This window comes from Aegilops tauschii, chromosome 5 (genome assembly GCF_002575655.3).
Source record: "Aegilops tauschii subsp. strangulata cultivar AL8/78 chromosome 5, Aet v6.0, whole genome shotgun sequence".
NCBI lineage: Eukaryota > Viridiplantae > Streptophyta > Magnoliopsida > Poales > Poaceae > Aegilops > Aegilops tauschii.
Window position 1 is genome coordinate 291,099,754 of NC_053039.3, and position 144,179 is coordinate 291,243,932.

The 144,179-nt window shown below is 44.5% G+C and overlaps 3 protein-coding genes and 2 long non-coding RNA genes across 6 annotated transcripts; 3 read left to right on the forward strand and 2 right to left on the reverse strand.

The window, feature by feature from the left end:
• Nucleotides 1-28,449: 28,449 nt before the first annotated feature.
• Nucleotides 28,450-51,387, forward strand: LOC109731824 (protein ENHANCED DISEASE RESISTANCE 2). Its single transcript, XM_020290996.4, has 22 exons — nt 28,450-28,842; nt 30,030-30,104; nt 30,246-30,299; nt 30,381-30,446; nt 32,186-32,241; nt 32,352-32,419; nt 34,121-34,246; nt 37,389-37,423; nt 38,228-38,328; nt 38,455-38,550; nt 38,877-38,941; nt 39,013-39,084; nt 44,184-44,348; nt 44,439-44,665; nt 44,769-44,835; nt 46,391-46,566; nt 47,117-47,218; nt 47,432-47,479; nt 49,274-49,417; nt 49,584-49,679; nt 49,963-50,064; nt 50,945-51,387. Exons 1-22 carry the CDS (start codon nt 28,582-28,584, stop codon nt 51,029-51,031), a joined length of 2,289 nt encoding a protein of 762 aa, XP_020146585.1. The 5' UTR covers nt 28,450-28,581; the 3' UTR covers nt 51,032-51,387.
• A 1,972-nt stretch (nt 51,388-53,359) lies between these two features.
• On the forward strand, nt 53,360-53,969 carry LOC109731826 (18 kDa seed maturation protein). The gene has a single exon (XM_020291001.4). The coding sequence runs from the start codon at nt 53,498-53,500 to the stop codon at nt 53,813-53,815; it is 318 nt and encodes a 105-aa protein (XP_020146590.1). The 5' UTR covers nt 53,360-53,497; the 3' UTR covers nt 53,816-53,969.
• Nucleotides 53,970-55,131: 1,162 nt separating this feature from the next.
• Nucleotides 55,132-61,058, reverse strand: LOC109731825 (protein EMSY-LIKE 3). Of its 2 annotated transcripts, XM_020290997.4 has the most exons (11): nt 60,817-61,058; nt 60,612-60,709; nt 58,354-58,601; nt 58,144-58,253; nt 57,801-58,050; nt 57,494-57,721; nt 57,352-57,420; nt 56,216-56,458; nt 56,078-56,146; nt 55,941-56,004; nt 55,132-55,525 (listed from the first exon to the last, which is right to left on the reverse strand). In XM_020290997.4, exons 2-11 carry the CDS (start codon nt 60,637-60,639, stop codon nt 55,410-55,412), a joined length of 1,425 nt encoding a protein of 474 aa, XP_020146586.1. In that variant the 5' UTR covers nt 60,640-60,709; nt 60,817-61,058; the 3' UTR covers nt 55,132-55,409. The 2 variants fall into 2 exon arrangements, with proteins under 2 accessions (XP_020146586.1, XP_020146588.1); XM_020290999.4 differs by lacking the exon at nt 57,352-57,420.
• A 443-nt stretch (nt 61,059-61,501) lies between these two features.
• LOC141022372 (uncharacterized) lies at nt 61,502-81,676 on the forward strand. The gene is made up of 2 exons (XR_012183663.1): nt 61,502-62,159; nt 81,427-81,676. It is a non-coding gene; the product is annotated as an uncharacterized lncRNA (long non-coding RNA).
• Nucleotides 81,677-111,386: 29,710 nt separating this feature from the next.
• Nucleotides 111,387-113,786, reverse strand: LOC141023397 (uncharacterized). The gene is made up of 2 exons (XR_012184690.1): nt 113,288-113,786; nt 111,387-112,924 (listed from the first exon to the last, which is right to left on the reverse strand). It is a non-coding gene; the product is annotated as an uncharacterized lncRNA (long non-coding RNA).
• Between the last annotated feature and the right edge of the window lie 30,393 nt (nt 113,787-144,179).

The window sequence follows — 144,179 nt, forward strand, 5'->3', positions numbered from 1 at the left end:
CCCACAATAAAACTCCTATGGCTAAGTGAAAGTGTTAACGCCCTATAGTCCAATTGCCTGGTTCACCGCACTATCACCTCCTTCATGGACAAAGACGTTGGATAAAGAGTGATTAAATGCTTTTCTGAACACCCTCGTACTTCCTACGAGGGGGCTGAAGCCGACGACTGGTAAACTTTCAGATTATATTAAAATGGCCGCACAGGAGGAATTCAGGCTTTCGAGCAAAACATAAAAATAGATTAACTATAAAATTGTCTTTTACAATTATCATACACCTCAATCGAACATTATGTCTTTCGAGCATTGACCCTCTATCAAGCGGGCGGCCCCTAGGACGTCTTCAAAATAATGCTCCGGTTCTGGACGGTCCTTGCCTTTGGGTGGACTCTTCGTCACAGTATCGATGGCCTTCATCTTCCCCCAGAACGTCTTGACTCGGGCAAAGGCCATCCGTGCACCCTCAATGCACGTTGACCGCTTCGCAGCGTCGATACGCGGCACCACGTCAACAAGCCTCTGCACCAAACCGAAATAGCTATTCGGAGCAGGCTCGGTTGGCCACAACCGGATTATGACATCCTTCATAGCAGCGCCAGATATCCTATGAAGTTCGGCCCATTGGGACATCTGTTCATTGAGCAACAGAGGGCGCTTTGACGCGCCAAACTGCGACCAAAAAAGCTTCTCTGTTGCATATCCATCTCGCGCTTGGTAATACTGCGCCGCATCGGAAGAACTCTTCGGCAAGTCCAAGAACTCATCCGGAGAACTCCACACTTGGTTAAGCTGAGCATAGTCCAGGTCACCGAACTTAGTTTGCAGCAGAAAAGGCTTTCCAGCCACAATCTCCTTCGCCTGCCGAACCTCCTCACGGGCGGCTCTGGATTCTGATCGCGCTTCCCTCGCCTCCTGTAGGGCCTTGTCCAGTTCAGCCGTTAAGGCTTTATTCCCCTTTTCCAGAAGTTCGCAACGGCCAGTGGCATTTTCCAGTTTGAGCGCCACCATGGATATCTTCTCCTCGTTTTGGCGCCGTGCAATTTGTTCGGCTTTTAGCTCAGCCGATGCCTTTTCGGCAGCAACATTGCTACGCCGGGCCTGCTCCTTGGTGCAGGCTAGCTCCACACGAAGAACTTCAACGGCGGCAGCACCATCTACAGCCATGCATACTCCAGCATCTAAATCTCAGCACCATGCTTATACCACAACAAATGTATGAGGGTTGCTCCGAATACATACCTTGCGACTCGTCAAGACGCATATTGATCAAAGCAAGATCATCCCCTGCCACATCAAGCTTCCGCTGCAACTCGGCAATTTCCATAGTCCGGGAAGTGGCCAAGGGGGAGCAACCTGTGTTCAAGTTCATCAGGATTAGTCCTCAAATGATCCTTTTTCGATCCCCCGGTTGCTTCCCAGTGGAAGCCAACCCGAGTCTCAGGGGCTACTACCTATACACAGGCACATCTTTGCAAGTAAAACATATTTGAAAACAAACCTTGAAGCCTTTTAGCAGGCTCATGAAGGCTTCATTCAAACCGCTCTTCTTGGACAAAATCTTCTCAACCACTGTACATCAAGGTACGCTGCTCTCCTGAGATAGATGCTTTTCACAACATATCCCGCAAAATATCCGGAGTCTCCAGGTCTTCGGAAGCCGCTCTAGGAGCGCAACCATCCTTTGAAGGAATCTGTTCACCCGTCTCCAAAATCACTGTCGGTTGTGAACCAGACAGTCCGGGGCCTTTGTTATCATCAGCCCCCGAATCCTGGATGGTCGGAGGTCCGCCTTCGGGTACTGCCTCTTTTGTCCCCTGGTCTAAAGGGACCCTCCGCGATGACACTTCAGAGTCATCCGCCTTATTGGACGAGGAGGTTGGAGGAGGCGTCTCGCTCTCCATCATCTCTGGGAGGAGGCTCCCCGAAGACGAGGATCGCCCAGATAAATTCTGTGCCGACCTGTAAAAATGCATAAAAGCGTTAAGTATATCTTCGGTAACAACAACGGAGCGGGACACTATCAAAGTACTTCGGATTCTCTTACGATTCGTCCGAGGGCTTGTCCCCTTGTTGGAGCTGTTCAACGGCGTCACTTTTCAAACCCAAGCCGCTCGACGGTGGCATCTTGCCCTTCTTGGAAGACCGCCCCTCCCAATCTTCGGAGGCGGCCCTTTTCCTCCTGCTTGGAGAAGGGATACTGGGTCCTCTTCCGTCTCTGTCTTCGGGCGAGGAAAGGTCGATTTCTCCGGACTCAGTGTTCGACTTACCTCCGGAACCAAGGTCATCTTGGGTCTTCTCACCCTCCCCTGCTGGTGCCTGATACGTTGCCGAGGCCAGCATCCTTGTTAGCACAAGAGTAGCTGAGTCGTCGGGAAGTGGAGCCGGACACCTAATCTGCTCCACCTTCTTTATCCAGCCTTGAAAAAGGACGATAATGTCGGTATCTTGCCACTTGGTATCTAATTATAAGGTATTCGGCAAACGGCTACTTACCGGGGTATCCGGATGGTTACAGTCTAGGCCGACATCTTCGGTGGTGTCCGGCCATTGCTTTCGTTTCCCGAAAAATAATTTCCACATTCCTTCGTGCGTAGTGCTGAAGAAGTGCTGAAGAGTCCGCGGCCCTTCTGGATTGAACTCCCACATACGGAGAGGCCGTCGCTGGCACGGCAGGGTCCGTCGGACCAGCATCACTTGAACAACGTTGACAACATTGATGTCCCTTTCAATAAGGCTTCGGACGCGGCTTTGCAAAGTCCGCACCTCGTCCATTGCTCCCCAGTCCAACCCCTTATTAATCCACGATGCTAGCTGCATTGGGGGGCTGGATCAAAATTCGGGCGTAGCTGCCCACTTGGAGCCATGGGGCTCGGTGATATAGAACCACCCCTACTGCCATAACTCGGAAGATTTGGCAAAGGATCCTTTCAACCAAACAGCACTAGCAAGCTCGCTCACCATGGCGCCACCGCACTCTGCCTGCTTCCCCTCTATCACTTGCGGCTTCACATTGAAGGTTTGGAGCCATAAGCCAAAGTGCAGAGGAGTCCGGAGGAAGGCTTCGCACGTGACGATAAACGCCGAGATAAGAAGAATAGAGTCCGGGGCTAGATCGTGAAAATCTAGCCCGTAATAGAACATGAGCCCGCGGACGAAGGGGTTAAGTGCAAACCCTAACCCGTGGAGGAAGTGGGACACGAACGCGACCCTCTCGCCGGATCTGGGGGTGGGAACAACCTGCCCCTCGGTAGGAAGCCGATGAAGGATTTCTGCGGTCAGATACCTCGCCGCCCGAAGCTTTGCAATATCTCCCTCCGTGACAGAAGAAGCCACCCACCAGCCTTGACGGCTGGATCCGGACATGATTGGAGCTTGTGGGGATTGGAACCCGGGTGTTGGAACTCGGGGTAGCAGGGGTTGAGGAAGAAGCAAGCGTAAAAGAAAAAGACGGGTCTATACCCCTATATAAAGGCTATGAATATTGATCGTCTCCTCCTAGGCCTCCAAACTTGCCTATTCCCTAGGAGTTGTACCCGAGTGACGGTTGGGTTACCCACGTCTAGGTTGATAAGAATCCCTTAAAAAGGGAGAGACACGATCTCCGTTTGGATAATACATGCCAATAAAACTGCGTCTTGAGACGCGGGGCGACGGGCCAACTAAAGCGGTTCGCAAACCATGGCCGAAGCAGGCGTGATGTCATATTACCAAAAAGTTGTCGGGGGATTGGACTCGTGAAATATTATATATCCTCTGCAGTTATGTATACAGGTCCGGATACAATTATTACATTTGAAGACTATCTTGGAGTTCGGATAGAAGGGAACCCGCCTTGCAATGCCGAAGACAATCTGCGCACCGGACTCCTCGTCATTGAAGCCAGGTTCAGGGGCTACCGAGGGAGTCCTGAACTAAGGGGTCCTCGGGCGTCCGGCCTGTTATCCATTGGGCCGGACTGATGGGCTGTGAAGACATGAAGGCCGAAGACTGTACCTGTGTCCGGATTGGACTCTACTTGGCGTGGAAGGCAAGCTTGGCGACCAATTCTGAAGATTCCTTCTTATATAACCGACTCTATGTAAACCCTAGATCCCCTCGGTGTCTATATAAACCGGAGGGGTTAGTCCGGAAAGGATAGACATGACCATAGTCATATAGGCTAGACTTCTAGGGTTTAGCCATTACGATCTCGTGGTAGATCAACTCTTGTAACACTCATATTCATCAAGATCAATCAAGCAGGAAGTAGGGTATTACCTCCATAGAGAGGGCCCGAACCTGGGTAAACATCGTGTCCCCCGTCTCCTGTTACCATCGATCCTAGACGCACAGTTCGGGACCCCTACCCGAGATCCGCCGGTTTTGACACCGACAGGCGGCATTGTTGGATGAAGCAGCCTGGACCGACATTACATGACCGCGTTCATGAGACTGGTTCTACCGACGTGCTTCGCACACAGGTGGCTAGCGGGTGTCTGTTTCTCCAACTTTAGTTGAATCGAGTTTACGCCCTGTCCTTGTTGAAGGTTAAAACAACACACTTGACGAAAAATCGTTATGGTTTTGATGCGTAGGTAAGAACGGTTCTTGCTAGAAGCCCATAGCAGCCACGTAAAACTTGCAACAACAAAGTAGAGGACGTCTAACTTGTTTTTGCAGGGCATGTTGTGATGTGATATGGTCAAGACGTGATGAGATATAAATTGTTGTATGAGATGATCATGTTTTGTAAAAGTTATCGGCAACTGGCAGGAGCCTTATGGTTGTCACTTTATTGTATGAAATGCAATCGCCATGTAATTGCTTTACTTTATCACTAAGCGGTAGAGATAGTCGTAGAAGCAATAGTTGGTGAGACAACAACGACGCTACGATGGAGATCAAGGTGTCAAGCCGGTGACTATGGTGATCATGCGGTGCTTTGGAGATGGAGATCAAAGGCACAAGATGATGATGGCCATATCATATCACTCATATTGATTGCATGTGATTTTTATCCTTTATGCATCTTATTTTGCTTAGTTCGACGGTAGCATTATAAGATGATCCCTCACTAAATTTCAAGGTATAAGTGTTCTCCCCGAGTATGCACCGTTGCTACAGTTCGTCGTGCCGAGACACCACGTGATGATCGGATGTGATAAGCTCTACGTTCACATACAACGGGTGCAAGCCAGTTTTGCACACGCAGAATACTCGGGTTAAACTTGACGAGCCTAGCATATGCAGATATGGCCTCGGAACACTGAGACCGAAAGGTCGAGCGTGAATCATATAGTAGATATGATCAACATAGTGATGTTCACCATTGAAAGCTACTCCATCTCACGTGATGATCGGACATGGTTTAGTTGATATGGATCACGTGATCATTTAGATGACTATAGGGATGTCAATCTAAGTGGGAGTTCTCAAGGATTATGATTAATTGAACTTTAATTTATCATGAACTTGGTACCTGATAGTTTTTACATGTCTATGTTGTTGTAGATCAATGGCCTGTGCTACTGTTCCCTTGAATTTTAATGCGTTCCTAGAGAAAGCTAAGTTGAAAGATGGTGGTAGCAACTACACGGACTGGGTCCGTAACTTGAGGAATATCCTCATTGTTGCACAGAAGAATTACGTCCTGGAAGCACCGCTAGGTGCAATACCCACTGCAGGAGCAACTCCGGACGTTATGAGCATCTGGTAGCTGATGACTACTCGATAGTTCAGTGTGCCATGCTTTAGGGCTTAGAATCAGGACTTCAATGATGTTTTGAACGTCATGGAGCATATGAGATGTTCGAGGAGTTAAAGTTAATATTTCAAGCAAATTCCCGGATTGAGAGATATGAAGCCTCCAATAAGTTCTATAGCTGCAAAATGGAGGAGAATAGTTCTGTCATGAACATGTACTCAGAATGTCCGGGTACCACAACCACCTGACTCAACTGGGAGTTAATCTTCCTGATGATAGTGTCATTGACAGAGTTCTTCAATCACTGCCACCAAGCTACAAAAGCTTCGTGATGAATTATAATATGCAAGGGATGGAAAATACTATTCCCGAGCTCTTCGCAATGCTAAAGGCTGCGGAGGTAGAAATCAAGAAAGAGCATCAAGTGTTGATGGTTAACAAGACCACTAGTTTCAAGAAAAAGGGCAAAGGGAAGAAGGGGAACTTCAAGAAGAACAGCAAGCAAGTTGCTGCTCAAGTGAAGAAGCCCAAGTCTGGACCTAAGCCTGACACTGAGTGCTTCTACTGCAAAGGGACTGGTCACTAGAAGCGGAACTGCCCCAAGTATTTGGTGGATAAGAAGGATGGCAAAGTGAAAGGTATATTTGATATACATGTTATTGATGTGTACCTTACTAATGCTCGTAGTAGCGCCTGGGTATTTGATAATGGTTCTGTTGCTCATATTTGCAACTTGAAACAGGGGCTATGGACTAAACGAAGATTGGATAAGGACGAGGTGACGATGCGCGTGGGAAATGGTTCCAAAGTCGATGTGATCGCGGTCGGCACGCTACCTCTACATCTACCGTCAGGATTAGTTTTAGACCTGAATAATTGTTATTTGGTGCCAGGGTTAAGCATGAACATTATATCTGGATCTTGTTTGATGCGAGATGGTTATTCATTTAAATCAGAGAATAATGGTTGTTCTATTTATATGAGTAATATCATTTATGGTCATGCACCCTTGATGAGTGCTCTATTTCTGTTGAATCTTGATAGTAGTGATACACATATTCATAATATTGAAGCCAAAAGATGCAAAGTTAATAATGATAGTGCAACTTATTTGTGGCACTGCCGTTTCAGTCATATTGGTGTAAAGTGCATGAAGAAACTCCATGCTGATGGGCTTTTGAAATCACTTGATTATGAATCACTTGATGCTTGCGAACCATGCCTCATTGGCAAGATGACTAAGACTCCGTTCTCCGGAACAATGGAGCGAGCAACTGACTTATTGGAAATAATACATACTGATGTATGCGGTCCGATGAGTGTTGAGGCTCGCGGCGGGTATCGTTATTTTCTGACCTTCACAGATGATTTAAGAAGATATGGGTATATCTACTTGATGAAACATAAGTCTGAAACATCTGAAAAGTTAAAAGAATTTCAGAGTGAAGTGGAAAATCATCGTAACAAGAAAATAAAGTTTGTACGATCTGATCGTGGAGGAGAATATTTGAGTTATGAGTTTGGTCTTCATTTGAAACAATGCAGAATAGTTTCACAACTCACGCCACCTGGAACACCATAGCGTAATGGTGTGTCCGAACGTCGTAACCGTACTTTATTAGATATGGTGCGATCTATGATGTCTCTTACTGATTTACCGCTATCATTTTTGGGGTTATGCTTTAGAGATGACTGCATTCACGTTAAATAGGGCACCATCTAAATCCGTTGAGACGACACCATATGAACTGTGGTTTGGCAAGAAACCCAAGCTGTCGTTTCTTAAAGTTTGGGGCTGCGATGCTTATGTGAAAAAGCTTCAACCTGATAAGCTCGAACCCAAATCAGAGAAATGTGTCTTCATAGGATACCCAAAGGAGACTGTTGGGTACACCTTCTATCACAGATCTGAAGGCAAGATATTCATTGCTAAGAATGGATCTTTTTTAGAGAATGAGTTTCTCTTGAAAGAAGTGAGTGGGAGGAAAGTAGCTTGATGAGGTAATTGTACCTTCTCCCGAATTGGAAAGTAGTTCATCACAGAAATAGTTCCAGTGATTCCTACACCAATTAGTGAGGAAGTTAATGATGATGATCATGAAACTTCAGATCAAGTTACTACCGAACCTCGTAGGTCAATCAAAGTACGTTCCGCACCAGAGTGGTACGGTAATCCTATGTTGGACGTCATGTTACTAGACTATGACGAACCTACGAACTATGAGGAAGCGGTGATGAGCCCAGATTCCGCGAAATGGCTTGAGGCCATGAAATCTGAGATGGGATCCATGTATGAGAACAAAGTGTGGATTTTGGTTGACTTGCCCGATGATCGGCAAGCCATAGAGAATAAATGGATCTTCAAGAAAAAGACGGATGCTGACGGTAATGTTGCTGTCTACAAAGCTCAACTTATTGTGAAAGGTTTTCGACAAGTTCAAGGAGTTGACTACGATGAGACCTTCTCACCTGTAGGGATGCTTAAGTCTGTCCCAATCATGTTAGCAATTGCCGCATTTTATGATTATGAAATTTGGCAAATGGATGTCAAAACTGCATTCCTTAATGGATTTCTTAAAGAAGAGTTGTATATGATGCAACCAGAAGGTTTTGTCGATCCTAAAGGTGCTAACAAAGTGTGCAACCTCCAGCGATCCATTTATGGACTAGTGCAAGCCTCTCGGAGTTGGAATATATGCTTTGATAGTGTGATCAAAGCATACGGTTTTATACAGACTTTTGGAGAAGCATGTTTGTACAAGAAAGTGAGTGGGAGCTCTGTAGCATTTCTAATCTTACATGTGGATGACATATTGTTAATTGGAAATGATATAGAATTTCAGAATAGCATAAAAGGATACTTGAATAAGAATTTTTCAATGAAAGACCACGGTGAAGCTGCTTACATATTGGGCATCAAGATCTATAGAGATAGATTAAGATGCTTAATTGGACTTTCACAAAGCACATACCTTGATAAGATTTTGAAGAAGTTCAAAATGGATCAGTCAAAGAAAGGGTTCTTGCCTGTGTTACAAGGTGTGAAGTTGAGTGAGACTCAATGCCCGACCACTGCAGAAGATAGAGAGAAAATGAAAATCATTCCCTATGCCTCAACCATAGGTTCTATCATGTATGCAATGTTGTGTACCAGACCTGATGTGTGCCTTGCTATAAGTATAGTAGGGAGGTACCAAAGTAATCCAGGAGTGGATCACTGGACAACGGTCAAGAACATCCTGAAATACCTGGAAAGGACTAAGGATATGTTTCTCGTTTATGGAGGAGACAAAGAGCTCGTCGTAAATAGTTACGTCGACGCAAGATTTGACTCTGATCCGGATGACTCTAAGTCACAAAATGGATACGTATTTATATTGAATGGTGGAGCTATCAGTTGGTGCAGTTCCAAATAGAGCGTCGTGGTGGGATCTACATGTGAAGCGGAGTACATAGCTGCTTAGGAAGCAGCAAATGAAGGAGTCTGGATGAAGGAGTTCATATCCGATCTAGGTGTAATACCTAGTGCATCGGGTCCAATGAAAATCTTTTGTGACAATACTGGAGCAATTGCCTTGGCGAAAGAATCCAGATTTCACAAGAGGACCAAGCACATTAAGAGACGCTTCAATTCCATCCGCGATCTAGTCAAGGAGGGAGACATAGAAGTTGGCAAAATACATACGGGTCTGAATGTTGCAGACCCGTTGACTAAGCCTCTTCCATGAGCAAAACATGATCATCACCAAGACTCCATGGGTGTTAGAATCATTACTATGTAATCTAGATTATTGACTCTAGTGCAAGTGGGAGACTGAACGAAATATGCCCTAGAGGCAATAATAAAGTTGTTATTTATATTTCCTTATATCATGATAAATGTTTATTATACATGCTAGAATTGTATTAACCGGAAACTTAGTACATGTGTGAATACATAGACAACGGAGTGTCCCTAGTATGCCTCTACTTGACTAGCTCGTTAATCAAAGATGGTTAAGTTTCCTAGCCATAGACATGTGTTGTCATTTGATGAACGGGATCACATCATTAGAGAATGATGTGATGGACAAGACCCATCCGTTAGCTTAGCATAATGATCGTTTAGTTTTATTGCTATTGCTTTCTTCATGACTTATACATGTTCCTCTGACTATGAGATTATGCAACTCCCGAATACCGTAGGAACACCTTGTGTGCTATCAAACATCACAACGTAACTGGGTGATTATAAATATGCTCTACGGGTGTCTCCGAAGGTGTTTGTTGGGTTGGCATAGATCAAGATTAGGATTTGTCACTCCGTGTACCGGAGAGGTATCTCTGGGCCCTCTCGGTAATGCTCATCACTATAAGCCTTGCAAGCAATGTGATTAATGAGTTAGTTGCGGGATGATGCATTACGGAACAAGTAAAGAGACTTGCCGGTAACGGGATTGAACTAGGTATGATGATACCGACGATCGAATCTCAGGCAAGTAACATACCGATGACAAAGGGAACAACGTATGTTGTTATGCGGTTTGACCAATAAAGATCTTCGTAGAATATGTAGGAGCCAATATGAGCATCCAAGTTCCGCTATTGGTTATTGACCAGAGATGTGCCTCAGTCATGTCTACATAGTTCTCGAACCCGTAGGGTCCGCACGCTTAACGTTCGATGATGATTTGTATTATGAGTTATGTGATTTGGTGAGCGAAGTTTGTTTGGAGTCCCGGATGAGATCACGGACATGACGAGGAGTCTCGAAATGGTCGAGATATAAAGATTAATATATTAGACAATGTTATTCGGACACCGGATGAGTTCCGAGAGGTACCGGACAATTATCAAAGTGTCAGAGGGTTATCGGAACCTCCCGGGGGAACTAATGGGCCTTGATGAGCCTTAGTGGGAAGTGAGGAAGGGCCACAAGGGGCTGGCCGCCCCCTGGGTCCGAATTGGACTAGAGGAAGGGGGCGGCGCCCCCCTTTCCTTCCCTACCCCCTCTTCCTTCCTTCTTCCCCCTTCTTCGAGGTGGAATCCTACTAGGACTTGGAGTCCTAGTAGGACTCCCTTCTCTTGGCGCGCCCTACAGGGGCCGGCCGGCCTCCCTCTCCCCTCCTTTATATACGGGGGGCACCCTAGAACACACAAGTTTCTCTTAACCGTGTGCGGTGCCCCCCTCCACAGTTACACACCTCGGTCATGTCGTCGTAGTGCTTACGCGAAGCCATACGCCGGTAACTTCATCATCACCCTCGCCACGCCGTCGTACTGATGGAACTCTCCCTCGGCCTCAACTGGATCAAGAGCACGAGGGACGTCATCGAGCTAAACGTGTGTTGAACGTGAATGTGTCGTACGTTCGGTGCTTGGATCGGTTGGATCGCGAAGACGTTCGACTACATAAACCGTGTTACTAAACGCTTCCGCTTTCGGTCTACGAGGGTATGTGGACACACTCTCCCCGCTCGTTGCTATGCTTCTCCTAGATAGATCTTGTGTGATCGTAGGATTTTTTTTGAAATACTACGTTCCCCAACACATATTACTTAAGAACTCCCACTTAGATAGACATCCCTCTAGTCATCTAAATGATCACGTGATCCATATCAACTAAGCCATGTCCGATCATCACGTGAGATGGAGTAGTTTTCAATGGTGAACATCTCTACGTTGATCATATCTACTATATGATTCACGTTCGACCTTTCGGTCTCAGTGTTCCGAGGCCATATTTGCATATGCTAGGCTCGTCAAGTTTAACCCGAGTATTCTGCACGTGCAAAACTGGCTTGCACCCGTTGTATGTGAATGTAGAGCTTATCACACCCGACCATCACGTGGTGTCTCGGCACGACGAACTGTAGCAACGGTGCATACTCAGGGAGAACACTTATACCTTGAAATTTAGTGAGGGATCATCTTATAATGCTACCGCCGTACTAAGCAAAATAAGATGCATAAAAGATAAACATCACATGCAATCAAAATATGTGACATGATATGGCCATCATCATCTTGTGCCTTTGATCTCCATCTCCAAAGCACCATCATGATCTCCATCGTCACCGGCTTGACACCTTGATCTCCATCGCAGCATCGTTGTCGTCTCGCCAACTATTGCTTCTACGACTATCGCTACCGCTTAGTGATAAAGTAAAGCAATTACATGGCGATTGCATTTCATACAATAAAGCGACAACCATAAGGCTCCTACCAGTTGCCGATAACAATTACACAACATGATCATCTCATACAACAATTTATATCTCATCACGTCTTGACCATATCACATCACAACATGCCCTGCAAAAACAAGTTAGACGTCCTCTACTTTGTTGTTGCAAGTTTTAAGTGGCTGCTACGGGCTTCTAGCAAGAACCGTTCTTACCTACGCATCAGAACCACAACGATTTTTCATCAAGTGTGCTGTTTTAACCTTCAACAAGGACCAGTCGTAGTCAAACTCGATTCAACTAAAGTTGGAGAAACAGACACCCGCCAGCCACCTGTGTGCGAAGCACGTCGGTAGAACCAGTCTCAAGAACGCGGTCATGTAATGTCGGTCCGGGCCGTTTCATCCAACAATACCTCCGAATCAAAGTAAGACATTGGTGGTAAGCAGTATGACTATTATCGCCCACAACTCATTGTGTTCTACTCATGCATAAAACATCTACGCATAGACCTGGCTCGGATGCCACTGTTGGGGAACGCAGTATTTCAAAAAAATTCCTACGATCACGCAAGATCTATCTAGGAGATGCATAGCAACGAGCGGAGAGAGTGTGTCCATGTACCCTCATAGACCGAAAGAGGAAGCGTTTAGTAACGCGGTTGATGTAGTCAAACGTCTTCACGATCCAACCGATCCAAGTACCGAACGTACGGCACCTCCGTGTTCTGCACACGTTCAGCACGATGACGTCCCTCGAGATCTTGATCCAGTTGAGGATGAGGGAGAGTTTCGTCAGCACGATGGCGTGGTGACGATGATGGTGAAGTTACCGGCGTAGGGCTTTGCCTAAGCACTACGACGATATGACCGAGGTGTGTAACTATGGAGGGGGCACCGCGCACGGCTAAGAGAAGACTTGGTGTATCTTTGGGGTGCCCCCCTCCCACGTATATAAAGGAGGGGGGAGGAGGAGGCCGTCCCAAGGGGGGAGTCCTACTTGGACTCCTAGTCCAAGTAGGATTCGGCCCCCCTCCTTCCTTCCGCCGGAGAGGGAAAAGGGGAAGGGAGAGAGAGGGAGAAGGAAAGAGGGGGGCCAGCCCCTTCCCCTAGTCCAATTCGATTTGGGCAAGGGGGGGCGCCCCTCTCACGTGGCCTCTCTCCTCTCCTCCAATAAGGCCCAATAGGCCCAATACTTCTCCCGGGGGGTCCGGTAACCTCCCGGTACTCCGGAAAAATACTCGAATCACTAGGAACCATTCCGATGTCCGAATGCAACCTTCCAATATATGAATCTTTACCTCTCGACCATTTTGAGACTCCTCGTCATGTCTGTGATCTCATTCGGGACTCCAAACAAACTTCGATCATCAAATCACATAACTCATAATACAAATCGTGATCGAACATTAAGCGTGCGGACCCTACGGGTTCGAGAACAATGTAGACATGACCGAGACACATCTCCGGTCAATAACCAATAGCGGAACCTGGATGCTCATATTGGCTCCTACATATTCTATGAAGATCTTTATCGGTCAAACCGCATAACAACATACCTCATTCCCTTTGTCATCGGTATGTTACTTGCCCGAGATTCGATCGTCGGTATCATCATACCTAGTTCAATCTCGTTACTGGCTAGTCTCTTTACTCATTCCGTAATGCATCATCCCGTAACTAACTCATTAGTCACATTGCTTGCAAGGCTTATTATGATGTGCATTACCGAGAGGGCCCAGAGATACCTCTCCGATACTCGGAGTGACAAATCCTAATATCGATCTATGCCAACCCAACAAACACCTTCGGAGACACCCGTAGAGCATATTTATAATCACCCAGTTATGTTGTGACAATTGATAGCACACAAAGTGTTCCTCCGGTATCCGGGAGTTGCATAATCTCATAGTTAGAGGAATACGTATAAGTCATGAAGAAAGCAATAGCAATAAAACTAAACAATCATAATGCTAAGATAACGGATGGGTCATGTCCATCACATCATTCTCTAATGATGTGATCCCGTTCATCAAATGATAACACATGTCTATGACTAGGAAACTTAACCATCTTTGATTAACGAGCTAGTCAAGTAGAGGCATACTAGGGACACTGTTGTAGGGTGGAACCCTAAGTGGAGATCTTTCACGAATTGGAGGGGGAATCCCCAAGAACAAGATGAACACAAGAGAGAAAACACTCAAGAACAAGTCCAATCACACATCCACTAGACTCACAATCACACAAGATCCACAAAGGTACAAGAACAACAAAGGGAAAGATACAAGGTAAAGTTCATCCCAAATCCAAAGGAGATGAGGTCTTGATGATCCTATGATGGGGATCCTTCTCCAAGAGGAGGGCTTGATATCCAAAAGGAGCTTCTCCAAGAGGAGGTCTTGTACTCCAACGGAGTCTTCTCTCTCAAGAGGAATCCCACAAGGGGAGGTACATGAGCTAAGCTCTATGATTGGTGTCTATTCTTAGCTATCCTTAGAAAGGAGGTGGAGGTGGTCTATTTATAGTCTAAGCCACGAAGGGGTAAGTGGGAAAGGGATACATGGCCAAAGGCCCGCGGCTGCGCACACAGGCGGGGCGGTAGTATCGGACATCGGGCGGTAGTACCGCTTGTAGGCGGTAGTACCGCTTGGTGTGGACGGTAGTACCGCTCATCCCGGACTTGGCTGATCCGCTTCTTCCGTCTTCTCTTCCATGCTTCCCTCGTGGATGGTGTAGGTGTTCCTTGGCGCTTGCACTCCTCCTCGACGTCCGTAGCGTTCCGACAATACCTATGCATGCACACGAGAGGGGTGTCAAGTAGTATACCATCCTCGAAGGGGTCAAGTGAACACGTGTAAAGGAGATGATTCACCTTTATGTGTGTGAAGTAGATGTCGCACGTGTCACTTGCCAAATGGACTCTTGACATGGTGATGTCCGTAGGATGCTCCGCATCATCCCCTCCCCCTTGGTAAATATCCGACCTCGGATCGAAAACCAAATCACCATGGGAAAGAGATGGCGTCGCCGTGTAGTAGTTGACGCTCACCAAGTGCTTGTCATCTTGAAGCTCGAAATGGGCACTCTCCAATGTCGCACCGTCATGTGATTCCTTCAAAAGGAGCAAAGACAACAAACACTTGGAAAAACAAATGTGGTTAGCGTTAGTGCAAAACCAAGCATTCAAGAGGTGATTCACCAAACAAGTGTCGTCATCATGCAAAGCATAAGGTGTGACAAGGGATTGTGTCATGGCATGTATGCACATAAATTGAGCATAATCAAGGTCATGGCACTCAACACAATAGAAAGAGCAATTGTTCATCATGTGTGAGGCAATCAAGTCAAGTATGTAGCAATCAATGGGACATGGCATGTGTGAAGTGATGACATTGTTGCAACCAAACATGTGAGAGGAACAAGTAATCCAAGGATTGGATGCAACACACAAGGCATATATATCATGATGCATGGAACGGTGAAAATGACAAGTCGAAGCAAGATCTCTAACAAGTGTGCAATCAAGTGGTCCAAGATGAACAATAAGTCTCATGGTGCAAGCAACACAAGTAGTATGATCCACAATATCCATGCTCATGGTTTGGGGGTTCTCAAAAGAGAATGATATCACCTTGAAAGCATGTCCTTGTGCGTCCTTCACAATGCCGAAACACAAGCAAAAGCGGTGTAGAAGCGCGTCATGGTAGAATGTATGAGGCTCACTCTTAAGAGCTCTAATGGTCAACTCACGTGACGTGGAAGTCGACACAAAGTCCACGTATCCTACACATGCACACAACAACACAAAGAACGTATGCGCATGGTAGATGAACACATCATCCATCATGATGTGTATGTGCACGTGTGAATTAGCACAAGATAAGCATCGCTCAAAGAAATTTGATGCATGGTATAAGAACATGTCATCCATCATGAAATAATAGTTATTATGTATGACACGATGGGGACACAAATTGAGCATACAATTATATGGCACATCAATAGCATGTTTATTCATGGGGAGCATATTGTGCACACAAGTATTGGGATCATGCAATGAATGGGATGGATCAAAATCTCCTAACATGGATGAGGAAACTATGGGGGTCTCCTCATGAGCAATGTTGGAAACATCATATGGAGAAAATGGACAACATCCAAAACAATGCATATCCGAAGCTAGGTGGTCATGGCATGGCATATGAGATACATGATGCAAATCAATATCATCACAAGAAAAGCAAATGCCAATAACCATGGGCTTGTCATCTATGCCATATGTGCAAATTGGGTTTATCTTAATGGCATATGCATAGTCACTATGAAGAGATTGTAAATATGACATATTGTTGATCTCATGCATAGCATATGACAAGTCAAGCGGATTGTCAAACATGATGTGACCAGGAGAATTATCACAAGAAATCCTATGTAACATGGCATTACAACTAATAGACTCCACATGGCGATCGTCAAACTCATCATAAATGGGTAAATCATCGCATGGGGAAGTCGAACTAGCATGAAGCATGACAATAGGTGGATCAACATCATGCAAGCAATCAAAGTCGAGAATGTCCACTGGTGGGACTAGAGCATCACCTTCACCTTTATTACCTTGTTCATTCCACTCAAGTGGTGTAGGTGAGGTGGCAAAGACCAAATGGTGGTCATCATCTACATCTTGATGGAACCATGTGGGGGTGCATCATATTCCACCATGGCCATCGTCTTGTCCAAAGGGAGGATGAAGTCGTCGCAAATCGGCGCGTCATCATATATGGGACCTAGCACCAAATGAGAAGACACAATAGAGGTAGAGGTCAAGTTGTTAGAAATGCAAATGGCCTCATGAGACCTATCAACTATCTCACTCTCTCTATGTGGTGGTTCACTCACTCCCTCAAAATAGGTGCACTCAAAGTCACATATGGTGGAGTCACTCATCTCACTCAAGTGGTGGGGGTTGGAGCTCTCCTCACATGGGGATTGTGGCAACTCATCATATATGGGGCTAGTGGTGAAGTCACGCTCACTCTCAATATGGTGGCACAAGTCACTCAAGTCATCATACATCGCCGTGGTCGAAGGGAAAATCCCATGCTCAACCATCTCGTAGTCGTCGCCGTGGATGAAGGCCGAAGATGGCACATCATCGCTCTCCTCCATGACTGAAGGGAAAATCCCATGCTCGATCATCTCGTCATCGTCGCCGTGGATGAAGGCCGAAGATGGCACATCATCGCTCTCCTCCATGACCGAAGGGAAAATCCCATGCTCGATCATCTCGTCATCGTCGCCCTGGATGAAGGCCGAAGATGGCACATCATCACTCTTGCCTCCAAAGATGGAAGCATCATCCTTGCTCGCCACCTTGTCGCTCGCCTCCAAAGCTTGGTCCTTGAGGTTATCCGTAGTTGTACTCGTTGCCGCACCATCTTGAAAAAGAGTCGAAGTAGACTCGGCATCATCAATGCCACAAAGAGGGATGGCGGCGAAGTCGAACTTGGGAGCATCGTCTTGGAGCTCGTCGGGCTTGGACATCGTGGTGGTACTAGCCTCATGCTCATCGTGTGGGAGCTTGGTCTTCGAGAAGTGTGCTTGGGGTCGAGAAGCCTTTGCCTTCATGAGTTCTTGTTCCGCCTTGAGAGCACCAACATAGTTGTCGTCGAAGGACTTGTAGTTCTCGAGGAAGATAGTCTTGGAGATGTCGTTGTTCAATCCCATCATGAAGTGGAACTTCATCGAAATGGGGTCATCCACGCTGGCTCGTCGCAAGGCATTCTTCATCTCCTTGAAGTACTTGTCGATGGACTTGGATCCTTGGATGGTGTTCTCCAATTGGCGTCGAAGTTGTTCCGTGTAGGTTGGAGGCACAAACTCTCGCCGCAAAGCTCTCTTCGTCTTGGGCCAACTCATGTCGTAGCCCTCCGAAGGTGTGTAAAGCCACCATGTCGAGGTGTAGTCGCGGAAGTTTCTTGAGGCGCACTTCACTTGATCTTCGGGAGGAACTTGATGTAGCGTGAGGTAGTCGTCCATTAGGCGCTCCCACTCGAGATACTCCTCGGGTTCTTGAGTCCCATAGAAAGGAATCACGTGGAGAGTGTGTCCACGTACCCTCGTAGACCGAAAGTGGAAGTGTTAGCACAACGCGGTTGATGTAGTCGTACGTCTTCATGATCCGACCGATCAAGTACCGAACGCACGGCACCTCCGAGTTCAGCACACGTTCAGCCCGATGACGTCCCTCGAACTCCAATCTAGCCGAGTGTTGAGGGAGAGTTTCGTCAGCACGACGGTGTGGTGACGATGATGATGTTCTACCGACGCAGGGCTTCGCCTAAGCACCGCTACGATATTATCGAGGTGGACTATGGTGGAGGGGGGCACCGCACACGGCTAAAAGATCAATGATCAATTGTTGTGTCTATGGGGTGCCCCCCTGCCCCCGTATATAAAGGAGCAAGGGGGAGAGGCGGCCGGCCAGGAGGGGTGCGCCAGGAGGAGTCCTACTCCCACCGGGAGTAGGACTCCCTCCCTTCCTTGTTGGATTAGGAGAAGGGGGGAGGAGGAGAGTGAGAGGAAGGAAAGGGGGGGCGCCACCCCCTCCTTGTCCAATTCGGACTAGAGGGGGTGCGCGGCCTGCCCTGGCCGCCTCTCCTCTTCTCCACTAAGGCCCATGTAGGCCCATTAAACCCCCGGGGGGTTCCGGTAATCTCCCGGTACTCCGGTATATATCCGATAACCCCCGGAACCATTCCGGTGTTCGAATATAGTCGTCCAATATATCAATCTTCATGTCTCGACCATTCGAGACTCCTCGTCATGTCCGTGATCACATCCGGGACTCCGAACAACCTTCGGTACATCAAAACATATAAACTCATAATATAACCGTCATCGAAACTTTAAGCGTGCGGACCCTACGGGTTTGAGAACTATGTAGACATGACCGAGACATGTCTCCGGTCAATAACCAATAGCGGAACCTGGATGCTCATATTGGCTCCCACATATTCTACGAAGATCTTTATTGGTCAAACCGCATAACAACATACGTTGTTCCCTTTGTCATCGGTATGTTACTTGCCCGAGATTCGATCGTCGGTATCTCAATACCTAGTTCAATCTCGTTACCGGCAAGTCTCTTTACTCGTTCTGTAATACATCATCCCGCAACTAACTCATTAGTTGCAATGCTTGCAAGGCTTATGTGATGTGCATTACCGAGTGGGCCCAGAGATACCTCTCCGACAATCGGAGTGACAAATCCTAATCTCGAAATACGCCAACCCAACAAGTACCTTTGGAGACACCTGTAGAGCACCTCTATAATCACCCACTAATGTTGTGAAGTTTGGTAGCACACAAAGTGTTCCTCCGGTAAACGGGAGTTGCATAATCTCATAGTCATAGGAACATGTATAAGTCATGAAGAAAGCAATAGCATAATACTAAACGATCGTGTGCTAAGCTAACGGAATGGGTCAAGTCAATCACATCATTCTCCTAATGATGTGATCCCGTTAATCAAATGACAACTCATGTCTATGTCTAGGAAACATAACCATCTTTGATCAACGAGCTAGTCAAGTAGAGGCATACTGGTGACACTATGTTTGTCTATGTATTCACACAAGTATTATGTTTCCGGTTAATACAATTCTAGCATGAATAATAAACATTTATCATGATATAAGGAAATAAATAATAACTTTATTATTGCCTCTAGGGCATATTTCCTTCAGTCTCCCACTTGCACTAGAGTCAATAATCTAGATTACATAGTAATGATTCTAACACCCATGGAGCCTTGGTGCTGGTCATGTTTTGCTCGTCGAAGAGGCTTAGTCAACGGGTCTGCAACATTCACATCCGTATGTATCTTGCAAATTTCTATGTCTCCCACCTGGACTAGATCCCGGATGGAATTGAAGCGTCTCTTGATGTGCTTCGTTCTCTTGTGAAATCTGGATTCCTTTGCCAAGGCAATAGCACCAGTATTGTCACAAAAGATTTTCATTGGACCCGATGCACTAGGTATGACACCTAGATCGGATATGAACTCCTTCATCCAGACTCCTTCATTTGCTGCTTCCGAAGCAGCTATGTACTCCGCTTCACACGTAGATGCCGCCACAACGCTTTGTTTAGAAGTGCACCAACTGATAGCTCCACCGTTCAATGTAAACACGTATCCGGTTTGCGATTTAGAATCGTCCGGATCAGTGTCAAAGCTTGCATCAACGTAACCATTTACGACTAGCTCTTTGTCACCTCCATATACGAGAAACATATCCTTAGTCCTTTTCAGGTATTTCAGGATGTTCTTGACCGCTGTCCAGTGATCCACTCCTGGATTACTTTGGTACCTCCCTGCTAAAATTATAGCAAGGCACACATCAGGTCTGGTACACAACATTGCATACATGATAGAGCCTATGGCTGAAGCATAGGGAACATCTTTCATCTTCTCTCTATCTTCTTCAGTGGTCGGGCATTGAGTCTTACTCAACTTCACACCTTGTAACACAGGCAAGAACCCTTTCTTTGCTTGATCCATTTTGAACTTCTTCAAAACTTTGTCAAGGTATGTGCTTTGTGAAAGTCCAATTAAGCGTCTTGATCTATCTCTATAGATCTTGATGCCCAATATATAAGCAACTTCACCGAGGTCCTTCATTGAAAAACTTTTATTCAAGTATCCCTTTATGCTATCCAGAAATTCTATATCATTTCCAATCAATAATATGTCATCCACATATAATATCAGAAATGCTACAGAGCTCCCACTCACTTTCTTGTAAATACAGGCTTCTCCAAAAGTCTATATAAAACCAAATGCTTTGATCACACTATCAAAGCGTTTATTCCAACTCCGAGAGGCTTGCACCAGTCCATAAATGGATCGCTGGAGCTTGCACACTTTGTTAGCTCCTTTTGGATCGACAAAACCTTCCGGTTGCATCATATACAACTCTTCTTCCAGAAATCCATTCAGGAATGCAGTTTTGACATCCATTTGCCAAATTTCATAATCATAAAATGCGGCAATTGCTAACATGATTCGGACAGACTTAAGCATCGCTACGGGTGAGAAAGTCTCATCGTAGTCAATCCCTTGAACTTGTCGAATACCTTTCGCAACAAGTCGAGCTTTATAGACAGTAACATTACCGTCAACGTCAGTCTTCTTCTTGAAGATCCATTTATTCTCAATGGCTTGCCGATCATCGGGCAAGTCAACCAAAGTCCACACTTTGTTCTCATACATGGATCCCATCTCAGATTTCATGGCCTCAAGCCATTTTGCGGAATCTGGGCTCACCATCGCTTCTTCATAGTTCGTAGGTTCATCATGGTCTAGTAACATGACTTCCAGAACAGGATTACCGTACCACTCTGGTGCGGATCTTACTCTGGTTGATCTACGAGGTTCAGTAACAACTTGATCTGAAGTTTCATGATCATCATCATTAACTTCCTCACTAATTGGTGTAGGTGTCACAGAAACCGGTTTCTGTGATGAACTACTTTCCAATAAGGGAGCAGGTACAGTTACCTCATCAAGTTCTACTTTCCTCCCACTCACTTCTTTCGAGAGAAACTCCTTCCCTAGAAAGATTCCAAATTTAGCAACAAAAGTCTTGCCTTCGGATCTGTGATAGAAGGTGTACCCAACAGTCTCTTTTGGGTATCCTATGAAGACACATTTTTCCGATTTGGGTTCGAGCTTATCAGGTTGAAGCTTTTTCACATAAGCATCGCAGCCCCAAACTTTAATAAACGACAACTTTGGTTTCTTGCCAAACCACAGTTCATAAGGCGTCGTCTCAACGAATTTCGATGGTGTCCTATTTAACGTGAATGCAGCCGTCTCTAAAGCATAACCCTAGAACGATAGCGGTAAATCAGTAAGAGACATCATAGATCGCACCATATCTAGTAGAGTACGATTACGATGTTCGGACACACCATTTCGCTGTGGTGTTCCGGGTGGCGTGAGTTGCGAAACTATTCCGCATTGTTTCAAATGAAGACCAAACTCGTAACTCAAATATTCTCCTCCATGATCAGATCGTAGAAACTTTATTTTCTTGTTACGATGATTTTCTATTTCACTCTGAAATTCTTTGAACTTTTCAAATGTTTCAGACTTATGTTTCATTAAGTAGATATACCCATATCTGCTTAAATCATATGTGAAGGTGAGAAAATAACGATACCCGCCGCGAGCCTCAATATTCATCGGACCACATATATCTGTATGTATGATTTCCAACAAATCTGTTGCTCGCTCCATAATTCCGGAGAACAGCGTTTTAGTCATCTTTCCCATGAGGCACGGTCCACAAGTACCAAGTGATTCATAATCAAGTGGTTCCAAAAGTCCATCAGTATGGAGTTTGTTCATGCGCTTTACACCGATATGACCTAAACGGCAGTGCCACAAATAAGTTGCACTATCATTATCAACTCTGCATCTTTTGGCTTCAATATTATGAATATGTGTATCACTACTATCGAGATTCAACAAAAATAGACCACTCTTCAAGGGTGCATGACCATAAAAGATACTACTCATGTAAATAGAACAACCATTATTCTCTGATTTAAATGAATAACCGTCTTGCATCAAACAAGATCCAGATATAATGTTCATGCTCAACACTGGCACCAAATAACAATTATTTAGGTCTAAAACTAATCTCGAAGGTAGATGTAGAGGTAGCGTGCCGACCGCGATCACATCGACTTTGGAACCATTTCCCACGCGCATCGTCACCTCGTCCTTAGCCAATCTTCGCTTAATCTGTAGTCCCTGTTTCGAGTTGCAAATATTAGCAACAAAACCAGTATCAAATACCAAGGTGCTACTGCGAGCATTAGTAAGGTACACATCAATAACATGTATATCACATATACCTTTGTTCACCTTGCCATCCTTCTTATCCGCCAAATACTTGGGGCAGTTCCGCTTCCAGTGACCAGTCTGTTTGCAGTAGAAGCACTCAGTCTCAGGCTTAGGTCCAGACTTGGGTTTATTCTCATGAGCAGCAAGTTGTTTGTTGTTCTTCTTGAACTTCCCCTTCTTCTTCCCTTTGCCCTTTTTCTTGAAATGGTGGTCTTGTTGACCATCAACACTTGATGCTCCTTCTTGATTTCTACCTCCGCAGCCTTTAGCATTGCGAGGAGCTCGGGAATTGTCTTATCCATCCCTTGCATGTTATAGTTCATCACGAAGCTCTTGTAGCTTGGTGGCAGTGATTGAAGAATTCTGTCAATGACGCTATCATCTGGAAGATTAACTCCCAGCTGAATCAAGTGATTGTTATACCCAGACATTTTGAGTATATGCTCACTGATAGAACTATTCTCCTCCATCTTACAGCTGTAGAACTTATTGGAGACTTCATATCTCTCAATCCGGGCATTTGCTTGAAATATTAACTTCAACTCCTGGAACATCTCATATGCTCCATGACGTTCAAAACGTCGTTGAAGTCCCGGTTCTAGGCCGTAAAGCATGGCACACTGAACTATCGAGTAGTCATCAGCTTTGCTCTGCCAGACATTCATAACATCTGGTGTTGCTCCTGCAGTAGGTTTGGCACCTAGCGGTGCTTCCAGGACGTAATTCTTCTGTGCAGCAATGAGGATAATCCTCAAATTACGGACCTAGTCCGTGTAATTGCTACCATCATCTTTCAACTTTGCTTTCTCAAGGAACGCATTAAAATTCAACGGAACAACAGCATGGACCATCTATCTACAACAACATAGACAAGCAAGATATTATCAGGTACTAAGTTCATGATAAATTTAAGTTCAATTAATCATATTACTTAAGAACTCCCACTTAGATAGACATCCCTCTAATCCTCTAAGTGATCACGTGATCCATATCAACTAAACCATGTCCGATCATCACGTGAGATGGAGTAGTTTCAATGGTGAACATCACTATGTTGATCATATCTACTATATGATTCACGCTCGACCTTTCGGTCTCCGTGTTCCGAGGCCATATCTGTTATATGCTAGGCTCGTCAAGTTTAACCTGGGTATTCCGCGTGTGCAACTGTTTTGCACCCGTTGTATTTGAACGTAGACCCTATCACACCTGATCATCACGTGATGTCTCAGCACGAAGAACTTTTGCAACGGTGCATACTCAGGGAGAACACTTATACCTTGATAATTTAGTGAGAGATCATCTTATAATGCTACCGTCAATCAAAGCAAGATAAGATGCATAAAAGATAAACATCACATGCAATCAATATAAGTGATATGATATGGCCATCATCATCTTGTGCTTGTGATCTCCATCTCCGAAGCACCGTCATGATCACCATCGTCACCGGCGCGACACCTTGATCTCCATCATAGCATCGTTGTCGTCTCGCCAATCTTATGCTTCTACAATTATCGCTACCGCTTAGTGATAAAGTAAAGCATTACAGGGCGATTGCATTGCATACAATAAAGCGACAACCATATGGCTCCTGCCAGTTGTCGATAACTCGGTTACAAAACATGATCATCTCATACAATAAAATTTAGCATCATGCCTTGACCATATCACATCACAACATGCCCTGCAAAAACAAGTTAGACATCCTCTACTTTGTTGTTGCAAATTTTACGTGGCTGCTACGGGCTGAGCAAGAACCGTTCTTACCTACGCATCACAACCACAACGATAGTTTGTCAAGTTGGTGCTATTTTAACCTTCGCAAGGACCGGGCGTAGCCACACTCGGTTCAACTAAAATTGGAGAAACTGACACCCGCCAGCCACCTGTGTGCAAAGCACGTCGGTAGAACCAGTCTCGCGTAAGCGTACGCATAATGTCGGTCCGGGCCGCTTCATCCAACAATACCGCCGAACCAAAGTGTGACATGCTGGTAAGCAGTATGACTTATATCGCCCACAACTCACTTGTGTTCTACTCGTGCATATTACATCAACACATAAAACCAGGCCCGGATGCCACTTTTGGGGAACGTAGTAATTTCAAAAAAATTCCTACGCACACGCAAGATCATTGTGATGCATAGCAACGAGAGGGGAGAGTGTATCCACGTACCCTCGTAGACCGAAAGCGGAAGCGTTAGCACAACGTGGTTGATGTAGTCGTACGTCTTCACGATCCGACCGATCAAGTACCAAACGCATGGCACCTCCGAGTTCAGCACACGTTCAGCCCGATGACGTCCCTCGAACTCCGATCCAGCCGAGTGTTGAGGGAGAGTTTCGTCAGCACGACGGCGTGGTGACGATGATGATGTTCTACCGACGCAGGGCTTCGCCTAAGCACCGCTACGATATTATCGAGGTGGACTATGGTGGAGGGGGGCACCGCACACGGCTAAAAGATCAATGATCAATTGTTGTGTCTATGGGGTGCCCCCTGCCCCCGTATATAAAGGAGCAAGGGGGGAGAGGCGGCCGGCCAGGAGGGGCGCGCCAGGAGGAGTCCTACTCCCACCGGAGTAGGACTCCCTTCCTTCCTTGTTGGATTAGGAGAAGGGGGAAGGAGGAGAGAGAGAGGAAGGAAAGGGGGGGCGCCGCCCCCCTCCTTGTCCAATTCGGACTAGAGGGGGAGGGGGCGCGCGGCCTGCCCTGGCCGCCTCTCCTCTTCTCCACTAAGGCCCATGTAGACCCATTAAACCCCCGGGGGCTTCTGGTAACCTCCAGGTACTCCGGTATATATCCGATAACCCCCGGAACCATTCTGGTGTCCGAATATAGTCGTCCAATATATCAATCTTCATGTCTCAACCATTTCGAGACTCCTCGTCATGTCCGTGATCACATCGGGGACTCCGAACAACCTTAGGTACATCAAAACATATAAACTCATAATATAACCGTCATCGAAACTTTAAGCGTGCGGACCCTACGGGTTCGAGAACTATGTAGACATGACCGAGACATGTCTCCGGTCAATAACCAATAGGGGAACCTGGATGCTCATATTGGCTCCCGCATATTCTACGAAGATCTTTATCGGTCAAACCGTATAACAACATATGTTGTTCCCTTTGTCATCGGTATGTTACTTGCCCGAGATTCGATCGTCGGTATCTCAATACCTAGTTCAATCTCGTTACCGGCAAGTCTCTTTACTCGTTCTGTAATACATCATCCCGCAACTAACTCATTAGTTGCAATGCTTGCAAGGCTTATGTGATGTGCATTACCGAGTGGGCCCAGAGATACCTCTCCGACAATCGGAGTGACAAATCCTAATCTTGAAATACGCCAACCCAACAAGTATCTTTGGAGATACCTGTAGAGCAACTTTATAATCACCTAGTTATGTTGTGACGTTTGGTAGCACACAAAGTGTTCCTCCGGTAAACAGGAGTTGCATAATCTCATAGTCATAGGGACATGTATAAGTCATGAAGAAAGCAATAGCAGAATACTAAACAATCGTGTGCTAAGCTAACGGAATGGGTCAAGTCAATCACATCATTCTCCTAATGATGTGATCCCGTTAATCAAATGACAACTCATGTCTATGGCTAGGAAACTTAACCATCTTTGATCAACGAGCTAGTCAAGTAGAGGCATACTAGTGACACTATGTTTGTCTATGTATTCACACAAGTATTATGTTTCCGGTTAATACAATTCTAGCATGAGTAATAAACATTTATCATTATATAAGGAAATAAATAATAACTTTATTATTGCCTCTAGGGCATATTTCCTTCAGGAATGACAGATAGATAAAATAATAAAAATGGTACATCAAAGAAAGTAAATTGTAATGGTGTATGCAATAAAAGAAGACAGACCCGAGGGGTCATATTTCACTAGAGGCATCTCTCTTTAGAGAGGAGTTGTTCATTTCAATGTCACCGAATTGTTCCAGTTGGTCTGACCGACAGTGCGCGAGTATATGTCCACCCACAAACGGTTTTGGAACATTCTTCAAACCTAGCTATTAGTGCCGCAACTTGCCTCTGCCGTCACCACGTTGCCAGACAATCGCCTCAACCTCCAGCAACCCCTAGCCACTGGATTTCTTCGTCACCAGCGTCAATCAACCCGACGTCACCGCCATAGCGAAACATCGCCAATTTAGGGTATGTTTCGACCCCCTTGTGCATCCAAATTCTGATTCCAAGCACAAGGATTGCCACAATATCTTTCTGTAAAAGGAGAGCCTTTGAAAGCCTCCGCGCGGCTGTGGCCAAGATACACTGCTAGGGTGCATGGGTCCTCTAGCTCCACTCTTTTATGTGTCTTCATGATTCGGGAAGATATTCACGCTTGGTTTTTCTTCATGTTATTTTAGGTTCAAGTAATTTCCTTCATTCACAAATATTATACATGCAATTCTGCCTTTCTGACAATTTGATAGTAGATTAATCCAAATAAATGTAAGATTTTGCATAATTTAACAATAAGATAATAACACATAAACATCGAAGAGTCAGTTGAAATATATCCTCCTCGGATAAAAAGACGAGGACAACTGCCACAAATGCGAAGAAAAAGGATGAAGGCCTCAACAACGCATGACCAACCGTTCAAAAAACCAGGGGTGATTAAAGGAGTCAAAAGAAACCTTTCCCAAGTTGCAACAGAAATGCGGGCATAGAGAAGGGAAAACTGAGTGTAGCTTAGATGGTTAGGTTTCTTATGGTGAAATTATCCTACCCGGGTTCAAGTTCTAGACTTGACGTCGGTGATCATATTTTTCTGTATTTATTGTAGGTTTTCTGACGATGTTTGTTTAGTGGAAGGACATTTTCGTCAATACAAGACGTCCATGATGGCTTCATCAATCTTAAAATGTTGTGTCAACTTAGTACTACCTCCATCCTGATTTATTGGTCCTCTTTGTAATCTGTGCCAAATTTTGACCAAAGATTTAACAAACAAAATGTTAATGCAATGATATAATTTTTGGTGACATGGAGAAAAAATTTGTTAGTTATATTTATGGTCGAAATTTGACACAGCATACAATGAGAACCAATAAATTAGAACGGAGGTAGTATATCAAAAGTGGTCGTATGGGTAGAGTATACGTGTGTTTATAGGGGCAAGTACATGTGTATAACATATATTATGTGATTGTAGCGTGTTCCAAAGACCGAGTATTCGCGTCACGTGCTAATGACCTTCGTTTTTTTCGGTTCACGTGCTAATGATCTGCAAAGGCACGCATTCACCCACGCTACTCGCAAGGCGCAAAACACAAAACCTTCCGTGCCAAAAAGTTGATAATATTCGTTGCCGTCACCGGCTCCTTGTACCCTGCATGCGAACAAGCTGAAACCCATTTCGTTCAACATTGTACTGCTGCCAAGTTTCTGACCGTGCAACGTGCATGCATGGTTCATGTTTTATATTTTTTCGACCTGTAATTCTCGATTAATTCAGTTACACCTACCTAACATTTATTTCCAGCCATTGACAGCTGGCCGCAGCCGACGTGCACACCCACCCAAGGGCTTTTTTTCAAAACATAAATAATCCGAGGACTTCTTCCAACAAAAAAGGAAGGCAGAGGCGACGGTGACGCGACACCTCGAGGCCAACGGCTACCTTTCCAGCGCAGCTTCGCCGTGATGGGGGCGGTAACATCTGAGCTGAGGACCTGAGGTGAGGTGTCCACGGCCCGGCCCCAGAAAATAATAACGTGAGAAGCCAAGAGCGCGACCGAAAATACCACTCGCCCCTTCGCCACCGGACGCGGTCGGAGATGGCGGCGACGACAGCGCAGCCGCCCTCGCCGCTTCCGCCGGCCGGCGAGGTGATCGAGGTGGAGAACTCGGAGCCGGGCTCGCCGGACGTCGGCAGCCGAAGCAGCGGCAGCGGCCGGAGCTCGTCGGAGTACTCCGGGTGGGTCTACCACCTCGGCGTCAACTCCATCGGCCACGAGTACTGCCACCTCCGCTTCCTCGTCATCCGCGGCAAGTGCGTCGCCATGTACAAGCGCGACCCGCACGACAACCCGGGACTCGTGAGCTCCCCTCCCCCCTCTCCGCGCTCTGCTCTCGCCGCTAGATTTTGGTTCTGATGCGTGTGATGGTCCCTTTGATTCTCGGGGATTTCGGTTTATGGCTTGTCAGGGTTGTGGATGAAGCCGGGACCGCTCAGTTACGTCTTGCTTTACTGCTTGTTTGCTAGGTCTGTCTAGTCACAATTGTGGGGTTTTTTAGATGAACTGCTGAATTGTGCGAATTATACTCTGTCGTTGCAATTCCTGACTTGATTTTGGCATGAGGTAGAGGCAGAGCTTTGCACGGGCGAGAATTGAAACGTCCATGGGAATTGAGAAAGCCTAATTTTGTTACGAGGGAATGTGGTCTCCATGCATTTGGATGTGTCGTATCTACTGATAAATGCTTAAATGTGCATCTGGAGGTTAATCTGGTTTGTAAATTCTACACAGTTGTGATTCAGTTGCTGCTATGCTAATATATGATGCACGTGCGCTTATTTTTCTGCTGAAGATTTTACCACCAAACTTGTCAGAAGTGAGGGAATTCAGAAGAAAATGCTGAGTTGTGTGTGCGTTTTCAATGTGTACCCTAAGGGGATTTTGACATCAATACCTTGGTCAGTGTGTCCTGCATGTGTCTTATCAGCTACAGAATACCGCATTCTCATGTAGGGGTTGTTCTGAGATGTTATAAAAAGGGCAGCCCGGTGCATGTAGCTCTCGCTTGCGTAGTGTCCGGGGACAGGTCCGACCACTTTGGGTCTATTGTTCGCAGCCTTTCTGTTTCCAGGACTCGAACCGGTGACCTCATTTTCACAAGGCAACAGCTTTACCGAGATGTATACCACGCCGGGAAAATTCTCCTTCGTTGCTCGCTGTTGGGCAGGACAAGTTCGCGCACACCGTCTTGAAAGTTCACCTGCCCGGCTCTCACAAACCAGGCCGGTCTTACCCATGGACCCACCTAACAACATGCTTGCCTTGACTTGATGGTCAACACAACATGCGGGAGTGGGTCTGCGGCCCACCTAGGCCACGTCCCATCAAGGGTGTGCGTCTTGATTCCCGCGAACTACTACCACATATGGGTGGACTTATGTTTGGACACTGCCACAAATGGTTCTTCATTTGCAGAATTTTATCTCTCAAGTTTTTCTTGGGCATTCTTGTGGAGGATTATTTTACTCATAAACATCTGCTTGTAGGAACCTATCCGAAAAGGTTTTGTCAGTCACACTCTTGTGGTGGAGGAGGTTGGTCGCAAAAAGGTCAACCACGGGGTAATGCCGTAATGGTCTAATTTTGTATTGGTGCTTCAGTTGACAATGAAGTGAATGAGCAGACATATATTCTTGCTTATTAAAGAAATATCTGATATATATATATATATATATATATATATATATGTTTTGAAAACGCAGGATGTTTATGTCTTGAGGTTGTACAGTAGATTGGATCAAACGAAGAAAGGAGAGGTATTCATCTTATTACACTCTTGTGTGTTTGCATACAGTTCTCCTGGCAATTAAAGATCTATGGTTACTGTCTTTTACTAGATTGCGTGTGCAACTCCTGGTGAAGCTCAGAAATGGACTGAAGCATTTGAACAGGCTAAACAACAGGTATTAAGCAAGTACTGTCAAATACTACTTGCTTTTATCCAGATAGAGTAGTTTTGGTGTTTATTGAAACAATACACCAATTCCCTTGTTCAACTGGACCAAGTTTTACCCTAACAAGCTAAAATAATACTTCTGTTTAAGGCACTTCTGCTGAAGTAAATATACCGATATAATTCATTTTCCTTATTTCCTACTCCCTCCGTAAACTAATATAAGAGCATTTAGATCACTATTTTAGTTATCTAAACGCTCTTATATTAGTTTACAGAGGGAGTACTTGCGTTATTAGTATTAAAATTGTAATAACTCACCGGATAATATTCTTGCTCTTTCTCTATGATATGAACTGCCATAATATTGCAAGAGAAATGTAGGTTTCTGATGAATACACAGAAGAATTTAGCATGTAATCAGGTGATTAATACTGTTGTGATCTGATTAACTTAAATTTGCAATGCAAGAGGCTTGTTACGGGCCACATAAGTGTGGTAAATATAAAGGACGTGACTACACAGTGTGCCCACCTAATCTCTTTGTACCGCGGTCGGTAGCCCGGTAGATCCAAGCGCGAGAAAGGAAGCGTGGGGTGGTCTTTATGTTGGGCTCTTGCTGCCCGCCCACCCCCCCCCCCCCCCCCCCCCCCCCCCCCCCCGCGCGCGCTGAGCTGGGGGGTGCATGCATGTCTGGCCAATGCATGCTCCCTACTAGCAGTCCACCAGCATATTGAATTCCAGAATTCCAGCAATGCATGCCTGGCAAATGATGCTCTAGTACTAGCATGTCCAGCCAGTGCATCCTCCAGTACATGCAGAGTTCAGCATGTCTCTTTACCTTATTACCAGTTTTTTTTTCTTCGAAAAAGCAACTACGCCAGGTTAGTTGACGCAACTGCCGGATCTTTTGGTACAGTTACCGGGTTTTACGAAAAGCAATTACCAAGTTCTCCGATTTAGCGACCAAATGTACCGAAACCTGGGGACTGTGCCAAAAGATCTGGCACATACAAAAGCAGTTTTACAAAATTGGTTGGTATAAGCCCACGAATCATCACAACCACATGTAAATATGGCACTTGAATAGTTTGTGCTCAAAATATAACTTGCTAGCTAGAAACCTGATTGCTGGTGTGAGAGAGGGAGGACCGGAGGAATGAGTCTAGAATTCTTGATTCTTTTTTTGTATGGAGAAATTCTGGAATGTTGAAGTGCTAGCAATTGGCATATACTTCCCCTGTTCCGAAATACATTGCGTATTAATTTAGTCTCAAGTCGAACTTTGTGAAGTTTGACAATGTTAATAGAAAAGTTATCAGCATTTACAGTACCGAAGCAATATCATTGGGTCTATCATGGCATATATTCTCATATAGTAGGTGTTGATATTTCTTTAATATAAACTTGGTCAGACTTTACAAAGTTTGGCTTCAGATAAAAATAATATGAATGTGTTTTGGAAAGGAGTAACATAAGAAGTGCATTTCATACTCTTACAATTAGTGCTCAGCACTTGTTCCTTGGTGTTAGTAGTGTCATTGTTGGTTTACGAGCCCATAACATAATTTAATGTATAAAATTGTTTTTTTGGATCATTGAATTGCTCATGTATATACAGGAGTTATTCTTTGTATAGTTAGAAGTTGTGCCTCCATTTGTTATGTGATGGATAATCAATCCCTGTTGCATTTGATTTGCTCTTGTTACTTTCACTTGAACATTCTTTTTATTTATATTTCATAACAGGCTGAGTATGACCTGACAAGAGGGGCTAACTGGAACAGATTGCAGAGTGAAAACGAGTATGGGAGTTTTTCAATAAGGACGATAATCAGTTCTTTATTTACCACTTTTGAAGTTAAAACTGTTTTTCTTGAGTCAAAGCATGACATATAACTGTTTACACTTGGAGGTTTAATCTCGATGGGCATCGACGTCGGGTAAGAAGAGGCTTGGGGAAACTTGTACGCATTGGCAAAGGTAACGTGATAAAGCTACAATATCAGTTTTTTCTTGACGGAGAACAGTAGCATTCTACTGCATGTATTTTTTGTACAACTGACAGAGAGAAAGCAAAAAAAGGGTGTCTAAATGAAGCTACCTATCCAAGATTAGAAGTTAGTGTAGGCTTTTCTGAAAGCCCTAATAATATCAACTTGTATGATGACTAGAAGGGTACGTGTACCTTTTTCGTGCCGTTCTTTTTCCCAGGGTTGTGGGCTAAAGGTTAGCTATTTCTTTTGAGCGTCTTTTTCGCAACAGTGCCTGTTTTTAGGTTGGCGTTCTTGTGTTTGCCAGCGTAGATGAGTCTCTCTTTTTTTTTTGCGTTCGCTCATTAGCGATTTGCAGCCGAACACAGCGAGTTAGCTCTAACGGAGCGAGCCAAGCAAGGAGCTAGGGAATTTCACTAGAAAGCAAACCAAATTAGCAACCTCTGTCAAGGCAGGAAGTCTAAGCAGTATAGAGTATGTAATGTAAAGATAACTAAATGGAGGAGTTTTATTGTACCTGTAGATGCCCTTGCCAGTGTGGAATATGGATTGGAAATGCAAGTTTCTCGCTGTACAAATGTGTACTTAGTTGGGAACCAATTCCTTAGCTGAGTAAACCATAAGAATGGCCAGTTCCTTAGCTTAGTTGGGAAATGCGTACTCAAGTCCAATTTCATTCTGGTAAATTTGTAAACTGCTATTATCTTCGGATTTATCCACCAATATGATTTTATTGAGAACAAAATTTGCTGGCTATCTTCTAGATGATTTGATTCATTTTGAGTGTCGTGTTATTTTACATTGAAACACACATTTATGTTTTATACTCTGCAAAAGTGAGCTTATTCCTATTCGATTATTTATGGACTAAAAGATCTACATATCGAGTAAATGTGACCAATCATATATTAATAATATAGTGAATTTCAGAAACCCCCATGTACTGTGACATTAGTAATAGAGACTCGCATGTACTTGTGACCTGCTAACACCCTACCACCCCGCTAAAAAGAACGTACCACACATTTTACAGCCATACTTGTGAACACTTGCAGGGTTAAAGGGACTGCAATGTCATCAAATCACAAGTACCTGTGGTTATTGAACAAAATACATTACCAACTAATGCCACAGCTCATGGGCTTTTCTGCAGTTTACTCTAATACAGTCATAGCCTTAGACATGAAGGGAATCACTTTGCCATCTCTTGGATCATCTTAATCACCTGAACCCTCAGGGACCTTTCCCGATCTTCCAGCAGCTTCCATTTCTGCAAGTACTTTGACAATTGGTACAACATCAGTGATTGCTTTGAGAAGTTTCCCCTCAACAGCCAATGATTCTGATCCCCCGCCCCCCCCCCCCCCCCCCCCCAACGATAAGTTGCACCTCCTAACCAAAGACCTCTAATAAAATCCTCCAAAGAGACTGGATAACTTTTGGATGTGAAAATTTCCTCCAGACAATTTGAGTTGCCATTGTATCTTAGTGCACATGATACCATGTTGAATGTCTTGCTCTATAATTTGTTTGTGGATTATCCTAATACTTTGAGTTAATGCAATTGCAAAGTATTATTATTTTTGAACTACATTATATTACCATAAACGTTACATTATACTAGAAGTTAAGTAAAACATGGCAGATTTCTTGCTTATCAACAATTCTTTTATTATGTCTTCCGTTACAGGACCAGAAATGCTGCTTCGGCAGTCCTCCGATCTTCAGAGCCATGAAAGGGTTAACACAAACTTTGGAGGTGATACTGGAGATGCACTTGAAGCACATGAATGGAGATTTGTTCGAACATTAAATGGTACTCCCTTCGTTCACAAATATAAGATGTTTTGGATATTTCAATATGGACTGAAATGAGTGAACAGACACACTAAAACTTGTCTATATACATCCAACAACAACAACAACAAAGCCTTTAGTCCCAAACAAGTTGGGGTAGGCTAGAGGTGAAACCCATAAGATCTCGCGATCAACTCATGGCTCTGGCACATGGATAGCAAGCTTCCACGCACCCCTGTCCATAGCTAGTTCTTTGGTGATACTCCAATCCTTCAGGTCTCTCTTAACAGACTCCTCCCATGTCAAATTCGGTCTACCCCGACCTCTATTGACATTCTCCGCACGCTTTAGCCGTCCGCTATGCACTGGAGCTTCTGGAGGCCTGCGCTGAATATGTCCAAACCATCTCAAACGATGTTGGACAAGCTTCTCTTCAATTGGTGCTACCCCAACTCTATCTCGTATACCATCATTCCGGACTCGATCCTTCCTTGTGTGGCCACACATCCATCTCAACATACGCATCTCCGCCACACCTAACTGTTGTACATGTCGCCTTTTAGTCGGCCAGCACTCAGCGCCATACAACATTGCGGGTCGAACCGCCGTCCTGTAGAACTTGCCTTTTAGCTTTTGTGGCACTCTCTTGTCACAGAGAATGCCAGAAGCTTGGCGCCACTTCATCCATCCGGCTTTGATCCGATGGTTCACATCTTCATCAATACCCCCATCCTCCTGCAACATTGACCCCAAATATCGAAAGGTGTCCTTCTGAGGCACCACCTGCCCATCAAGGCTAACCTCCTCCTCACACCTAGTAGTACTGAAACCGCACATCATGTACTCGGTTTTAGTTCTACTAAGCCTAAACCCTTTCGATTCCAAGGTTTGTCTCCATAACTCTAACTTCCTATTTAGCCCCGTCCAACTATCGTCAACTAACACCACATCATCCGCAAAGAGCATACACCATGGGATATCTCCTTGTATATCCGATTCAGAAAAAAGTGAGAACATCTTATATTTGTGAACGGAGGGAGTATATCCTTATGCTACACCGATTGGCACCCTAAAAAGCAATATGGTGCATCTGCCTATATTCACTCGTCGGTTTCCTCTCTAAAGTTATGCTTTCAGATGGTTACTCAAGTATATCTATATACATGAAGTCACACATATCATCTTTTGTAACTCTGTGCTTCACTAGACATGCAATGAGTTAGCATTTTTTGTAAGACACTGTTTTATCTTAATTCATCTTCTAATCTTCTGTAAGATGCTGTCAACAGTTTTGCGCTACAAGAGGAACCATGCACAATAAATTGAACTTGAGCCATATAGAGTTTATACAAAGTCGAGAATCCTGATCATACACGTGTGTATTTAACCGCCAGTTAATTGCTATATACCTCTGGTACATCAATTTAACCGCCAGTTAATCTTATTAGTTATCCCCACAAAAGCAAAATCTGATTAGTTTGTCCGACAGTTTGGAGCTATTGGCTATTTATAGCTTAATAAGGTACTGTGCATGTTTGCAGTTACGTATATCTTGGTCTTCTGTTCCGATGAATATAGTGATGTGGCCAACTAAAAAAAGTACTCCCTCTGTAAACTAATATAAGAGCGTTTAGATACTAGTGATCTAAACGCTCTTATATTAGTTTACAGAGGGAGTACTAGTTATATGGTCTTGCTACTGTGCTTCCATTTGATTACTCCAGCATGTCGGACTACAAAATCTTACATTGATCTGGAAGGATCTAACTTGATACTAGCAGTTCTGCAGTTTGCTATTCTGATATGAGAGTTATATGATTTATAATTGAGTCTGTTGTTGTAACCTGTGTTTAACTGTTTCTTATCAGCATACATAGTCGCATCACAGAAAACAATAGTTGATAAATCACAGAAAACAATAGTTGATAACTCATCCCCTACATATCAGCATTCCCTGAGTGCACTACTTTTGTGCCCATTATATATCTGCATAAAAGTTAGGGAGTAATTATGTGCTGTACCACAGGAACCTCACCCCCTTCATTTATTTTATAGTACTGAGAATTACAATCGGTCTTTGTTGTAGATTCTCACCAGATTTCAGATTTGAAGTCTTGAAATCTTAGACTCTAATACTAACCTTCACCGTCGAACACTACACATCAACATGGGCTTGATATCACATGCCCATCTTATTACATACTGCAATACCCGTGCTGAGACCTCTTTGATACCTCACTGAAGCTTGCCTCAGTTGCCACAACTTTGTCACCCACCACCATTGTTGTACTCACCACTAGGGCCATCATGTCTACCATGATCACCTTGACCACCTCTAACATGGCCTCTACCGAGATCAAGTACTCATCTGCCGACATGCCCTTATCCTTGGTCTCCATCATCTCTACCCAAAACAGCAAACTTTTACAGCTTTTCTTCTCTGCCTGCTTAATGTAGCAACTAGCAGAACAGCAGCAGCACAACACCACTTCTTTCCTCTTTTTCTTTCCTCCTAGTGATGCCAGCTGATTTGTGATTCCTCCTTCTAGTTATCTCTTCTAGCAGCCGCACAAATCAGACGACCTGAACATCTTCCTCATCTTCTTTCACGCAGCAGCCCAACAACAGCACGCAAAGCGCAAGTGCATCACTAGCAGAGGCCCATTGCTGGTGACCTAAAAGCACGGTGATACAGTTACTCTGTTGCAGCCTGCATGTGCACGCTCAAGACCACTGCTGGTCGCAGCTAGGGTGGGAAAGACAGGTTGTGATTTCCCACAAATGTCTGGTGGTGTGAATGAACAGAGGATGATAACGGAGGCAGTGATGAGGGGTGTGATTTAAGTTATCAAGTGGTAGCATGTAGAAATTAGTGGAATTATTGTGGGTCCCCTAGAAACTACACTCCCTCTGTTAGTAGTGCTAACTGCTATGAATTATGGTTAGGCTGTAGTACTTATCATTTTCTAATACTAACTGTATTGAGTTGCATGCCCGGTCAATTCAGTCAATAATCTAAGATGATCAAGAAAGGTACTTCAACACTCTTTAACAATATCCCCAGATGCAGATGAAGAAATATGAATTTTTTTCTCATTCCGTTGAGTCATCTCCAGATATCAGAAATCGGATTTATCTCTATTTTTGTTATCATCATGCAGGAATTAGAATTTTTGAAGATATTGCAAACTCAAAGGTGAAGTTCTTTTGCTTTTCAAGGTTAAATGTATAAGATATTGCTGTAGCTTATTGGTTAGATGGATGTGATAAGCTGATGCTCAATGAACTCTCGACTGCTTTTGTCATGATCCATTACCTTAATGGTTGTTGAGCTATCAATCTTTCACAAGCAATATGTAATTCTGTACTGAGCGATTAGCAATAAGCAAGCTGCATAACAGATTATGAGTCGCTGATATATGTCCAAATGAGTCAATGTTATGTAGTCAGACAACCCTATTCCATGACCATATTGCTAGCTAATACTTGTTTAGACTAGTTTCTTTACAGCTTTTGCCAATTCAAATATTTGACAGAAATCTGAAGTACAAAATTAGAACCACATAGCTATGTGCTTTAGTGAGTGAAATGCTTAAAGTGTTGGATTAATTGCTTCAGAGCATCCGCTTCCATCCCTAGCAACCAGCAATTTCTTTCTGAATGCTTGCTGTGGTTTAGGGCCTGTTTTCTCTGAAGCCATTGGTATCCCAATTCATTTATCACATTTAGCTTTTGTTTGGTTTTATTGCCAAAATTTTGGCAAGATAACGTTCCTATTTGTATCTTAGTTTCACTTTCTTGCTGAAAATTGGTCAAATCACGATGTTGATTTCTTAGTCAGTTTTTAATGCTAACCCTTGGAGCAAAGTGTTCAATTTTAGGCATGAAATGAGCATGCATCTCACTTTTCTAAAGCTGTTATCCACCCTTCTATTGCCCTTGTTTTTGAAAGAAATAGGCTCTGCCTTTAAAAACTTTTGCTAATTACTGCTTCTTGCAGGGTGGAAAGGGGATACTTCTCAAGTCTATTGGCGTGGTTGGTGCAAATCCTGACACTGTGTTTGAAATGGTTCTCAGTCGGGATAAGCATAAGCGGCACGAGTAAGCTAGCAGTTGATTTGGTCTTTACAGTAAATATATTAGATTTTTTTCTCTTTGTGGGTGAAACAAATGCATGTTATCTCTGAATACATTGCCAGCTAGCTCTAATAAGATTCTCCCATGCAGGTGGGATATGTTGATTTCTGATTTGGAGTTGGTGGAAACAATTGATGGGTACTGTGATGTGGTTTACGGGACCTATGAGCCAAAATATTTAAACTGGTACTTTCCTCTCATTGCAGTTTGGATTATTCCCTCTATGATTGTGATGCAATTTTAACAACAATGGCCTGATTATTAAAGAAATACTTTTTGCTCTATTTCTTTTGGTAAAAAGGCAAATAATTGTAGAAGATCTCAAATGATTTTTGAAGCACGATTAGTAGCCATTTTTGGAGATCTTGAGCTTAAATCATGCTTGTTTTAGGTTTAAGATATCACTTCTGCTTTAAGTGTGGTGATGTTAGGTTTATTAAGAGTTACTGTTGTGCCCTGTTCAGCAGTTTGTGAAAAATACTACTTCTACTAAGTATGAGGACTGTTCTCAGGTGGAAATCAAAGAAGGATTTTGTCTTTTCCAGACAATGGTTTCGTGGACAAGATGGGGCATATAGTAAGTAACATGATCTTTTACATTTTCAAAGTTAACTTAGTTATGTTACCTTTCTTTGTCCCTCTATGCAGACATTTTGCAGAGTCCTGCTAGTCACAAGCAAAAACCTCCAAGACATGGATATGAGCGTACACATATCAACCGTAAGATTGACCTTTCTGGATTAGTTTTCTTGCAGTTGTAGACCATGAGTCACTGAGTTCGTTTTATCTGTACCATAACTTTTGGCGTGTTCAACCTATGTTCAGAGAGTATGGTCACTTCATTTCAAGTTGTGTACTAAAAATAAATTTGCATATTGATGCCCTTTTGGTATATGTACATTATAAGTTTATAACCAGAAGTAAAACTAATTGATATTTCAACACTAACCCTAAATGGGTTGCATAGTTACTTTTACTATAGATTATATATCTTCTTGAAGGATCATTAATAATTCCCTGCGGTAAAAGTAAACTTGCTAGATCCTAACCTGAAATGGCTCACATGGTGGGGAAATTCGACCTGTGAAGAGTCACGATTGCCTTGCGTTGCACCCATGTCTTGTCACTGTAAGTCCGTAACGTGTGCACATCACACCCGCTGATGGCTGGGCCGTGGTCGTCCGCCTTGGGCCTGCGTCGCCATAGTGCATGCCGTTAGATGAATGGACCTTGTATTGCTATTGGGCCAAAGGGGCCAGAATATACAGAACTACAATAGTACATCTGCAAATATGATCCTATAGAAATCTGCTAGCTGAAGCTCAGAAAGGCACAAACTTTGTTGAGCTGAATATACATGTTTGAAGAGAAAATGGCTGTGTTGAGATCGAGTTTGTGCCTTAGTAAAAAATATTCTAGCTGAATCTCAGGAAGGCACAAAATGGTGATCCACAATCTGGTCTTGCACCTCGATCTCATGTAAGCATCATCCATGTCAATATGTTTGGTGAGCTCATGCTTCACAGGACCTCCAACAATGCTGATTGCATGGGTGCTGTCTGATGAGAGAGGATTTGGTGCAGTAGTAGAAACACCAAAATCATCAAGAAACCACCTCAACCAAGTGATGTCAATTTTGTCCTATGTAAGAAGTAAAGAAGAATTCCGCCTATGTTGTCTCAACATAGCCGGTCCCAAGCCCGTGTAAAGGAGGAGGGTTGTGATAGGCTTGGCGAGCCAACGTAAAAACTCAGCCACTCTTATGGAGATCAAACCCGAAAGATTTTCGTTGGGGCGTAACCCTCTCAGCGACGCGCCACATCGGAACCCGGGTGTGGTGTCAAATGGGCAAGGGCCGGGCCGCCACCCCCCCCCCCCCCCCCCCGGTGGCGCGCCGTATCTTGATCTGGATACGGTGGCAAGTGAGCGAGGATCGGGTCGTCGCATCCTTAGTGGCGCGCTACATCGGCGCCCGGATGTAGTGGAAAATGAGCAAGAGTCTTCGCATTTGACTCGACGAGTGCGAAGGGTAAGGAAGCAGCCGAGCCTAGGAGGATCCGCTTAGGTAGCTGGAATGTAGAGTCTCTGACAGGGAAGCTTTGGGAGCTAGTTGATGCAGCGGTGAGGAGAGGTGTTGATATCCTTTGCGTCCAAGAAACCAAATGGAGGGGACAAAAGGCGAAGGAGGTGGAGGACACCGGCTTCAAACTGTGGTACACGAGGACGGCTGCAAAGAGAAATGGCGTAGGCATCTTGATCAACAAGAGTCTAAAGTATGGAGTGGTAGACCATAGACGTCAAGAGATGTGGGGACCGAATATCCTGGTCAAGCTGGTAGTTGGGGACTTAGTTCTCAATGTTATCAGCGCGTATGCCCCGCAAGTAGGCCACAATGAGAACACCAAGAGGGAGTTTGGGAAGGCCTAGAGGACATGGTTAAGAGTGTACCGATTGGCGAGAAGCTCTTCATAGGAGGAGACCTCAATGGCCACGTGGGTACATCTAACACGGGTTTGAAGGGGTGCATTGGGGCTTGGCTATGGCACCAGGAATCAAGAAGGAGAAGATGTCTTAAGCTTTGCTCTAGCCTACGACATGATCGTAGCTAACATCCTCTTTGAAAAGAGGGAATCACATTTGGTGACTTTTAGTAGTGGTCAACACTCTAGCTAGATTGATTTCATCCTCTCGAGAAGAGAAGATAGGCGTGCGTGCCTAGATTGTAAGGTGATACATGGAGAGAGTGTTGTCCCTCAGCATAAGCTGGTGGTTGCTGACTTCCGCTTTCGGATTCGTGTCCAACGGGATAAGCGTGCCAAAATTCGCTAGAACGAAGTGGTGGAAGCTCAAGGGAGAGGAAGCTCAAGCGTTCAAGGAGAGGGTCATTAAGGAGGGCCCTTGGGAGGAAGGAGGGATGCAGACAATGTGTGGATGAAGATGGCGACCTGCATTCGTAAGGTGGCCTCGGAGGAGTTTGGAGTGTCCAGGGGAAGGAGAAGCGAAGCTAAGGACACCTGGTGGTGGAACGATGATGTCTAGAAGGCGATTAAGGAGAAGAAAGATTGCTTCAGACGCCTATACCTGGATAGGAGTGCAGACAACATAGAGAAGTACAAGATGGCGAAGAAGGCCGCAAGGCGAGCTGTCAGTGAAGCAAGGGGTCGGGCGTCTGAGGACCTCTACTAGCGGTTAGGTACGAAGGAAGGTGATAGGGACATATAAGATGGCCAAGATCCGAGAGAGGAAGACGAGGGATGTTGGCCAAGTCAAATGCATCAAGGACGGAGCAAACCAACCCCCGGTGAAGGACGAGGAGATTAAGCAGAGATGGCAGGAGTACTTCGACAAGTTGTTCAATGGGGAGAACGAGAATTCTAACATTGAATTGGACGACTCCTTTGATGAGACCAGCGGTCGTTTTGTGCGGCGAATCCAGGAGTCTGAGGTCAAGGAGGCTTTAAAAAGGATGAAAGGAGGCAAGGCGATGGGTCCTGATGAAAGGCCTCGGGGACATAGCGATAGTTGGCTAACCAAGCTTTTCAACCTAATTTTCTGGGCAAACAAGATGCCAGAAGAATGGAGACGGAGTATATTAGTACCAATCTTCAAGAACAAGGGGGATGTTTAGAGTTGTACTAATTACTGTGGAATTAAGCTGATGAGCCATACAATGAAGCTATGGGAGAGAGTCATCGAGCACCGCTTAAGAAGAACGACAAGCGTGACCAAAAATCAGTTTGGTTTCATGCCTGGGAGGTCGACCATGGAAGCCATTTTCTTTGTATGGCAACTTATGGAGAGATACAAGGAGAAAAAGGACTTGCATATGGTGTTCATTGACTTGGAGAAGGCCTATGATAAGATACCGCGGAATGTCATGTGGTGGGCCTTAGAAACACAAAGTTCCAGCAAAGTACATTACCCTCATCAAGGACATGTACGATAATGTTGTGACAAGTGTCCGAACAAGTGATGTTGACACCGATGACTTCCCGATTAAGATAGTACTGCATCAGGGGTCAGCTTTGAGCCCTTATCTTTTTGCCTTGGTGATGGATGAGGTCACAAGGGATATACAAGGAGATATCCCATGGTGTATGCTCTTTGCGGATGATGTGGTGCTAGTCGTAGTCGGACGGGGGTCAATAGGAAGTTAGAGTTATGGAGACAAACCTTGGAATCGAAGGTTTTAGGCTTAGTAGAACTAAAACCGAGTACATGAGGTGCGGTTTCAGTACTACTAGGTGCGAGGAGGAGGAGATTAGCCTTGATGGGCAGGTGGTGCCTTAGAAGGACACCTTTCGGTATTTGGGGTCAATGCTGCAGAAGGATGGAGATATTGATGAAGATGTGAACCATCGCATCAAAGCCGGATGGATGAAGTGGCACCAAGCTTCTGGCATCCTCTATGACAAGAGAGTGCCACAAAAGCTAAAAGGCAAATTCTACAGGACGGCGGTCCGACCCGCAATGTTGTATGGCGCTGAGTGTTGGCCGACTAAAAGGCGACATGTTCAACAGTTAGGTGTGGCGGAGATGCGCATGTTGAGGTGGATGTGTGGCCACACGAGGAAGGATCGAGTCCGGAATGATGATATACGAGATAGAGTTGGGGTAGCACCAATTGAAGAGAAGCTTGTCCTACATCGTCTGAGATGGTTTGGGCATATTCAGTGCAGGCCTCCAGAAGCTCCAGTGCATAGCGGACGGCTAAAGCGTGCGGGTAATGTCAAGAGAGGTCGGGGTAGACCGAATTTGATATGGGACGAATCCGTAAAGAGAGATACGAAGGATTGGAGTATCACCAAAGAACTAGCTATGGACATGGGTGCGTGGAAGTTTGCTATCCATGTGCCAGAACCATGAGTTGGTCGCGAGATCTTATGGGTTTCACCTCTAGCCTACCCCAACTTGTTTGAGACTAAAGGCTTTGTTGTTGTTGTTGTTGTTGTAAGAAGTAAAGAAGAACGTAAAAAAATGTATATCGACTGTAATTTTGTTTTACGCGATGTAAAACTACAAACATAAAAACACGTCATAAAATATACATATAAATGTAATTTTTGTTGTTTTATGACTCATATCTTGCTTTTCTTATGCCGATTTTTACGTAGTGGATTAATGCCGATTTTTGTTGTTCTATAACACAGCTAGCTATTTATTTGGTATTGTAGGCGTAGATATTTGTCAATAAACTTAGTCAAAATTTACAAAGCTTGACTTCTTTAAAAATCTATATGAACTATATTTTGTTACGGAGGGAGTATTGCTATTGGGCCAGAGGGGCCGAATACACAAGTAAATATGCAAATATAACCGTCTAGAGACGAGAAACCAACAGCTAGCTATTACACCTGACAATTTAACCATATACGAAGGAGAAACAACACAGCTAGCTATTACACTTGACACATGTATGGCGATCGTCAGCGGCAAGGCCATAGTTGCCTGTATCAGAGCCAAGAGGTCTCCAGTTCAAGACCTGGCCAATGTGCTATCCACAAAAGTTGTTTCCGACTTCATTGATAACACGTTTGAGGCCTGGTGGAGCCTACACGTGAGAGGGGGTATTGAAGTATATGTGGATAGCCCTGCCTTCTCCATTAGTCGGACTTTTGGTTCTACTAGTTGGTGCATGGAACTTAATAGCATGAAGGTCAAGATGAAATAAATTGCACCTGCTATAATCAACATGGGTGGAAAGTGCCTTTACACATAAATGGCTTCAACCACTATTCTCGTAGTTGCAATACTGAAATTTGTCCAATTTTTTTACATTTTGTTGGAATTTATCAAGTGCCTTAACCTTGTCCTTCCAGCCACAACATGGGAAATAAAGAGGTTAAACACATCAGAATCTACTCCGAAGTGCATTGTTACTCGCATGGTAGAGATCTCCCCATGTTTCTGGGACAGATGGAGGAGAAGGACCTCCTCAAATTTTGAGAGAAGTATCCCTTTTGCTCTGCTCAGCCAAGTAGCAGGTTGATCATTCTTTCTTTTATTGCAAAAAATATTATCTCGCCAAATTGGATAATGCAATGACGACGTTGTTTGCATATATGATTGAACAGGTCTAAGAGAATACTTTGCAGCAAATCCAGCCATCACACCTGATTTGCCTTCAACAGTAGTGAAGTCAAAAGTATCTGAATCCTTGATCATCCAGAGTGAACTTGAATATTCGGAACCTAATGATGAGTTCTATGATGCACTTGTTAGAGGAGAATCCTTTGAAGGTGATAGTGATGATGATGATAATGATGATGATGATGATGATGATGATGTTACAACCCCGAAGGTAATATTTATGGTTTTAAACCATAATTATGTAATCCAAACGGTCATATTGTTGTGTTCAATTATAAATGGAGATCCAATTTTCTGTGCAAATTTCTATGCAGGCTGGAAAGGTGAAGTTGAAGAACGTATCATGGGCCATTGCAGGTTTAGCTATGAAGCGAACTAAAGGTCATAATGATAAAACACATGAGATATTTCTTCAGCACCACCGAGTCTTATAGTGATGCACACCAACATATATGCATGTGTGCACATAGACAAACACCAGTCTGTATACATTTGTGCCAGAGAGATATGTATATACACGCCCGCCAAATAAGATTTGTATATACACATAGGCAAGTCCTCAAGTGTCAATTGCACATATATTGAATAGTGTGTTGGGGAAGCACAAAAGCATGGTGTTTTCATAGAGCACATTTGAGGCAATATGTTCAGATAGTTTAAGGAACATTTTTTTGCAGGGGAGATAGTCTAAGGAACATACTTGGCTATATTTGCGAAATATGATGCTTATTAATATTTTTTGAAACAACACCCAGAAATTGACAAGGAAACTATGTATCAAATGAAACCATACCATGTATTTCAGATACATGCTATATTACTCTAGGTTCACGGTTATCTGTAGGGCACCATATTGTAGGGCACTGCTATGGTGCCTGACAGGCTGCCACAGTAATGTACTCCCTCCGTTCCACACGTATTTGGTAACACGCTAAAAACTCGAGTCACATCTCTCTTTGTATGGCAGTAAGCACATGCAAACATTGGAAGTAATTTGACCTATTTTGTTGACATGGTAACAGCTAGTAAACTGTAACCACTGCCTAACACTACGCTCTTAAAGTTAATCAGGTACATTTCGATTTTCCATGTTTCTGTAGTACATTTCGTTTTTCCATGTTTCTGTACTGATACCTGTCCGTACAAACACTCGTAGTCAGTAGTAGCATCCTTTCAAAATGTAAATCTAATATCTTCACTTCATAATTTATTTCAACTTGTTGATTGATGTAAGGAGGCATCCAAATTGTAGTAGCACACATTTACTCCTTCACCTCTTCAAGTGCTATACTGCAAGTTGCTAGTTTCACTCATTTTGCATATGATTAGCTATGTGGACTATACTAAAGAAAGATTGAAGTCACCAATTGATATGTCTTAATTCATCCAAACTGATGGTCTGCGTGTTGCATGTTGTTTGATTTATGATCCGGTCATCCTGTTGCCGCATTCTCTGAAAAAATATCTTTTGCCTACGTAGATGCCTCTCAATTAAGACATGTCAACAAATATGCACTCTGTCGTGGGAGTTTGTTTTTCTGTTGCTTCAAGGGCAAAGGGAACAATAGTTGGTGCACACGTAGATGCCTCTCAATTTGATTTGTCTCCTCGGCAGGGTAATAAATACGAGGGTGATAAGAATCACTATAGTTGTACATATATGTCCGTCATTCCCAAAAAGAGGGTCAAAATGGGTAAAATCTATACTAGTCCATATATGTCAGCCAATTTCATTTATTAACTAGCTGAGGAAGAATTTGCAAATTAATAAAACCCGGTGGACGAATTTTCCATCTCCAGGGGAAAAGAACATCATCTCCTACTAGAATCCAGAGTTCTGGATTGGTGTATCATTGTTTTGCTGTTCTTCTCAAATTTGGTTTTTGTTTCTTATTCAACTCCAAGTTGAAATTCTTGTTCATTTTTTTCCCTACAGCTTCGCTTGAGAGGAGCGAATTGGTTACAAACTCTATTCCCATAGCTATTGACTCGAGCCATTTCCATGGCACCGTTCGACAAGCGAAAAGTGAAGATGACCCAAATTCTTGGAGTTCACCTGGTGGAGAGAAGTTTATGATAAGAGGGAAGACTTACTTGACAGATTACGCCAAGGTCAGATATTACAAGTATTCTACTAATTAATCAAGAGAATTATTAAAACTACCTTATTTACTTCTCCACTAGTCAATGACAAGAACGAGCCGTTATATGGTTCTACCGTTTCAAAGATCTCAGGATAAGGTTGCTATGGTTAACAAATGTGGCTGCCTGAATGCTATTGTTATGAAGGACCTATAAGTTTGTGCAGCTGTCACTAATTAACTTCCTGTCGAACTGGTTAAATATATATTCACCCAGCATTTGGGTATACCACTTAACAGGTAGTCCTTTGTTTTATTAATGCTGTTATGTTAAGGTTGCTGCACCTGCATGCGGCTAGTGCTTCCACATCTCCAATCTAGTTTCTGTACATCTGATATAGTGAGGAGGTATGCTTTGTGTGAAAACACCTATCCCGGCAAGGTCAATTGAGAAAATGGCCCCAATCGGCTAGAGATCTTGCAATTAATATAGAGTTCATTTTGGGGCCAGAATTACTTCTGACACTGTTTTTGTTTCTCCTTGTTTGGCCTGTCTCTTAATGTTAACTTGATTTAAACAGATTGCTGGAGGTGATCCTCTTCTAAAGCTTATTGCAGTTGATTGGTTCAAGGTTAATGAGCGCTTTGACTCGGTTGCCTTGCACCCAAAAAGCCTTGTTCAGGTAAAATTGTTGAATGAGCATTAATCCCACTTGCAAACCAACACCACTTTTAGTACAGAGAACTTCGTACAAACAGCTTTCTAGTATAGGTTATAGTGGAAGCTTCCTTGTTACATTAATGCAGACTCAAGAGGAAGTTGCTTGTAGTACTTTACTCTGACATGACACAACATATTAGTATGCTTAATTTTTTTTCCGATATTTAAATTACAGTCCGAAGCTGCAAAGAAGATTCCCTTCATACTGGTTGTAAATTTACAGGTAAGTACTGTTGTCAGTTTGTTATATTATTAAATTTTATACGCTGTCTTAAACAGTGGCTGCCTAGGTGCTATGCACCACCCTGCCGCTGGCTTAGCACCCTTTTTGAATATGTTTTCTATTTTAGGTAGTTTGAAGGATAGAATATTTTTTGTATTTTAGGTAGTTTGAAGGGAAATTGTACAGCACCCTTTAAGAATATGTTTTCTATTTTAGGTAGTTTGAAGGGTAGAATATTTTTTGTATTTTAGGTAGTTTGAAGGGTAGAATATTTTTTGTATTTTAGGTAGTTTGAAGGGAAATTGTACAGTATTATAGCCAATAGTTTGAGAACTAAACAAATATGTGGATTCTTTGATACAGCTTTAGATTTTATTGTAAAAGTTCACAAGTGATCTTACTGCAATCTTTAACCAGTTATGGTCAGCTAAAGAATTTTTTCTGGAGCATACATACAGATACAGTTATAACCAAGTTAAAGTTATATCCATCAATTTAGGAACCTTCGACTGCATACAACATTCTCTGTACATGCTGAAACTATATCAGTTACTGCGTAGTAACCAGGAAAGCGGGTCTGTGTCGTGTCCCACCTGGGTTCGATCTACCCCAATAAGTTATCAAATACTACTGGCAAGGGGCTGTTATATTTATCTAGCTGTTATATGAACCAAATACTTCACATTTTTCATATGACCAATGTGCAAACAGACAGTGTGCACACCCTCAATCATCATAAATCCTGCCTCCTACCGATCAATGTTGCGGATGACAAAACCTCCAATTTAGCAGGTCTTCTTGTTTGCAAAACTACCACAGCCTCCCTTTGGTCTATTAAAACCCAAGACCAGTGATTTCGTCCCTCTCGTTGATCACCGTCACTAAAGCTGCCATGAGCACTCCCATCTTCGCAGTCACAAGCTCCCAGAGGGTGTCGAATGTTAATACTCGTATATATTAGCCGTTGTGATATCCCCATTATATGAGGAGTTTTCTGCATACTATACCGCACATACACGTGTATATAAATATCAGAGCCCTAAGATTTTTTTCCTCCCCCACATGCGCAACCCGTGCTCTGTACAGATCATATTTCAGTCTTGTATTCCTCGTACCCCGTAAACTTCAACATATCGTAACCCCCCCCCCCCCCCCCCCCCCTGGCCGCTCCTGAATGATAGCCTGAACACCAGAGATATGCTCCTGAGACGCCAATTCAGTCCTCCTAGTGGCACTCAGCATGGATACTCTGGCAACTCGCAATCGCCTCTTCTGGCTCTGTTGCTTCAGTGCTTCCTGCTGGAATATCCTTGGAATTAACTTTGATCCCCATCTGTTGTCTATGGAAGAGGTGATATCTAAGCTGAAGCTTAAAGTTAACAAGCCTTTTCGCCTTTGAGGTCATGAAGATTGTTGATGGGATTGCTCGTAGCAGGGCTTCATGGCTGTTTAGTTTTAGAAGGGACGTCTTCTTTCTTTCAGAATGAAGGAACATTTTAGCTTCTTCTCTTAGATCTTGGCTTGATCTTCTTGTTTCCCTCCCTCTCTCTTAGTGCGGCTTTCTCTAATCCTCCCCTTGTATAGCCCTCCTCTGTCGCCCCCTCTTCTGTACATTCCTCTTGTATATAGTTAAATAGATTAACAGTTGGGACCTCCCCGTTCAAAAGGGTAAAATGCTGAAGAAGCACACAATTTCTCTCATGCAATATCTAAATCGTCTCATATATGTTGTCATCTTTGTTGTATGGATGACGTCCTGCACAAGTGATTAACTCCATTTGGATAAACATGTAGGTTCCAGCAAAACCAAACTATAACTTGGTTATGTACTACGCAGCAGAGAAGCCAGTGAACAAAGATTCTCTCTTGGGTAGATTCATTGATGGAACTGATGCATTTCGAGATGCCAGATTTAAGCTTATACCAAGTATTGTTGAGGTATACACTTTAGTGTTGTATCTTATCACCTTGCATGTTACTATTTTTCTTGACTAATTGCATATCACTATTTTTGCATGTCACTGTCTTCTCACCTTGCATGTGACTATTTTTCTTGAGTAATCGCATGTTTTTGCACGTGAACTCACGTACAAAATGATCTCAGGGTTATTGGATGGTAAAGCGTGCAGTTGGGACGAGAGCTTGCCTTCTGGGGAAAGCAGTGACATGCAATTATCTTCGGCAGGATAACTTTCTCGAGGTACTTGAGTACTACAAAACTTTGCGTTTGTTGAACACCCCTGGTATATGTATCTCTACCACGCATCCCAATAAGCCCAGTGGTAAAGGTCAAATTCGAAGCCAACTTACAAAAGAATGCACGTATATTCCCCACCAAAAAAAATGCACATATATAACAAATTTAGATGAAACAATGGTATTGATTTTTCTGTTGCATATCTGTTTTTTGCCAACTTTCCAGTGTTATACTTTTGCTATGTTGAATCTGAACAAATCTTGGTATAAATGAAATAACTTTGCAGATAGATGTTGACATTGGTTCCTCTTCTGTTGCACGGAGCATTATTGGCCTAGTCCTGGGATATGTGACAAGCATCGTCGTAGATCTTGCTATTCTAGTTGAGGTATGGTCATACAAATCAGACTTTGAAACGCCCTTTTTTTTCCGCAATTTGCTCACATAGTTGATGGTAGATTCCAGCAAATGAATAATCACAAATATCTATGGCACTTCGAGCTATCTTATTTATTTAGCACTTCAATGTGCCAACAGAATCCAAAACTGTGCAAGCCTGGGAGTTCTTTTTAGAAACACATTACAAACGAAGACGCTCACATACACACACATACACTAACCCCTATGAGCACCTCCGAGAGACTGAGCCGGCAAATCTTGAGATTGACGAAGTCGCCGCAGGCACCTCGTAGTCGACGGGAACGCTCATCTCCCACTAAACGCACATCGCCGGAATGCCTGAAATAAATCCAGAAAATGCGAGGACCCATGCCAAGTCTAGTACTTGAACCTGGGTGAGCTGGTTCCACTTCCACCACAAGGAACCTAACCTGGATGAGATTTTTTATCTTTCTCATTTTCGCATTTGGTATTCTGTTCATCTCAGTGATAATCTGGCAACAGAAGTCATTGTTTTTCGCAAAACTGGGCAAACGCTCTTCGCAATGATGATTCAGGGAACACCAGTGCAAAACTGATGAACACCTAACCTTGAAGCCAGCTGGTTTTGCAAGACCGGCTTGACAGCTTTTACACAATTCTTCGACTCTTTCTATCAAACCCATCGTTAGTGGTTACTTAATCCTGCAGAAACTGCAATTCAGAATGTTTGTAAGACTATTCTCCATTTGATCTGGTCATTCCCGGCTGGTTTATGTCATGCTTGTCTTTGATCCCGCTCTTTTGGGGGACAAAGGAAATGGCCTAGACTTCACAGTTCACACTGTGCATCAACAACGCGAGCCATGCTAATATGTTTGTGTTTGCAGGCAAAGGAAGAGAAAGAGCTGCCTGAGTACATTCTTGGCACTGTTCGTCTAAACCGTGTAAATCCTGAGGCTGCTGTACCAATCTAAGTTAATTCCATTTCATCACCCCTTCTATGGCACGGTAGTAGATCTGCGCAATTTTCTACCATAATCTTCAGTTCTCCGAGGTGCACATTTGTAAGAAGGAAAACATGGTCACTATGTAATGATCCCAGGTCGAGAGCTGTGTCACATCACATGTATAGAGTACATACGTGGTGCCTCTAGTGCATGGAAGAATACTAGAAATACTTATATCGACATGGAAGAAGAGTCTATTGGCTAATGACATATGACGCGAGCAAATAGACACGGGAAAAGGTCGGTTGTAGAAAAAGAGATCCAGGATACTTTTCTTTAATATTGCAAATAAATAAATTATCCATGATATTTGGAATACAAAAGTTCGTAAAACTGGGACATTTACTTGATCCAAACATCTCCAAGCATTTACAACTATAGTTTTTCTACAGGCATGATATCCCTATGGAACTCCAAAGAGAACTTTGCATCCAAAGAGGGATACAAAATTTAAAGGAACTTTCAGCAAGTGGGAGAGGCTCCTACTGTTCTACTAAACTAAAAACAATCTCTGTACAAAGCAATTAATACTCTCTCCCAATTCCTCATGCAAGAGGGCCAACTCATATGATCCTTGGGCTTCTGCAAGGCAACAGCTATACAAACTCAATGTTTTAGTCATCCCGTAAAAAAAATAACTCAAGGTTTTAGTCCATGTGCATAGAATTAGGAGCATCCTCATAGGCAGTGAGTTGATCATAGAGCTCAGCAAAGCGCTCAACATAATCCTCCAGAGAACTGGTTGGAGCAATTCGAAACAATTTTCTGAGAAGAGTTTGATGTTGATTATGGCCAAACCTGCTCTGAAGTGGAGCACAAAAATCAGTCCAACTGAAATTGGGGCATTAATCTTTGCACTGATTCGAGCCACCTAGCAGCAGCACCTTCAAATTGAGCCGTGGCCATGGAAATCTACCTATGCATTGGAGTACCCTAGAGACGGAACTGATCTTCGCATCAATTCTGCCACAACCTTGGATTGGTGTCGTCAAATTTCGGAAGCTCCATTGGTAGAGAAAACAGGGAATGTTTAGTAGCATCCGCAACATGGAAATGTCGAGGGGAAAATTTTCTTGGAGAAGAATTAGCGCGCACCTCGGTGGCGGCACCGCCACGACCATGACCAGCGTTCCGCGACGACGAACTCCCGTCCCCCTTGTGGCCTGGATCCGTGGTCTCTTGCTTGTACATGCTCGCCTTAATTTGCTCCTGATCGAGCGCAAGCTCTTCACGGACCCCATCCACCCGCACCGACATGAGGCCATCGAGCGTGGCATTATTCGCCTCTAGAAGTTTGCTCATGGAATGGAGAAGCGTGTCGCTGACGATCTCGTGGTGGAGGAGCTCGTAGACGACGCTGCTCTCGGGGTTGAGTTCCTCCATGGCTTGTCGGCGGCGGCGGTCGCTGAATCGAGTGTGTGTGGCGGTCAAGCGGGATCTCCAGGACGAAGGCTCTAAACGCCAACTTTGAGCTACTCACTGGATTCAACTCACAAGGACTAGGAATTTCATGGAAGTTTGATCTAGAATTTTTTTCGAAACGGAAGTTTGATCTAGAATTCGAGTTTAGCTAGAAGTCACTTCTATGTTTTATCCATTACAACGAACACAGTCGTCCAAATCCTAGCCAAAGAAGAAAGAAGAAAGACAACGGCTAAAAGTAGGAGTACAACCGATCAGCTGGCCCAGTTTAGGCTTGCAAGCCATTGGGGAAGCTTCTTGGGCCTTGTCGACTAGGTCCTTGAGCTGGAGTTGTAGCGGCTACGCTGTTGTCGACAACGCTACATTAGGTACAATAGCTTGTTCTTCTCCTTCAGTGTTAGTGTCCAAACAGGTCGTTGACATAGTAGACAGTTCAAAAGTCATCGTGCTAAAGCCTAATAGGACCAGCGCACCAGAACAACAAACTCAAAAGAACACCTAAAAATAAAGCAGAAGCCTCCCCACCAGCAAAAACACACGAGTCGAATCGGCGACGACACCGGCAGGAGGTGGGAAAACCCTAGATGAGTAGCTTGTGTGGGAGAGGAGTTGTAAACGTGACGTTCTCTCCCCGACATTTCCTTTATGCCGAATATAGCAATGCTATGTCGACAGAGCAGAAACCGGTTCCTGTTATTTTCTTGAATCGATTCGTGTTAATTCCAGGCGCCATAGGAATAAGATGCATGGACTGTGCGTGCCGACCTGGTAGGGCACGTGTCCACCGTCGGTCCACATTCATGTACGCCTGAGCTGAGGCCCCCAAGCTTCAAATCATATAGTAATACACATACGGCGGCCCCACATACGGCTACCGTAGAATGTAAACCGGCCCTATAAATTCGGACCGGCCGGCCGGCCTGGTAGTAACGACGAACCAACAAGACAACTACTGTAGAACACAAGAAAGAAACCTGTAGCACCGAGCTAGGCGAAGGTCGATCGAGATAGATGCAGGGCGGGGAGAGCGCGGCGGGCGCGGCCAAGGAGGCGGGGGCGAACCTGGGCGCGTCGGCGTGGGCGGGCAAGGAGAAGACCATGGCCGCGGTGCAGGAGCAGGTGGAGAAGGCCAAGGCGCACGACGACCCGGCGGCCCAGGCGGAGGCGGAGGCCAGGAAGGAGGAGCGGGTCATCGAGGTGGAGGCCGCCAAGCAGGACGCCTACCGCCACAACGCCGCCGTCGCCAAGGACGGCCGCGCCGCCGCCGTCGTCAAGGATGAGAAGGAGGCGGCCGCCGACGACGAGGAGGAGGCCGTAGTCTCCGCCTGACGACTCCTCCGGAAAACCTCCTTCTCCAGTGTTTTCATTTGTTCGACCGACTGTATGTATTGTATTGTATTGTTTGGCGTGCTGCGTGCATTTGGAATTGTTGTTGTGAGAAGAGTTGTTGTTATTGGAGATGAAGATGCATTTTTTTACGTTACGTGCATCGCAATGCGATGTGATCCTTTGGTCCGTTCTGGTGGACCATGTACTCCTTCACCTTTAGCTCTTCAAAATCTGAAAACAAGAGGGAGAAGAAACCGGTAGCGCTTCCGACGGATTCGTTATCTCCCTCAAAACAAAAACGGATTCGTTATCTGTATTGTCATTGGGTACGGTCCGACGTTCGCTACGATGGTCCATCGATCTGATCTCAGTGCAATGCAACCGGTGGCAGTGGCAGTGGACCATCACAGCTGTCGCTCCTCCCAGCTCACGAGCCAGCGACTGCAGGTCGGCAGCTGAAGCATATACCTATTCTTTTTTTTCTTTTCTTTTTTGCGATTGGAAGCATATACTTATTCTTTTTTTCTTTTTTCTTTTTTTGCGGGGGAGAAGCATATACCTATTCCATTCTGCTCAAATACAGAAACGATGACAACTGCCCTAAAATACATAAATGATGACTACGGTCTTAGACAATAATTCGAAACCAGACTCGGACTCATCGGCACCGATGAACAGTAAAAAAATAGCAAAAAAAAATAAAGATTCAGTTTTTTGTTCATCCTAGATGTTCATATGGGTGATGTCCGTGAAAAATTTCGGGGTGTTTGGACATACGAGGAGGTCGTGACAAAAAAAAAAAGCGGCTCCAAACAGTGTTTCCTCATTAAATGTTTGTTAAACACCCAAAGATTGTCTTCTTTTGCTACGGGCTCCTCGAATGTCCAAACTTCATCAAATTTTATAAATATCACGCACAAGAGCATCTTGCACACAAAAAAAACAGATTTTTTTAATTTATTTTTCCATTTTTCACAATTTTACACGGGTGCAGATTAGCAGCGTCCCCTCCTAGACTCCTGATAAAATTATTCCGTAAAAAAAAGACCCCCGACAAATTTTCTTCTATCTCTACTCGAGAGTTGACACAGACTAGTGCATACGGATGCTTATTCTAGCTTCAGTTGTTTGCTTCGCATTTTCATTCCACATACCAAGTTATCATTTAGAGAATGCCAACCTCCTTCGACATAGCACAACCATGCTCGCGGTCAACCCATTACCAGGCTATGATCATGCAAATATAGCCTAGCGTGCACTCTCACATAACCATTGTGGATAATGACATGATTCCGGAATAATGAAAAGGTTAGCAATGTTCCGAAAAGGACAAATGTCCAAGTCTACTAATCAATCACCATTGCACTATCACTTGTGCAAATAACAAGAAGCACAATAGCTCCACAGAGCAGCAGCTTTACAACACGTTAAGCAGTTCTACCCCCAAAAGAAAGAAAAGAGAACAAAAACTGATCGTCTCTCAAAACCAGATGGTTTCAACCTATGGCTAAGTTTTAAATAAACATTAGCAATAAGATTTTACAACAGGACGGGCTTCTAATCGAATTTGTGTATACATGTTCCGGCGATCCGTTTATGTGGCGGCGCCTCCGACCATGTGGTCGCCATCAACAGCCATGGCATCCGCATAGTTTCCTTGATGCGGGTGCCCACCATATGGCCCCATCCTTCGGCCACGGTTGCGCTCATCTGTTCCCACCAAAACATGACAGGGCATTGCAATTACTACACAGCTACAAGGCATGTTCAACTCATAAAAATTCATGTTTGCTGTGTAGAGCGCTGCAATCTTGTAACCGCTAGGCATAAAGGATAGACAGATAGGCTAGGCCTCATATCTCCCAAGTAAGAGAGGAACACTATCTACAATTTGGCGCATTCTAGAAACTGTCCACTGCGTTACAAGGATCCTACCTCTCTAAAGTGGAAACTGGGTATAATTATAGTGGATAGTGAATACACGGCAAAATGGTATACAGCCATGACATCTCAAACTGCTCCCCTGATCAGGGTAGTCATCCTAAATTGGAAATTGTTTGGGTGGTTTTCTGCAACATCAGAAAGATCCTCCCATTTTGTCAACAAGCAATGATTTAGTATTTACCACTTTCGCCATCAGATGCCTCAGCAAGCCTTGCTATCGCATCAATCAACGACTGTTCTTGCTCCTGCAAGCATTGCTGGTTAGTCAAAACCAAAGGCCTCCTGATCGAATAGATATCAGTATATATTTCAGCATACCTTCAGCGCTTTCTTTGCCTTGTCTACCTCCAAAGGATCAGGATGACTAACACTGAAGACCCTCTCCACCTATGGGAGATGCATAAGGTTAGTACATCTTCATCATCAGAGTGGCTAGCAAACTTTCTTCAAACTAACCTCTTTTATCAGGCTTTCAGTGTGAAGTATATCAATGTCATCAGAACTTCTCTTCCCAACGCCATTTTGCGAACGTGGAAAGTCTTTCTTCGACACATTCTTTGGGAATCCTCTCCCCCTACCTGTACCTGGTGTGGGCATAACACGGCTAGTTGACTTCTTACCCCCGCTACCTGGAGCACCACGACCTCCTTGGTATAATCCTGGGTCCTCGCCTTGCCAGATTATGTCTTCTGGTTTTATCTGTAGTCAGGGCCCAAGGAATTGTCAGCAAAGTCCATCAAACAGAAAAGTTCAGAGGACAGTAGTCATCAAGCGGTTTGGTGCACACACATTGGGACATGTGCACGATACAATAATAACGGGCAAATGCTACCAGAGGACATTAGCCAAACGGATGGCATTTGTTTCACATTCGAATCTAACCATCTTTATATCTGTACTATATGATCTTCATGACTGAATCAAGGTACCAGGTTATGTTCTCTAGAAATTTGACGCGGTTCTCAAGGATAAGTGTTGACATCACAAACTGTTATCAAAAATGTTCGCCCGACATTTGGCAAGAAAATGGAGTGAAACACTGACTGGAATGTACTCCTGGTCAGAACACTAGTGGCAATGGGAAAACTGATATCAAATGACCATAATTCCGTAAAATAAAGTTGTCCCTCTTTGCTACACGGTAGGGTCAATAGTCCAGTTACTTATCCCAACAGATCAGTTGCATTACCTTAGTTCACTAATACAGGCCCATTTGACACAAGCATGATGTGTGGGCCTGCATCACATGGCCAAGTTGGCGATTTGAAAAAAAAGGGGCAGCCCGGTGCATGTAGCTCCCGCTTACGCAGGGTCCAGGGAAGGGCCCGACCACTTTGGGTCTATTAAGTTGGCGTGTAACAACAGCTAAAATTGTCTTAGTTCACATCAAGAGTCAAAAGATCATGATGTTCCCTCCCATGTTCCCCGGTAATTTTGTTTTGAGAGCTAACCCTGCCTAACCACGCAATCTTATTCCTCATCATGCTTATACCTTAACTACTTTTTTGTAAGTCCAATATCAAAGAAAGGAAAACACCAAGCATGAAAATGTGAATAATTATCAGAATGTCCACATAAAAAAGATCGTGTACCTCTTTAAAATCAACCCACTCCCAGGTCTCATTAGCTGTATTTATGTCATAAACTAGCGCATAAACGTCCTGCAATGGAATCCCTCAGAAAATCTGGGGCTTGGATTAACAAAACTATAATCCTAATGAGCTAAAAGCACACCTTTTCCGCATTGTAATCAGTTATAGTGGCTTCATAGAAATTATTATCTTCAGGCCACCGAGACATGACTTTACGGCCAATTAAAGGATTAAGATGATGCTGTCCTTGAGAAGGTTCAGGAGCAGCAGGGCGACCAGGAAAGTTTCTGTTCATATGTGGTCCCCTTCCGCTGGGACCTGCTGAAGGTGGCATAGATTTGACTGCAGGGCCCCCTGGTATCTTCTGGCCCTTGGAAGCACATGAAATTCCATCAAAGAAGAGAAAAAAATTGCTTCATAACAGAACAAGCCATCAGATATGTGCTTACTGGTTTTGTCTTTTTGCCTTTAGTGCCTGGCAGAAATCCCTTTTTAGCTGCTGAAGATGAAGGTTGTGTTGGTGTAGCCATCTGCTGTGGATGCATAACAGGAGGAGACGGTACAGGTAGGGGAGGAACGGATTGAGATGTCTTTTGCCTTTTACGGCCAGAGGTGGTAGGGCTAGGCGCCGGGTCATGATGTATAGGCTGAGGATTATTGGGTAAGCTTGCCTGAAGGCCTCCTGTTGATCTCCATTCCCTTAATTTGAATCAAGGCAGAAATTTAGAGTGCTGGGAACAGAAAACATATCAACATTGTAGTGAATAGCACAAATATTTATCTATATTCGACCTTATGCTGCGGATAATATCATCACCATTGACCCTGTTTAGCACCTCCCTGTGTTCTTTGTCGGATACCCTTAGCTCCTTCCTAAGTTCAGTAATCAGACCCTCCTTCTCCTAAAAAAGGCAAAGTTGATCTAAGGTCAGCTTTGAGAAATAACATATAAATTTCAGCACAAACACCTGAATTAACAGGGACAGGTCTAGCAGTACCAACCCATGTGAGGGCATCAGACTGAGCTTTAAAAGCACGCAGAACTGCACAATACGCTTCTTGCTCAAGCTGTTGAATTTGTGTTTCCATATCGGTCTGGGCTCTAGGGTACGAGCTGGCAGGAGCAATGGCCCTTCCATTACCACTGACAGGAACAATAGCTCTGCCATTACCACTGGCACGTCCGCTGCCTCTTATACTCCTATTATTCGGATTATTCGGATATGGTGGTGGAAGGTCATCATCAGTTCCTGTAACCCACACAAAAGTTTAGGAACCAGCACTTAGTGCAAGTTGTAGAGCTGTTCATATACAAGCTTCACAACAGGGAAAAAATCACAATTGCTGACATAGTAGCAGAGAGTATTTCACATTGTTCTTATGAATATGACAAATAAAAATGGCCTGTAATGTTCAAAGAAATAACATAAATAGAATTGATAAGCATGCGGTTCACTAAGTACAATGAACCTTGGTAATGTACCACAAAGGAGTTATATAGATGAATGATGGTTTGCATTTCTTTACGTTCATGATTTATTTGATAACATGTTCCTTGAATAATATCAATAATGTTGCTGGTTATTGTAAGCTGATCCCTAGTTGATAAACATGCAAGGACAGGTATATGTGGACTAGGTATTGGGTGACGACCATGATTCACAGGTTATAGATATGGAGATATCAAACCAGTAATCCGGACACATGTTAAAGAACATACGGTTGGATTAAACCACCATGACACATCAATATAACATTATCTTATTCATGTCATCGGTTGGTCTAATATACAATGTGCATCCTATAACCTAGACTTGAGATTGTCGCAGACTCAAGCGGTGGAATCTAGAATGGCTTACTTAGGGGTTACCAAACACTATTCCATAACTGTGCAGTCTCGAAGTGACTTCTGGTTACTCGATAAGCATGTTCTAGGCCAGTCAACAAAGATGGAATCTGCGTCTCTGTACAACAAGAAGGACATCTCTGTGCCCTCAAGTTACCAGATCCGGTTAAAGAGTTGCTCTGTACGGGGATTCTGAGACACATGATTGAGGAAAAAGTGGCCAAGCTATCCAAACAAGGATGGCACATATTCGTCTTGGATTCGACAAATATCGCAAGGGGAAATGCATATAACTGCACTCTGTGAGTGTTCACCAGATATGATCTTTATGTATACTTGGAAGTTGGCACGTCCTACTAGGGGCCACTACCAACTATTGGTCGAACAGGAGCTCTCCGGCCATGTCCAAAATACATTAACCTAAAAAATGTTGCACACTTGGCAAGTGCGTGATCCGAACGAAGATGCAAATTATATACAGGGGTCTTCTCCTTGTGCTATTTCGCCCATACAAGGATTTCGTGGAACTTAAATAAAACTGAGGGAATTTTTGGCATTCAAATCACCCGAGCCATCCATCCACCCTGGGCATGGAGTATATATATAGATCAAACAAGACAGTGTGCAGGAGAAAGAGGGCCCCCCACATGCACGGGGGTTTCACATGGGCAGGCCGACTAGGGGTCTTCTCAGTGTGCTGTTTTGCCCATATTTTTGAGGATGTCATGGTATTTCAAAAAAACTGAGGGAATTTTCAGCATTCACCCGAGCCATCCATCCACCCTCGCATTGACAGCCGTTGCCAAGCAACGCGTGGTGTTATTACCCCCAAGTGTGGATGCCTTGGAGGGGTTGCTGGCTTGCTATTGCGATGCTAGGGCAATCCTCTATTTCCTAGATGAACCACTAGGAGGTAGTACGACTACGGCCACGGTGACGTGCTTTATTGATACTGCTGATATTACTATGTGCTTCTTAGTTGTGCATCGACGTCTAGGGCTCCCAATCAGGACCTAAACACATTCGAAATACAGGGAACGGTCGCAAATGGTACAAAGTTCACGCCCATATATACCCACAACGACTTGAGCCAGAATCGCCATAAAACCCTGCCCGCGTGCAAAGCTCCAAAATTTCTCCATGCAAGCCCAAGGTAACCCTAACGCTAACCTGCCATCAGGCAATCTCAGACCTAGCTCGCACCTCCGAGCCCGCAAGAATTTGCACCCAAAAAACCTTCCCAGGCACCCCAAAAACGCGACCTTTGGCTCCCCCCCACAGACAAACCCCTATCCCTTCCCGAGCAATCCACGTCCAGTGGCAAGCAGCTCAAGCAAGCAAGAACCCTAGAATTCGAAACCCTAACTAGCACGGGGAAGCGGAGCCGAGCAGCCCCGCCCAAGCCCCAACTCACCGCTGCTGTCCGAGGGCCCGTAGTCCATGGCTCGGCGCCGCGCCGCGCGACCACCCCGGGGGAGACGCGCGCGAGCTCCGGGCGATTTTTGTCAGGACCTGCAACCACGCGAGGAACGGGAGTCAGCCCTCGCCACTGCGACGCCGAACGCGGGGCCTCCGGGCGGCGAGCGGCCCAGGCGGCCGCGGATCCGAGGGCGGCTCACCTCCGGCGCGCGTGGAGGCGGCGGAATCCGGCGAGATTTGGGGGGAGGCGAGGTGGTGGTCCGACCGAGTGGGGAAGAGGAGGTAGTACTAGTATGGGGATTCTTTCTCGCCGAGAGAAAAAAAATTAGAGGGGTCGAAGCGAGAGAAGAAAATAAACGATGGGGGAAACGAGAAATTGGACGGACGTCTCGCGGATCTTGTACGCGTGAATAATCAACGGCTTACGGGAGTCGTCGCTCACTCACTCGTCTCCCTCGGGAACAGCGGCAACTTCCGGTCCGATCACAATACTCCCTCCGTCTATTTGCACAAGGCCACTGTCTTTCCCTCAAAAAAGAAAATACAAGGCCACTATCCTATCTTTTATATTGAAAAGAAAGGCAGCTAATAAATAACATGATTAATTGTGTGAAAAATCTTTTGCGTTCTGGACTACTCCCTTTGATACAATTATTACAAAATAAGCGACATTTCAATACCTAATATGGATAGGAAGGGGTAGTTAAACATGCTGCATGTGGTGTACTCCCTCGTATCCATATTAATTGTCGTTCATTTAGTATATTTTTTCTATAGCTAGATACAATGTTTGCATTTGACACAGACGAAAAACACCGTATACAAAATACACAAGGGTCAAAAGGAGGATGACTTTTCCCACCCCCGTCCCCGTCCCCTGCTCCTCATCGGGAAGCGCGCCAGCGGCGAGTCCCGATCCAGACTTCACTCGCCTCCCCCACCTACCCCCTCATCTCTGCGCCTCCTCCTAGCCCCTCCCCCGACATCGCTCCGTCTTCACACCTGATCTCGACAGGCAACCATGGCGGGGAGGATGCGAAGGAGGGTTCGCGTGCGGAGATTGGGCCCAGCGACAAGGGTGGCAGAACCAAGGGCGCTGCCGTCTCCAGCGACGACGCCACTGGCTCAGATCGACCCGGAATCGCCGGAGGCGCGCAGGGAGATGCGTCGTGTGGTGCGGGAGCGCTTTCCCGATCGCAGCGAGTGGGCCGACATCCACATCCAGATAATCGGCTATGCGACATTCGCAGAGAGGGCGCGCTTCGTCGGCGACGAGGGCGCGAACGAGGTGGAGCTCCTGTTCTGGGCAATTCAGGAGGCCGAATCGGCGATTCCAGAGCAGGCGGCTCGATGGGCGTTCTTCCGGACGGCGAATCCCTCGCGGCTCAACATCAGGCCGCCGCGGGTGGATGCGCTAGCCAGCATTCCACCGAAGGAGCTGCCACCGGGGGTGCTGCCGCCCACGCGTCAGATCTGATCCCTTCCAAGCAGGTGCGGGTGCGGCGACGCGCCATTGAAGCCCCTCCCTGGCCAGGTGAATTTGGTATGCCTCCTATCCATCTCCTTCCTACTTTTCGTTCCCGTTTGCTTGGATTTCGCGAGAGATTGCACAAAATCCGCACATGCGTTTCCCCCTTTGATGGGATTTCTGGTAAGGCTACAATGAGGGTTCCCTCCATTGACGATAAGGTAGAAGATCGAGTGATTGCTGCTTCTGCAGCAGGGTCTTACTCTTACATGAGGAAATTGAGTGACGTGGTGTGTTCACCACCGATCAACAGTCCGCGGGTTGCCGCTAATGGAGTTGATACTTGCCTTTTGCAATCTTCTAACCCTGTCCGCACATGTACTGCGGATCCTTACTTTCGAGGGTGTATTGTTAAAGAGAAGACGGGTTTTAGAAAGGTGTGTTCGTCTTCTGACGGAGCCCTAGAAATAGAAGAGCATTTCGGCCAGCTTTGGCTCATTCCTTCCCCTCCCCGCCGCCACCTCCATAACACACCCACTCCACCCCACAAAACTGGTAATCCTGCCGGATTCCTGTGTTGGATCCGGAAAGATCTCGTGGAGAATAGATCATTCCTAGCATCTGATGTTATCCGGCCTCCCGTTGTGTGTTTGATCCCACTCCAAAAACCATCAAGCTCGTCCGCGAGGGGATTGGCCCCGGATCCCTTTCCTTTGCTGAAGTGGTTAAACAAGGTTCGAAGATGGCTGACCGTCAGGGTGCTAACCCTCCTGGTGTTGCTGGTCAAGCTAGGGGTGCGGTGCAGAAACCCGCGCTGGGTGCTGGTGGATCTAAGCAAGCGTCGGCTCCGGGTAAAGATCATGTCCCTCCTCAACGGCCAACTAGATCCACTGGATCCACCGCCACCTCCTCTCAGGTCCAATCCTCTCAGGTTAATGAAGTGGAAAAAGAGCAGCCTCTAGACCCTAGATATAAGGATATGATCTGTTTCAACTGTGGTGGTCATGGGCATTATGTTGGTAATTGTGTTAGGCCTAAAGTTTGTTTTATCTATCAGCAATCCCACAATGTCAACAATTGCTCTGCTTGGTCTAGGGTTCAGCCCACTGCAGCTTTCTTTGGTAGTGGTGCTAGTGGTCTGGGATTCTACCATGTTGAGGTTCTTGTGGCAAATGAATCCAAATGGCTTAACTTTCAAAATGGTGGTGTGGTTAACATTACCAAAGGTGAAGTGGATAAGGAAAAGTTGTTGAGTCTTCTGACTGCCACATTCTGCAAAACCAGAGCTTGGCCTTGGCAGATTAGAGAATTGTCCAATAAAGAATATCTGGTCAGATTCCCTCCCTGAAAGAAAGTAGAGGACTTAATTGAACTTCATGGGTTCAGTTTGCCTCAAGATGTATCTGTCAAGATGAATGAATGGGTTGGGTCGTGTGACCCCTTTGGAGAACTAACTGAGGCTTAGGTGCTGATTGAGGGGATCCCCCCTAAATGGTGCTCTTGGAAAGTGTTTGCACAAATTGCATCCATGTTTGGTGTGCTGACTGATGTTGATTGGAATGGCATGCTTAGGACATTCTTTGAAAATGTGAGGATTAAGACTGCTTGCAGAAACCCTAGTAAAATCCCTTTTGAGAGACTGATTGAGATGAAGAAGAAGTTATTTTTGCTTGGTTTCACTGTAGAAGGCTTTGGGCAGGTGGGAGGTAAAGGATCTGTGGTGGAAATTGAAGATGAGGAAGAGGATGATGACATTGATGAGGACAATGGTAATCAGGGACATCATGATCTACCCAAGAATGATGAACATGATGATCTCATTGATGATGACACTGCCATTGATGAGCTTGATAAAGCAAATCTAACAACCAGGGGTGTCAATGGATCTTCTGCTGGAAAAAAATCCTGTAACACACTAACTGAATGCCCTGAATCTGATCATGAAAACTTCATTCTGGAGTGCATTTCAGGCAAAATGGAGAATGCTATGGAGGTTTGTATGAATGAGAAGATGCTTTCCCCTGATAATGATAACTTGATTAACAAAACAGATGGGGTTTGTACTCCTGAAAAAACTTGGCCCAAAGGGGGTGGTGAGGTAAACCAAAGTGGTAGCATGAGTTACTGTTTGGAATTTCTGAAATCAGTGGATATGTCTGTATCTGATGAGGAGGAAAGTGTGGGATAGGAGGAAGTGGGAGTTCTCTCCCCTGGTATAGTTCAGAAAAATACATGGGACTGGTATAAAACGTTCTCTGCTAGAGACACTGAACCAAGCCCAATTTGGGAGGAACAAAGAAGACAAAAACACAAAGTGGGGGCCTGTTCAAGCCCATAAGCATGATACTAGACTTCATGGAAATGTGGACATAATTAAGAAAGTTGCCCAACATAAGATGAAGAAGAACCCAGAGATTCCTCAAACCTTCAAAGGTAAATCTTTCCTACTGTTGATTCAACTCACCTTGCTATTCAAGTTGCTCAAGTAGGTCTTGCCATGGGTAGAAGTAATGATAATATGTATGAAATTATAGAAGATCTAATGGTTAAAGAACAAAAGAAATGCATTGCTTTTGCTAATGATCAACCTGAAGTTGTTCTGCCTGCTAGTATTGACCTGGCTCAAGAAGAGCTAGTTGGGACCCCTGCTAGAGATTTTTCTGTGTCACTAGTTGGCACTGCTGATGATACAGACCAATCCCCTGCTGTCCTTACTAAGGTTAAGCCTTGTGGCTTGTCTCACCCCTTTAGGATACCCTGATATGATAGGTCTCATATGGAATATTAGAGGTTTAAGTAAGCCTGGTAAAGTTCAGTGCATGTGTGATGTGATTACTAAGTCTAACCCTGGTTTTATTGGTTTTCAAGAAACAAAGAAAGAAATAATTTCTGAGGGTTTCCTCAGATCCTTGGATGCTAAGAAACACTTTAGTTGGCATTTTCTTCCTGCTATAGGATCCGCTGGAGGTGTTTTGGTTGGCCTGAAAAATGATATGTTTGATGTGATTGGGTTTACCAATAATAGATTTTCTATTAAAGCTACTATTAAGAACAAATGTGATGGGTTTTTATGGCATTTGGTTATTGTTTATGGCTCTGCCTACCCTGAGTTCAAATTGGATTTTGTCTCTGAGCTGCATGATATCTTTGACTCCAGTTCTTACCCCGTTTTAATTTGTGGTGATTTCAATTTAGTTAGAGAGAGTAAGGAGAAAAGTAATGGCCTTGTGGACCAGCAAAGTGCTTTGTTATTCAATGTCTGGATTAATAGATGGGGGCTTATGGAAATTTCTATTTCCAATAGGAAGTATACTTGGTCTAATAATCAGGAGAACCCAGTTTTTGCTGTTCTAGATAGAATCTTTACTTCCTTAGACTGGGATGCTCACTTCCCCATGTCCTCCCTTGTTGCACTGCCCAGGGTTGGCAGTGATCATGCCCCTTTGGTGCTGGACACTGGGGGTAGGAGACATTTTTGGTCAAAAATGTTCAGGTTTGAGAAATGGTGGCTTTCCCAACCTGGCTTTAATCATATTGTGGAAGATGCATGGAATTCTGTTTCCTCTGATGTTTCATCTGTGGAAAATTGGATGCTCAAATCTAGAATTCTTAGGAAAAAGATTAAAGGATGGAGTATTAACATTGAAGCTTCTATTAAGAACAGGAAGAAAGCCTTACTTGTGGAACTTGACAAGTTAGATGTCTCTTCTAAGACTCAAAGCCTTTCCCCCGGTGAGTTTGCTAGATTAGGAGATATTAAAAAGGAATTGGAAGATATTTGGAAAAAGGAAGAAACTGCCTTGTGGCAGAGATCTAGAGATAGAAAAATCCTGGAAGGTGATAGGAACAATGCCTATTTTCAAGCCTTGGCTAATCATAGACACAGGAAAAACCACCTTGCAAAATTGGAAGGCCCTAATGGGATATTGACTTCTACTGATGACATGTTGAAAGTGGCTACTGACTTTTATAAGAATCTTTATGCTTTTGAACCAAAACCTGACATACACCTTGAGCCTGATTTTTGGGAAGTTGATGAGATGGTTTCTGAACCTGACAGAGATAACCTTGGAAAACCCTTTTCTGAGGATGAAATCAAACAAGCTGTCATGAGCTCATATGCATGTGGGGCCCCTGGCCCTGATGGTCTATCCTTTTTGTTTTACCAATCTTTTTGGGATATCATCAAAAAAGACTTCATGTGGATGGTCAGGGATTTTGAAGCTGGTACTCTGGATATATACAGACTTAACTTTGCCCTTATTACCCTTATCCCAAAAACTCCTTTGGCCAGAGAAATGAAAAATTTCAGGCCTATTAGCCTTAGTAACTGTGTTGTTAAGATCTTTTCTAAAGCTATGACTACTAGAGTCTCTCCTCTATGTGACAAACTAATTTCCTCCAACCAGACTGCATTCATCAAAGGGAGGTTCATTTTGGAAAGTGTTGTGATGGCTCATGAAGTGATACATGAGGTTCACGGGTTTGGGAGTAGTGGGCTAGTCCTTAAGCTGGACTATGAGAAAGCATATGATAGGGTGAATTGGGATTTTATTAAAGAGATGCTCCTTTCTAGGGGTTTTGGCAACAAATGGGTTAATTGGGTTTTTAGTACCTTGTATCAAGGGACCTTTTAGGTCAGAATCAATGACACTAATGGGCCACATTTTGTGGCTGGAAAAGGTTTAAAGCAGGGTGATCCTCACTCTCCTTTATTTTTTAACTTGGTTGCTGATGTGTTTACCAAAATGCTACCTAAAGCTGCTAGATATGGTTTAATTGCTGGCCTTTTACCTCAGGTGATCCCTGGGGGTGTCATCAGCTTGCAATATGCTGATGACACCATCTTATTCTTGCAAAATTCAATGGTTTATGCCAGGAATCTGAAATGGATTTGGACATGCTTTGAGAACCTTTCTGGTATGAAAATTAAATTTAATAAAAGTGATCTACACACTATCAATATTCCCTGGATATCTCTAATGAATTTGCTCAGGTTTTTTGCTACCAGTTTGGGGATTTTGCCTTTCAAATATCTTGGAGTGCCTCTTCATTATAAGAAGCTGAGGAGGGAGGGTATTCAACATATTATTGATGGGATTATTAAAAATAGTGCTGGCTGGTTAGGTAAACACCTTTCCTACAGGAGGGAAATTGATTCTTTTAACCATATGCATTGCCAGCATTCCTGCTTACTTGATGTCTGTTATGAAATTTCCTAAATGGGCCATTGATGCCATACATCACAAATGTCTCACTTCTTTTGGGGGAATATGGGGGATAACCATAAATATCATCTTGCTAACTGGGGTTTGATTGCTCGGAAAAAAGAATTTGGGGGGTTGGGGGTTCCTAACCTTAGAGAGTATAATATGGCCCTCCTGGCCTCATGGGGGAGGAGATTTTATGATGGGAGGAATAGTGATTGGAAGAAAATTATTAGATTCAAATATGCTATTGACAAACCCAATATCTATTGGGGGAAACCTGCACTGGTACACGTCGGTTCTAAACAAACAGATTTTAACCCCTTTCCGCGACGACATTCGGAACCGTCGCCAAGTGAGTGTGGGCGATAGGGGGGTCCTTCCCACATGACCCAGAAACCGTTGGGGATATGCCCTCCTGGCACACACGCTCGGCAAAATGAGGCCGTGTGCGACCGGCGAGCACTCAAATACAGAAATAGGTACATTAGTGCTAAAAAAATACAATTATACAGGCGAAATCATTTCCGATCGTAAGTACATCCCACACAGTCAGTCACCACTAAACGTTTCCGTTCGTATATACATCCCACACAGTCACTACAAGGAAAACGTTTGCGCAAGGTGGCGTAACGCAAACAGTTTTGAAGAGAATGTCGTGTGTGATTGTTCATTGATCCAACACGGTTTATTCCTAGAAACTGTGTGCGTTGCCTGAGGTCATCGCCCACGGTGGTTTCTCATTAACCGTTTGCAATAGGAAAACCCAATTAGCAAGCTAATTGGCCAATTATTAATAATCCATTTACTAATCTAATTTACATTCATATTAAGCACATAATATATTCCATTTCCATATTAAGGAAGCAGGATTTCATAATTGAAATACATCGGAGTACAACATGATATAGCTTCAGCACTCGGCTACCCCATTACACAACTGCACCAGCAGCAAGTTTCACATGCAACATCTAGAACATTTCGAAATTAGCATCATAGACGGTACATAGAGAGATGCATCTCATCTGGAAAACTGCTGAAGCGGAAGGCGAATATTGAGCCTTCATTCATGTTGAAGGTCTTTGCAACTTTAGTCCAGTGCCTGTGGATGATTGACCATCCATCCTTCGACCTCTTCAGGAACACTTCAATATTGAGCCGTGGGTGTTGTATGAAAACTTTCCTCGCCTCCTGACCAGAGAGGTGGTTTGAGAGGTAATCATCAGTGAAGCCTGAAAACAAGGATGTGCATAAATATCTTCTCTATATTGGAAATGGGGCAAAGAAATACAAAAAGGCAAGGTATAGTAGTTAGTACCATCTTGTAAACCTCAATGCTTCCCATTGTTTCCCTGCAACACATATAAGGTAGTTAGTCATCAGGTTAAGTAAGGGTTCGCATCCTATCAGTAAAATATGTTGATGATAAATAAGCACATTGCAGATTCATCAGATTAATTCAAACCACATGGAAAACCCATTTATCCAAACCAAGCATGATTAAGAACTAGGAAATATAGCACTTGTATATGTTTCTCATGTATTAAGTGCAGCCAAATTCGATTTATTCCTCACATGGTATACAATAATAGAATGCAGCCACAACAATTGAACATCACATTGCAGAATTGAACCAAGCAGTTGTGACAGCCTGGTTTTTGCCCTCTCTCATTTGCTTGATTTTTATTTGGAGTCAATTTGAAATTTGGAGTTTTTGAATCTTTTCATTTGGACTTAAACACTTGGGTCCCCTTGGCTTTCACCCAAGTGCTTCATTTCCCTCCCTAAACATCATTCCCCTTCTGATCCACCCCAAAATAATCTTTGGAATATTTTTCTTAAATGAAAAATATTTATTTTTCTCCCAAAAACCCTAGCCAGATCAGTATGCTCCAAAGCAACCCCAACTTTTATGGCCCAGAAAAATCTGAGATAATTCACAAATATTCTTTGAACCCTAGGGCACCTTCCTGAGCAAAAATATTTCATCACTTTTTGGAATATTTTTGCTACAGAAAATATTTTCTGTTCTGGACAAAAATGGTGGTTTCTATAGCAACTACCATTTTACTTGCTCCATTGTGCCTGAGTTTTCTTGTGCATTTTCACCTTAGTAGATCATGGCTAACCTCCAAAGCACAGCCTCCAACTCCCAACCATTTGACCACAGTAACTGCTCAAAGTTACTGACCAGAAACTTACTTGGCATGTAAAAACTTCTCTACTGCACCTGGATCCAAACCAAAGCGTGGTAAACTTCAAAACCACCACGAACAACATGCCAGACATGATTTTTGGACGTAGGCTGGCCTGAGGGAAGAGTTCGCGCGGTGACCACGCGTGTCCACCATGTCATGCCTGCGTGTCGACGCGCTCTGAGTGCCGCCGAGCGCTCTGTTCGCGCGTGCTCGCTTCCCCCGTCTGCCTGAGCGTGCCAAACTTCGCCACCATCCTCGTCTCAACGCCATTAACTCCCCTCTGGCGCTCGCCGACGCCGGAGCTCGCCGCAGCGAGCACGGGCACAGTCCGGCCAACCCAACAGTGCGGTGCACACTGTGCTCGTCGCCTTCTCCTCGTTCCTGTGCTCGTCCCCATTCGCCAACAGTTGCCGAGTGAGCTGCGTCGCCTTCTCCCCCCTCTCACTGACGCCGCTCGTCGCCGGGCGCCGTGGACAGGTGTCCACCGACGGAGCCCGAAGCCCCCTCTCCGCTCGCCTATAAATGGAGCCGCCCCCAGCCTCCTCGAGCACCATCCAACACTCCCACACACCCCACAAGCACGTAGGAAGCCGTAGCCCGGCCGGGTAGGCCGCGGGCCACCGTCCTCGAGCTCGAGCTCGCCGGCGATCCCCTCTGGTCGCCGCGGTAGCTCCAGCCCCTCCCAGGCCAGGGCGAACCTTCCAGGTCCTCCGCCTCTCTCCGGTGAAGCCATCCCGTCCCTCTGGAGCCCCTGGAGTTGCCTCTGCCCACCGTCTTCCTCATCTCCGGCGACCACCGCATTCTGCCTCCGCTTGTGAGGTCGAATCCGACGCCGTCCGACCACCCTAGCTACGCTACGGGTACGGGCAGGTGCGCCTCCGTCCCCTCTTGCCATCCCTCCCTCTTGTTTTGGCCAAGGAGCCCTCATCGCCGCTGAGAGCTCCGGTGAAGCCGCGACTCCCTCTGTTTCCTTCTCCCCCTCCTCACCTGACTAGCGGGGCCCGCTAGTCAGCCACTCTGTACGCGCGCGAAGCGGTACGAGTGGTGGCGCCCCTGGGCTTTACGCCTTCGACGTCACCCCCCAGTCTGTTTATTTTTATTCAAATTCATTTGAATTTACATAACACTTCAAACAGCCATAACTCTTCAACCATAAGTCCAAATGAATTGATTCTTTTTGCATTTTGTTCTTTGCAAAGAAATCTAGCAGCTCACCAAAGATGAGATTTTTCTGAGCTGTTTAGAATTTCTGGTGATTTTCAGAAGTGTTCTTGATATTTTCTTTTTGTGTTTAAAATTATTTTCATAAGGTGAGGCTTGTCTTGAGGATCACCAGAAGGCTTGTGAACCTCATCTGCACTAAGGCAAGCCACAGCAACATTTTCATGGTGTCATTTCAATATTTATGATTTTCTTACTTGAATGAAATGATTAATCCATGCTATGACACTTGATGCAAAATATTTTAGTTAAAATGTGAGTTACCTTGACCAGCAAAGTAATATAAGTTGTTGATGTTTATGCTTAGTGTGAATATGGATGACATCAGTCATTTTCATTAATAAGTGATGCATGTGTAGTTTTGCATTTCATAGCATGCTATGACACCGGTCATTTTCATTTTAAGTTGAACCTGAATATAACTCAACTTGAATATATTGTTGACTGGGTCATGGTGCCGCTGAATCGAGTTTTTCCCAGTGCAACCACATTTGCCTTTGTGGGAAGGCCTTGATTTGGTCCATTGACATTGCCTCTGGTCGGTGCCTCCAACTAGGGAAGGTTATGGCATGCTTACCCTGGCCCGGTAAGCAGGCATAACCTTGTGTGCCCGTTGTTGAGATTATGGTACCGGGTCCCCGAGTGGGATCATTTTGGCCACGACGGTGGTCGTTGTGTCTTTGGTAGACACAGGGCCACCTAGGACTAGCCCGTTGGGGATTGGGTCGGAGTGGCCGGGAGAGTGTCATGGAAATGGAAGGGTTTCGTCGGAATGCCGTTGGTCCACCCGAATGGGAGTGCGAGGCCATGGGTTCCGTGGTGTGGGTACAGTGTGCTACCTCTGCAGAGTGTATAATCTATCGATAGCCGAGTCCACGGTCACGGACACCTTGTAGTAGGTCCCACCATGAGTCAACGTTTAATAAAATATGCACACTAAGTTATGAACTTTGCACTGTTGATGATGGCTGAAAGGCCATTGAGATGTTCGGGACCAAATATTGGTCGTGGTTGTGATCGCCGTAAGGATCACGAGTTACTCTTGTCAAGACCACGATGGTGGTTTGTTTGTGATCCGAGGATGATCACGGTTGGTAAGTCCGTCCCGAGGGACGTTCGAGCATGATCACAGCATGTTGGATAGTGTTGCATTATTATTAATTGGTTAATTATCATGATATTGTTTGCCATTATGATTATGCCTGTTGTGAGCTTGCAAGTACATTCAATGTACTGACCTGGCATGTCATGCCAGATTTTAGGAAAGTCTCGTTGGAGAGGAGCGCTGCTCGAGTCTAGATCGTGTCCACATCGGTGTCCCTGTGATATGGAGCTTCCGCTACGACGTTATTCCGCTGTCGCGTAGTTGTTATGATCGAGGCCCCTTTATGTTCACTAAATAATGTACATATTGTTCAGCCGCACCGGGCGTGCCGTTTGGCCTCGACAACTGTTGTAATATAAACTCTGATCCGCTAGCATCAATAAAGCGGTTGTTTTCTGTACCAAGATGTTGTGTGTTGCCAGAAGACATGGTCTCTGGGCTGGCAATGCATGGTAAACCGGTCGCTCTGAGCCGGGGTGCCACAATGTTTGGTATCAGAGCCGCGCTGACTGTAGGCCATGCTAGACTACGACGTGTTAACTGGACGTTAGATACGAGTTTAAGTTGAGTGCCGGTAGCAATTGTAGCTGGTTGTTGCATTGCATGCATTTGGTTTATATTTTTATGCTAACCTGCTAATGGTTGTGAGTGTAGATGGCTCCGGTGCCATATCCGTGCCAGTTGCAGCCGATGCCGTACACGTCACCGCACCTCCTTCGCAACGTGTGGCGTCGGCTGTACCCTCTCGGAGACGACCCAGTCTATCGTGTGTACCGGGAGCGTCTAGCTGATTCAGTGTATGAGTATCACGCAGTGGTCACTCTATGCACTAGTTCCGATTCCAGCTCTTACACTCGTACTTCTCGGAGCGGTTATGCCTCCACCGCTTCTCAGGCTGTCCAGTTTGCTGCATTCGAGGTCCTTGTCGAGCTTCGCTACAACGAGGTCTGAATGCAGAACCACCGAGGTTTCTATTACTACCCTTCTCTGCACGATAATGGTCGTGTCCGTTTCCCTATCATTGATCCGGAGTCTGATAGTGTTGCTAGCCACCTTGCTCATTATGTCACTGCTAGCTATCTTATGATCTACGAGCTGGCGCGAGAGCTGACTCGTGCCCGTACTGCTTTAGCCACTGCTTTAGTCACTACTAGATCTGCCACTACTCCATCTTCTCTGGGATTTACCCCTTATATTCCAGCCAGTTCTAGTTCCCCTATTTCACCAGTTACTCCTCCGAGTAGCACGGGCGTCTCGGCCGTGAATCCTCTCAGTACTCCTGCCGAGTGGGTTTCACTTCTCGCTACTCCTGTAGCCCCGATGCTTCATCCTACCCCTGCCCCTAAGGGAGAGCCCTCAAGGCAGCGCCGTCATGTTACCTTTAACCCGGAGGTTTCCGTTAACCTCGTCAGTTTAGGATCTGAGACCGCTTCAGGGGAGGACACCGCAGCACCAGCAGAGCAGTAGTATCTTTGAGTATTCGTAGTCGTCCGGATGATGTACGGATGTAGTCGTACGAGTCATGAGGCTTCATTGCATGTATGAGAGTAGTTGAACCTGGCGTGTTGTTTATCTTTCATGTATGAGTCTATGTATAATTATGTTGGGACTTTATTCGTCGTATTTTCTTCGCTCTTTTGTTTTCTTCCGGGATTTGTTGCTGGCTTTTCCCCAAATTTATTCTTGGATGTTTCTCATCTCGATTGCGTTGTCTTGGGAAAAATCCACAATAGGATGACGCGGGGAGGCAGCAATAGCAACGTTCGTGAGGGAACTCCTGTTCGTCATTCCGCACGACAGGCAGGACATTCTCCCGAGCCGTACATTCCGCACCACCTCCACCGCCAAATCCGCCCTCCACCGAGCAAATTCTGCGTATGTTTGAGGAAAGAAGGAACAATGAGCTGATCAAAATATTAAGAAGTGTGCAAGCTATGGTTGGACAAAATGGAAATCAGAACGGTCATCACTCAAAGCTGTCAGATTTTCAAAGGACCAAGCCACCCAGTTTCAGTCAGATTGTTGACCCATTGGATGCAGACGATTGGTTGCGTACCATTGAGAAAAAGCTTGAGATTGCTCGTACTGAAGAAAATGATAAAGTTCCATTTGCAACTCCTTACCTTGAAGGCGCAGCTGCCATATGGTGTGAAAATGCAAAAGCCGTGTGGCCTGTTGATGAAGAAATCACCTGGGAAAAGTTTAAGGATCAGTTCCGGAAATATCATATCCCTACTGGAGTTATGAAGACCAAGCAGCGTGAATTTCTTGCACTCGTCCAAGGAAATCAGTCCGTGGGTGAATATTTGCAAAAATTCAATCATCTGGCCCGTTACTCTCTTTATGACGTGGCCACCGAAGAAAGGAAGATTGACAGATTCCTTGGAGGCTTAAATCCGCAACTCCGGTGTACTCTCAGTATGCTTGATTTCCCAGATTTCCAAACTCTGGTGAACAAGGCTTTCATTGCTGAACGGGAGCACAAGCTTATATCAGATAATAGGCCTGTTAACAACAACAACAAGCATAAGTTTGAGCCAAAGAAGGATGGACAACCAGTGCAAAAGGCTCGTACCTGGCAGCAGACAAAGGTGGAATACAAGCCAAATTGGCAACAAAATGTTAACAAGACCAGCACTCAGGTCAAGAATGTCGTGACCAACCCAATGCATGAGGAGCGTCAGCGCAATAATTCTTGCTTCAGTTGTGGGCAGAACGGACATTATGCCAGGCAGTGCCCCAAGAACAACAAGGCGAATGCCCTAATCAGGCCACAAGTCAACTTTATGGAGTCATACCCGACCCAGCAAAACTTCACTGGGCATGTGCATCATATCTCCGCCGATGAAGCCCAAGAGAAACCAGAAGTCGTCATTGGTATGTTTTCTGTTAATGACATACCTGCCGTAATTTTATTTGACTTTGGGGCTTCCCATTCTTTTATTTCTCGGAGTTTTGCTGCCCAAAACAAATTTCCTTGTACGCTTTTGGGCAAAAATATGCTGGTACAAACCCCGGGATCCATAATCAAGAGCAATCTGGTCTGCCGTGATCTGGAAATCAATATCAACGGAGTCTACTTTCCAACCTCTCTGATAATCATTGAGTCTGAAAAGTTGGATATTATATTGGGTATGAATTGGTTGACCAAATATCAAGTTTGCATAAACTGCGCAACACGAGAAGTCACTTTGACTAGTCTGAATGGGCAGACTACCAAATTCTATGCTCGCAAGAATATACCCAAGCAAGAATTGGTTTGCACTGTTGTGGCTGAGTTGGAATTAATCCCTGTGGTCAGCGAGTACCCTGATGTATTTCCAGAAGAACTGCCAGGCATGCCACCAGATCGGGAACTGGAATTTGCAATAGATCTTGTGCCCGGAACTGCACCGTTATACAAGAAGTACTACCGGATGCCCTCATCAGAATTAGTGGAGCTAAAGAAACAGCTTGATGAACTGCTCCAGAAAGGATATATTCGTCCCAGCTCTTCACCATGGGGATCACCTGCTATTTTCGTGGACAAAAAGGATGGCAGTCTCCGCATGCGCGTAGATTACCGCCAGCTGAATGAGGTCACCATCAAAAATAAATATCCGCTGCCAAGGATTGTTGATCTGTTTGATCAGCTCAGTGGGGCTAAAGTATTCTCTAAGATCGATTTACGGACCGGATATCATCAGCTCAAGATTAAAAAGGAGGATATTCCTAAGACCGCATTCACTACTCGGTACGGTCTTTATGAATATACCGTGATGTCCTTTGGTCTCACCAATGCCCCTGCCTTCTTCATGCATATGATGAACAAAGTATTCATGGACTTCCTCGACAAATTCGTGGTAGTCTTCATCGATGACATCCTCATTTACTCCACGGGTGAAGAAGAGCACAAGGATCACCTCCGAGCAGTGCTACAACGACTCCGCGACCATCAACTATACGCCAAATTCAGTAAATGCGAATTTTGGCTCAAGCAAGTTGGGTTTCTCGGACATGTACTATCCGCCGAAGGTATAGCCGTGGACCCGAGCAAAGTAAAGGATGTGCTCGATTGGGTGCCGCCCACGACCGTGACGTAGATCCAGAGTTTTCTCGGATTAGCTGGATATTACCGTCGTTTCATTGAAGGGTTTTCCAAGATTGCTAAACCCATGACGGAGCTGCTCAAAAAGGATAAGAAGTTTGAATGGACGGAGGATTGTGAGAAATTTTTTAATGAGCTAAAGATACGTCTGACAACCGCACCTGTGTTGACTCTTCCAGACATCTATCGCAGTTTTGATGTGTATTGCGACGCCTCCAGGCAAGGCATTGGTTGCGTACTCATGCAAGACAGCAAGGTAGTAGCATATGCATCGCGACAGCTATGACCCCACGAGGGAAATTATCCTACTCATGATTTGGAATTGGCTGCGGTGGTTCATGCGCTAAAAATTTGGAGACACTACCTCATTGGAAAATGGTGCCAAATTTTTACCGACCACAAAAGTCTCAAATACATCTTTACTCAGCCAGATTTAAACCTCCGTCAACGAAGATGGCTAGAGTTGGTCAAGGATTATGACCTTGGAATAAATTACCACCCGGGTAAGGCCAACGTGGTTGCCGATGCACTCAGTCAAAAACCCGTCAGCTTGAATGTCATATTGAAATCCTTGCCTCCTGAACTCCAAGAGGAGATTGCTCAGCTCAACCTGGTCATAGTGGATGCTGGCCTCGCCAATATTTTGGAAGTTACCCCCACACTTGAGGTAGAGTTCCGCAAGGCCCAGCCAGCTGACGCCGAGCTGCAAAGACGTGCCAAGGGCCAGATGGCAGAACAGACCCCAGATTTCTCCAAGGACAAATTCGGTACCCTCCGATTCCGTGGACGGATTTGTGTACCCAATCAACCAGACTTAAGGAAGAAAATCCTGTCAGAAGCACACGAATCCTCATATTCCATTCACCCGGGAGGTACGAAAATGTATGAGGACCTTAGACAAATATTCTGGTGGGATGGAATGAAGAAAGACATTGCCTATTTTGTGGCCTGTTGCGACATATGTAACAAGGTGAAGGCAGAACATCAGAAGCCAGCCAGACTCCTCCAACCGCTGCCGGTTTCACAATGGAAATGGGATGACATTTGTTGGATTTCATTACGGGATTGCCTAAGACTCAGTGAGGCAATGATGCAATCTGGGTCATAGTGGACACCCTAACCAAGGTTGCTCACTTCATTCCGATCAGCACCAGATACAGAGCAGATCAACTTGCACAGCTGTATGTATCCAGGATAGTCAGTCTGCATGGAGTACCCCGAACTATCACTTCCGACCGAGGTTCCCTGTTCACCTCCGCTTTTTGGTCATGCCTCCATCAAGCCTTGGGGACAGCACTGAAATATAGTACTACTTATCATCCTCAGACGGATGGACAGATAGAACGGGTAAATCAAATACTTGAAGATATGTTGCGAGCCTGTGCTTTAGCCCAAGGACCTAAATGGGAAGACTGCTTGCCATATGCCGAGTTTTCCTATAACAACAGCTTCCAGACCAGTCTAAAAACGTCACCGTATGAAGCTCTATATGGCCGTAAGTGCCGCACTCCTTTAAATTGGTCTCAAATTGGAGATAGCCGTATCTTCGGAACAGATCTCATGATGGAAGCTGAGAAAAAAGTTAAGGAAATCAGAGACCGATTGCATTGGCCAAATCTCGACAGAAAAGTTATTATGATGCAAAGCACCGACAGATCCATTTTGAACCCGGAGAACACGTATACCTCCGAGTCACTCCTATGAAAGGAGTCAAGAGATTTCAGACTCGTGGAAAGTTGGCACCCAGATTTATTGGTCCATTCCCGGTTATGTCTCGAGTGGGTACTGTTGCATATCAATTGGAACTACCCGCTGAATTGTCAGACGTGCACAACGTGTTTCATGTTTCACAATTGAGACTATGCATATCCCCGCCTAAGAAAAGGACTGCTATGGCTGAGGTAGAGTTGGCAAATGATTTAACTTATGAAGAGAGACCGTTTAGAATTTTGGATCAGATGGAAAGGGTCACTCGCAGTAAAGTAAGGAAATTTTACAAAGTTCAGTGGGAGCATCACACAGAGTCAGAATCAACTTGGGAGCGGGAAGAATGTCTACAGTCACATTATCCAGAGTGGTTTTCCCAAGCAACCGAATCTTGAGGACGAGATTCATTCTAAGTGGGGGAGGTTTGTGACAGCCTGGTTTTTGCCCTCTCTCATTTGCTTGATTTTTATTTGGAGTCAATTTGAAATTTGGAGTTTTTGAATCTTTTCATTTGGACTTAAACACTTGGGTCCCCTTGGCTTTCACCCAAGTGCTTCATTTCCCGCCCTAAACATCATTCCCCTTCTGACCCACCCCAAAATAATCTTTGGAATATTTTTCATAAATGAAAAATATTCATTTTTCTCCCAAAAACCCTAGCCAGATCAGTATGCTCCAAAGCAACCCCAAATTTTATGGCCCAGAAAAATCTGAGATAATTCACAAATATTCTTTGAACCCTAGGGCACCTCCCCGAGCAAAAATATTTCATCACTTTTTGGAATATTTTTGCTACAGAAAATATTTTCTGTTCTGGACAGAAATGGTGGTTTCTACAGCAACTACCATTTTACTTGCTCCATTGTGCCTGGGTTTTCTTGTGCATTTTCACCTTAGTAGATCATGGCTAACCTCCAAAGTATAGCCTCCAACTCCCACCCATTTGACCACAGTAACTGCTCAAAGTTAGTGACCAGAAACTTACTTGGCATGTAAAAACTTCTCTACTACACCTGGATCCAAACCAAAGCGTGGTAAACTTCAAAACCACCACAAACAACATGCCAGACATGATTTTTGGACGTATGCTGGCCTGAGGGAAGAGTTTGCGCGGTGACCACGCGTGTCCACCATGTCATGCCTGCGTGTCGACGCGCTCTGAGTGCCGCCGAGAGCTCTGTTCGCGCGTGCTCGCTTCCCCCGTCTGCCCGAGCGTGCCAAACTTCGCCACCATCCTCGTCTCAACGCCATTAACTCCCCTCTGGCGCTCGCCGACGCCGGAGCTCGCCGCAGCGAGCACGGGCACGGTCCGGCCAACCCAACAGTGCGGTGCGCACTCTGCTCGTCGCCTTCTCCTCGTTCCTGTGCTTGTCCCCGTTCGCCAACAGTTGCCGTGTGAGCTGCGTCGCCTTCTCCCCCTCTCACTGACGCCGCTCGTCGTTGGGCGCCGTGGACAGGTGTCCACCGGCGGAGCCCGAAACCCCCTCTCCGCTCGCCTATAAATGGAGCCGCCCCCAGCCTCCTCGAGCACCATCCAGCACTCCCACACACCCCACAAGCACGTAGGAAGCCGTAGCCCGGCCGGGCAGGCCGCGGGCTGCCGTCCTCGAGCTCAAGCTCGCCGGCGATCCCCTCTAGTCGCCGCGGTAGCTACAGCCCCTCCCAGGCCAGGGCGACCCTTCCAGGGCCTCCGCCTTTCTCCGGTGAAGCCATCCCGTCCCTCTGGAGCCCCTGGAGTTGCCTCTGCCCGCCGTCTTCCTCATCTCCGGCGACCACCGCGTTCTGCCTCCCGCTTGCGAGGTCGAATCCGACGTCGTCCGACCACCCCTAGCTACGCTACGGGTACGGGCAGGTGCGCCTCCGTCCCCTCTTGCCATTCCTCCCTCTCGTATTGGCCAAGGAGCCCTCGTCGCCGGCGAGAGCTCCGGCGAAGCCGCGACTCCCTCTGTTTCCTTCTCCCCTCTCCTCACCTGACTAGCGGGGCCTGCTAGTCAGCCACTCTGTACGCGCGTGAAGCGGTACGAGTGGTGGCGCCCCTGGGCTTTACGCCTTCGACGTCACCCCCCAATCTGTTTATTTTTATCCAAATTCATTTGAATTTACAGAACACTTCAAACAACCATAACTCTTCAACCATAAGTCCAAATGAATTGATTCTTTTTGCATTTTCTTCTTTGCAAAGAAATCTAGCAGCTCACCAAAGATGAGATTTTTCTGAGCTGTTTAGAATTTCTGGTGATTTTCAGAAGTGTTCTTGATATTTTCCTTTTGTGTTTAAAATTATTTTCAGAAGGTGAGGCTTGTCTTGAGGATCACCAGAAGGCTTGTGAACCTCATCTGCACTAAGGCAAGCCACAGCAACATTTTCATGGTGTCATTTCAATACTTATGATTTTCTTACTTGAATGAAATGATTAATCCATGCATTTAAATAACTATTATGTTATTTATATTCTATTAAGTGTTTGTTAGTTATTGTGTTTGATTTACAAAATGTTGAAACTAGCTTAGTTGGTAAAGCAAAGCTAAGATCTATTTGTGGTGATAAAAATAATTTTGTTATGCATGTTAGGAATTACTTAAAGTTATTTTCTTACATAAATAAAATGGTAAAAATTTGTTAGAAAATATATTGTTAAGTACTTGTTTAGTCATTTTATTTGACTTACATAATGTTTGAACCTAACTTGGTTGGTAAAGAAATTAGGATTTGTTTGTGGTATAATCTTTGCTATGCATGTGAGAAATTAATCAGAGTTACGTTCTTGCATGAGCAAATAATAAAACTTGCTGCAAAATATTTTGGTTAAAATGTGAGTTACCTTGACCAGCAAAGTAATATAAGTTGTTGATGTTTATGCTTAGTGTGAATATGGATGACATCAGTCATTTTCGTTAATAAGTGATGGATGTGTAGTTTTGCATTTCATGGCATGCTATGACACCAGTCATTTTCATTTTAAGTTGAACCTGAATATAATTCAACTTGAATATATCGTTGACTGGGTCATGGTGCCGCTGAATCGAGTTTTTCCCAGTGCAACCACATTTGCCTTTGTGGGAAGGCCTTGATTCGGTCCATTGACATTGCCTCTGGTCGGTGCCTCCAACTAGGGAAGGTTATGGCATGCTTACCCTAGCCCGGTAAGCAGGCATAACCTTGTGTGCCCGTTGTTGAGATTATGGTACCGGGTCCCCGAGTGAGATCGTTTTGGCCACGACGGTGGTTGTTGTGTCTTTGGTAGACACGGGGCCACCCAGGACTAGCCCGTTGGGGATTGGGTCGGAGTGGCCGGGAGAGTGTCATGGCAATGGAAGGGTTTCGTCGGAATGCCGTTGGTCCACCCGAATGGGAGTGCGAGGCCATGGGTTCCGTGGTGTGGGTACAGTGTGCTACCTCTGCAGAGTGTGTAATCTATCGATAGCCGAGTCCACGGTCACGGACACCTCGTAGTAGGTCCCACCATGAGTCAATGTTTAATAAAATCTGCACACTAAGTTATGAACTTTGCACTGTTGATGATGGCTGAAAGGCCATCGAGATGTTCGGGACCAAATATTGGTCGTGGTTGTGATCGCCGTAAGGATCACGAGTTACTCTTGTCAAGACCACGATGGTGGTTTGTTTGTGATCCGAGGATGATCACGGTTGGTAAGTCCGTCCCGAGGGACGTTCGAGCATGATCACAGCATGTTGGACATATAGTGTTGCATTATTATTAATTGGTTCATTATCATGATATTGTTTGTCATTATGATTATGCCTGTTGTGAGCTTGCAAGTACATTCAATGTACTGACCTGGCGTGTCATGCCAGATTTCAGGAAAGTCTCGTTGGAGAGGAGCGCTGCTCGAGTCTAGATCGTGTCCACATCGGTGTCCCTGTGATATGGAGCTTCCTCTACGACGTTATTACGCTGCCGCGTAGTTGTTAGGATCGAGGCCCCTTTATGTTCACTAAATAATGTACATATTGTTCAGCCGCACCGGGCGTGCCGCTTGGCCTCGACAACTGTTGTAATATAAACTCTGATCCGCTAGCATCAATAAAGCGGTTGTTTTATGTACCAAGATGTTGTGTGTTGCCAGAAGACATGGTCTCTAGGCTGGCAATGCATGGTAAACCGGTCGCTCTGAGCCGGGGTGCCATAGCAGTTAACTAAACACCATAGCAAATGAAGCAAACGTTAACTGAGCACCACATTGCACAATATAACATACTCCTAATAGAAGATCAGACAGTTACCAAGCATGCTTAACAACTTGGAAATATAGCAATTGTATTTGTTTCTCATGTATTAGGACAGCCAAATTCGATTTATTCCTCACATGGTATACAATAAGAGAATGCAGCCACAACAATTGAACACCGCATTGCAGAATTGAACCAAGCAGTTAACTAAACACCACAACAAATGAACCAAACGTTAACTGAGCACCACATTGCACAATATAACATACTCCTAATAGAAGATCAGACAGTTAACCAAACCATTCATGCTTAACAACTTGGAAATATTGCACCCTGAAGAATTGAACATCACATTTGCAGAATTGAACCAAGCAGTTAACTGAACACCACATTGCATGACATATAGAACATATACACTATAACAGAAGATTGCATGGTGAAAGTAGATAGCACAATTCACTAGAATTTGTTAAGGAAAGGCAGTAGCTAGCAAACTGAACATGGGTCCTTATAGTGAGCTAATAAGACAATCTACTCCTCATTATCGGAGATATCGATGACGATTGGATCCTTGGACATGGAAGAGGGCGAGGCCTCCGCATCGTGGGTGCCCTCGTTGTAGTGGTGAGTTGCCTGAGCCGCTCTGGGCACCAACCTGCTGGCTCTCGAGATGAGGTAAGCACGTGCACGCCGAGAAAACACCTCGTAGTCTTCGTCGAAGGCACCGATGGTGGCCTCGAGAAAACGCCATGAACTGTCGTTTAAAGCAGCCAACCGCGTCGCGGCGTCGGCGCGCGAGGCGTCAATGGTGGCCTCGACGACGTGGTGCTCCTCCAAGATCTGGGGGTCGGCACGAATGGCAGCCATCGCGACCTCATCCGCGCGTGCAACCGCGATTTGCTTCTCCGCTGCCAAATGCTCCTTGAGGTCCTGGCTATACTGCGTGCACCATGTCTTAGGCTGGCGCTTATTTGGTGGAGGGGTCGGTGATTTGGGTGGAAGGTGTCGCGCTCGCGCCGGCGGTCGGGGCATGTGGGATGTGGAAGGGGGAGGAGGATGGGGGTCGGGTGTGGATTACCTGCCTGGATAGGCGAGGCCGAGTAGCGTGAAGGAGGGTCGCCGGCGAGGAGGCGGCGGCGCTGCAAGCAAGGAGTGAAGGTTTCAACTTGGAAAGGAAGGCGGAAACAGGGGAAATGTGGATTTTGGTAAGGGGGGGGGCGGGGAGGTAGATATTGCCACGGAAGCCGAAAATTTGGAATCGCTTCAGCCAAAAAACTGGCACGCAAAGTGTCATCAGACATGGTCCCTTATTCAGACACGGTCCGAAGATACTTTGTGCTGCATCTCACACGGTTGGTTATAATAAACTGTGTGGGATCTACTTGATTTTTCGTCTTGATTTGAATTACATAATGGGGTCACAGCAGCCATGGACGGTGTTTGAATTGCTAGACCTTTTATCTGTAGTGATCATAAAAGAATTGGAATTATTCAGGGTTCGTTTGGAAATTTTTATGCATTAAGTGAGTTTTCAATGCATTTATGTGCATAATTCAAATTTGAACTACATGCATATGCTCCAGTGCATATAAATTCGTTGAAAAATCATATCTTTGTCCTTGGGTGCATGCTTAGGTCCCATGCAAGAAATGTGAATGAATTTCAAACACCATGGCACCATTGATTGCCGGCAAAACATTGAGATGCCTGGTTTTTAAATTCTATTAAATCCAAAACTCGTCTGAAATTCATGAAACTTGGCATGCTATCATGGAGCGGCATCAACATGCCGTGGTACAAATTTTGTCCCATCTGGGGCAGGTTTGGGTATATGCTTCTCACAAACCGGAGCTTCTCACAACAAGCATGATGGTTTTCGGTAGGGAACGTCCCACCTTTGGGGACGAAACGATATCCATTGCCTCTTATTGCTTTCAAATTTTTTTCTCATGTCAACATAGAACAACAGGAGTGTTGTGTGAATTTTTGTGATTTTTCAGGGTTTGTTTGGACATTTTTATGCATTAACTGAGTTTTCAATGCATTTGAACTACATGCGCATGCTCCAGTGCATATAAATTGGTTGAAAAATCAAATCTGTGTCCTTGGGTGCATGCTTAGGTCCCATGCAAGAAATGGGAATGAATTTCAAACACCAGGGCACCGTTGATTGCCGACAAAACATTGAGATGCCTCGTTTTTAAATTCTAGTAAATCCAAAACTCATCTGAAATTCATGAAACTTGGCATGCTATCATGTAGCGGCATCAACATGTCGTGGTACAAATTTTGTCCCATTTGGGGCAGGTTTGGGTATATGCTTCTCACAAACCGGAGCTTCTCACAACAAGCATGATGGTTTTCGGTAGGGAACGTCCCACCTTTGGGGACGAAACGATATCCATTACCTCTTATTGCTTTCAATTTTTTTCTCGTGTCAACATAGAACAACAGGAGTGTTGTGTGAATTTTTGTGATTTTTCGGGGTTCGTTTGGACATTTTTATGCATTAACTGAGTTTTCAATGCATTTATGTGCATAATTCAAATTTGAACTACATGCGCATGCTCCAGTGCATATAAATTGGTTGAAAAATCAAATCTGTGTCCTTGGGTGCATGCTTAGGTCCCATGGAAGAAATAGGAATGAATTTCAAACACTAGGGCACCATTGATTGCCGGCAAAACATCGAGATGCCTGGTTTTTAAATTCTAGTAAATCCAAAACTCGTTTGAAAATCATGAAACTTGGCATGCTATCATGGAGCGGCATCAACATGCCGTGGTAAATTTTTTGTCCCATTTGGGGCAGGTTTGGGTATATGCTTCTCACAAACCGGAGCTTCTCACAACAAGCATGATGGTTTTCGGTAGGGAACGCCCCACCTTTGGGGACGAAACGATATCCATTGCCTCTTATTGCTTTCAAATTTTTTTTCTCGTGTCAACATAGAACAACAGGAGTATTGTGTGAATTTTTGTGATTTTTCGTGGTTCGTTTGGACATTTTTATGCATTAACTGAGTTTTCAATGCATTTATGTGCATAATTCAAATTTGAACTACATGCACATGCTCCGGTGCATATAAATTGGTTGAAAAATCAAATCTGTGTCCTTGGGTGCATGCTTAGGTCCCATGCAAGAAATGGGAATGAATTTCAAACACCAGGGCACCGTTGATTGCCGGCAAAACATTGAGATGCCTGGTTTTTAAATTCTATTAAATCCAAAACTCGTCTGAAATTCATGAAACTTGGCATGCTATCATGTAGCGGCATCAACATGCCGTGGTACAAATTTTGTCCCATTTGGGGCAGGTTTGGGCATATGCTTCTCACAAACCGGAACTTCTCACAACAAGCATGATGATTTTCGGTAGGGAACGCCCACCTTTGGGGACGAAACGATATCCATTGCCTCTTATTGCTTTCAAATTTTTTCTCGTGTCAACATAGAACAACAGGAGTGTTGTGTGAATTTTTGTTATTTTTGGGGTTTATTTGGACATTTTTATGCATTAACTGAGTTTTCAATGCATTTATGTGCATAATTCAAATTTGAACTACACGCGCATGCTGTAGTGCATATAAATTGGTTGAAAAATCAAATATGTGTCCTTGGGTGCATGCTTAGGTCCCATGCAAGAAATGGGAATGAATTTCAAACACCAGGGCACCGTTGATTGCCGGCAAAACGTTGAGATACTTTGTTTTTAAATTCTAGTAAATCTAAAACTCATATGAAATTCATGAAACTTGGCATGCTATCATGGAAGGGCACCCGACATGCTGTGGCATTTTTCGTGTCCATTTTGAGAGAAGGCGCACTCGAATAATGACAACCAACAAAGGCATTTTGAAAAAAATAGCTGCCACTTTAATATCTCACAATCGTTTGTATAATTCAAACCGCGTGCGTTCGGTTAACCATTCATGTGGCGCCACGTGTCTTGGTTTTAATGGCTATAGGAGGTGCCGTGTGGACAGCTGCTTGACTGAACGGGAGGCGTGCGAGTGCAGTCCGGTGCGCAGGCTCACCGGGAAGCATACAAGCTGTTCAACGCAGGATCTGTGCATCTCTTCAACGCAAACGGTTCAGATTACGGTATGCAAATTAAAGCCAGACTTCGGCGCTAAGCCAAGAGACATTGCGATTTGTCAAAATATGCAGCTAAAAATCAATATCACTATCTATTTTTTGCAACTAAAGTTCAGTAATTAAGCATAAATTTCATTCATACTAGAGATTAAGCAGTCGTTCTCATCGGGAAGCGACACATCCTTGGACCGCCGCCCGCCTCGCTCCCACTGGTCTATATTAATGGCGCCGCCGAGCGGCCGCACCCCCCATCCTCGCCAACACACAATTCCTCTCTCTCCGCCCGCATCCTCGATGCCGCTCTGAGTCCTCAAAGTCGTCAGTGTACGAGGATGCCGCCGAAGTGCCCCATCGGAGGGAGTGGCGACGCCGGGGCTGCAGAAGCACCGGAGCACGGCGTGAATATGGAGAAAGAGGTTTCCATCCCTGCCGACAAGGTGGAGAATGAGGCTGCCAACAAGCGGAGGCGGGTGGAGAAAGAACCGCAAGCGACTCCAGCAGGCCTAGACTTCATCAACAACCTCCCCGATGATATGTTGATAGTCATCATATCCCTCCTCCCAATCAAAAATCGGGCGAGGACAGCCGCCGTTTCCCGACGGTGGCGCACCCTATGGCTCCGCACCCCTGTCGACCTCCTCCACACCCACAAGCTCTGCCATGGCTATCGCCAAAGCTTGGATGCGTTCTCCCAGATCCTCGGCAGTCACCATGGCCCAATCAAAGGCCTTATCGCGGGCAAGCTCTGTTCCAATGGCAAGGAGCGAGCCAAGCTTGACGAGTGGTTCCGATCCCGCGCCATAGATCAGCTCGAGAAGCTAAGTTATAATGATGGGCATATGAGCTTGCTGCCAACGTCCGCGCCCCGCTTCGTGCCCACGCGGCGCCTCGCCAAGTTCATGAACTGCCATCCCCCCTTAATGACGCGCCCGCTCTTTTTCTACCACGACTGAAGCACCTCGAGCTCGTCGCCATCCGCATCCCAAAGGATGACATGGAGCGCATGCTCTGCAGCTGTACTGCACTCGAGTTCCTATGTCTTCAGGCGATGAATTGGTCGAGTACCTTGCACATCACCTCCAGGACTCTCCGCACTATTTATGTGTGTTGCTGGTGCTGCAACGAGAGATCACAAAAGGTGGACCACAATATGGTCATCCAGGACACACCTTCACTTGAGAGATTACTTGTAGTTGATCAACAAGGTCCAACAAGAATCAATGTCATTTCTATGCCGAAATTGAAAGTGGTGGGCTACTCATCTGTCAAATACTACAACTTTCAGGTACAATAGTCGCCTTATATACCTCTCCTTCTTGATATCAACGTTATTTCTAGTTTTGAAGATGTATGTTCGTTTGTCATCCAGCGAAGCTTCACCCAGACTCTGGGCACAGTGAAGGTCTTGGCACTAGAATCTGTCGTCCCCAACCTGGACCAAGTTTTCAGTTGCCTGAGATGCTTTCCGTGCCTGAAGAAGCTGTATATCGAGGTGATGTTCCTTTCCTGTTAAATGTTAACCATAAGGAAGTTCAATTTTTTGCACCTTTTCTCAAGTTTACAATGACAATGTACTACGATTCTGAAGGAATTTTGGAGGATTTTAGGACATACACCCCCACCCCATATTGGTTGCTTCATTCATATGGTTACAATCGTCCATAAGCATTTCTCCTTTGGATTCATCTGTACTAGTTTTCTTAGGGATTTTTTCATCCAATCCAACCTCTTGTGAAGAAGGCTACATGTTTCTAGATTGTAATCAAATGCCCATGTTAATCATGCCAGATCAAAGATGGCACGTTGGTGCATTTTACAAATCCTGCAAACCAAATAGGCGTGTAGCAGTGTTCAAAACTGCATGTAGGCACTAACACGTTCTCTTCTTTTGCAGTGCATATTAGGCCCGGTGGAAGATGTTTATAACGACAATCACATCGAATGCCTGGATCTGCATCTCACAAATATTACTTTGAACTCCTACCGAGGGACCCCACCGGAGATTACACTCGCCAGGTTCTTTCTTGCGAGAGCAAAGGTGCTGAAGGTGCTGAGGTTGAACACGCATTTAATTAGGAAAGATAAATGGTATGATTATCAGAGCCGGCTGGTACTGTGGAATGGAAGTGCCTCCAAAAATGCCAAACTTCATATTGGAAGATCATATGGCAAAGCAATTGAAAGTTATTGTGTCAAACCCATACATGACTTGTCAGCGGCTGATCCCTTTTCAGAAATGACACATCATGCAATCTATGAATTTGGGCATTGTAATCTTTGAATTTGAACCTTGCAATATTTATGGTATTTGTTATATTGAACTGTTTCTATTATCTTGTCTCAACGCAAACAGTTCATCCGGGTGAACCGCATGTCGTACATCGCACACACCTTGAGCTGGCTAACCATTTCTTTTGTGTTGCCTAATCACAAACAGTTCATCCGAGTGAACTGTATGCTGTACATCGCACACACCTTGATCTGTCTGGCCATTTCTTTTGTGTTGCCTAATCACAAACAGTTCATCCGAGTGAACCGTATGCTGTACATCGCACACACCTTCATCTGGCTGCCCATTTCTTTTGTTCCTCCTCATCGAAAATGGTTAATTGAACTAAACCGTATGCCCTGAATCACACATGCAACTAAAATCTGAACCGTGTTTGATGCATCCGTCATCGCAAGCGTTTTGCACCTTTTTTGACGGTTTTTTACACCACCGTTTGCGATTATGGCATCACACACAGTTTCGTCGAAGGGTCTCTGATCGTAGTGTCGTGTTAGCAGCATCCTGTAGTAGTGCTGGGATGGGCTCTCCTTTTTGGAAAAGCCTAACTTGGGCTCTAGATGGAGCTAAAACTTTCATTAACTGGGTTCCTGGGAATGGTGAGAACATTGCCTTCTGGCATGATACTTGGATTGGGGGATGTTCCCTCAAAACTAGATTCTTGGAGCTGTTTGACATTTGTCAACAACAAGATGCCACCATAGCCCAGGTATGGGATGGCAGTACTCTACATCTGACATTCAGGAGGTGTGTAGATGAAGTCACCATGAACAAATGGTATGATTTGTGTGAGGTAGTTAGCAACTTTACCCCTGGTGCTGACCTAGACTTCCCTAGATGGGCACTTGAACCTACTGGGATCTACACAGTGAAATCTTTTTACAAAATGATTAACTTTGGAGGGATATCTTCTGATATTAAAGATGCTATCTAGAAAATCAAAGTTCCGCCCAATATCCATGTCTTTCTCTGGCTGGCCTATTATAATAAGTGTTTGACTAGAGATAATCTAGCCAAGAGAAGACATGTAGAGGACCCTACCTGCATTTTCTGTGGAGAAAATGAATGAATTAATCACTTGTTTTTTGAATGTGTGGTAGCTGTACAAATTTGGAACATAATTTCTGAGGGGATGGGTATCTTACCCCCTTCTTCATTTCTGTCCTTATCTTCTCTGTGGAAAAAGAAAAAGAAACATGAAGCTGTTAATATTGCCACATCTACTACCTTGTGGGGCTTATGGCTTTTGCTCAATGAATTTGTTTTTAAGGGCAAAAATGGCGAAGCATTCGCTGCATCATGGACCTGGTGGGGGGATTGATGAGACAATGGAAGATCTTATGCTCAGATGCCCAGGGTGCGCTTCTTCTCCGGCGTTTAAGGCTCTTGGACCGACAAAGAGGGGAATTGCTTAGAATAGCCTGGGATGTCTCTTGAAGTGGCCTGAACTATCTGAGCTTATTCCGCCTTATTTTGGCTTCAAGCGTTGGCTGGGATCATCTAAAATGCCTTGTAATAGGGTAGTTTGGTTAACCTTTCTGTGACAGCTACTTTGGCTGTTGCCGAGCGCTGTACATTGTCCTGGTTGTGCTGGTTTCGCCTTTGCTTTTTAATAAAAGTTGGGGCAGGGGGGAAACCCCTTTCTTTAAAAAAAACAATGTTTGCATTTGTATAAGTACTTGCATGAGGCAAAAAAATCTCAATTTTTCTTCGTCCTTGTATAGATGTAAAAAAATGAATACTGGTCTTGTATATAGAAATGAAAAGAGTATATCAATTGGGAGATAGAGGAATGCAAAAACATGACTAATATTTTAGCATTTATGACCAACAAGTATAGGTCATTACCACGCAAAATATGTGGTAAGAAATTCAAAATAATCCAAAAAAACAAGTATAGGGCATCGCAACAGTCTTCGAGAGTAGTATTCCATTCAAATTTATTAATTCAACACATGAGGAGTCAAAGAATATTTATAAGTTTTACCAGTTGAGTTGTCAATTCAACCACACCTGGAAAGTTATTTCTTTATAGCAAAGTGTTTAGTAGCAGAGTATTATAATAATTTGATAGTAGCTGTAACAGTAGCAGTAGCAATTTTTTAGTAATTCTAATAGTAGGAGCAACAATACTGACTTGTCAAAGACAATATGAGAAAAGTGTAGGCAGATCAATGGATATTTGTATGGATGATATTCATCATATAATAGTCACAATCTAGAGCGGCACATAATAGCTCATATTCAGCAATTCAATGTAGGGATGTACTCCGTATATAGTCATACGTGCTTATAATAAGAACTTGTATAACATCTTTTGTCCTATCCTCGCGTGGTAGTGGGGTCCATAAGGAAATCTAAGGGTAATTAAGGCCTCCTTTTAATAGAGAACCGGATTAAAACATTAACATATGGTGAATAGATGAATTACTCGAATTACAGTCATCTCCAATTATTGTCACCTTGGGGTCTATGATTCAAAACAATAACCAGTGCATACAACTAGCGGATAGGATAAAAAACTCAAATATATTGATGAAAACATAGTGGGTTCATATATGAAATTATGGCACTTGGGCCCTAGTGACAAGCATTAAGCATAGCACAGTCATAGCAATATCAATCTCAGAACATAGTGAATACCAGTGATCAAGCCGTGACAAGAACATAGTGGATACTAGTGATCAATCCCTAACAAATTGACTCGATTACATGACAAATCTCATTCATCTCTATCACCGTCCAACAAGCGTACAAAGGAGTCACTCACTCCAAGTGGTGAGCATCATGGAATTGTTGATGAAGAATGGTTGATCATGACGATGGCGATGAATCATGGCAACATTACTTATGACCCAAAGAATTTGTTATACATTCTGATCATAAATCTTTCAAACATATTAAAATTCGAACAAAACTGAACCGTAGACATGCTAAATGGGTTGTATTCATTGAGACTTTCCCTTATGTCATTAAACACAAGAAGGGTAAAGAAAATATTATTGTTGATGCTTTGTCTCATCGTTATATTATGCTTTCACAACTTAACATTAAAATATTTGGTTTGGAGACCATCAAAGATCAATATGTGCATGATGATGAATTTAAAGATGTGATGCAAAATTGTAAAGAAGGGAGAACATGGAACAAGTTCGGCATTAATGATGGATTTGTGTTCCGTGCTTACAACCTATGCATTTCAGCTAGCTCTGTTCGTCTTTTGTTGTTGCAGGAGGCGCGTGTAGGAGGATTAATGAGACATTTTGCCGTGAAGAAGATGGAGGACATACTTGCTACACATTTCTTTTGACCAAAGATGAGACGGGATGTTGAGCGTTTTGTTGCGCGCTGCACTACATGTCAAAAAGCTAAGTCACAACTCAATCCTGATGGTTTATATATGCCTTTGCCTGTACCTAGTGTTCCATGGGAGGATATATCTATGGACTTTATTTTAGGTTTACCTCGAACAAAGAAGGGGAGGGATAGCATATTTGTTGTCATGGATAGATTCTCGAAAATGGCACACTTTATACCATGTCATAAAAGCGATGATGATACTAATGTTGCTGAATTGTTCTTTCGTGAAATTATTCGCTTGCATGTTGTGCCAAATACAAGTGTTTCAGATCATGATACTACATTTCTTAGCCACTTTTGGAGATGTTTATGGGCTAAGTTGGGGACTAAACTGCTTTTCAGTACTACATGTCACCCCCAAACTGATGGACAAGCTGAAGTAGTCAATAGAACATTGTCTACTATGCTTAGTGTTGTTTGAAGAATAACCTTAAAATGTGGGAAGAATGCTTGCCTCATATCAAATTTTCTTATAATCGTTCGCTGCATTCTACTACTAAGATGTGCCCTTTTGAGATTGTGTATGATTTCCTACCTCGTGCACCCACTGATTTGTCGCCTCTTCCATCTTCAGAGAAGGCTAATTTTGATGCTAAACAACGTGTTGAATTGATCTTTAAAATGCATGAGTTAACTAAGGAAAATATTGAGCGTACGAATGCCAAATATAAACCTGCTGGAGATAAGGGTAGAAAACATGTTGTCTTTGCACCGAGAGATCTTGTTTGGTTACATTTGCATAAGGATAGGTTTTCTGATTTGCGCAAGTCAAAGCTAATGCCGTGTGCTGATGGTCCTTTCAAGGTGTTAGAGAAAATAAATGAAAATGCATATAAACTTGAACTGCTTACACATTTTGGGGTTAGTCCCACTTTTAACATTGCAAATTTGAAGCCTTATTTGGGTGACAAGGATGAGCTTGTGTCGAGGACGACTTTAATTCAAAAAGGGGAGGATGATGAGGACATCACTACTACAGTTACACCCACAATCCCTGCTGCTACATATACTGGACCAATTACTAGAGCTCGCGCACGCCATTTAAATTACCAGGTACTTTCGTTTCTTTGTAATGATTCTAATGTTCATGAGAATATGATATTGCCTAAATTGAATACATTTGTTTTGCTTAGAAATGAAGGGCCTAGCATGAACAAGCACTAAAAAAACACTCCCGTGATGATACGTGTTTGTCACAGTAGGGCATGTTTTATGTCATGCATGTACATCCATGACGATTTTATGACAGAATCAAGATAGTCATGCATGTACTGTGTAGAAGTGTTCCATAATAATACCAAAATTATCATCACGAAAGTGGACAATGGTGCATCATGGAAGTGCTTTCGTCAAGGGTAACCGACACGTGGCATCCACCGTAACGGGTCGTCGTTAAGCTATCGGGTTTCGGTTTGGATCCGATAACCCGTTAACAGCCTGAACCAATGGGGATTTTTCACGTGTAAAATTCTCATTGGCCGTAGCAACCACGTGTGAGCTCCGCATTGAGACAGATGTCAACTCATATCGGATCCGGCTCGTTAACAATCTGCCATGTCTTGGGCCAAATGACGACCCATATTGGATCCGACCCGTTAACTGCCTAACATGTTTTGGGCCAAATTACAGCCCATATATGTTCTGGCCCATTAACAGGCACTATGCTTTTGGCCCCATTGGGGGCCCATTTGAACTACGACCTCTTAAAGGCCCATGTAATAGTTTGGCCCGATATTATTTTCGGCCTGTTAATGGCCATTGGTACATATGGGCCGTTGTCGGCCCGGTTTCACTTTCAGCCATTTAACGACATGTGCTGCATGTGGGCCTATTTCTGATCGAAGTGACTTTCGGCCTTTTAAAGGCTCATAGTCTTCGTGGATACATTTTAGCCCAAACTGACTATTGGCCCATTAAAGGCCCGTGAGATAACTGGGCCTAATGAGACTGGAGTTCCAGTCAGATTTGAGACTCCTGGGTAGGGCTCACCAAGATCCACCAACTCAAGATGCATAGCATCAATAGATGTCCTGTACTTATGGTTAATCTTGCATAGAGACTGTAGTGCTTAGGCGAAGCCCTGCACCGGTAGCTTCATCATCACCGTCACCACGCCGTCGTGCTGAGGAAACTCTCCCTCGACCTCAGCTAGATCTAGAGTTCGTGGGACATCACTGAGCTGAACGTGTGCAGATCGCGGAGGTGCCGTACCTTCGGTGCTAGGATCGGTCGGATCGTGAAGACGTACGACTACATCAACCGTGTTGTCATAACGCTTCCGCTTACGGTCTACGAGGGTACGTGGATAACACTCTCCCTCTTGTTGCTATGCATCACCTAGATGGATCTTGCGTGTGCGTAGGAATTTTTTTGAAATTACTGCGTTCCCCAACAGTGGCATCCGAGCCAGGTCTATGCGTAGATGTTATATGCACGAGTAGAACAAAAAGAGTTGTGGGCGATAATAGTCATACTGCTTACCAGCATGCCATACTTTGATTCGGCGGTATTGTTGGATGAAGCGGCTCAGACCGACATTACGCGTACGCTTACGCGAGACTCGTTCTACCGACGTGCTTCACACACAGGTGGCTAGTGGGTGTCTATTTCTCCAACTTTAGTTGAATCGAGTGTAACTACGCCCGGTCCTTGTTGAAGGTTAAAACAACAAACTTGACAAAAAATCGTTGTGGTTTTGATGCGTAGGTAAGAACGGTTCTTGCTAAGCCCATAGCAGCCACGTAAAATTTGCAACAACAAAGTAGAGGACGTCTAACTTGTTTTTGCAGGGCATGTTGTGATGTGATATGGTCAAGACGTGATTATATAAATTGTTGTATGAGATGATCATGTTTTGTAACACAGTTATCGGCAACTGGCAGGAGCCATATGGTTGTCGCTTTATTGTATGAAATGCAATCGCCATGTAATTGCTTTACTTTATCACTAAGCGGTAGCGATAGTCGTAGAAGCAATAGTTGGCGAGACGACAACGATGCTTTGATGGAGATCAAGGTGTCAAGCCGGTGACGATGGTGATCATGACGGTGCTTTGAAGATGGAGATCAAAGGCACAAGATGATGATGGCCATATCATATCACTTATATTGATTGCATGTGATGTTTATCCTTTATGCATCTTATTTTGCTTAGTTTGGCGGTAGCATTATAAGATGATCTCTCACTAAATTTCAAGGTATAAGTGTTCTCCCTGAGTATGACCGTTGCTACAATTTGTCGTGCCGAGACACCACATGATGATCGGGTGTTATAAGCTCTACATTCACATACAACGGGTGCAAGCCAGTTTTGCACATGCAAAATACTCGGGTTAAACTTGACGAGCCTAGCATATGCAGATATGGCCTCGGAACACTGAGACCGAAAGGTCGAGCGTGAATCATATAGTAGATATGATCAACATAGTGATGTTCACCATTGAAAACTACTCCATCTCATGTGATGATCGGACATGGTTTAGTTGATATGGATCATGTGATCACTTAGATGATTAGAGGGATGTCTATCTAAGTGGGAGTTCTTAAGTAATATGATTAATTGAACTTTCATTTATCATGAACTTAGTACCTGATATTATTTTGCATGTCTATGTTGTTGTAGATAGATGGCCCGTGTTGTTGTTCCGTTGAATTTTAATGCGTTCCTAGAGAAAGCTAAGTTGAAAGATGATGGTAGAAATTACACGGACTGGGTCCGTAACTTGAGGATTATCCTCACTGCTGCACAGAAGAATTACGTCCTGGAAGCACCGCTAGATGACAAACCCGCTGTAGGAGCAACGCCAGATGTTATGATCGTCTGGCAGAGCAAAGCTGATGACTACTCGATAGTTCAGTGTGCCATGCTTTACGGAGAACCGGGACTTCAACGACGTTTTGAACGTCATGGAGCATATGAGATGTTCCAAGAGTTGAAGTTAATATTTCAAGCAAATGCCCGGATTGAGAGATATGAAGTCTCCAATAAGTTCTATAGCTGCAAAATGGAGGAGAATAGTTATGTTAGTGAACATATACTCAGAATGTCTGGGTACCACAACCACTTGACTCAACTGGGAGTTAATCTTCCTGATGATAGTGTCATTGACAGAGTTCTTCAATCACTGCCACCAACCTACAAAAGCTTCGTGATGAACTATAATATGCAAGGGATGGATAAGACAATTCCCGAGCTCTTCGCAATGCTAAAGGCTGCGGAGGTAGAAATCAAGAAGGAGCATCAAGTGTTGATGGTCAACAAGACCACCAGTTTCAAGAAAAAGGGTAAAGGGAAGAAGGGGAACTTCAAGAAGAATGGCAAGCAAGTTGCTGCTCAAGTGAAGAAGTCCAAGTCTGGACCTAAGCCTAAGACTGAGTGCTTCTACTGCAAAGGGACTGGTCACTGGAAGCGGAACTGCCCCAAGTATTTGGCGGAGAAGAAGGATGGCAAAGTGAAAGGTATATTTGATATACATGTTATTGATGTGTACTTAACTAATGCTTGCAGTAGCGCCTGGGTATTTGATACCGGTTCTGTTGCTAATATTTGCAACTCGAAACAGGGGCTACTGATTAAGCGAAGATTGGCTAAGGACGAGGTGACGATGCGCGTGGGAAATGGTTCCAAAGTCGATGTGATCGCCGTCGGCCCGCTACCTCTACATCTACCTTCGGGATTAGTTTTAGACCTAAATAATTGTTATTTGGTGCCAGCGTTAAGCATGAACATTATATCTGGATCTTGTTTGATGCGAGACAGTTATTCATTTAAATCAGAGAATAATGGTTGTTCTATTTATATGAATAATATCTTATATGGTCATGCACCCTCGATGAGTGGTCTATTTTTACTAAATCTTGATAGTAGTGATACACATGTTCATAGTATTGAAGCCAAAACACATAAGTTTAATAATGATAGTGCAACTTATTTGTGGCACTGCCGTTTAGGTCATATTGGTGTAAAGCACATGAAGAAACTCCATGGTGATGGGCTTTTGGAATCACTTGATTATGAATCACTTGATTCTTGCGAACCATGCCTCATGGGCAAGATGACTAAGACTCCGTTCTCCGGAACAATGGAGCGAGCAACAGACTTGTTGGAAATAATACATACTGATGTATGTGGTCCGATGAGTGTTGATGCTCGCGGCGGGTATCGTTATTTTCTTACCTTCACAGATGATTTGAGCAGATATGGGTATATCTACTTGATGAAACATAAGTCTGAAACATTTGAAAAGTTCAAAGAATTTCAGAGTGAAGTGGAAAATCATCGTAACAAGAAAATAAAGTTTATGCAATCTGATCATGGAGGAGAATATTTGAGTTACGAGTTTGGTCTTCATTTGAAACAATGCGGAATAGTTTCGCAACTCATGCCACCCGGAACACCACAGCGTAATGGTGTGTCCGAACGTCGTAATTGTACTTTATTAGATATGGTGCGATCTATGATGTCTCTTACTGATTTACCGCTATCGTTTTGGGGTTATGCTTTAGAGACGACTGCATTCACGTTAAATAGGGCACCATCTAAATCCGTTGAGAGGACACCTTATGAGCTGTGGTTTGGCAAGAAACCCAAGTTGTCGTTTCTTAAAGTTTGGGGCTGCGATGCTTATGTGAAAAAGCTTCAACCTGATAAGCTCGAACCCAAATCGGAGAAATGTGTCTTCATAGGATACCCAAAGGAGACTATTGGGTACACCTTCTATCACAGATCCGAAGGCAAGATATTCATTGCTAAGAATGGATCCTTTCTAAGAAGGAGTTTCTCTCGAAATAAGTGAGTGGGAGGAAAGTAGAACTTGACGAGGTAATTGTACCTACTCCCTTATTGGAAAGTAGTTCATCACAGAAATCAGTTCCAGTGATTCCTACACCAGTAAGTGAGGAAGCTAATGATGATGATCATGAAACTTTTGATCAAGTTACTACTGAACCTCGTAGGTCAACCAGAGTAAGATCCGCACCAGAGTGGTACGGTAATCCTGTTCTGGAGGTCATGTTACTTGACCATGACGAACCTACAAACTATGAGGAAGCGATGATGAGCCCAGATTCCACAAAATGGCTTGAGGCCATGAAATCTGAGATGGGATCCATGTATGAGAACAAAGTGTGGACTGTGGTTGACTTGCCTGATGATCGACAAGCCATAGAGAATAAATGGATCTTCAAGAAGAAGACTGACGCTGACGGTGATATTACTGTCTACAAAGCTCGACTTGTTGCGAAAGGTTTTTGGCAAGTTCAAGGAGTTGTCTACGATGAGACTTTCTCACCCGTAGCGATGCTTTAGTCCGTCTGAATCATGTTAGCAATTGCTGCATTTTATGATTACGAAATTTGGCAAATGGATGTCAAAACTGCATTCCTTAATGAATATCTTAAAGAATAGTTGTATATGATGCAACCAGAAGGTTTTTTCATCCAAAAGGTGCTAACAAAGTGTGCAAGCTCCAGCGATCCATTTATGGACTGGTGCAAGCCTCTCGGAGTTGGAATATACGCTTTGATAGTGTGATCAAAGCATATGGTTTTATACAGACTTTTGGAGAAGCCTGTATTTACAAGAAAGTGAGTGGGAGCTCTGTAGCATTTCTGATATTATATGTGGATGACATATTTTTGATCGGAAATGATACTGAATTTCTAAATAGCATAAAAGGATACTTGAATAAGATTTTTCCAAGGAAAGACCTCGAAGAAGCTGCTTATATATTGGGCATCAAGATCTATAGAGATAGATCAAGACACTTAATTGGACTTTCACAAAGCACATACCTTGATAAAATTTTGAAGAAGTTCAAAATGGATCAAGCAAAGAAAGGGTTCTTGCCTGTGTTACAAGGTGTGAAGTTGAGTCAGACTCAATGCCTGACCACTACAGAATATAGAGAGAAAATGAAGGTCATTCCCTATGCTTCAGCCATAGGTTCTATCATGTATGCAATTTTGTGTACCAGACCTGATGTGTGCCTTGCTATTTGTTTAGCAGGGAGTTACCAAAGTAATCCAGGAGCGGATCACTGGACAACGGTCAAGAACATCCTGAAATACCTGAAAAGGACTAAGGATATGTTTCTCGTTTATGGAGGTGACAAAGAGCTCGTCGTAAACGGTTACGTCGATGCAAGCTTTGACACTGATCCGGATAACTCTAAATCACAAACCGGATACGTATTTTTATTGAATGGTGGAGCTGTCAGTTGGTGCAGTTCCAAGCAGAGCATCGTGGCAGGATCTACGTGTGAAGCGGAGTACATAGCTGCTTCGGAAGCAGCAAATGAAGGAGTCTGGATGAAGGAGTTCATATCCGATCTAGGTGTCATACCTAGTGCATCGGGTCCAATGATTTTTTTTGTGACAATACTGGTGCAATTGCCTTGGCAAAAGAATCCAGATTTCACAAGAGAACCAAGCACATCAAGAGACGCTTCAATTCCATCCGCGACCAAGTCAAGGAGGGAGACAGAGAGATTTGCAACATACATACGTATCTTAATGTTGCAGACCCGTTGACTAAGCCTCTCTCACGAGCAAAACATGATCAGCACCAAGACTCCATGGGTGTTAGAATCATTACAATGTAATCTAGATTATTAACTCTAGTGCAAGTGGGAGACTGAAGGAAATATGCCCTAGAGGCAATAATAAAGTTGTTATTTATATTTCCTTATATCATGATAAATGTTTATTATTCATGCTAGAATTGTATTAACCGAAAACTTATACATGTGTGAATATAGACAAACAGAGTGTCACTAGTATGCCTCTACTTGACTAGCTCATTAATCAAAGATGGTTAAGTTTCCTAGCCATGGACAAGAGTTGTCATTTGATGAACGGGATCACATCATTAGAGAATGATGTGATTTACTTGACCCATCCGTTAGCTTAGCACGATGATCATTTAGTTTGTTGCTATTGCTTTCTTCATAACTTATACATGTTCCTATGACTATGAGATTATGCAAATCCCGAATACCGGAGGAACACTTAGTGTGCTATCAAACGTCACAACGTAACTGGGTGATTATAAAGATGCTCTATAGGTGTCTCCGATGGTGTTTGTTGAGTTGGCATAGATCGAGATTAGGATTTGTCACTCCGATTGTTGGAGAGGTATCTCTGGGCCCTCTCAGTAATGCACATCAGTATAAGCCTTGTAAGCAATGTGACTAATGAGTTAGTTGCGAGATGATGCATTACGGAACGAGTAAAGAGACTTGCCTGTAACGAGATTGAACTAGGTATTGAGACCGACGATTGAATCTCGGGCAAGTAACATATCGATGACAAAGGGAACCACGCATGTTGTTATGCGGTTTGACCGATAAAGATCTTCGTAGAATATTTAGGAACCAATATGAGCATCCAGGTTCCGCTATTGGTTATTGACCGGAAATGAGTCTCGGTCATGTCTACATAGTTCTCGAACCCGTAGGGTCCGCACGCTTAACGTTCAGTGACGATCGGTATTATGAGTTTATGTGTTTTGATGTACCGAAGGTAGTTCGGAGTCTCGGATATGATCATGAACATGACGAGGAGTCTCGAAATGGTCGAGATATAAAGATCGATATATTGGAAGGCTATGTTTGGACATCGGAATGGTTCCGGGTGAGTTCGGGCATTTACCGGAGTATGGGGGGGGGGGGGGTTACCGGAACCCCCCGGGGAGTCATTGGGCCTTAATGGGCCTTAGTGGGAGAGAGGAGGAGGCGGCCAAGGTGGGGGCGCGCCCCCCAAGCCCAATCCAAATTGGGAGGAGCCCGACCCCCCTTTCCTTCTCTCCCTCTCCCTGTTCCTTCTTCTCCTACTCCAACTAAGGAAGGGGGGGATCCTACTCCCACCGGGAGTAGGACTCCCCCTTGGGCGCGCCATAGAGAGGGCCGGCCCTCCCCTCCTCCACTCCTTTATATACGGGGGAAGGGGGCACCCCATAGACACAGAAGTTGATTGTTTAGCCGTGTGCGGTGCCCCCCTCCACAGATTTCCACCTCGGTCATATCGTTGCAGTGCTTAGGCGAAGCCCTGCGCCGGTAGCTTCATCATCACCGTCACCACGCCGTCGTGCTGACGAAACTCTCCCTCGACCTCAGTTGGATCTAGAGTTCGTGGGACGTCACCGAGCTGAATGTGTGCAGATCGCGGAGGTGCCATACCTTCGGTGCTAGGATCGGTCGGATCGTGAATACGTACGACTACATCAACCGCATTGTCATAACGCTTTCGCTTACGGTCTACGAGGGTACATGGACAACAGTCTCCCCTCTTGTTGCTATGCATCACCTAGATGGATCTTGCGTGTGCGTTGGAATTTTTTTTAAATTACTGCGTTCCCCAACACTTCTTAGCATCAGTGATGTCACCCTAAAAGAGAAACAAGTAGGTAGATAACAAGTTTTGCACGTATAAGCACTAGTGCTGTCAATTCATCTCATTTCTTAGTCAGAAATAAAGAGACACAGTTTAAAATAGCATTAACATAATATGCATTGTTCATAGTTAAGACGACACGAAATGGCATTATCACTACCAAAAAAACACTTCCGTGATGATACGTGTTTGTCACAGTAGGTCATGTTTTCTGTCATGCATGTACATCCATGATGATTTTATGACAAAATCAAGATAGTCATACATGTGATGTCGTAGAAATGTTCCATGACAATACCAAAATTATCATCACAGAAGTGTCCACTTCCATGACGATAAATGGCACGTCATGGAAGTGTTTTCGTCAAGGGTAACCGACACGTGACATCCACCGTAACGGGTCGCCGTTAAGCTATCGGGTTCCGGTTTTGGATCCGATAACCCGTTAACATACGTAACAAATGGGGAATTCCCATGTGTAAAATTCTCATTTGCCGGAGGATCCCCACGTGTCAGCTCAGTGCTCGGACAGATGTCATCCAGCGAATGGATGGGACGCGCCTATGATACGTCGACGCGTGGCTCGGCCCAACGATGGCACATTCAGGTCAAAAGGGCGGCTAGCTTGACTTGGTCAAAAGGTAGCGGCCCAGCCCACGGAAAGCCTGTTAACGGGCTATTCGCAGCCCATTCACATCCCCCTAACTCATGACCCATTATAGCCGATCCGAATTAGGCCCAGTAGCATCATGTGGGCCGTCCAATATGATTCCAGCTCTTTGTAACTTCCGGCCCATGTATGGCCCATGACGTCTTTCGGCCCATATGAGGCCCTTTGTAACTCTTGGCCCATGAATGGCTCGTGGTGAAACTGGCCCATAATGAACAGTATATCGCTTTATACCCATTAATGGCCCATTATTCCATTGGGCCCTTTCCAGCCCGTGTTATCTTTCATCCTTCTAAGGGCCCATTTATTATTCATTTCCAGCATTCGATTACTTACAGTCTGTTACTGGCTTGTTCCACTTGTGGGCCAAATTCAGCCCGTGGTTAAAGTCGGCCCGTCTGTGGCTCATTAATCCCTTGGGACGTTTTCATAGTGAAAGTGCTAGTTATCGACTAGAGGGGGGTGAATAGGCGATTTTTATGAAAGTCTTCGACAGACGCAAGATCTTCGAAGACAGATAATCAAATAACACCTACACGATATGCAACGGAAGATAAGCTACGTTAGACATGCCATAGTCAAGTAAATAGTACAATGAAAGCACGAAGACTAATAGCAGCTAGGTAGAACAGATCGGAATGGGAAGACAGTACGAAGCCAAACACATGAAAGTCATCACATAATGAAGTCAAACAGATCACACAAGCAAGCAATGACTTCACGAAGGCAAACTGAAATGTAAAGGAGGTAGGGGGTAGAACCAGTTGCTTGGTGAAGACAAGGATTTAGTAGACCAGTTCCAGTTGATGTGACAACTGTACGTCTGGTTAGGGAGGCTGAGATTGAACTCAGAAGACCGTAACTTCACCTTATTCCCCTTGAGCTAAGGACACTTGATAACCCACAAATATAGGGGATCAGTTGTAGCCTTTCTTGATAAATAAGAGTGTCGAACCCAACGAGGAGCTAAAGGTAGAATTTATATTCCCTTCAAGTTCTATCGATGACCAATACAACTCTACGCACGCTTAACATTGTCTTTACCTAAAACAAGTATGAAACTAGAAGTACTTTGTAGGTGTGGTAAGATTGGTTTGCAAGATAATAAAGAGCACGTAAATAAAAACTAGGGGATGTTTAGATAAATAAGCAATTAAGTTAGTATAGCGAGCACTACTAGGGAAAAGCCTATACACAGAATCTTACCAGCAGCGCGTTTTAAAATATGGCGCTGCTGCTATATAGCAGTAGCGCGCTCCAGCAGAACACGTTGCTGAAATAAATGTAGAAGTAGCGCACCTCTTGTAAGCCGTGCTACTGCTATAATTGCCACGACCCCGCCACGAAGCTAGTTCTAGCAGCAGCGCATTTACACGAAGAGCGCTACTGCTAGAGATCATAGCAGTAGCGCATTCCCGTAATACCCGCTACTACTAAGTTTACTACAAAAATTTAGTCCCACCTCGCTCCGCGAAGAGGGTTTCTACCACCTTAAGTATGCTACTTCTCAAACTATCACAAGCACTTGGTCTTCATTGAACTCTATGTGTAGAATTTGTGGCTACAATATGAGTCTTCACCGGTTCCTAAACCGGTGAGGACTCATGTTGACAAATCAGATTGTACACAAAAAGATCATTGATGATCAATGTATTTTTGATGTTTATTTTTACATGCTGACACATAGCAGTAGCGCGTTCTGAGTGAAAGGCGCTACTGCTAGGTCATTTAGCAGTAGCGCCTTTCCCTATAGCGCGCTACTGCTAAGCCATTCTATCTTCCACCCCTCACTCTCCTCTCTCCGATCCACTCACACTCACACTCACTTGGCCTCCCCCCTCAAAACCCTCGCGCTGGTCCTCCCCCGCCGGCCGCCGTCGCCTACCCCTCCTCCCTCTGCGCCGCCGTCACCTCCTCCTCCTTGCTGGACTCGGTACCGCCCTCCCTCCACTCCTCCATTCGCCGCGGCCGGCCCCTCCTCGCTCCGGCTTCCTCCTCCGTCCTACTCTCTCCTCCCTCCTCTAGTCGCCCCGCCTTCTCCCTCCTCTATCCTCCATCCGCAACCCCTCCTCCCTGCTACATTTTGATTTAGTAGGCTAGTTCATATGCAACATTTTGATTTAGTTGATATGACTTAGTTGATTTAGTAGGCTAGTTGATTTAGTTGATTTAGAACATTTTGATTTAGTTGATTTAGTAGGCTAGTTGATTTATTAGGCTAGTTGATTTAGTTGATTTAGAACATTTCCATTTAGTTGATTTAGTACGGTAGTTGATAGCTCTGAAGATTTGGCACGACCTATCTAGATGCTTGGAAAGAAATGCACCATTTTGTTGTTATTTTTTCCGTACATGGATAGCTAGATGCTTTTGTTTTTCTGTAATAAGTTATTTTTTGGCAAAATGTAGGTGCCAATTTAGTTAAATTTGCCACTTGTTTTTTTAATCAGTTATCTTAGGCCATAGGGGCCAAATTAGATGAAATGTCTTGGTAGGTGGTACCCTGATTTGGTAGATACTAGCAAAAATGCCCGTGCATTGCAACGGGAGGAAAAAACTCTCTCTAACCCAATAAAGCCATGGTTCATATTTCCATTAAGGTGCATCACCACAGATCACCCAGGGCTGATGCTTGGATTATATCCAAGGCCCATCTCATGCCATTATTTATCAAGGGGCTTAGTATTGCCAAAGAATGCCATCGGCCCTGATGGTACAACAGATGTTGGATCACGGAATGCCCCATCCTCATTGTTCCATGAGAATATTGAGGCATTCCTATAAGCATGTGATCTGTAAAATTTCCCTATCAACTAATAATATGAGAAAAAAGCAATATGTAAAATGCAACTAAATCAATAAGACATATGATTAAATGACATGAAAGAGGTTATTGGAACCATGTGCTCTTGTGAAGTGAATTCTTCAAATGAAGTAAATAACCGTCTAGAGATTGCATCACTCGTAAATGCAATAGTATTTTATTTTTGGAGACTCATTCGTGTTTAATTTATTGACAGAAACCAAACCCGTCTAAAAATTGCATCACTCGTAAATGCAATAGTTAGATGGCAGGACCGAGAAGTTGCTGCGTCTTGGATTCACCAGCATCGGTGTGCATCGCGCCTTCTCATTTTATTCCAACAAATGGAGTGATGTTGTGTGCACTCAGCCTGCTGAACAACATAACCACCAGATAGTTTAATTATTGCTCATTGTCGTAGCTGAAAATTTGTCAGATTCCCAACCCCACTCTGTTTCGAACAAGCCTCTCTCTCTCCCTATCCAGTCACTTCTATTTTCTAATTTTCATTTTATCTGCCTCAAATTAGTGTAAAAAGAATTTTAAAATGGAACTATTAGTGATGATCTAAGCTATTATTTTCACACTGCATAGCAACACACTGGTTTGATTTACATGTCCTTATGCATTCGAACAATTACACACCACCACCGTTGCATTTTTCCTGATAGATGAATGGATAGGTACTAATAATACATTGTAACACATAAAATTGGAGAGATAAAAGGTATACATCGTAATAATCCACAAAGGAAAAAAGACATGAGTGAATATTCGTACTTCATTAAAGGAATTATCTATTAACTATGTTAATCCGAAGTACTTTTCTGGACAATGAAATGTGGCACGCTGGAAACGTACATAGTACAACTTTGTAGATTGGTACATGAATAAACATGTGCACAGTTGCCACTCTGACATATTCATGCTAAAGGAACTTACAAGAAGAACAAAATAGTTAAACCACTATTAGATGAACAACGACAACAGATTCTTCCTTGCCTTCAGCCTTTTCCTTTTTTAGCTGTTCTGGTGTTACACCAACACAGGCAGCACCTATAGGCATAGAGGCAAACTTGTTAATCCCTTTTAGCATCTTTATAAGAGGTGTGTTGCCTTGGCTAGCTCGCACATGTAAAATTCCATGCTCCTGCTTTAATTTTTATAAAATAGGAAAATGTTGAATTTATTCCGCACAATATACATCTAGTCTTATATAAATTCAAGAGAAAACATATTGCGTACTCATTAAATTAATGGTAAACTAAAGCAGGGTTCACGCTCATGCCCTCAAATGGCAGTCAAACAACTGAAGTCACCACAACCCAATATCAATGAGAGCATCATGCATATATTATGTATCCTAATATGATTCATGTTAACCGGAGAAGCCAATAAGTGGCAATCTACTTCCCTCCTGATAACAAAATTATTGTAATAAATCCTCTATAGAAGCTAGAAGAATGCGTTCATTTTATTCTTTGCGATAAACAACAAGATTTTGAAATTCACAAAGACAATCAGATTTCGGTATCGAGTTAAACCATAACTTCATTCTTTGTTTTGGAAGCAAAACCAATAATGACAGTGAACGTACATAGGCACATATTTGAGAAAATATGCACATGGCTTCAGAGTTTCTTATGTAACTTCTATAACATTAAAAAAGTGCATCTATAAATGATGAATCAGCAAGCTTGAAATGCACAAAATCTAGGATATATCTCAATGTAAACCAAAATTTAGTACTAAAGTATTTCTCTGGCGGGAAACCATTTCTTAAATTGCAACTCTAACGAAAACATTAGAATGGTCAAAATCAATAGGAGAGGCAGGCTATGCGGTTGGTGCATCAGGAAATAAAAAGCTCAGCAAGAATGATGTTCCAAGCAGCAACCTTCACAGTGCAAACACCACATACAGATCTGGGCGCAAGATGAAGCAAATCCCACGCTTGTCAAGTTGAGGTCAAAGCATGGATTCCAAACTCAAGGAGAAAATCAAGGATAATGCGGTCATGTGGCCCGTATATAGATAAATAGAAGCCATAACCCCTCTGACCATATCTGAAAATTAAGAGCTGCAAAACCTGACAAATAGAGTACTATTCACAATGGAAATTCACCAAATTCCATACAATTGACAGTGAACCCATAAGAACTAATGTGTTCTGGTATTTGGTGGTGTGTTCCTAGCAAACATGCCCGTGCATTGCAACGGGAGAAAAAAATGATGGATCGATCGAGGGAAAAAAATTGGATGCTAGTTTGAAACATGGAATATGATATCTGATTTGGGTGAACAACACTAAATTCAGATTATTAGTTCATTTTAAAAAATAGAATAGAATAAATATCATTGTCAACAAATCTAGAGTAACATCATCAGCAAGCAGAACCTTGTTTTATTTTGTCCAATGATGAAATCAAGGCAAGGCATAGAATAGAAAAAAGGAAGGAACTAATTTATTTGACACAATAACATCAGATTCAGAGCAGACAACACACAGTTATCAATCAACACATGTTCTAGCGAGTCGTGGCTATCTCCAACAAAGAACGAATTTGAGAAATCTGAATAATTGTTAGACATAATAATTTTATTGGCACATATAAAAAGCCAATGGCGCTATCAAAGTCTTCTTGGTTAGGATGACCAAGCAAGAAGCCAAAGTGCAGTACATTTTCCTTTATTCATGATTGTAGTGAACATAAAAGACCATTTCTATAATCAGTTGAACATTACATCAATAACAGAGATAAACAATTCTTTGAGTCACAATGGAATAGTTAAGAAATAAATAAATGACGGAATTCTTTTCCAAGAATATAATACCGTAGAACACAACATTGGTTCAGAACTGTAGCAGTTGTGAAAGCACTTACCAGCTCTTTGTCGCAATTTCTGGTTATCCTGATGTAACGCCCACGATGCGGCTATATCTCCCACGTGTCGAGGCACGACTTAGAGGCATAACCGCATTGCGGTTTGTCGCAAGAAGGGTCATCTTCACACAATCCCATGTAATGAACAAGAATGGGATAAAGAGTTGGCTTACAATCGCCACTTCACACAATACATAAATAAAATATACATCATTCAGAGTACACACATAGACCGACTACGGTCAAAACCAAAAGAAAAGAAGATAACCCAACTGCTAGATCCCTGATCGTCCCAACTGGGCTCCACTACTGATCAACATGAAAAGAAACAACACAACGAACAAGAACTTCATCGAGCCCCCACTTGAGCTCAGTTGCGTCACCTGCACTGTCATCGTCGGCACCTGCAACTGTTTGGAAGTATCTGGTGAGTCACGAGGACTCAGCAATCTCACACCCGCGAGATCAAGACTATTTAAGCTTATAGGAAAAAGATGGGGTAATGAGGTGGAGCTGCAGCAAGCACTAGCATATATGGTGGCTAACATACGCAAATGAGAGCGAGAAGAGAAGCAACAGAACGGTCGTGAGGCTAGCAATGATCAAGAAGTGATCCTGAACTCCTACTTACGTCAAACATAACCCAAGAACCGTGTTCACTTCCCGGACTCCGCCGAGAAGAGACCATCACGGCTACACACGCGGTTGATGTATTTTAATTAAGTCAAGTGACAAGTTCTCTACAACCGGACATTAACAAATTCCCATCTGCCACATAACCGCGGGCACGGCTTTCGAAAGATAATACCCCGCAGGGGTGTCCCAACTTAGCCCATTATAAGCTCTCACGGTCAACGAAGGATATTCCTTCTCCCGGGAAGACCCGATCAGTCTCGGAATCCCGGTTACAAGACATTTCGACAATGGTAAAACAAAACCAGCAAAGCCGCCCGATGTGCCGACAAATCCCGATAGGAGCTGCACATATCTCGTTCTCAGGGCACACTGGATGAGCCAGACGTCGGGTTGGCATAGACCCTGGTTGCCCAGGGGGCGCCGGACATCGCTCGGTTTGGACCAGCACTCGAAGGAGAACTGGCCCGGGGGGGGGGGGTAAATAAAGATGACCCTTGAGTCTGCAGAACCCAAGGGAAAAAAGGCTTAGGTAGGCAAATGGTAAAACCAAGGTTGGGCCTTGCTGGAGGAGTTTTATTCAAAGCGAACTGTCAAGGGGGTCCCATAAATCACCCAACCGCGTAAGGAACGCAAAAACAAGGAACATAACACCGGTATGACGGAAACTAGGGCAGCAAGAGTGGAACAAAACACCAGGCATAAGGCCGAGCCTTCCACCCTTTACCAAGTATATAGATGCATTAATTAAATAAGAGATATTGTGATATCCCAACATAAACATAATCCAACATGGAGCAATCTTCATCTTCACCTGCAACTAACAACGCTTTAAGAGGGGCTGAGCAAAAGCGGTAACATAGCCAAACAACGGTTTGCTAGTAAGAGTGGATTAGAGGCTTGACATGGCAATATGGGAGGCATGATATAGCAAGTGGTAGGTAGCGCAGCATAGCAATAGAGCGAACAACTAGCAAGCAAAGGTAGAAGTGATTTCGAGGGTATTGTTATCTTGCCTGAGATCCCGCTAGGAAGAAGAACGAGTCCATGAAGAAGACAAACGGATGTAGTCGAACGGAACCTCACAACTCCGGAACGAAACCAAAGCTAACAAGAGAAGCAAACCGGAAAGAAGCAAACAACATAGTAAACAACCATACATAAACATGGCATGATGCACAAACAAGTATGATGCATGTCCGGTTTAATGAGCAAGGCATGGCAAAGTGCAACAAACAACACTACAAATTAAGTGGAGCTCAATATGCAACGAGTTGCATATTGGCAAAACACCACATCAATTATTTAATTCTCTCCTGTTTATGTACCCAACAATATTAAATGTTGTTAAACATGGCAAGGGGTGAAGCATAAATAAACTATCTATTTAGGCAAGTTTAAATGAGGCCGGAAATAACAAACAACAATTCCGGAAAATCCTCATGTGCATATTTTGATTTGGTACTGATCTGCCCTAAACACAATTTTAATGTTGTTAAACAGCAAAATAAAGTGTACCATGTTAAACTAGGCATTTTTCTACCCCATTTACATATAAAGTTTATTAAATTCGGATCTACGGTTAATTAGTTATGAAATAAATCATTTTAACATGGCATTTACGCAAAATCAAACAAACAGCAAGGTTAAACATTTTAAACATGGATGAAAGTGGCATATTATGAAACTAGACAAAATTCTAAGCACTTTACATATTTAAATCATTTTAATCCGATGCACCATTTGTGAGTTATGATATGCATGAACATGAGGGTGCAATCTGTAAACATGCAGTTTACTGGATAATTAGATAAATTCGCAGCAAGGGGAAAAAACATGCACGGGCCGAAACTGATGGACCAACAACGTACAAGAGAGGGGCTGGAGGGGCTTCTCACCATGGGCCAAGGCCCGGCTGGAAGCAGAGGAGGAGAAGGGCCGGCCCAGGGGACGGAGTTGACCGGTCCACGCGAACTGGGGCGGGGTCAACACGGGCGAGCGGGGCAAAGGTTGCGGGCGCTGGCTCGCTGCTCCACCATCAGCGAGACGAAGCAGGGGCGCAGCACGGCGGGACCGCAGCGGCGGATGCGGCGGCTCGACACAGGGGACTTGGCGCGGCGGCGCAGAGGCTTGACGGACGGCGGCGAGCGATCGGTCAGGAGCGTCAGGCAGAGAGAGTGAGGGAGAGGGAAGGGAAGGAGGCGCGGCACGGGCCTGCTAGAGGTGGCCGCCGGTGGAGCTGCTGCTCACCTAGGCGACGAGGAGGAGGCCGCCGGAGGCGTGGGTTGGAGTAGAGGAGGAAGGGGCGGCGCTCGAAGGAGGCCAGCGGAGGAAGGGCATCTCAGACGCGCTCGGGGTCACTGACAACGGGCGCCATGGGGCTCGACTGCGGCTCTGTGGTGGCGCGATCCGGCGATGACGACTGGAGCAGAGGACTTGAGGCCGCGGCGGGGTCGAGCTGTTGCATCCATGGCGTCCTGTGGAACAGAGAGAAGAAAGGGAACTTGAGGAACCAGAGAGAAAGAACTCGAGGGAGAGAGAAGGAAACAGGGGCACAGCCTGGTTCGGGAGGAGCTTGTCTCCATGGATGGAGGAAGCGAAGAGGCGTGCCAGATGCTTGTGCCCCTGGTGGTGGGCGCCGGCAGCGTCGGCGATGGTCAGAAACGAGGCAGAGGCACGCACGATCGGGAGCTCCTCTCCTGATCGAGCTCGTGGCTGAGGGAGTCGAGCGCAAGGAGAACGACGAGCGGCGCTGGTTGGTTGGGTGCAGAAGACGAGGTGGATTGCAGGCTGCGGGTCTGTCTGGGAGGGATCCCGAGAAGGATTTGGGAGAGAGTGGCGGCGGCTAGGAGGGAATGATGGGACAAGCCCCTAGGATCTAGGGTTAGAATGATATTTATATCAGATGAATTTAGGTTAGGGGATACCTCATCCCTACGATCATAATCGAACGGCTGAGAAAAATAGGTAGGGAGTCCAAATAACAAAACGGAGATGTTTTATAGATGTTAGGGGATGATCCGGACCCAACGGTAACAACAAACCGGGTCGGGTACGGGACAACTTTCGGACGCGCGCGAGAAGGGGTTTTGTGCATTGTGCAGAGAGGCTCAGACGGTCGGACAACAAAGAACGGTTGGACTGAGAAAGGTCAACAGAGGCGAGGAGGGACGCGGCAACTACGAACGAATGCAAACTTTATGAGAACATGCAGATGCAAAGTGCATGATGCTATGATGAAATGCAACAAACAAAAATAACACGCGGCAACAAAGCAAAACATGGAAAGCGTCTGGAGCGTCGGTCTCGGGGCGTTACACCTGAGCAATAGACATTTTCTGCTTTGTTAGCTTAAAAATTAAGGAGGTTACCTAGAAAGGATAATTATGAACGACAATGCATTTATCAAAACATAAAAATCCGCATTTGAGATATAGACTGGCAACTAAGAAACCATGTGTTTTATTTTTTGTGACAGATAACTTTTACAATGGCAAAAACATACATAATGTAGGCAATACCATCATGAACACATTAGTGTTCACGTTTTTGCTACAATTCGCCCTATTCAGTTCAAGAAATAGGTAAAGCCATGTAAATTGCAAATCCACCTTCTCCCAGGGCTAATCAGGAGTGCTAGAGATACCAAATTTGTGAAAGTAGAATAAAAATTGCATTATATGCAACTTGGCATGCCACTGTTGTGACTTGTACATGGCACCATGGCCAGGCATTATGTCAAACCGATACATTCAAAATCGTGCTGATAAGTGATAACATGCCTAACCTGCTCTCTCATGATCATCGTGATAGATGCTCTCTCGGCAGGTGTCAAAGGTAGCTGGACAGCAGCTTGGATGATGCATGATGGTGGTGTTGCCGATCTTGAGCTTCTGCTCGAGCATGTGGTAATTTCAGTTATGATTCAATTATGGTCTGGGCGATTAAGGTCTCCGATACTGCAAAATACTTTGATATACAACCTTTGTGTTGTAAGGCTTTAAGTAGTAGTACCATTATCTCAAAGTTTAAGGAAATGCGAGTCAGCAGGAATTCGATCTATACCAATACTTATAGAAGCTGCTATCTTACAAACATGAAAAAAATCAATGAATAAGATTTGGATTGCTTAGCACGTCTATGTTACAATCAGAATTTTACACAGTAAGTACTCCCTTCCCTCTTAATAGTATTTTGGTAGAGCTCCTACTCGGTTCTTCAGAAAACAAAGTAACTTGCAATACATAATAAGTAAACATGGATATGCTCTTACTTAATGTTCCAAGTTGCATGGTTTCTCTCCTGTTGGTGAACTGACACATAGCAAACTGAAACAACTTTTGTTGTCGAAATCGAAGTACAGTAGTGGTCAAAAATATTGGGATAAGATTTCTGTACAAAATTGATGTGTATGGTTTTCAATAAAGTATTCAACCCAGGTAGAATGAAAAAAAGCCCAGCAAATTCATTCAATCTCCAATCCTCCCTGACCTGGATCCAGCCCAAGGCGAGAACTTTCCTCTCGCCTCTCGGCATCAATGCAATTAGATTTCATTGCTGCATGCCTATGGCTCAAACCCAAGAATAGCCATGCATCCAAAATGAAGAATAACCATGAAATCAACAATGCAACACACTCATCGGCAAATTCATTTAGAAGGACTGGTTGCATGCCCTTCATTCAGAATTTGCAAACACCAAGATTCAGATCAGGGTTCATAAGGTTCACAGCTTCAGGTAGACACCACTTAGCTATCAAAGTAGTAGAAACTAACAACAGAAGAAAAAGCAAACTAAATTGATGGATGGACGATCATGGCTGGCTATCAATTTTCCTTATGCTATAGCATCCAACCCATGAGTGGCGTTAACATCCTAATATATGTGATATACTGAACCGTGAAGAAATTATAAATGTATGATCAATGAGGATGACTTGCATAATGTGTGGCAAGAAAAGTTTTGTGCTACGGAGAGAGGTGGAACTGCATCATGGACCTGCAATTGAAAAGCACGTTGTATCAAGTAACAACTCTTAACCAAAATTGGAAATAAATAAATTATAAATACAATCTGTACCAGGCCTCGCAATATCATAATCATCGTTTAAACAGCACACACATTGTCTATACAAAAAAGAGCTAGAACAAAAATTAATATCTGAAACAAAATTCAAAACCAGAACCTTTGTATGGCAGGCAATGAATAATTTATAAAGCAAGATCTAGCAAGCAATCTAGCAATACACGTACAGAGTTTAACGTCAAGTGGTTCAGTTAGGAAGATCTAGCCAGCAATCTAGTCCTTGCACGTGAACTGGGAAGAAGATAAAAACAAAAAAGAGGGAGTGTCAATCTTTACATGAACATATCAACCATCCTCAGATCCCGGCCAACCCCAGCAAGCCTTCGCCGGGAACGCACACGGGCCCCGCCGCTCGGTCCCCAGCCCGCACGGCCGCGTAGGACTCCCGCACCGGCGGCAGCCCCGAGGGGCCTCCAAGCCGATGCGCGATCCACGGAGGAGGGGCTGGCCCCGAGGAGCGGGGACCCGGCGAGTCCATCCGCCGGTTAGGAGCTGGGCGACGCCCTTCATTATGGCTGTCGTTTGGGGAGGGAAACGATCATCGGCCACGGTGAGCGGGACGGGCGCGTCGGCGGGATTCGGACAGCGGAGCATGGATACAGGGGACGTCGGCGCAGGCGCGGAGGCGGCGGGCGGCGCAGGCGCGGTGACGGCGGGCGGCGCACGGCGGGGCGGGGCAGGTGGTGGCGGCGGGATGGATGTCGAGATGGGATCGAGGAGGCAAGGTCGTGCAGGACTGCGGGTGGCTGCGCTATTCTTTTTTCTTTTTGTCTCCTTCGTACTGGTTCGGGGATGACTTATGACGAGGATTGCGGGTTAATTTCTCAGAAACGCGGGGACTTTTGTGCAAAACTGCCACGACGGACGACCAGAAGCAATAGCTGGTTTATTCGTAGGTAAAGATTTGTGAAAAGTTTTTTCGGCAATAGGTGCCATTGAAATGCTTTGGTAGGTGGTACCTTGTCATCTTATATGTTACTAGATCTTAGGACTATAATTGTCCATCAAATTGCTTCTCGTGGAAGAATCTCTTCATCTAGAGATATCGGTGATATATACACAAGATTTGGCATTTACCTGCTAGCTGTTGGTTCTATTCTAGAATGTGTTAGTAAGCTATGAAAATATAACTGAAGAAGAACCAAAAATATCACATGTTACTGTTTTTGTTTCCTGTGAAGTGGATCGTTAATCCTTTGGTCATATTGCTTTAGGAAAATGGCGCCACCACCACCACCACCATGTCGACTGTGCAAGTCAAGGTGCGCCAGTAGCCTTGCAACTGGCAAGCTATTCGACATCTACTTTCAGCCGAGTTTTCGTCATGCAGCGGTAATAAATTATATGAAATGTAACAACTATTTTATTTTTAGTGTTGGCATTACTGCATTGTGTCAGTTTGCTTTTTTTACACAGATCGTTCCATGCAATGTGAGGTTGAAATTCAACAAGCTGACAGGAGATACTGTGACATTTGAGGCTCCTGGGGAGCCGTACACTATGGAGGTCGAGAAAGGACGCAATATGTCGCAGATTGGAGGAGATGGATGGGCCCATTTCCTCGCCCGCATGCATCTTACTGGTGGTGAGTTGATCAGCTTCTCCTTCAGAGCAGAAAGACCCAAGCTGGCTGTCATTTATATCAACCTGGTGGAAGATGATGAAGATGACGAAGATGATGAAGATGATGAGGACCCACTCGATGAAGATGATGAGGACCCACTTCATGAAGCCATCGTAGCTCAAAGAATGAGGCTGAGCGAGGAGGAGGTGTGCAACCTATGGGACATAATTCCGCCACGTGATGACTTTGTCGGGGTGCCATTCGTGACCCGCTTGACAAGTACCATGGTCGATCGGCATGATATGGTATGTTATACTTTCAAATGCAAATTATCCGATGATATGCTTAGTGTAGAGTCCAATGATATGTTGTGTGGAATCTAGTCGATGATATGCTTTAGCGTAGAGTCTGATCACATGCTTATTAGTATAGAATCCAAGGAACTATTAATAGTGTAGATAATCCATATATACTTATTAGTAGAATTCATGTTTAGTACAAATGTGTAGTACCGTGTCTTTTGATAGTGTAGAAATCTATACTTAATAGAAATATATTTGCAAGAGTATGTGCGAGGCTATTTATTAATTGATATGTTTTTCTTATTCAGAAATTGCCAAAGAGCCTATCTGTGAGTTGTGCTATCGAGCCTGATGAAGAAGGCTCAGCTGGACTACGCCTTACCGCAAGGGACTCCGTCACCACCTGTACTTACCGCATGGACACGGACGGTCGCACACACTTAAACTCGGTTGGGTGGAAGAGATTCCTCATTGGCAAGAATCTTCGTGTTGGACAGGCCATCCTAATTACTATCAGGAACACCCACCGCCCAGGCTTGAGGATGATGATCGTCGTTGATATCATCTAGAACTACATATGTGTGTGGCTGTATGACTATATATACCTAGTAGAACTGCTATATATGTGTGGCTGTAAGACCACCTAGTACTGCTTGAGGATGCATGTTGACTATATATGAAATTGTTATGTAGTACTACCTACACTACAAAAAAAACACTTCCGTGATGATATGTGTTTGTCACAGTAGGTCGCGTTTTTTGTCATGCATGTACATCCATGACGATTTTATGACATAATCAAGATAGTCATACCTGTGCTGTCGTAGAAGTGTTCCATGACATTACCAAAATTATCATCATGGAAGTGTCCACTTCCATGACGATAAATCACGCGTCACAGAAGTGCTTTCGTCAAGGGTGACCGACATGTGGCATCCACCGTAACGGAACGCCGTTAAGCTATCGGGTCCGATTTTGGATCCGATAACCCGCTAACACCCCCGACCAATGGGGATTTTCCACGTGTAAAATCATCATTGGCTGGAGGAAACACGTGTCGGCTCACCGTTGGGACAGATGTCATCCACTCATTGGACCGAAGGCACCTATGATACGTCGACACGTGGCACGGCCGAACAGAGGCCCATTCCTATGAAAAGGCCCGCCCGTTTGAATTGGTCAAAACATGGCGGGCAGGCCCACGGAAAGCCTGTTAACGGCCTGTTCGCATATAGCCCATTTATAGCCCGCTAACCCAGGGTCCGTTACGACCTATCCGAATTAGGCCCAGTAGCGTCATCTGGGCCGTCCAATATGATTCCAGCCCATTTTAAGTTCCGGCCCATGTATGGCCCATGACGTCTTTCGGCCCATATGAGGCCCTTTGTAACTCTTGGCCCATTAACGGCTCGTGGTGAAACTGGCCCGTAATGAACACTGTATCACTTTATACCCATTAACGGCCCATTAATCCATTGGGCCGTTTGCAACCCAGGTTAACTTTCGGCCTTCTCAGGGCCCATTTATTCTTGGGCTCATTTCCAGCATTCGGTTACTTACAGCCCGTTACTGCCATTTTCTGCTTGTGGGCCAAAATTCAGCCCGTGGTTACAGTCGGCCCGTTTGTGGCCCGTTAATACGTTGGGCCGTTTTCATAGCGTCATCAAATACGGCATATTGACGACGGCCTGTTATGGTCGGCCCATGAACGAACGACTCCAACTCTAGCCCGTTTACGACCATAATGCGATCTGTTTTTGGCCCATGTTTGGCCAATCGATCATAGGGCCCGTATAAGTCCCATTGATGATACGGCCCGTAGAAGGCCCATTGTTTCTACGGCCCGTAGAAGGCCCATTGTTTCTACGGACCGTAGAAGGCCCATTGTTTCTACGGCCCGTAGGAGGCCCAGTGTCACTACAGTAAATATGTAGCCCATGGTTATTGTGGCCTAGTTTAAAAAAATAGGTTATTGCGGCCACTAGCAAACCACGGAAAAAGAACTGCACTGACTACAAGCAAACAAATAAACAAGACAACAAGGAAATAAATAAGCAGCAAACTTATGCTAGGCTATCACGGCTATTACACATATTACATCCACTGGGCATCAAAGTTCGCCACTGATACATCTCCAACGCATCTATAATTTATGAAGTATTCATGCTATTATATTATCCATCTTGGATGTTTTATGGGCTTTACTATGCACATTTATATGATTTTTGGGACTAACCTATTGACCCAGAGCCCAGTGCCAGTTTCTGTTTTTTCCCTTGTTTCAGTGTTTTGAAGAAAAGGAATATCAAACGGAGTCGAAACGGAATCAAACCTTCCGGAGAAGTTATTTTTTGGAAAGAAAGCAACCCGATAGACTTGGAGTGCACGTCAGGAAAGAAACGAGGGAGGCACGAGGCAGGGGGCGCGCCCACCCCCTGGGCGCGCCTTCCACCCTCGTGGGCCCCTCGTGGCTCCCCTGACGTATTTCTTCCGCCTATATATATATATATATATCCATATACCCTAAAACGATCGGGGAACAGAAGAGATCGGGAGTTCCGCTGCAGCAAGCTTCTGTAGACACGAAAAACCAATCGGGACCCTGTTCCGGCACCCTGCCGGAGGGGGGATCCCTCACCGGTGGCCATCTTCATCATCCCGGCGATCTCCATGACGAGGAGGGAGTAGTTCACCCTCGAGGCTGAGGGTATGTACCAGTAGCTATGTGTTTGAACTCTCTCTCTCTCTCTCTCTCTCGTGTTCTTGATTTGGCACGATCTTGATGTATCGTGAGCTTTGCTATTATAGTTGGATCTTATGTTGCTTCTCCCCCTCTACTCTCTTGTAATGGATTGAGTTTTCCCTTTGAAATAATCTTATCAGATTGAGTCTTTAATGATTTGAGAACAATTGATGTATGTCTGGCCGTGCGTATCTGTGGTGACAATGGGATATCTCGTGATTCACTTGATGTATGTTTTGGTGATCAACTTGCGGGTTCCGCCCATGAACCTATGCATAGGGGTTGGCACACATTTTTGTACCCTACCATAACCTCTTCGTTTGTTCTCCACTATTAGTGACTTTGGAGTGACTCTTTGTTGCATGTTGAGGGATAGTTATATGATCCAATTATGTTATTATTGTTGAGAGAACTTGCACTAGTGAAAGTATGAACCCTAGGCCTTGTTTCTTAGCATTGCAATACCGTTTACGCTCACTTTTATCATTAGTTACCTTGCTGTTTTTATATTTTCAGATTACAAAAACCTATATCTACCATCCATATTGCACTTGTATCACTATCTCTTCGCCGAACTAGTGCACCTATACAATTTACCATTGTGTTGGGTGTGTTGGGGACACAAGAGACTCTTTGTTATTTGGTTGCAGGGTTGCTTGAGAGAGACCATCTTCATCCTACGCCTCCTACGGATTGATAAACCTTAGGTCATCCACTTGAGGGAAATTTGCTACTGTCCTACAAACCTCTGCACTTGGAGGCCCAACAACGTCTACAAGAAGAAGGTTGTGTAGTAGACATCAGCCACCAGTACAAATAAACGCGTCGACAAAAGAATATACAAAACCGAGAGCACTTCAGAAGGCACTAGGCCTGGCCAGGTCGGGCCCCCCAAACAGCCGAACAAGTTGATTAGACCTCAGTTGTGTCAACGATAGATGCATGACTCGTAGCTGTATGGCATGATGGTGCGCAAGGCAGTCCTCTGACATCTTCATTACATCTTTGACTTCAAGTCGGAGCTGAGCTGAAGCAAGCCTTTCCGCTTTAAGTTGAGACTGAAGAAATTGAATTGATTGAGGCAGCGACTGCACAGAGGTTGTCTCACACCTGCTGGTGAGTAGCTTCAACTCGCTGTCTTCATCAAGACAGGACCTTGGGGTCATCTCGCTGTCCTCAAGATGGTTTGGCTCACTATCTTCCCTAAAGTTCCGCCTGGCATAAGAGACACGACTCTGAAAGAGAAACAAGGAGACACGTAACAGGTTTCACAATTATATAAGCAAATAAACGGACCTGTTCTGCATAAGGAACATGTTTTTACAACTACAATTTGAAACTGGTAGTTGTTGCAAACATCCAATCAGATGTAAACAGCAAAGCAAACAGCAGTGGAGGAAATGATGCCTATCCAAATCTATACTAGAACAAAGTTTGAAGGCTTGAGAAGGATGAACTTACATTACATGTTAACACGGGCTGGACAAAGCCCTTCTCCATGTTGATGGAAGGATAATTCAATAAATTCCCCAAAGAAAATTCTTTATAAGCGTTGCCATTATTCTACATTTTGCAAAGAGTACATATAGATCAAATAATATTGGAAGAAACAGAGGATAATGAAGCTCAGGTGCAGACTGATGATACATAATCAAATAGCAATTAATTAAGTACAGCGTTACAAGGCAAAAGGGAGAGAGGTACTGACAAGAGCAATGCAGAGCCCAGTATTGTTGTGAGATCGTATGATCCTTTGAGCAAGGAGATTCATCTGAAATTAGTTTTCATACAAGAGAGAAGGTAAGGCACATGCAGAAATTTAGGAGTTCAAATTTTGAATTGATATCATAGACATTACCTGACACTGGGCTCCCAACAGTTCTAATAGGGGTTTGGCCACTGGAGTAGGGGTAAAGTGTGGTATAGTTGGGCCTGTGTTTTCTGTGGCTGCTGATCTATCTGATTTAACAGGTATCACTACCTTTTCCAAATACCTAGTTTGTACTCCTTGAGGACCTGCACTCACCCTCTTCCTTTTGGACATTAATTACGAAAGAACAATATTTGACTGGAAAAACATAGTATGACAACACATGGAATAGGTACAGAAAATGGATAGGTATGGCATATACTCATATATGATGCTTAAACTAAGCAGATGGTGTAACAAAGTAGAAGTAATGCAAGAGGTCAGATGCAAAATATGTGCGACCAATACAACCTTGCCAAGTTAGAGCAAGCACCTTGATGGGTGAATAAGATAGGCCATCCTCCACCATGCCAATTTTGTTAGCCAGTGGATTGTTCCGCAATATTACTCTCGTGCGCCCATTCTCATATTCATTTTGATAATGTTCAATATCTGACATGCATGAAAACATAAAAACAAGTGAGATTATCTTTGTAATGCAGAAGTGATTCTAATCCAATACTACCTCCCTGTAAACCCCTTTGTGCTATCTCTGCAATTCTTTGAAGAGATGCCATGCATGCTGTAATTTGGTGTGCGCATTAATATAATGTGGCCTACTACTCAAAACATGAGAGCTCCAGAAGTGATGACACTTCGTAGATGACAGCTTCAACATATAGTAAAGAAGAACAAGTTGACCTGACCTGACAGATTCAAAATATACTAAGGGAGAACAACTCAACCTGACCAGTCGACCGCAAGAGAAGAGGATCATCTTAAAGAAGAGCAGAAGAGCAAGCAGATTGAAGATATTACAAGTATTTCAATACAATGTCGGTTGGCCACCCATGATGAACCAGAGCGCACAGAGAAACTATTCTTTCCGGTCTCTCCATATGTGGCTCACATGCATTTCGAAACTAAAGTAGGAACATTTAGCTGACCAATTAAACATCTCTCAGTTTTACTAATATCAGCATAATATCATATATGAATTTTTACAACTAAGCTTGTTTAGCTCGATGGGTGGAGCAGTGCTATTACGACACGAACCACGTAGGCTGATCGTGGTCATCATAAAATGGGGAAACCATAAGCATGATGAGTACAGTGTTGACCATGGTAGTGGGATGGCAGATCTGAAGCCGTAAACCGCGCAAATGGTAGTTAGCAACTGATGTTTGCTTTGAAATCACAACTAAGATTTGGTATGGACAAGAAAGTACAGTCAACAAGTGACAAAGAAATGCAATTCTGCTGTCTCTCTATATGTCGCGACATGCATTTGGAAACTCAAGTGGGACCTTTAGCTAACCAATTAAATGTGTCTGTTAACTAATATCAGTATCATATCACAATCATATTTAAACAACTAAGCTTTCAAATTTTGAGTGTTGTGTTGTTTAGCTTGAAGGGTGGAGTAATGCTAGTACGACAGAAAGCACCTACGCAGATCATAGTAGAGTAGATAAAAGGGGAAAACCCTAAGCATCAAGAGAAAAAACAGGAAAGTGGAACTAGCTGGACCAGTGGGTGGCGCACATGCTTTTCGAAATGAATATAGGAACATTAGGTGACCAATTAAACGTTCTCTGTTTTAATGATATGAGCATCATATCAGATTCGTATTTCAACACGTAAGTTTTGGGTTGAGGTCTTGAGGAGCAATGCTAGCACGACACGAAGCACCTACGATGATGGTAGTGAATATAAAGGGGGGAAACCATAAGCTTTACGAGTATAGTGCCCGTGCCATGGCGGATCTGAAGGTGCAAACTGGACAAAGCTACTTCGCAACCAATGTTTGCTTTCAACTAGCCACTACAATTTGGTACGGACAAGAAAAGTACAGTAAACAAATTACGATCTATTTTCTGGGTGAGATCAATAACTTAAGCACATATGGAAGAGTACCACCTCTCTTGCGACGCCGTGTAGGCCTTTGCTGATACGTTGAGGGTGCTGCGGGTGCGATGGCTGTCGGTGGCAGGGAAGAAGACTTTAGACGGCAGACGGCCGGGTCAGGGGATAAATCCTGTTGCCGTGGACGAGGCGGTCGTAGGAGCGGCAACGACAAGGTGGACGACGGCGCCGATGAAGCGAGAGGACGCGATGAAAGGATCCTGGTCCAGCACCGTCGATGAGAGATGTCCATCTCTTGCAGTGGACGATGGGGGTAGGGGTAGCGGCTCCGGCAAGGGGCCGTAGTGGGGAGGTTGTCGTGGCACCGACGGTGTATGAATAGGGAAATGGAGGGGAGGGGGGATCTCAAACTTTGGGACGCGCTTCTCTGAAATGTGGGAAAGTTACGAACTTATCCCCCGTTTAAAATTTTGAACATCGTGTCGGTTGGGGATAGGACGGTAATCTCGCTTCTCCCAAATATTTTCCGGTAACTATTTCGGGCGAGGAGAGGGTGTTTTGCCGCCCACGGTTGGCGCCCACGGTGTATGAACGGGGCTGACAGGTAGGGCGGTTGTGTCACGTCTGAGGGAAGTTACACATCTGCCCCTATTTAAAATATTAGCCTACAATGATTTCATACGAGGAGAGTTTGTTTTGCTGCCCACCGTGTATGAATGGGGAAATGGAGGGAGAGACAAATGTCTTTCGGACGAGCTTGAATCAAATGTGTTTTGCCGGCCACGTTTGGCGCCCACCGTGTCTGAATGGGCTCAGAGGCCGTCGTGTCACGTCTGATTGAAGTTACTAGTCTACCCCTATTGACAGCAGTGTAAATCCGGTCGATAAGGATGTAAGTGTCAGGGGTAGACAGTAATTTCCATCTCGCAAACACTTGCTTCGGGCAGCCCACAAATTATAGTGGGTGTTTAGCCGCTTCGTTCAAAACTTGGGAGAATTAGCATTCACGTTTGCCATGGGCTCTGGCAAACTAAATTCAAATCCAATTTGTATTCGATTACAAATATCCACAGATAATTCTATGTTTTTTATTTATTTCTTCAAAACCACAACAAAGATTTATTCCACCTTTATATATGATTATGATTTAGAAATGCCGTGATCTTCGAATTCAGTAGGTTGGATACACTTTGAGTCAAAAAGTTATTTCATCCAATACAATATGCTCACACGAAAAACAGTTCACCTTATGTCAATCATACAAGTACTGAGGATTACCTCGCCTAAAAAATTCGGATCATTACAACACATGGACAACATAGGGGGTCTTACAACATAATCCATTCAGAGACATGACACAACATGCAAGTACAATAATCTAATGACAATTTCAGCTGGTATCTAAAGAAGAACCGGGATTACCCTGGGCTTCAGATAGCAGGAACAGCAGGACCTCCTCCGTCTTCAAATGCAACATTCTTACTTCCTCCAATTCTTGGGTTGCTTGCATAATGCGTGCCGCTAATTCCATAATTTCCAGCCTCAAGATAAAGATTACCTCATTCCTGGCAGCCACACCATCTCTTTCTGCCTCTAGTAGAGCCTCAAGAACTATAATATCTGTGCTCAGACTGCTCTCCGGCGGTGTTGCCTCTGAACTGCTACCATCTGGTAACATGGATGGCGCACTGCTTCCACAAATAGATTCTGGGGTTGTACATTGTGTCCTAGTGTGAACGGCATCCTGAAAGGTTTCCGCTGGACATAAGCAAGAGATAGTTATCGCATGATCCAGGCAGTAAGCTTACATGGTAAATGACATACGAATTATTGCCGAGCATGGCAAGCTATATTTAAATGGTTCGAAGCAGCATCAGCCGAAAAGAAATTAAAATGGTAAGATGAAAGTTGAAAGGGAGTGTACCACCGCTATATTTAAGTTGCCAAGGCATCTAAGCAGTTGAAATAATCTAAGAAAGCACTTAACAGTGTGGCCTCATATAAACTACGAAGATAGTCTTGTGATGAAGTTCAGAGGAAAAGTTAAGAACTCAAATGAACTAGGCATGCATTTCTTTACGATAGTACAACAGGCACTACTGACATATTGGCCAACTCAGGTATAGCGTAACAACAAACAAGCATTCGAATCAAGCAATACAGCAAAGTAGACAACTGAACTATTTGTAATTCTGTAGGATTACAGGTTGAGGGCACAAGCCAAGAAACCAGCTGACTCGCGTTACATTTCACATGTACTAAAACACACTAGCTTACCATATGTTGCTGTGAAGCCTCGCTGCTGTTGCAATGTTCTTTGAAGATATCGTCAGCATCCCGTGGTTGCAAATCTAGTTGTTGTAGTTTATTCTGCACCCTCTATTTAGGTAAAATTAATTTTAATTGCATGCACTGGTCTGAATTGATCATCAATGGTTCATCTAAACTAATGAAAGAAGGGTGTGTGCATACACGACAATATATCTGCTTCCCTCTATTTTTATGCTTGTTCGAGGTGCCAGCCCCAAAAGAACAAATATTTTGCTTGATGGGGTTGGCAGCTCCATAATTAATAGAAGCATCAAATTAGTCATGCAACTTGGGAAGATCAAGAACACACAAATAATTAATGAACAGAGGCTCGGAGCAGTGATGTAATAGCTAGCATCAGAAAATGTAGGGTAAAACAAACAAAAAGCAGCAAAACCACATTCTAGTTTGCTGATGTGTAATTCAGCATAGAGAACATTAAGCAGTCTGATGGAACCAACATGTGGCATCAGAACAACACCATTATCATAAATATAGCATTCAAGAAGTAAAATAGTAGGCAGTGATATCTAGGAAGTACAGTAATACTTAGGACAAAACTAAAGCATATTAACTATATGTGCACTGGTATGTAATTTAGCACATGTAACATGTTCACAGCCAGAAGTATGGCCCTACAGGTGCAAGCAGAATAACACGTCTCATGAAAAACTGAATGATGTCCTGAAGAAATTCAAAGGTGCGGTGCTTATGCTAAGAAAGTGAACGTAGGCGCCGGCCGTTGGATAATAGTACCTGATTCTCGGCGGCGTATGGGTATCGTTGTCATACTTGATAGCTAAGATCGTCGATGGTGCTCGTGTTGCGGTTGAGTTTGGGCCGGCTGTCGCCATTGCTGAAGCGGCTTCGGTGCTACGGTTGCGGTGCCTCTCGACATACAAGAAAGCTCATCTGTGGTAAGTGAACAGTTGCACGATAAAGAGAAAAACCGAAGGAGTACAAATCGAAATAACCTGATGAGGCTGCGGCGTCGGTAAAGCAGGGCCAGTGGAGTTGAATACGGCGTCCGTGGAGCGGGTTCGATGCAATGGACGAAGGCTTCGGCGGGCGCGTTGTACAATGCTTTCGGTGAGGCGGATCTGTTGCGGCGGACGAGGGCTTGTATGAAGGGCCAGCGAAGGGGCGGACGAGGGAGTCAGTGAAGGCCTACATTGTGGTGGACGAGGGCGCCGGTTAAGCAGATCCGGTGCGGTGGACCATGATGGCGGTCAAGGAGATCTGGAGCAGTGGACAAGCCAGTCGCTGAAGCGGCTCTGGTGAAGTGGTGAGTTGGCAGTTGGGGGTTCCAAGGTGCGGAAGGTAGATCCGTCGGGGTGTGAGGTCCAGCGCTGCGGCGGAGGACTCGATTCGGCGGCTTGCCATGGTTGGGTGGGGGGGTCGGGTAGGGGAAGGGGAGGAGCTCTGGGGAAGAATGTTGGGGGCAAAGAGGGGAAAACAATGGAGTTACCAAAGCAGCCCTTTTCTGTTCATGTGGTAGGCGTAAAAAAGGAATATCGCAGGGCTAAACTTTCGGGCGCGAGATATTTCGATGTGAGCGGGAAGTTTGAAAGCTTTTGGCGCCTAAAATTTTATTCTGCTCTTGTACGGCCGACTATGATATCATGGCCGATAATTTGTTTGTTTTGCACGCAAAAAAGTGCAAGTTTTGAAATTCAGTGTCTCCAACTCGAAACTTAGATTGTCCATTCAATCAAATATGGATCATTGAGCTACTACAAGCAAATACCATCATACGGTCCAATTCAAATGAAATTCCAAATGTGTTTATCCTAAATATGATGACAAAAGCAAAAATGTGTATGTGTATGAATAAAGTGGATGATTATAAAGTTTGAACATGCCCATATGTGTATATCTCTAAGTTTGATATATGAATTTGAAATCACGAAATCCCGACTTAAAAAATGTACCTTCGTTTAAATGAATTACAAAAGCTAATGATGGAGTTGAATTCCAAAATTCCAATCTTAGGTTTGTAATTCTAGTACATCAAGGTATATCATGCATGTTCAAAAGTATCGTTATCTCATAGTCCAAACTGTGAAACAAATTGATCAACCATGAGTGCACACACTATTGACCATGTATATCCCAATTATGCTAAAGTCCCTCAAATATAGACACCTCACTCTTTATCTGAAGCCACCCCCTCGTCGCCCACCTCCCCCCCACACACAGAGAAGTCATTCTCTCCCCTAAACACCAACACACGAGCACATTAACACCCCTCTCTCTTCTAAAGTCCGGACCCCAATATAGGTCTCTATCACTTTGTCTCTTGGGCATGCACACATCTCTTCCCCCACTCTCTAGCTAGGTCTCCCGGCATCTCTCTTTCCCAAGCACACGCACTATGTAGAGTGTATCTTTCCCATACACACAAAATGTCGCCCCCAAATGTCTATCTCCCTAGTTATGTGGTTCTCGCACACTCACCTCACACACCACCCCCACTGCAAACAAGCACACTTTGTCTCCTTGTGCACCACTCTCCTCTTTCTATCTCTCCCACATGCGGACCCGCCCCAGCTCCTTCCCTGTATACATATATGTCGGGACTCTTTCCATAGCTCCCTAATGTATCATCGTTCTCGATCTCGCACATTGTTCTGTACACCATCTATTCTAGATCTCTCATGAAGTCCCTATCACACACACGATGACTCGCTTCCCTTGCGTCTCCATACATAGGCCAATTTCAAACAACATCAACATTGTCTCCCTATCTATACGCCATTTATGGACACAAATGCCCCCTCTCTCGCCCCCTCTCTTCCTCTCTCTCTCTCTCTCTCTCTCTCTCTCTCTCTCTCTCTCCGTCGCTAGCTCTCTCTATCTCTCTCTCACTCTCACACCCCTCTCCCACTCACACTCGATGTCTCTTCCAAATAGTCTGCTCCCCCCGCCCGCACCCATGCTATCCCGCTACTACACATGTCACACCATTCCCCCTTCCCTTATACTAGGTTTACATCATTAGTGGTCTCTCTACTCCACATACACACACTCCCTCTCACACACAAACGCGCGCACAAACACACACAGACACGCACAAACACCCATTAATCTGGATCCTCATATCTCCCCATGTCCGCATGTGTATCTCACACACTCACTCTCTAATTATGTATATGTGTCTCCACGTTACACAACACAAAGCCCCATGTACATGTCTCTCTCTATCCTCCACACACATAGACACAAAGAATCTGTTATCATTGCCTCAGTCTCTAGACATATCACACACGCACAATGTCTCTCTCTCTCGCGAACACGCTCAACAAGGGTTTCCCCATGAATAACTTACCGTCTATTCATCAACAGTCGTGGCAGTACGGCGAACACGAGACGTGAAAAAGAATAAATCTACACGTGCTTAGACCACCTAGTATGACTACTAGGACTAGAGCAAGCCAAAAAGCGCGCCGCCGTCACCCCCTCCTTATCGGCGACGGGAAAACCTTTGTTTTACACAGTCGAGAAGTCATTGTGCTAAGGCCCCACATGCTGAGGCGTTGAATAGAATGTAGATGCTAGTTTACGGAAACAAGTATCAATAATACGTTTGTATCTCCATACTTATATTTCTTCTCTTATAAAAAACCGAGTTGGTGATGATGGTACGCGTGCCATCTTGCAATATAGACCGTCCGATCTATATCTGACGGATGGAAATTAAACTAAAAGATACCCGCACCCCTCTCCACATTTGTAGACAAGGCCTTCCCTTGTTCATCCTTATCTCCAACAACCTCATTGTTGAGCAATTAAGAAAGGAAGCCTCTGGAACAAACTGGCCTGGTGGCCGCTGCCGGCGTCGTCAATCCCCATGCCTCCGCTCAGTCCGACCACCAATCACCACCACGCCCTACTCCTCTTCACCTTATCTCCTATTTCTCGAGATATCATTAGTTTTTACACATGGGATTACTCCCGCATGGGTCAATCACAACAAGTGTTCTATAAAAAAATGCATCTTGATGTTCCGTGCAATGCACGGATCTTGCTAGTACTCCTACAGAAAACTAAGTTGGTGATGATGGTGTGTCTGCCATCCGTCATTTGTGACCATTAGATCTACATATAACGATTGTGAGGTAAGTTGTTGCCTTTTCTCACCAACATCCCACTTGTATACCAATTTGCAGAAAAACCCATAATTAGTATCTTAAAACCAACCACATCCCTCCCTGACCTCACCAAAACAGCCCAAGGAATATATTCTAATTGAAACATAATATATCTCTAGTGATATATGTATATCAAAATTAGAGTGTTTTGTATCAAGTATGTGAATAAGTATTATTCTAATTATGATTCGTTGCAACGCACATGAACATTGCTAGTATTTCCAACCATGCAATTTTTTTCCTAGTATTCCATAGTTTCGAGTTTTCCATCAAGATATTAGTCACTCATGGTTGATATTTACTTTCAATCATGTACACATATGCACTATGTAACTAGCCTTGCTTATTGGGTTCCAAAGCTTAACTTTCACTCCTACTTACAATATGTAGAGTATTTAACAAAAAACTACCACTTTCAACCAGCCCTAGGAAGAATCTATTGTACAAAAATAGCAAAAATATACCCAAAATTTCTTAATCCACGCCAAAAACTACTACCTAGTAGGAGTACCGATTAGGTTAGTATAAACCCATTTATGACAGGGTTGGCCCACACGTCCGTGCTGACAAGGCAGCTTAAACCAACACATTTTGTTTGACCATTGACACGAGGGGCCCACATCTGACCTTCTATCCTGTTATTCCCCCTCAAATCATTATTTTTCCTGAACATTACTTCAAACAATACTGATGCGTGTTCGTCGGTGGCGCCGGTGATGAGCGAGCAAGCCACCGCGCTAGCCTTCGCTCGAGCCAGATGGCTGGCCTTAGCACGACGCGCGCAAGCAAGCCGCCGCGCCGCCGTGCCAATCTAGCTAGCAAACCTTGCAGACAAGTAGCTGGACGGAGCTATCTTGGCTAGCTAGCGGCCGCGAGAGCCGGACGGAGCTGGCATCCGGGCTGCCACAAGATGGGCTCCACACCACCGGCGGTTTTGACCTCGCCTTCTGCCGGCGGCGGTAGCTGCGTCCCATGGCCGAGGATGACTAGGTGGACGGGCCGGAGGTAGGAGGTCACTCGGGGATTTTTGTGCAAACTGACATGTAGGTCCCACAAGTCATAACACCCGGTCGAATAGAAGGCGTTGACTTAATGGGTGACATGGGCCCTGTTTGGATACTCTAAGTCAGAGGTTAGAGTGAGATTCTAACCCTGAACTAACTCTAACCAAAGTGGTGTTTGGATGGCAGGGTTAGATTGACAACAAATGTATCCAAACAGGGCCATGGGTTGAAACGTGCCTATAACGGCACTTTGTAGAGTAGTCGTTTCTTGGTAGGGCTGGTTGGTAAGAGCATGTACAATGGTTGATAAGGTAGTCTTATCTTAAGTCTGCCACATATGCAAGTGGTAGTAGTTTCTTGGCATTATTAGTGGTTTCTTGCATTATTAGGGGTTTCTTGTAAGGAACAATGTACTACTAGCGACAAAAGGCGATTCTAGGTTGCGTTGTACTCCAACGAGTACTACTAGTGGTCGCGCGAGTGTCTACCTCGTTTGTGTGTTCGATCCCAGCCGAACGCATGACGGCCTTTTTTTAAATAGTAACTTCGCTGCGAGCCAATATTTTACATGGGTAGTTTGAGTTTTGAAGTCAAACGAACGTGCGGCACCACAATCTGGATGCACTGGATAGCCTAGCAACGTGAACGGGTTTTCCTTCCCAGCATCTCGTGGCTCGCGTGCTCGCCCTAGCCGCACCTCGCTTGCAGCTTCCTCATCAACTAGTAGCATATTTAAACTAGCGCCTCCCAATTAAGCCCGAGGAGCCGGAAAAGCCTGGCGGGGCATTGGGAACTGTGCAATATGGCTCTGTACGTAAAGTGCTCTACTACTACTCTGTAGCTTGTGGCATTGCACGCATGGACTTCACTCCATTATTGGCTCTACTATAAAAGAAATTCCTCTTGACGTGTTTTTTTAAACGGAGGCAAAAGCTTTGCTTCATCTCATTCATAAAGAAGGAACTACTAACAAAGTTCGACGAGATCCATTACACCTCCACAAATGGAAGTGAAAAGCCTAGTTTCGCTGTATCAGATAACTCAAATGTTCTGCCCCCGTAGTAACCGTCGCTGATAAACAGGCTGCTAGTGTGTGCGTGAGAGGAACGGCTGAGTAGGCCAGCTAAGTGAGAGGAGCGGCTGAATAGAGCACCGAGAGTACTCACTAGGCCACTACGCAGGTGTACTTTCCCTGCATTGATAGTACAGCGATGGTTCTAGAGAACAGTAGTACCCTCCACTTCCAACTGTAGCTCCTTGGCCCTGAGATTCAAGAGTTCAAAACTGGTGCACTATACTAGAAGTACAGTACATCACACTACTAGTTGAGAAAGTAGTACTAGTACTGCGATAGTACGAGTACGTACTCCTCCGTCACATAATGTAAGACGTTTTTTGACACTAGTTGGCGTGTACAAAAAATAGCAAAAACATACCCAAAATTTCTTAATCTACGCCAAAAACTACTAGCTAGTGCCAAAAATTTCTTACTAGTGCTATTATTTACAGTATAATGCAATCCCATAACGTCCCATAATGCTAGTACCAGTAGTAAATAATAGCCTCACCCCTTCGCTAAGGAACGATCTACAGTTGGAAGGGATGAGGCCCTGCGGTTACTACGCTCTTATCTCCTCCTCGCTAGTTCCCCTCCCCCCGAAGAGAAGGCAGTTCGTCGCTGCTCCCATGGATTCGCCAGGTGGTTCTCCTCCTCGTCGGGGCTGGGAGACCTTGGACGACGATCCTCTAGGAGAAATCGCATGCCGCTCCGACGTCCTCACCGCCGCAAGACTCGGTGCTTCCTGCACCAACTTTTTCAAGACGGTGCTTAAAATGGCTTGGGAAAAGGCCATGCTTGTTGGTCTTCCATGCGTCCTCAAGGAGAAGGTTCTTCTATGGGACAATCCTTTGAACAATCCACTGCTCCCTGGCCATGGTTGCACGTTGACTCCGCTAGAGTTGCCGACATTGAGAGGTAGATGAATTTTGTCCGATGAGCAGGTCAGTAATGGAGTTTGATCATGTAGTACTTAGTTATTCCATTTCCATCCCATAATTTCTCCGTTGCCCACCGTCTTATATATAGGTCTGGGTCGGTGCCAACAAAGATTGGCTTGCATACCTCCAGCCGGATACCACCATCATTTTGCACAACATCCACAACAGTGCGGCCGTTCTGGTAGACCCTTTCTCCACCATTGGGATCGGCCTTCCAGACTGGCTGGGCTTGAATACGTATGATGATGCCTACATGAGATTGAAGAAGATAGCAATTGCGTACCCGCCGACAAAGCGAAGCGGCTACGACGATTACTATCTCATCACGGTGTTCGACATAAGGATTGCCATCAATGCAAGAGGCAGTAACGGCAAAGGCCAGCGCATGTTGGCGGTGACAGATTTGTACCCCTACACGTTCGAAGACGCCGTGTGCCATCTAGGCCGCATCTTCGCGGTGACAAGCCAGGGGACTTGTTTCATATGGTTGCCATCCTACGGTACGGGAGATTACAAACGGAATGCACAAACCATCATTTGTATCCCTAACGGTACTCCATTATTTTGCAGGGACCAGTCATCTCGCGATCAAAATAAGATTCCCGATCCTGGATGTGCATTTGCATCCGCGATTCGGTCTAACCTGGAACCTTGTAGCTGACTTTGGCATATTGGGATCAACTATCTTAGCAATCGTTACCCATGGTACCACTGATGTGCAACATGGTCACACAATCTACCATGATCGGACCGTCACCATCTACCAAGGTATTCCATTTTTAACCCTCTCGCCTTCTCTTTCATTGTTGTACTAGTACTCTACTTACGTACTAGTAGGAGTACTTTTTACCTTGGAGGACGCGTATAGCTAGCTAGGCCCTTGAAGACTTGAACCCACTAGCTGCCACCATTTTTGTTTTTCCATGTCTTACTATCTCATCCATGTAGCCAAGAGTGGCTATATATAATAAGCCGGTTATTTTACTTCCTCTATACTGGAGTAGTACTATTTGCTGCACAGTATTATTGACCGCCATATTTGAGCACAACATTATTATGCATGGACCTTGATTATGTACGTCACCATGTGTCCAGATCTGAGATGCCGCGTGTACCAGATGAACGGCGCCGAGTTCGACCCCCGTGATGCTACGTGGGTGCCGAGGAACACTCTTGGAGAGTACTCGCTTTTCATTGGGGACAGCTACCCCATTGTGAAGCGGATGCCACCTTCCGTGCACGACACGGAAGGCCTACCGTTCATGAAGCATGGTTGTGTCTTTAGTGCGCACCGCCGGATGAACGACATGCTGGAACACGCTATCCCTGATTTATGCCGCTTCAGCTTGGATGAGTCTCCATCATGTGGAACCGGACTAGAAAGCCGCGACAATGATTCCCGTTGCCCACCGCTATGGATCATGCCATCCATGAAGAACACCTGGGACTGGAACCTGGAGGAGGACATGTAGCCCATCTATAACGTGTAAGTGGAGTACGGTAAATTGTGAAAGGTAGCGCTATGAATATATGTAGATTAGTCGTGCACAAATTTATCACATGAATTGGAGATGAACTTGTGTGGCATACTGGAATTTGTCCTTTAGAATTTATTACTAGTAAATGTGTTATGTGTACATGCAACTTGTGTGGTTGTTGCACGGGCTCCAACACGCTCTTTGAGAAAAAAGGTGGCACAGCTTTGGATATACGTGACGTGGCGGCATCATACAGTAGCATCATTCGCTATAGTTGTGGTACACTTTTACTAGGACGACAAATCCTATAAAACCTTGCGCTTGGCACTTTGCCTCTTCGGGAGGTTCAACAGTTTGTACTCGTGTGAACCTTGCACTTGGCTCTTCGCCTCTTCGGAAGGTCCAACAATGATGATACTACAGTACAATATGCTCCTGGCAATCTGACACCGATTGAACTGCTGCACGTCCATCGCGAGGGCGAGTGCGAGGGAGAGGGAGAGGGAGAGGGCGCTGTTGTCAAAACCCTCTCCTCGTCCTGTGAACCACCGCGCGTGTGGGCGAGGGAGAGGCGTAGTAAGCAAGCTTCTCCTCGTTCGGCGAGTTGACGAGACACATCAAAGCAGTACTAGTACTAGTCCGTACTGCGTCCTTTCCGGTTAATATGGCTTAATTTGAAACGAGAAAAATACATTGGCGGTCAACATATGTAACAATACGCTCTTTACGGTCACTGTATATAGTTTTGCGGTGATTATACGATCACTAGCTCATCGTAGAGCACCGTATTGCACCCTACTGACCGGCCACATAGTCGATGTGGCATTTTGTTGACTGGTTAAATTGTCACCTGGTTTTTGGGTCCCACCTGTCAGTTGGCAGAGCAAAGAAATCAGCTAAAAAACAAAGAGTGTAGTACATCTACACTTCCAATGCATTTAGCCTTTAATCTAAATCGATATTGATTGACTAATGCACCAACTTGTTCTCTAGGTATAGGCTACATGTCTATCCTTAATTACAGCATGCAACGACCTTCATTTAATCTTCTTCTCTTAATGGTCGCATGCACACATAAGTCTGCTACTTTTGGGCGTTAATTATGCCCTGGTCAATGTGTAAATCTCTAAATGTACAGTCTTTCACGGACGTAGGGAGTAGGTTGAGCACTTGAGCGTGAGTGTGTGTGTTGCGTCGTGTGCTGTGTGCCGCATGGGTGCGTGAGTGTTGCGTGCGTCCATGTGTACGTGTGAGTGTTGCATGTTGCATGCATGCATGCATGCATGGGGCTTACTCCCTCCCATTGACATGTTCATATTTCAAGCTTCCTCTGTTCCCTCCATATGGTGAAACTCCCTCTGTTCCCAAATACGGAGTAAAATCCTCCCTCTGTTCCCAAATACAGAGTATTTGTCTTTCTAGAGATTTCAACAAGTGACTATGTACGGAGCAAAATGAGTGAAGTGAGCGTAGAGGCATAGGGATAATGTAGAAAGGAAGTCTTCGCGATCCATTATTCCCCATCTCGGTCAGAGAGAACTATTCAACTAGTCTTCGCAGTGAAGTGACAATACACGCTGCAGCAGATGGGACACTTAATTAATAAGCTGAACCAGCGTGTTGGTGTTACTAAATCAGCCTTACCCAGTACTGCCATCATGTTTGCCAGTAGAGTACGCTTCTGTCCTCCATTAACTGACATATGGGCCCTCTTGTGGTAGACCCACATGTCATCGGTGTAACTATTTACACTCCGAAGGATGGTATATCCTGGTAGTAGTACTAGTAGAATTGAGATTCAATGCACTTTCTTCCCTGTCTTCCACTCTTCTTCCTCCTCTCTTCTTCTTCCTCCTCTCTTCCCCATCGTCGGCCGCACACCATTTCCCCCCGCTCACTGCTCGCCCGCCCGCGCTATCTTCCTTGGTAGCTCGCGCGTACCATATCCCCCCGCTCACTGCTCAGCCACACGAGGAGAAGCTTCTTCGCTCGCCCGCCCGAATCCACTTCCCCGCTGGCTCGCAGGCACCGAAACCCCAATGGCAGAACCGACTGACACGCAGAGCCGCGATTGGAATTCCCTCCCCGATGTTCTCTTGGAGCAGATCTATAATCGTATGGACCTACTCAGCACCGTCCATCTGGCCGCATGCTCGGTGTCTTTGTAACGTCTACTCTTCTGCAACCGGCCGACTCTTTTCAAGACACCCTGCTTGCTGATGCCCGATCCTCGCAGGTGGCCCAGACACCGACTTGACGATCCTACGGAGGTTGCCGTGGTGCCCCTCGACATGCTACCACTACCCGTCCACCTGTCCTTCATGCGCGGCCACTACTGGGCGGGCATGAAGGCCAACTGGATCATCCTCATCCACCAATCCGATAGTCCGTGGCATCTCGTGGATATCTACACCCAGCGAGAGATCACCCTTCCATCGTTGGATACCGCCGCCATCGAGCCTCGCGGCCCGCCGGACACTCCTGCCTACTACGCACGAGACGCGTCAAGCTTTTGGCTCAACCTCTATTTGCTGAAAGTTGTAATCTGCGAAGTGCCCACACCATCAGAAGACTACATGGATTACAAGCTCATTGCCTTGTTCAACATGGGATTAGTCTATCTGGAATCCGGTCGCCATACATGGTTATGGCTCATCATCAATCCTGTTGAGGCAACATTTCTGTCTGATGCTATAGTGCACGATGGCATCATTTACGCGGTCGACGCACAGATTGGCTGCCTATACTGGTGGAATCTATCATTGTGTAATTGTTCTATCTCATCTCATCTTTACCTTATGAATACGACTGCCTGTTCATTGTTACAAATTTAGAATAGATAGTATGTCTATAACCACATCATTGCTATATGTTCCTCTCATTTCCTAGATTTTTATGACCACACATGTTATTGTTGGAGTTGATATGAGAACAATTGGCATATAATGATTGTTAGAATAGATATTATGAGCATAACATCATGATTGCTATATGTTACTCCCATTTCCAAGATTTTTATAACAACACATGTTATTGCTTAGAGTTGATATGAGAACAGTAGTAGTAAGTGCTATGGTAGAATATGAGTAGGCTCTGTCATAGCTGTTTTCCTCTCATTGTTACATGATGTTTGAACCATGACATAGTGCTAGAATATGAAAGCCATTGGCTTATTTTTTTAACTTGGGGTATGATTATGACCACAGCATTGCAATTCTCTGTCTATGATATGTGTCACTGTTATAATAATCTTAATTCCACACATACTCTAAAGATGATTGTTTATTTTTGTCCTTTTAGTCTCCAATTTGAATTGTGGCAGCAGACGGAAATGAGTTGGCCTTCATGATTCCAGGACCTGGAATCATACCAGCCGATGGGTGGTGGTTTATTGCTCGTTCAGCTGACGGCGGTCATTTGATGCTCATTCGCACGTACCAAAATGACCAAACCATTACATCAAACCACATGCAGTACAATGCCTGGGGCGTTCGTGACATTGATGGCTATGGCTGCTTCGTGTTCGAGAAAGATCCCAACTCCGTTGGGCCAGGCGTATTCAACTGGAGGCCGGTTTACAGCCTCAGCAACCACTCCTTGTTCCTCGGGCTCAATTATCCGATCATCCAACCAATCATCGATCATATCACCGGCGATGATTACCGTGCTATGCAACTTCCATTCGCCAGGGGGGACTGTGTTTACACATCATACCATGGGTTTCATGAATCACCATATCCAGAGATTCGTCGACACAGCTTGTTGCCAGATAATCTTCAGTGTGTGAAAGGCATCAAGCTTCCATGCGATGGATGGCTTTTGCAAACCCGACATGCGGCGATGTGGTTCATGCCAACTGCAAATATGCACAACTTGATTCGTACTGATATCTAGACTGAGCCATGTATTCTGCTGCTGTAGCACGACCCTCTTTTGTTGGATATTATGTACTGTTGTTAGTTTGAAGCACTCCTCTGGTTTGAAGGATAGATACCTTTCTGGATCAAGTGCATCCTAACTCACCTCGCAGGATGTACTGATAATGATGATGGAGATGCTGTGCAGTATATATATATATCAATTAGGCTTCAAGTGCATACTTGTTAGTTAAACCTATGGTTAAAATGTGACACTAAATATGACTAGTAAGTAGTACAGTAGCAGTACTAGTATACGTCGGTCAAATTATTCATCATGTCCACACATTGAATTGACGTGACAACACGTTGCGCGTGAGGTGACACAAGAATCCCGGCGGCGTGTTCGGGTATTCTGGACTTCAGATCTGGAGTACCACTTATCTGTCGAAATCTTTCATCATTCACGTAAAACAGTCGATTGATCATACATTGAGTACCATATAACTGAAATTAACTGATGCAAGTCGAAGAAGGATTGGCCGGTGCTGCTGTCTGGCGTCAAGTTCGATCCCACGAATCAAGAGCTGATCGAGCACCTTGAGGCCAAAGTGAGTGCTGACAGCGCGAGATCTCACTCTCTCATCGATTTGTTCATACCAACCATCAACAGCGAGCACGACATATGGTACACCCATCCTGAGAAACTTCCAGGTAAGACACCGATCGGCCGTCTACCTGCACAAACATATTCCTTTGTTTATAGCTCTATTTTTCTTTTTAGACGCAGACCTGGTGAAGCAATTACAATTTGACAGTTAATAAAAAGTGAAACAAGTGACTGCAACATGCCAAAGATGTTATGAAAATGCCAACTACGTACACTAAAACCTGTATTCGACAATACTGCAGGTATCCCACTAAGTGGCCTAAGCAAGCATTTCTTCTAGCGCAATTCCATGGCGTTCAAAAGGGGCACGTGGACGCGTCGCAAGATACAGTCGGAGTGCGGCATGCACGCGATGTGGCACAACACCGGCAATACCTTGCCGGTGATGGTCAACGGCCGGCAGACGGGCAGCAAAAAGGTTCTGGTGCTGCACACCAACAAGAACCTCGACCAACAGAGGACCAATTGGGTGATGCACCAGTACCACCTCAGGGACCTGGAGTAAGAGAAGGAGAGGGAGTTGGTCTGCAAGATTTTCTACCAGACGAACACTAGGGCCAGGAGTAAAAAGATTATAAGTTAGTTTGGTATTGGTACTTGTACTACCTTGTCGTCCGCAAGTTGGTATTGTTGTTAACGATCTTTTGGTATGAACTTGGCATTTGCTTCCAACCATCATGCCGAGGGTCGACGTGGATATAAAGCTGAATCATTTGTTTCAAAACGAATTTTCAGGCACCTGATTTTTATTTGATGGGTAGCATAAGCACCTGCCGTTCGAATTCCCAGTTCTCCAATTTTTTTGAAACAAGTGCATGCACTTATTATCATGATGAAAAAATAATATCCCTGCTGCATCCCAGTTATCAGTCTTTACTTGCAGAATTCTCTCGTTTATTGAGCACGTATATTGTTTTTTCAGGTCGAGCAAGTTTCAACTGGGCTGTAGACTGCCCAGGCTTGGTTTTGTTTTTAACAGGCCCAGCCCATGACGACAACAGGGCACAAAGATCCAGCAGGTATCTACTGGCCTCTAGCCCGCCAGCGTTAGTTATATTTTGTCTTACAACATCCGCAGGCAGTTTTTTTACTGAATCAAACACACAGCCCAGTTCTATTTCCCTCTTGAAACACATGTCCTACATCCGTTTTCTAATCTCTACCTATAGGTTTACTAGTTCATATACACGAAACATTATATTGAAAATATATAAAATTCCCTTTTCATATTTACTTCCTTATTTTTGTTGTTGTTTTCCCTCCCAGCGCTGATTTTTTTACCACTGGTTTTCCCTTAAACCAACTCAATTGTCCCACATCTTATTTGCTTCGTCGTCGTGTTCATGGGGAGGCAACAGAATGCGTCGTGTTCATCGGGAGGCAACGGAACGCGTGGGAGCCAACCGGCTTGGACGGAACAGCCGATGGAAACGAGGCCTGGCGTACTGCACAACGGAGGAAACGGCCTTATGTTCGACCGGCCACGTTCGAAACGGGATCCTGTTCATCTGGAGGGGTCTGCCGTACCGCAAAACAGAGGAAACAGACTTGTGTTGGTCCTCCTACGGTCAAAACGGAGTCCTATTGATCGGGAGGGGTGTGGCGTACCGCAAAACGGAGGAAATGGACTTGTGTTGGAGCGCTACGGTCGAAACGGGGGTCCTGATCATCGGGAGGGGTGTGCGTACCGCAAAACGGGACTCCACCGGATACTGTTCATCTCCACCGTCGACCCCCTCCAGCCTCCACGGGCTACTGTTCATCCACCGTCGACCTCCTCCAGCCTCCACCCATGACTGTTCATCCACGGGCTCCTGTTCATCCATCCTCCACCGCGCGCTACTCCACCGGCTACTGTTCAACCAGCCCTCTCCACGAGCTCATGTTCAACCACCCCTCCACGGGCTACTGTTCATCCAGCCCTCCACCGTCTACTGTTCATCCAGCCCTCCACGGGGCCGTCCTGTTCATCCATCCCTCCAAGGGGTCCTGTTCATCCAGCCCCAACCGGCTCGATCGATCGGGGTCCTGTTCATCCAGAGGCAACACCATGGGGTCCTGTTCATCCACCCCCACCGGGAACTGTTCATCCAAACCCGCCCAGCAACGCTCACTGTTCATCCAAAGGCAGCATCGATCAGCTTCAGTTAGCAGCAGTAGCGAAGGAATTGCTCGATCATGTTCAGTTAACAGCCATCGATCGATCGCTCGGGTTCAGTAACGCGTAGCCTGCAGTGCAATCGCTCGGGTTCAGTTAGAGCCCAATGCCTCGCACCCACGCGTGTGCGTGTACGAGAGAAACGCGCAAATCTCCGTGCATCGCTCGGCCCTGACCACCTACCGTAACCGGGAACACTGATAACCCACAAGTATAGGGGATCGCAACAGTTTTCGAGGGTAGAGTATTCAACCCAAATTTATTGATTCGACACAAGGGGAGCCAAAGAATATTCTCAAGTATTAGCAGTTGAGTTGTCACTTCAACCACACCTGGATAACTTAATATCTGCAGCAAAGTATTTAGTAGCAAAGTAATATGGAAATAACAGTAACGATAACAAAGTAATATTTTTGGGTTTTGTAGTGATTGTAACAGTAGCAACGGAAAAGTAAATAAGCGAAGAACAATATATGAAAAGCTCGTAGGCATTGGATTGGCGATGGAGAATTATGCCGGATGCGGTTCATCATGTAACAATCATAACATAGGGTGACATAGAACTAGCTCCAATTCATCAATGTAATGTAGGCATGTATTCCGAATAGTCATACGTGTTTATGGAAAAGAACTTGCATGACATCTTTTGTCCTACCCTCCTGTGGCAGCGGGGTCCTAGCAGAAACTAAGGGATATTAAGGCCTCCTTTTAATAGAGTACCGGACCAAAGCATTAACACATAGTGAATACATGAACTCCTCAAACTATGGTCATCACCGGGAGTGGTCCCGATTATTGTCACTTCGGGGTTGCTGGATCATAACACATAGTAGGTGACTATAGACTTGCAAGATAGGATCAAGAACTCACATATATTCATGAAAACATAATAGGTTCAGATCTGAAATCATGGCACTCGGGCCCTAGTGACAAGCATTAAGAATAGCAAAGTCATAGCAACATCAATCTCAGAACATAGTGGATACTAGGGATCAAACCCTAACAAAACTAACTCGATTACATGATAAATCTCATCCAACCCATCACCGTCCAGCAAGCCTACGATGGAATTACTCACGCACGGCGGTGAGCATCATGAAATTGGTGATGGAGGATGGTTGATGATGACGACGGTGACAGATTCCACTCTCCGGAGCCCCGAACGGACTCCAGATCAGCCCTCCCGAGAGAGTTTAGAGCTTGGCGGCGGCTCCGTATCGCAAAACGCGATGAATCTTTCTCTCTTTTTTTTCTCCCCGAACACGAATATATGGAGTTGGAGTTGAGGTCGGTGGAGCAACAGGGGGCCCACGAGGCAGGGGGGCGTGCCCAGGGGGGCAGGCGGGCCCCCACCCTCGTGGACAGGTGGTGGGCCCCCTGGCCTTGATTCTTTCGCCAATATTTTTAATATTTTCCAAAAATAAGTTCCGTGGAGTTTCAGGTCATTCCGAGAACTTTTGTTTCTGCACATAAATAACACCATGGCAATTCTGCTGAAAATAGCGTCAGCCTGGGTTAGTTCCATTCAAATCATGCAAGTTAGAGTCCAAAACAAGGGAAAAAGTGTTTGGAAAAGTAGATACGTTGGAGACGTATCAACTCCCCCAAGCTTAAACCTTTGCTTGTCCTCAAGCATTTCAGTTGATAAACTGAAAGTGATAAAGAAAAACTTTTACAAACTCTGTTTGCTCTTGTTGTTGTAAATATGTAAAACCAACATTCAAGTTTTCAGCAAAGATTATGACTAACCACATTCACAATAACACTTAGGTCTCATGTTTACTCATATCAATGGCATAATCAACTAGCGAGCAATAATAATAAATCTCGGATGACAACACTTTCTCAAAACAATCATAATATGATATAACAAGATGGTATCTCGCTAGCCCTTTCTGAGACCGCAAAACATAAATGCAGAGCACCTTTAAAGACCAAGGACTGACTAAACATTGTAATTCATGGTAATAGAGATCCAGTCATAGTCATACCCAATATAATTTAACAATAATGAATGCAAATGACAGCGGTGCTCTCCAGCTGGTGCTTTTAATAAGAGGGTGATGACTCAACATAAAAGTAAATAGATAGGCCCTTCACAGAGGGAAGCAGGGATTTGTAGAGGTGCCAGAGCTCGATTTTAAAGCAGAGATAAATAATATTTTGAGCGGCATACTTTCATTGTCAACATAACAACCGAGAGATGGCGATATCTTCCATGCTACACACATTATAGGCGGTTCCCAAACAGAATGGTAAAGTTTATACTCACCCTCCACCAACAAGCATCAATCCATGGCTTGCTCAAAACAACGAGTGCCTCCAACTAACAAAAGTCCCCGGGGGAGTTTTGTTTGCAATTATTTTGATTTAATTTGCATAAGCATGGAACTGGGCATCCCGGTGACCAGCCATTTTCTCGTGAGTGAGGAGCGGAGTCCACTCCTCTTGAGAATAACCCGCCTAACATGGAAGATAAGGACAGCCCTAGTTGATACATGAGCTATTCGAGCATACAAAACATAATTTCATTTGAAGGTTTAGAGTTTGGCACATACAAATTTACTTGAAACGGCAGGTAGATACCGCATATAGGAAGGCATGGTGGACTCATATGGAATAACTTTGGGGTTTAAGGGATTGGATGCACAAGCAGTATTCCCGCTTAGTACAAGTGAAGGCTAGCAAAAGACTGGGAAGCAACCAACTAGAGAGCGACAACAGTCATGAACATGCATTAAAATTAATGAACATTGAGTGCAAGCATGAGTAGGATATAATCCACCATGAACATAAATATCGTGAAGCCTATGTTGATTTGTTTCAAATACATGTGTGAACATGTGCCAAGTCAAGTCACTTGAATCATTCAAAGGAGGATACCACCCCATCATACCACATCACAACCATCTCAATACCATGTTGGCACGCAAGGTAAACCATTATAACTCATAGCTAATTAAGCATGGCATAAGTAACTATAATCTCTAATTGTCATTGCAAACATGTTTATTCATAATAGGCTGAATCAGGAACGATGAACTAATCATATTTACAAAAACAAGAGAGGTCGAGTTCATACCAGCTTCTCTTATCTCAGTCAGTCCATCATATATCGTCATAATTGTCTTTCACTTGCACGACCGAATGATGTGAATAATAATAATAGTGCACGTGCATTGGACTAAGCTGGAATCTGCGAGCATTCAATAAACAGGAGAAGACAAGGCAATATGGGCTCTTGGTTAAATCCACAATAATGCATATAATAGCCACTTCAACAATTTAATCATGGTCTTCTCCTATCGACCCCCAAAGAAAAGAAAAGAAATAAAACTATTTACACGGGAAAGCTCCCAACAAGCAAAAGAAGAACGGGAAATCTTTTTGGGTTTTCTTTTAATTATTACTACAGCAAGAAAAGTAAACTAATTAAAAGCTATTACTAATTTTTTTGTTTTTCTTAAGGTTTATCAAACACACAAGAAGAAAGCATAAAAAGGAAAAATAAACTAGCATGGATATTACAGTGAAAGAGTATGAGCACCGATAACTAGCAATGAGTGTGTGGACATAAATGTAATGTCGGTGGGAAATACGTACTCCCCCAAGCTTAGGCTGGCCTAAGTTGGTCCCCACGGCTGGCCTGGCGGATATCCAAAGTTGTAACCGGGGTCGTACTGAGATGCAGCGGCTATTGCCTCCTAAGCTGCAGCGTGGCGGCGAGCTGCCTCCGCCCTCCTCTCGTACTCATCTGCCTCCTCTCTGGTAATAACATATCTTCCTTTTTCCTGATAATCAAAGAAGGCAGGAGCAGGGAGAGTAATATGGATAGCGCGACGTCTGTCAAAGATTAAGCGATACTGGAGGGACTGCTCGTTCCTCTCAAGAAAACGATGATGAACCATGGCATTATAATCTAAATAAACATTAGGCAGCTCAACATCATACTCACGTATAGGTACCTCAAGAAAATTAGCTAGACGGGTTGCATAAATTCCTCCAAAGAAATCTCCATTAATTTTATTATGATGCAACCTACGAGCAACAATGGCTCCCAAATTATAAGATTTATCTCCTAACACAACACTCCTAAGAATACTGAGGTCAGGGACACACATGTGACATGCTTCATCCTTACCATTTATGCACCTACCTATGAAGAGAGCAAAATAATGTATAGCAGGAAAATGAATGCTCCCTATGGTAGCTTGTGTTATATCTCTAGATTCCCCCACAGTTATACTAGCAAGAAAATCTCTAAATTCAGATTTGCGAGGCTCACTAGCACTACCCCATTGTGGAAGTTTGCAAGCAGTGGTAAAATCCTCTAAGTCCATAGTATAAGAATTTTCATAAAGATCAAACAGGACAGTTTGAGAATTGCGTGAAGATGAAAATTCAAACCTCCTCACAAAGGAACTAGTGAGATAGTGGTACTGACAGCATTTTTCTGCCTCGGAGCTCACAAGATCGGCGTTACGCAAATATGCGTTTAATTCTTCCTTAATTCCTGCTCGATCCATGAAGTCTTCTGAAGGCCATTCACAAGGCCACACCGGAGCGTCCCTTGGTGGTTCATCATCAGCATCACGCATTGCAAGCCTGGGTCCTTGCTTCCTTGAAGAACCACCTTGGTACATTTTCCTAAACATATTTCTTCCTCCGAAAAATTTCTTAAAGTTTTAGTAACTTCAAATAAAAGTGAACCAAACTCAACAAAATTGATAGCAACTACTCCTACAAGTGCCTATAGCCTATATCATGCATTAGAATTACTTGGAACCATATATATTTGACATGCAAGCTCAAGAACATGGTCACCTAGGCAGCACAAATTTGCAATGAATAAAGCACTAGAACAAAAACTAATTGGACCATTGGAGGAGTCACATACCAAGGAACAATCCCCCAAAGCAGTTTTGTGAGAGGTGCTTTGAGCAAGGAGATCAAAAATCGCAGCAAAATGAGCTAGAACTCCTGCTTGAGCTGGATGGTGATTTTTTTGGGAGGAAGAAGAAGTGTGTGGGTGCAGGAATAAGTGGAGGGGATCCACCGTGGGCCCACGAGGCAGGGGGCGCGCCCTGTAGGGGTGGGCGCGCCCTGGACCCTCGTGGCCAGGTGCTTGCTCCCCCTAGTGTGTTCTCAGTGCCAGATA

Bases quoted from the DNA above. Each gene is read 5' to 3' on its own strand.
- LOC109731824 (XM_020290996.4), top strand. From the start codon at position 28,582: ATGGCGGCGACGACAGCGCAGCCGCCCTCGCCGCTTCCGCCGGCCGGC. The intron at 28,843-30,029 runs GTGAGCTCCCCT...ATCTGCTTGTAG, and splicing joins CGCACGACAACCCGGGACTC to GAACCTATCCGAAAAGGTTT. The intron at 44,836-46,390 runs GTCATAATGATA...TTTTCCCTACAG, and splicing joins AGCTATGAAGCGAACTAAAG to CTTCGCTTGAGAGGAGCGAA.
- LOC109731826 (XM_020291001.4), top strand. From the start codon at position 53,498: ATGCAGGGCGGGGAGAGCGCGGCGGGCGCGGCCAAGGAGGCGGGGGCG.
- LOC109731825 (XM_020290997.4), bottom strand. From the start codon at position 60,639: ATGGACTACGGGCCCTCGGACAGCAGCG. The intron at 58,254-58,353 runs GTTGGTACTGCT...TGCCTTTTTTAG, and splicing joins AGTCTGATGCCCTCACATGG to GAGAAGGAGGGTCTGATTAC. The intron at 57,421-57,493 runs GTGTGCTTTTAG...ATTCCATTGCAG, and splicing joins CTGATTACAATGCGGAAAAG to GACGTTTATGCGCTAGTTTA.